The 144,179-nt window shown below is 41.5% G+C and overlaps 1 protein-coding gene across 1 annotated transcript; it reads right to left on the bottom strand.

Moving 5' to 3' along the window:
- Nucleotides 1–38,991: 38,991 nt before the first annotated feature.
- On the bottom strand, nt 38,992–132,363 carry SFMBT2 (Scm like with four mbt domains 2; the record flags this gene model as incomplete). The annotated part of the gene is made up of 20 exons (XM_079540163.1): nt 38,992–39,132; nt 41,124–41,252; nt 41,395–41,643; nt 43,911–44,083; nt 44,874–45,049; nt 53,104–53,213; nt 59,970–60,109; nt 60,793–60,863; nt 60,998–61,040; nt 62,300–62,413; nt 67,933–68,059; nt 70,406–70,488; nt 75,731–75,878; nt 76,478–76,579; nt 88,539–88,636; nt 94,275–94,521; nt 97,181–97,269; nt 122,982–123,222; nt 126,414–126,508; nt 132,258–132,363. The coding sequence occupies 20 exons, from the start codon at nt 132,361–132,363 to the stop codon at nt 38,992–38,994; spliced, it is 2,682 nt and encodes an 893-aa protein (XP_079396289.1).
- Between the last annotated feature and the right edge of the window lie 11,816 nt (nt 132,364–144,179).

Here is a 144,179-nt window from a genome sequence, read left to right as displayed (position 1 = left end):
TTCACTTTCTTGGAAGCAATGTAAAATAATCAGTACTTTGCTTATGGTTAGCTAAGGATCCTAGCCTCTTTTCTAAGCTTTAAAAAAACTCTGTTGGAAGATGTGTTTGGTGATGTTAGCAGCTGTGCAGCAGTATAAGCTTCAGTAGTTTGAAGATACAGAGCAACATGACACTTAAACCCCAACTGAGGGAGATTTAAAAGGAGTAATAGGATATGTTGAAGAAAGGCATTCAAGAAAGCCTGAGAGCTCTTGAAGGAGGAAGAACAGACAGCTGATATTTGATTACTCAATATTTATGCTGTTATCAAATATATAATTAATATGTATGTAAAATATAAATATATATTGTTAATATACTATATTATATATAGTATTATAGATTTGGTGGATGAACCATATTAGGTAGATCAGAAATCAGCTGGTTAGCCACATTCAAAGGGTTACAGTCAATTAATTGCTCAGTATCCGAATGGAAATCAATAACAAGAGGTGTCTTTCAAGGAGTCTGTACTGGAGCTAATACTATTTAATAACTGCATTAATGATATAGATAGTAGAATTGAGTGCACCCTCAGCATGTTTGCAGATGACACCAAGATGAGTGGTATAATTTTGGTTGCTGCGGAAGAGGTTGCACAGATATATCTAGTAGCCACTAATTCCTACATTCCAGTTTGTGGCCCTGTTAAAAGGAGACAGGATACGAACTTTGCTGTTCATCCTTCTCTCTCCCATGTTGAACCACTGGTGGGAGAATCAGATCAACGAATTACTTCTTGCTGAAATTTAAGTCCATCATTTCTTGACCGCAGTTCGTGAAGAAAAGCTTAGCCTCTCCTTTACATCAGCTTTGTTGAAGCATTCCCTTGTTCTCTCTTTTGGCTACGAAACTCCAGATCGTTTAATCTTTCTTCTAGACTGCACGTATCACACTGATGAGTGCTATCACTACATTCTTCTTGCTATCCTCCCATTGGCCCAACTATCTTCCTTGAAGGGTGATTTCAAAACCAGACACTGAATGCCAACTGGGACAAGCAGGAGAATTAATTTTATTGTCTTGCAGACCATTCTCTGGCTGACATGTCCATGCTGTTGGATACAGCACAACGTTTCTGATGTATGCTGAGCTTGTTCACTCTGTTACATAACAGTTTGCTTGTTCTGCTTTGGGAAGGAAGCTGAAATCAAACTGAACCATCAGAATTTCCTGGTTTCTCTCTTTCTCTCTCTCTCTTCTTCTTTTTTTTTTTTTTTAACAGCCAATGTTTGTCTTGACAACTAAAAACATTTTTACAGAGCTGTCATACACCACTATTAAGAGTGTTGGAACCATGAGAAGAATTAAAGCTTTGCAAAGCCAGTATGCTTCTACTGTATATTTTGCAGATGGGGTCTCTGTCCCCAGGACGAGAAGTGATTGCCAGCACTACATAGGTTCCATCTATACTGTGTTTGGGATTTGTCCAAGAAACAGACCACAGTCCCTGAGGATTATGTTAGAAGCTGTTTTATATCTATACTGTTGAAGCATCAGTATTCCTTGGAGCTCAAGGTGTGTCCATATTACCTACCAGCAGGAGACTTACAGAGATCTTCCTGCTGTTATTCATGCCTAGAGAATATGCAGCTGCTCTCAACCCACTGGGGAAAGCTTGAGGACTGCTGGAATAGCCTCAGAGGACAGCAATAGCCTGAGTAAGCAACATCATGTGCAACATGTGTACAGAGCTTCATGTAAAACATGGAATCCAACATCAAGAGTTTTTTAGGCTGTGCCATTTGTTTTCAACCAGGAAACAGTTTTACACTGAAGCTATCATTGAGGTGATCTAACATATATGCAGTTATAACTGTCATGATAAATAAGGTCTTATTCATGCTGGATTAAGTGTGATAATAAATTTAATTAGACTGGAGAAGGGAGAAGTAGTACGCTTTCCCCTTCTTGAACGTTTCCAGATCCTACAGGTATTTTGGAGGTCCCTGGAGGAATAGAACTTGTCACAGTGTAATAGTGGCCTGCTATTAGATAAATACCAAGACAGGCACTGCCAGGCTGTCAGGGAGTTATTAATGGAGGTTTACGAACGCTCTCTGAAGTCATTCTCAGTTAAGTACTAATGTGCATCTTGTCTTGACAGCTCTCATATACGTGAACACAACTGGAGAAAAATGAGCTCTGTTTTGTTTATCATTCATTTCAGCTTTGCTTAGCGTAGGCTTTCCAGGTATCATAACAGACTTCATGAGGGGTTGATATATATTGCTGGCTCAAAATTGGAGGCACCTGGCAGAGCTTTTTATCAAGCTGTATTACAGAGCAAGGTTTGCTGTGTTTTACTGTTATGGTGATTGTTCACAGAATGAAAAAGATACAGTCCTATTTGTGTACTTCCTAACCACAGTGCAGTATATTCTCCATGCAACATGTTATAAAACACATTAAGGATGACATGAGCTTGCACCTGATTTTCAGACCTTGTGCCTGAAATTATCTCTGAGGTGGCTTCTACCAGACTTAACCCTGGCAAGACTAGAAGCTTAAAAGTTTTTCAATTAGTTACTGAAAGGAAATCAAGGAGCTCACAAATTCTGATTTAAAAATAATGAAATACAAGGCTTTGTTCTTTCTAGCAAAATGCTGTGAGTTAAATTTTTCTTGTAAGAAGGAAGAAAAAGGAGAGAGAAACAAGGGGAGAAAGAGAAGGTAATTCTGATGATATCATATCAGCAATTGGAGGCTCACCAAGTAGTATGATATGGCAATATATTCCTCAGAGTTGAAAACATTTTGCCAGACGTGCAGAAAGGAGCACTTTTGTTTTCATCTCCGGTAATTAGTGATTTAAAAAGAAAGTTGAATCTTTGTAATAGCCTCGATACATAAAAGTTGGATCATTTGGACAGATAGCAAAGGCTTTAAATTAAAAACACAGTCACAGCCTGCTCCCCTGGGGTCACTGGAGAAGTAAGGAACCTCTAAGGAGCCTACTATAATCCCTTGGAATCCAAATCAAACCCAGGGACTATGCTTCTTGCCAGCCATTTCAGAGTAGGGGTTTCAAATCCTTTTTCAGTTTTCAGGCACTTTAAATCCTTTATACTGGATATGAAGACCCTGAGAAGCACATTTCCATCTATTAACTCTAGGCTAACTTTCATTAGTTATGTTCTGGGGACACCGAAGAATCTTAGAGGTGGCAAGCTTATGCTAGGTAGGAAGACTATGATAATTATCTTTCTCTGTTAAATGCTGCAGGGTTATCTGGGATAAATGCTGAGCTGATTATTCTCAAAAGGAAGCTCACCCAAAATATTAGGTTAGTTTGAACCCTGGCTTTAGAGCATTAGTGTTATCTCTTTTTTTTTTTTTTTTTTTAATTTATAGTTATGAGATTGGACTGAGTTCAGCTGAATCAGCATTAAAATTTTACTTTCTCCAGATTCATCTCTGACCAGTCACATTCATACTACAATTAACATTTTTCACTATTAAAATCAAGGACATGTTTTTACAAAGCTAAATGTGAGTAGCAGATTGTCATTCATCAACACACCTGAGGGACAGGATGCCTTCCAGAGGTGCCCAGACAGAATTGAGCAGTGGGGCCAGGAGAACCTCATGAGGTTCAATAAATCCAAATGCAAGGTGTTGCACATGGGTCAAGTCAATATCTACTACCAATAATAGCTGGGGGATGAGTGTACCCCTGCTGAAAAAGACCTAGGGGTAATGGTGGATGGGAAGCTGGACGTGAGCCAGCAGTGTCCCCTCACAACCCAAAAAGCCAACTGTATCCTGGTCTGCATCAAAAGAATCGTGGCCAGCAGGTTGAGGCAGGTGATTCTGCCCCTCTGCTCTGTGCTGGTGAGGTCTCACCTGGAGTACTGCATCCAAATGTGCAATCTTTAGCAGAGGAGAGACATGGACCTGCTGGGACATGTCCACAGAAGGGCCACAGAAATGATTCATGGATTGGAACACCCCTCCTATGAGGACAGGCTGAGAGAGCTGGGGCCGTGCAGCCTGGAGAAGAGAAGGCTGCAAGATGACCTGATAGTGGCCTGTCAGTACCTAAAGCGGCATTACAGGAAAGAGGGGGACAGACTCTTTAGCAGCATCTGTGGTGACAGAACAAGGCGAAATGGCTTCAAGTTCAAAGAAGGTAAATTTAGGTTAGATATAAAAATAAGTCTTTCACAGTGAGGGTGGTGAGGCACTGGAACAGGTTGCCCTGAGACATGGTTGATGCTCCATCCCTGAAGACTTTCAAGGCAAGGGTGGATCAGGCTCTGGGCAACCTGATCTAGCTGTGCATGTACCTATTCACTGCAGGGGACTTGGACTGGATAGCTTTTAAGGGTCCCTTCTAATTCTGAGGATTCTATGATTCTATGATTCGTAAGTGTGTCACAGCATCTCTCTTCTGCCAGATCAGGATGTCATTGAGATCTCACATTTTGGGTAATTTTTTAGATTGATATCTTAAAGACAACAGCTAAGATACGCCCAGTGCATCCTGCCCTAAAAATGTCTCTTCCTCTCCAGTAGACACACAGAGTTTGTAGAATCTCACCCTGTGTATATGGAATCATAGAATCATTAAGGTTGGAAAAGACCTCTAAGATCATGTATTCTAACTATCGATCTACCACCAATATTACTCACTAAGTTATGTCCCTAAGTACTACATATACCCTTTCCTTAAACACCTCCAGGGACAGTGACTCAACCACCTTCTTTGGCAGCCTGTTCCAATGCCTCACTGTTCTTTCTGGGAAGAAGTTTTTCCTGATATCCAACCTGAACCTCCCCTGACAGAACTTTAGGCCATTCCCTCTCATTCTATCACTGTTACTTGACGGAAGAGGCCGACTTCAACCTTGCCACAAACTCTTTTCAGGTAGTTGTAAAGAGTAATAAGGTCTCTCCTGAGCCTCCTCCAGATTGAACAATCCCAGTTCCTTCAGCTGCTCGCCATAAGACTTGTGTACCAGACCCTACACAGCTTCACTGTACTTTTCTGGACATGCTCCAGGGCCTTAATGCCTTTCTCGTAGTGAGGGGTCCAAAACTAAACACCGAACTTTAAGTGTGATGTCATCAGGGCTGAGTAATGGGGGATGATCACATGCTCCTGCTGCCTACACTATTTCTGATACAAACCTGGATGCCATTGGCTTTCTTGACCACCAGGACACACACTGCTGGCTCATACTGTAACTGAGAATTTGATTTCCTAAATAGTGTTATTGTGCTCTTTGTATCTGTTGAGATTCCAGGGAAATCATAGGAAGCATTACTTTCAGAGCAACCTACATTGACACATATGCAGATACTCAGGGCACACATGCCTTTAGCTGGAGCTACTGCAGCACCCTGTTTGGATTGCACCATTTTCCAGTCTTAAGGATAATTATTTACCTGTTAAAAAGAATTATGGAAAGGTGTCTTTGACAAGCAGAGATATGGTAACCAGCTGCATTCCTCTTGCTCTTGGGCAGGCTGGAGTTAGAGAAGGCAGAAAAAAGCCAGATGATTCTGTAGTGCTGGCAGTGGGGGAATAAAACTGTTTGACTTCTAGCCAGATAAAGTATTATATTTTTAATCTGTTTCCAAGAAGAATGAAGATTTCCTTAGTAAAAGAGAGAAAAGTAGTGACTACTTTAATTCAAACATGACCCCTGGAAACTTCTCCAAACAGCCACTGCTACACCACGATTTCTAAGGGCTGGTACTAAAAATCTTCACTTTCCATTTTTGCATCCAACTTGTGACAGAACAATATGCTTTTGTGACAGCTCTGAGGCTCTGTAGTCTAAATGAACATTTAGCTTTGATATCAGCACAGTCCAGCAGGATTTTGAAGTCTCTACAATCTCTTTTGCAATTACCTTCCTTGGAAAGTACAAATGAATCGTTTTGGTTTTACAGGACAATTCCAATGCATGTGTTGTATGTACTGTAACAATGAGCAGAAATCCTGCACTGATGTCCAGTTATGTTCTTTATCACTTTCCAAAATATTCACTCCCTTTTCTTGTATGTATTTCCTGAGTGGGTTTATGGCTGTGAAGGGAAGGATCCCAGTTAACAGTTGCTGATTTTCCTCCAACAATGTCTGTAGCCTTCACAGCCCAGAGTTTGAAGAGAGACAGGAGGAGGTTGTGTTTTGATTAACAAATCTCTTGAATGCAGCTTTTGAAATAATAGTTTATTAGACTGTTAGGGAAGAAGAAAGGCATTTATGAAGAGCTGATAGGAAATCGATAGTAGAGAGAAATGAAGTTTGCATTAGATTGGGCCAACTGAAAAAAAAAATCTTGTGGATATTTAGACAGGACAAAAGTATTCGGTCTCACTGAGAAAAAGGCTTAACAATGTGCTCTGGCTTCTCCTTCACCCAGAGTGCTTATCTGATTCATCTCAACATCTTCAGCTCTCTCTTGGGCTGAAAAACAACTGAACTTGACTGCCTGTATAATTTTATGCATTTATTTTGCAAATTAACAGCAGCCAATGAATAGAATGAGCTCCTAGACTTCATTCGCATTTGAATAAGACATTCAGAAATTTATAGATTAAAAAAAAAAAAAAAAAAAAAAAAAAAAAAAAGCACCAAATGTTAATTGATTTTTAAAGGAGAAATATGATGCTTTTAACAAGTCACTTATCTTGCTAAGCATTGTTAGGGTGGTATTGTTCATTCCACTGAAATGACTGTTCCACAGTGTGAGTCCCTAATTGCTTATAAAGCACACTGTTTATTGAGTATTAGCTCTGGCATAGTTGTTTATTACAGGAGTGCATTGCTTAATGCTTGTAAAAAGCCATCTAACTTAAATATGATCTGCCTCCTCTCTTATCCTCCGACACTCTCTGGAACACATGCTTGCCATCGCTAAGTTTGCAGTGGGAAGAGAGAAGTATTAGCAGAGCTGGAGGAGGTTGCCTGGTAACTGCAAAGAATGGAGTCTGACTCAAAGTCTATTAGCTATATATTATCCCCTGCACTCTACCTACAATTAATAGGTCAGTGACCCAAGAAAACATTTCAGATGAAGTCAAACTATTAGCTGGACAAATATGTCTCTAGCACCGCTGTATGCTGGTCCCATATGATTATGATACATTTTGTGTTGGTAAAGCATGAATCATTAATACAAGCAGCTGAGCCCACTGCATCGTGCAGCAGAATGGTCTCTGTTGTGAGTAGTGCCTGGTGTTACGTTCATAAGACATGAAGGCTTCAGTTAGTGTGATCTACAGGATTGCTAGTTAGCAGCAGGGATGCAGTCTCTTTTCTCTTTTGTGAGCATTTGTCATTACTCTTGTCAAGATGGATAATACTTCGGGGGGAGAGAGGGAAATGCTAGGAGAGGAAGATAAGGGGAGATACACAGGGGACAGATATATTGATAACTCTTTCCTTTTTTAAGACTAGGAATTATTTCTCTAATTTGCTGCTCATATAAGTAAGTTGATTTACTTATCCTGTAGCTTCCATCATACAAGTGAACACTAGCAGGAGGTTGTCCAGTAGGAGGATGATCAAGAGTGACATTCAGCTGCTGATTTCTTCTCTGTGAAGTCAGAAAAACTCTTTCCTTGCCAAAAGGCACTGTGTGAACTGTAGGAATAGCTGAAGTGTTTTCTGGGTTTGTCTGAGATTGGTGAGCAGGCATGTGTAATTTGTGGAGTGAACAACTCTTGCAGTCATATCTTGCTGCACTGCTTGGTTGTTCTTGAGCTTCAGCATCAGCTTGCATTTCATTTTGCATGTCCCACAACTCTTCACTAATGGATGTGATCAATCCCTAATATTATAATAATAATGTTCAGGAACACCTGAAAAGTGACAAAATAAAGTTTGCTGTGGTGGTCTTGGTGTAACAAAAGTCCTCTCTACAGTTAAATAGATGGATTTGCCAGTGAGCAATCATGGTGAGTCACTTTCCAACAGAACATAAAAGCAGTACAGAAGGAATGTTCTCATTTTAAAAGTTGACTTCCCTAAAATCAAACAAACACTTCTAAGCTACCTGAGAATTGAACTCAGAACTTTGGCTTATGACTTTTGCATCTTAGTATCTAACTTCAAGCTTCTAGGAAATACAGTTTCTCAATTCTACTGTCCAGTGAAGCAATCCTAATACTTTGTTGGGGAAAAAAAAAAAAAAAAAAAAAAAAAGTGAATTTCCTATATCAGATTCAGGTTTAGAGGCATCAGAAGTGCGGTCTGCAACAGTGATTTCCACTGTTACATATCTTTCATCTCTTTGTTGATAAGCTGGATGAATTCTTAATGTATCATCTATCTTGTTGGCCTATTCTAATGTAAGATTTCCCTTTATGTTTAAGTTCTCAGGCATTTCAGTTAACAGCAGAAAAATATATTGAATTCCTTCCTCAAGGGCTTTGTGTATCTTCCAAAAGACTTTTAGAATTAGAACTACCAGCGAACTTTGTACACCAAAGATATGAAACAGTCAATTTCTTAACATCCTGAAATTAAATATCATTACCCTACTTAATGCCATGGTTTGGTAAGTTGGCTTCTAAGGAAGCTCGGGAAGATGCAGCAACTTACTTCTAAGTGAAGGTCCCTTTGATGGAGGCCACTTGGGATTTCACATGGTGCTAAATGGAAAAATCCAAATCCACACTAAAACTAAACAGAAAAGTCTCAGAGGACAACATGTTTCAATGAGCCTTATTCATAAGCTTATTAATTAAAATGTTAGCAAATAGACACTGAAGAATCAGGAGTTTATTTCTGCTAGTATCAAAAATTCTACAGTCCAAGACTACACTGTTCTATATTTATATCTACTGGTTAATTAAATTACACAGTATTAGTTTAACTCAGCAGGAAGAGGTTTTCCTTTGGTACCAATGTTTGAATTAAATGCTGTAGCTGCACCATAAAAGAGGCAAGATTGCATCATTTATAAGTACATACATGAATATACCTTTAGGCAGATACGATTTTTATGCTGCTATCACAGTGCAAGCTCAATAAGCTGTGCTAAACTGCATCTCGTCTTGCAGATAGATACCAATTCAATTCTTGGTGCTAAAATACTGGCTGCTGCAGTTCAAGCATATATATAGACTAAAAAAATCCCACGAGTATATGATCAGTGTGTGCTCTCAAAACACTGTATTTGAAAATCTTATAATATTTATTTATATATTTGTAACATTTCTTGAATTATTGTGTTGACCTGAAAAAAATTGTTCAGGTTAGTACATTGAATATGCAGTCAGCCTGGACTGTGCACACAGTTCACATAAAGATTTTGCTGCTATCTACATCCAAACTAGTTGTCTAGGCTAGTTTTGTAATTAGTGGAGGAAAAAAAAACAGACTTGTAGAGTATGATTCATCTCTTTGTAAAACAATTGTCTGAAGTCAGTCATATGAGTTGTGATCTAAAAACATCTGTTTGTCTTCAGTGGTCTTAATGGGAGCTAAGGGTGAACAGCTCAAATGCTACAAGATACCCTGTGTAAGTGGAATTCATCTAAGATGATCATATTTGATCATATAAATTGATCCATGCTATCCATAACTGTAGAAAACAGTTTATTATTATTATTATTTTATTATTATTTCATTATTATTATTTTATTATTATTATTACTTTTACAGACAAGCAAGTCACCATCTTCTGATGCAACTGCATGTTGCAGCCTTGGAGGCTTGGGTCTGGAAGAGAAAAAGTAATACAAGAAAGCCATGAGTTATCTTACTGTCAGCCTCATTGGCATAGTTTGGTCCCTTATGCAACTACTGTTAGCATCCATACTGACAGAACCACCAAAGGCTTTTCAGACATGATGCAGATAAACTTGCTTAAGTAACTGGATGGTTGAAAGCAGGTAACCAAAAGCCTATTTGTTTATCATTATTTAAGATTTTCTGTGATTAGATCAATTCCTTAGCTATGGATATAAATAGTTAATGAAACACAGCTCTACAGGTTATTAGCTATATTAGCTATTAGCTATTCCAGTTTTCTGGAATTGTCACAGATTTACAAGTGCAGCCAGTAGAGTGGCCCTTAATGTGAAGACTTTTTCTGTTTGCTTTGAGTTTAATGCCTAGTTTCCAGATTGATATCTTGATAAATAATCCATTTTCTTACCTCTAAGACCTTTCATTAAAGAAGGGAGGCATGAGCCTGAATCTTGGCAGTGGCTGGCAAGATATAAGGATCTGAGGCAATTAAGTGCGTTGCATGAAAACTGACAGAATTGTGTACATCCCTCAAAGTGTTGATATCTCAGGTGAAATGTTTTTGATACAGCACTGGATTGAATCCAGCCATATATTATATCTGTCAAGAAGGTCATCAGCTGTGCAGTATCTGCAGACAATGACATTAGATTTTCCAGACACAAAAGGTCTGATTCAGTTACCTAAATGTAATTACCCAAGTCTTCTTTATCACAAACTCCTAAACTTGGCTGCCAGTGCTATATCTATCCTTCTGTAACAGATGCTGGAGCACTGGGCAAGGTATTCCTGGCATCTCAGCGGCACAACATGCCTACATGTAGGCAGCTGATTTGAGACCTTTGAGGAAAACATGCTGGTCTTTTCAGAAATACATGTATAACTCCCCAGTGTCATGTATGTCTAGAATAATGTAGCCTCTGTTTCTGCCTTCCTATCTCTTGTTTCCAGCTCCTCTTTCTGTGTAAAGAGTTGCTTGGGTCCTCTACTCATTTTTCTCTCTAAAAACATATAAATTCTCCCAGACTAAAATGGGAGTTAGGAAGGAAAAGCCATCTTTTATGTCAGTTTGTTTGCCTCCAGCCTAGTAGAGTTGACCCATCATCTCTGTTTTCTGTAAGAGTGGACTGAGTAAAAGAGATCAAGATCTTTTGTACATTATCTCAGATAGAGAGACACTCTGATTAGGCTTGTGTAACTTTGACGCCATTAATGCTATTACCCTGATACACACTGTCAGAATTAAATTAGCAGACAAGTACTGGCAGTAAATTGAATTACATTACAGCTGTGGTCACAATGATCTTAAGTGTGTGATATGAGTCAAAATAGCATAACCTGGACAAGATGAACTGAGATGGACTGCACAGTGTCTGCAGACAACATTGGTTGGAATGAAATTTTGGTTGGAATGAGCTTTTGCCCAGGTCTTGCACTTCAGATAATCTGTGTCTTCTTTGTGGAGCCTTCAGAGTCATTATGAGACCATGAAGTTTCTCATTTCAATGCCTGGGCAGAAACAAAAGTACACCTTTAAGTGAAATAAAAATACATATTGGGTTAGTCTGTATTTATCTAAATCTAACTCGGATCCCACCATTCTGTCTCTCCAAGCAGTTAATACCACACAAGTTGCAGAGTAGTGACCACATTTGTCTTGTGAGTTAAAGGGGCAGGATGGTGTTGATGAAATCAAACTTCACGTGTAGGAATCCAGAGCCAAGTCCACCCCATTTCTTTCAAGGTATGCAAATTCTACAACAGGCTGCTGAAGTAACAGAGCCGCACTGACCATTTCTCTGTTTCTACCAGAAGAGCATGTCAGTTAAACTGCAAGTTTAGTTTTTCTGTCTCTTCTTATCCTTGTACATCTTATCCTCTCTCCTTGAAATGTCACCCATTCTTGAAATCTGAACTTGAATCATTTCCACTATCTGGATGAACAGTGATGGAGATATCTGCATCTGGAGCAATCACTTACCTTTTTTTCTGAATAAGTGGAGGCACAGATGTTATGCACACCTCATTTCATTCTAACTGACCATTCAAAAAAGGTTGCACCTGGGAAGTATTTGTTTTCTTCCATTGACATTAATTGAAATCTCTGAGGTAGGTGCCATTTCATCTCCATGCTCATTTTATATTTTAGTGCATGACAGTATTAGAATATAATCCATTTTCCAGCATGATCAGGTAATAAAAGCAGGGTTATCATATTCAACCAATCTCCTCCATAACCAATTCCTCTTCAGCTATGAAGTTATTTCTCCAGTCTTCTTCATGCACCGGGGTCTCCATACAGGCCTTTCTACCTTTTCTCTCATAACAAGTCTCTAAAGTAGCTTGTTTAGCAAGACTGTTTCTTAAACTATTTTGATTTGCCCCCATTTTCCTGTGTATTGTTTATATAGAAGTAATCAGAGGTAAGAAATGTGCAAGTAGATAAATCATATTGCTTTCATTATTTTCCTAAGTCTACAGTCGATAAATATATTAATGTTTTGTGACTGTAATTGTATAACACGTTCTAATCCACTATTTCTTCTTCCATTGGCCACTTAGCAGCATTACTCAGTAATCACAACTTACAAATTAATGTTGCTTTCAGAATGGGTTGCTTAAATCTGGATGAGTACATCACTGAATGAAAAGAAACAGTGGGATGAGCATATTGAAAGATGTTGCACTACCATCTCAAAAAGAATCAAACAAAAAAAAAACAACAAAACTCACCACAACCAACCAACACCCTGTAGATACATATTGTTATGTGCTGCCAGAACAAGTGGTAGGAAGGAAGAGTTCTCCTGACCAGACCTTCAGCTCACAAAAACTGCTGGAGCCATTCGGATGTCAGATTACACCATGTGAAAAAAATGGCACTACGCACTCTTTTGGATGTAAAACCAAAATAATACATTCTATTTACAAATATCTTTTTTAAACACAATTTTCTAGAGATGGCTATTTTATTGTCTGACTGAAGGGAACATAATTCAAGACTTTTCTGTAGGCTACATTTTTGTTTATTAGCCAGATATCACAATAAAATCATGTAAGTAGAAATGATGCAAGTAAGACACCAAAGTGAGAAAAAATAATCAGCCCACGGAGGAGGAAAATACATTTCAGATTCCAAAACATCAGCAGAAACTCTTGTATTTCCATTACAAAAATAGATTACATTCTTAATGTAAAGGCCTCTCTGATATGCTCTGTAATATTATATTGGCCTGCATCCAGTCATTTTGTGAGATAACTCCATTATAAATATTTCCTTGCTAAATCTTTCCTATAACCCTATAAATGTCTGAAATCTATTTGCAACCCAGTATATCTTAGGTTAGCACTGATGCATTTTGAGGGAAAGTGCCATTAGAGTTGTTCAGTCTCCACCATATTCAATGTAGTGAATGCCTAAAGGTCACCTCTATTTGGAAAAAAAATAAAAAAAGTAAGGTGGGACAAGGTAGGTCAGTTACTGAAATTCATAAGAATAGATTAGATATTTAGATTTTCAAGTGTTCTATGGCTATATTAATGTTATGACTATTGGAAAGTGAGAAAAGTGAGTTAAGTGAGAAATAATTTGCCCCAAACTGGACAGTAGTGAAAGTAAACAGCAGATCAGCTAAAGTCCAGCATTCAGTTCATCAGGAAAGATGAACTACCTGCAAGAGCCGAAGAAGAAGCAAAACGAGATATGAGCTGCAAACTGAAAACTGCTTCTGATGATGGAATTTGCTGAACCATTTTAGCTGGAAGGTGGTTTCACTCTTGAATCCTTTGCAAAGCAAACACGATAGAATCAATATTCTTGTAATCCAGCAGTGATGTGGTAGACCTGGACTCAGTTACCTTGATCTGAAGGGATTTGAAACGACATTCATCCTCTCCTAAAGGAAAAGGCTGACAAATAAAACAGGGAAAGGGTGCTGCTCTCTCCTCTTGGTTCCATACCATGCATGTAAACTTTCAGTTTGTTCAAGAGTAGAAAATGTAAAAATGACACAGGTTTGCCCAGAGAGGTGGTGGATGTCTGGTCTCTGGAGACATTCAAGGACAGGCTGGACAAGGTTCTAAGCAACCTGATTGAGCTGCAGCTGTCCCCATTCATTGCAAGGGAGAAGGACTCGATGGCATTTAAGATTCCCTTCCAACTCAAATGATTCTATTATATCATTCTATTATGTGATTCTACTAAACCATTACCCTGAGTTACAAGTCACCATGGAAAGAAATCCTGATACTTCAGCAATATTGGATGTCCATGCTAAGCAAAGGTAGGTGGTAGAAAAGTCTGTGTATGGGAGTTCCTGGAGAGCATGCCATCCCTTGGGACTCAGGAGTCACTGTTCTCAAGGCAATGTATCCACCCCTTCTCTGAGTAATGTCTTAATATTTCATACAAAACAGAAATGCAAGGATAGGAAATTGAAGAAACAGATGAAGAACACTACTGAGCATTTAGATCTCACATGTCTAACTTGCTAGTTTTATATTTTTTGTTGCCCTCTTTTTTTTATGTTTTAATGAGATATATTAAAAATATAGAAGTTTTGTTACTTATACTTATTAAATATGTTACATATTTTATAGGCAGCCCAAGATGATTCCTCTTCACTCTATAAAGCCCAGACAAGCCCAAAGGCTTGACATCCATGATCCAGGTTCTCTCAGGCAGAGAGAAGCAGTGAGCTACATCTCTAACACCTGAGTGTACTCACACTGAGCTGTTCTCTTCCCCACATGATAATGGATGCCCCAGTCAAGCTTTATTCAGTTTTAAATGAACAAATCATGAACAAAACACTTTGAATTAAGCATTTTTGGGAATTCATAGCAGTGTTGGTTTGGGTTTCCACACAGCCCCCTCCCTCTCTTTTTTTTTTTCTATGAAAGAAATAGCAAATTGTTTCCAAGTTGCATTCAGCTGAACTGGATATTTACATTTTATTTATTTTTAAGGGTAGACAGGTGGTCAGTCACCAAAAAGTTCCTCATCCATTCTGTGCAGACAATTCTAACAGGCATCTCTCATGAGTACATAAACCAAAACAGTGCAAGTGGGTTATAGCAAGCTCTGCATAAAAACCTACTTTAAAAGAAAAGGCTCACATTCCACTCAATAAAAGAATAATAAAGTGTCAGGTAGAAAATAAATATTGAAACTAATTTTCCACTAGGGAAATCTCTTTGCAGTAACTAATTTAGATGGAGAATAAAACAAAAAGGCTCTATATCTCAACCTGGGCAATAACCTGTCACTCAGAACCATGCACCTCTTCTCTGTGCTCAGAGATGATGTCTGCATGGAAGAAGAGGTGACAATTACCTTGTAGTTTCCTCTTCTAAATCAATTCAAATAAAACATGCACAAAAAGAGCTTCTTGCAAAATAATAGCAGTGCATTATGGTCCCTTGGAGTTCTCTTGAGAAACGGGGAAAAGCAGTCAACACAAGTTTTTACTCTCTACACCATCAGCAATTACAAGAGATATTAAAGAAGGGACTGCTTTGGTCCTCAGACAAGAAATTTAAATGCTGTCATGGTGAAGGCAGAACCTTTCAGTTGCTGGTGGTGGTTTTCTTGTTTAAATTTTGTAGGATGATAGAATTGTTTGAGTTGGAAGGGGCATCTAAAGGCCATCTAGTCCAACTCCCATGCAGTGAACAGGGACATCTACAACTAAATCAAGGTGTTCAGAGCCTGATCCAGCTTCTTGACATTAAAATGGGGGGTGGATGAAAAATGTAGGAGGGACAGCAAAATGTTACCATGCTGAGTGCCTGTGATAGCATGGGCTAGAGATCATGGGATAAGCAAGGTCTGGCCCTAGAGCATGGATGTCCAACCTTTTGGCTTGCCTGGGCCACCCTGAATGAAGAAAAATTGTTTTGGGGCACATATATGTCTCTTTAAAAGTAATATCTCCTATTTATTTCCATGGAAACAACAACAGATAAAATGAGCACAGTACACTGTTTGATGGAGCAAATTCACAGTTAGAAAACACTATTTTTCAACATAGTTACCAGCATTAGCTATGTATTTTCATCAGCAAAGGATAGGAGCCTGCATACTGCACTCATAAAAGCCTGCACCAGCAGAGATGACCCGGTGTTGCTGTCACCGCTATTGAAATGCCACCTATGCTCACACACCACCACTGTGCTCACATCCGCTGTTTAGTCCCTATAAATATTCAGAAAGCATTGATGAATGTCAATAGGTACAATTTTTTCCACATGAAGGAATTCAGTGACACACCTTTCCTTCATACACACTTCTGTGTCAGACACCATTCTGTCAGACTGCCCTTCTGCTGCCATCAGTCACAGGGCAACAAAATGTAATGAGATATTGGTGAAAAGGTTCAACCTCTACTGCCATACTACCTATATCCACCATCTTATGATGTTGTGGGCCAACACCATAAAATAGGAAACGTAACTTTGAGAGCAACCCTCATAAAATATATAGTATAGTTAATGTATATGGGTAATAAAATATTTTAATATTTTAATATTTTTATTAAAACATAAAAAAGAAAGCAAAAACATAAAAACAGAGAGATAAGTGACCTTGTTTTTGTGATACTAATGATCTATCCCTGGTTTGAAGGCAGTGTTTGCAGTTCTTAGTGAATTCTCAGGGTATTTGTCAGGGATTTTTGATGAAATTTCACTCTTCCTGTACTTCACCTTTGAAAACAGTTGTTCATAAATATACATACAACCAGAAAGCGATGACACGAATAAGATGTAAAAGTGAAGCAAGGGATATTTCTCTTCACTAAGATGGGGCTTATAAAAGTCTGGTAAAGAGACATGATCAGATTTTTGAACTGAATGGCTGGAAGATCAACAGTATCCTGGGCCCACACAGGCTGTCCCTACTGTGTGTGACACCTGTCCATCCTGGTTTCACCTCATGCCCCATCAGAGTGTGAAATTCACAACGTGTCCCTTTAAAAAGGTTGATCCTCCACTGTAGGTTAGTACTGGAGTCTTTTCCTGGAAAAGCAGTCATCGCCCTTATATGATCTGGGTCATGTCTCCATTTCTGGATAGGATGAGAAGGAATAGCCTCAAGTTGTGCCAGGGGAGGTTCAGGTTGGATATTTAAAAATCTTCTCAGAAAGAGTGGTTGGGCTCTGGAACAGGCTGCCCAGGGAGGTGAAGGAGTCACCTTCTCTGGAGATGTTCAAAAAAGGGCAGATGTTGCACTGAGGAACATGGCTTTGTGGGCAGTATTGGTCGTGGAATGATGGTTGGACTAGATGATCTCTCTTAGAGGTCTTCTCCAACCTTAATGATTCTGTGTTCCTTTTGGTCTCCATCCTCATGGATTCAAAAATGGGTATATTGTCACTGTACCTTTACAGGAAATAACAAGAAAGGGATACAGGAAAAAAAAAGTCACTTAGGATCACTGTCCCTGCCTACAGAAAGGCTGTCTCTGAGTTGCTCCCACTATGGAACCCATTTGTCTTTGTCTTCATCCCTGACTACATGAAAATCAAGACCATGTTGCAGGCCTTCTGAGGCACATGTTAGTGTACAGTATCCAGAAGACCACAGCAACTAATCTGAAGTAGGGAAGGACAAATCACTCAATTGAAAAGACTTCACCTCTGCAGTGTTGTTAAAGGAGTTCACATACCCCTCTTGAGAAATAAATACCCTTCCACCCACATCTTCTTGAAGTCTAAAAGGGCATGTGACAAAAGGAGCTGTCACCATCCTGCCCATTTCAGTCTCATGTTTGTCTTGCTCCAGCATCTTATCAGCATCTCATCTTACCGTTCCCCAGGATAAGGAAACTTGTCTTCCTCCTGTACCTGTAAAGCATCGTGTAATTTTATGTGAATGATGCATTCAAATAAATAACTGTATGTTACTGTGTCTAAGGGCCTCAAGCCCAGAAAATAAATTGCCCGTCTTTCTTTACAGCTTTACACTGGCACCATGAAAAAGTAGCTCATTAACGAGTGAAGGAGGATGCAGGAGGGGGGGAAATCCAATTTCTAGCTTGCAGTATTTTGCCAAATACACTGATAACAATTTCTGCTATTAGTCACTGTCTGGAATGCCAAGTGATTACTGAAATGGTGTGGCCAGAGGGCACCCTGCATCACAGCCCGCTGCAGAGTCTGAAACACTTAAATAAACATTATAAGGTACAGCAAAACTGTTTGCATTTGAATGCTAGAGTAATTAAGGTAGTACTTGTCTCTGTTGGCAACAGACAGTGAAGCTGAAAGGAAAAGCTCACCTTTTCCTTACCAGCTCTCAGCTAAATCAATGTGCTGTGGTTTTGTCCAGGCTTCATCTACATAGACTTTGATAGGATGGCTCTGCAGGCACCCGAGTGCCCTTCCTTATGCCATCTGCACATCTTTACGAAAGCTGGGCTCAGCTGCACACCACCCTGCCCATGGTCAGGAGGTCAGGACTCGGATGTGAAGACTAAAGGGTGTTTGGATGATGAGAAGGAGGCATACACAGAGCTGTCAGCCAAGATAAAAAATCGTGCTGCCCCAAAACACAAGAGCTGTATGTAAGTGACTGCCTGTGCTCTTACCTCCATAGAATCAGAGTCCTTAGAGTTGGAAGGAACCTTTAAAGATCATCCAGTCCAATTCCCCTGCAGTGAATGGATACATCCAGAGCTAAATCAGGTTGCCCAGGGCCTGATCCAGCCTTGCCTTGAAAGTCTCCAGGATCCTCAAAAAATAACGCTCATCATGTCTTTGAATGTTTTTCTATTATTTACCACCTAATGGGTATTTCTGATACTTTTTTTTTTTTTTTTTTTTTCTAATATTCACTGGCCTTGAGTTCACATTCCCCAGGGATTTCCTTAGGAGCTGAGTATTGCAGGGCCATTTTGAACCTGGCTTTTCCATTGGTCTTCCTGTGCATAAAGGTATGTATCACCTACAAGACCCAGGGAACATGGGACCTGTTGTATGCATTGCTAACTCTCATCAGTATAACGGAAATAACAATTCACCTTTCTGGCACACTGCAAAAATTAGTTAATGCTTGAGGAGTGTTTTAATGATGTAAAATATGGCAAAAATGCCAAGTATTATTATTGTTCTACTTTGTCTTCCACTCAAGTATAAAGGGGGAGTATGCAGCTACTTCCCAAGTGTCTCCCAGGGGTGTTTCTAAAGCAATTATGTTGGCTGACACTGTCAAGCTTCAGAAAATAGAAGCGATTCAGAGGCTGACCAATCAGCCCCTTTACCAGCAGACAAATCTAACGACTTCAAAGCTATTCATTAAGCAGCACTATGAATTGATTACATAAATTAGCATGCAGTTGACAAGGCAGAGAAGGGAGGAGAAAAAGGGAGAGGAGGCCAAGGTAACACATCCCTCATTTGGCAAAGAGGATGGTTATTAAGAGCCCAGAGCTAACGAAAGAGACATATCCATTAGGCACGTGCCACCATAAAGGATTGATCACTCTGAAAGGACTGCTCTCTCATCACTGGGGGTTGTATTTGTTCTAGCCTGTTGATCTGGTGGTAACTGTGTCACATTTAACAAGGAAGTATAGCTTGTAAAGAAGAGAAAGAAAGGTGATAAACTAGTTTCAGAGCCAGTATTGAAAGCTTCTAAGCCCAAGCAATGCAAGAGCTCACTGTTAGAAAGGAGCACATGCGAAGGGGATTTTCCATCTGAAACATCCGTATTTGAGAGAGCTGTAGGCAGAGCTACTGAGGAAAAAATAAATTTTTCAATGAAACTTTGAAGGACAAAATCTAACAGGTATTTTTGAACCCCTTACTTGTTGAAAACGTCTTGAGAATACCTAAGTCTCCTTAAAAGTTCCCTTGAGACTAGCAAGCCTGTATTAGAACTGAACGTATCAGATTCTCTTGCTGAAAACCTCACTGGAGCTCAGCTACTCTCCATTGCTGCAGAGCCCATCTGCCTATGGTGCTGTCTGGAGCTTGCCTTCCCTCTGCAATATGTGGAGCACAGCCCAACCGCTGGTCTCAGCTCACTGTAAAACCCCTACCCACATTTAATTTTCAGGTGGGTCACTCCTGAGCTGCCAACATCATCTCCTTCTGCAACAACAAGTGTTATTTCACAGTGCAACTTCATTCCGTGCTACCATTTTATTCAATTCCTCTTCCAGGTGTGATTTCAACTTTTTCTTCATGCAGTATTACTTCCCCATTCAGTCCTGCCAATGCCCTCTGTCTAATTTAGCCCAGAATATAGAGCTTATTAGCTCTAAGCATAGACAAACCCCTGAGTTATGTCTCTGAGTTATGGGTAGTTTTTCGTAGAATCATAGAATCATTTCAGTAGGAAGAGACCTCTAGTCCAACTCCTCTACACTGAGCTGGGGCAACTACAGAACTACAGCTCTTCAGGTTGCTCAGAGCCTTGTCCAGCCTGACCTTGAATGTCTCTGAGGCTGGGGCATCCACCACATCTCTGGTCAACCTGTTCTAGTGCCCCCAGCACCCCTACTGTAAAAAGCTTCTTCCTTACATCTAATCTAAATCTCCCCTCTTTCAGGTTTAAACCATTTCCTGTTCTCTTGTCACAACAAATCTTCCTGAAGATGCTGTCCCCTTCTTTCATTTGTTTCCCCCTTTGGATATTGAAAGGCCACTCTCAGGTCTCCTCCGAGCCTTCTTTTCTTCACCCATAGGAGCCTGCCTTTGGCACTGAATTAAGGGAGGATCAGCTGGGTCAGTGCCAGGATGTTTTGAAGCACGGTTTGAATAATCTCTAATTAGAGGAACAGAAGTGTGTTGTTCAGTCCTTTAGACCCTTAAATTAAGTAAATGCTGAAGTGCTCTTCTCAATCAGAAGCCCCAACAAATTCAGGGTGTTTTCTGCTGTATTTGGAAACTGCCACAATCCATTATTCTGAGTGCAGCTTGGGCACTGAAACCAAACACAACCTCTTGGAAAAAGCAGCTGTTAAACAAAAGGCACACTTCATTCGGTCACGTTTTAGAGACAGCTGCCTGCTCGGCAAGTTTGCTGTTGCTGTTTGTCTAGCAAATCTTGCTCACTGCACAGAGATGACACCATTGTCATTTTACGACAGACATCAATTAACAAAATATTTTGTGCTCTTTAAGAAGGGAATTATATTTTATTCCCATTACCAAAGGGGTAAGAACACTGGATTTGATATCCATTCAGATTTCTTCCACATTTGCAAGAGAATGTGTTTTGATTTAAAAAGGAGACAAGTCACAAGCTGGTGAACATGGCTCTGGGAGCAGATTTCCTCTGCTTCAGATGGCTTGCTAGCTTCTGTTGGGGAAAAGACTGGGTTTGATGGATCACCAAGAAAATCCATTATGGCAAACGAATGCTGATGGCAGCTGTACAAATTCAGGGCAACTGACTTTTTGTGTTTCAATAAGGATTCAGCTTGATCAGAAACTACAAGTGCATCATTCAATTTTGGGCATTTGATAGAGCAGCTTTGTGTAACAATTGAACTTCAGAGAGGGTTTTTTCATCCTTCACCATTAAAGTAATTTGGTGGATCTTTTATTAACCAAGCAATAAACAACAGGGATGGAGTCTCTTACTAACCCAAGCTTCCTGGGGATTACACAAAGCCGACAGTATTGCACTGTTGTTCCTTTGCATATTTCATTGACTCAGTGGGAAATACTACTTCTGTGATTTCCACAGTGCCAGATTATTGTACAGTTTTCAGTGACTGTTCAGTCTATTATTTATGATCTGTCAATTTTCACACTATTTAAAAGACAATTTGACTCAATCAATGCCAGAAAAATTTCAGAGGGTATCTTCTTTTTTTTTTTTTAGCTCAACATAGGAAAGGCTATTTTTATGACCACAACCTATCATTGCCATTCATTGAGCACCGTTCCTTTTTATTGCAGATAAACACTGAGCTTAATGGATTTCAGCCTTGGAAAAATAAATACAATTTCACGTCTGATCCCTGGAAGTTTTTGGTAAATATCATGTCACCATGAAGGGCCACATTAATACAGCATGTGAAATACAAATGTGAAGTCTATGGTAAATCCATATCCTGTGTTTTCATATGTCAGAATATTTAGTTATCTGCTACTGTGTAACTCATGGGATTTTTGGAGTGCAGTAAGCAGTACTTTGTACGTTTCACAGACAGGGAGATGGAAAATGTCTGAAAAACACACAGTGGCAGCTCCTGAAGTACAGCTCAGGCCTACTGTCCTCCCATCCTGTATGCAGTTCAGTGCCTCCAGATTTGATTAGCAGGGGAATGAACTAACAAGGCCTGGATGAGGTAAAAAGCTGAGCAATTCTATGATTCTATAACCTGACAAATATACTTTTCTCATAGCCTGGAAGCAGGGTTCTTGAGCCACGCTTCTTGTGTGCTTCCTAGTGCTGGCAGCAAAAGACTCTTCTTTGAAGAAAACCATGAATTATGCTCTTCTGGAGGACAGCTGTCTATCTCACAAGTGAAACAGTACAAATAAGAGACAAAACAATAGCAAAACACTCACTCTGATTTGAAAACCATTAAAATGATCACAACAATTCCTCTGGCTAGAGAATCCAAGCATTTTTTTGAACAAAAATCAATGGAGAACTTCCTCCTTTTCTGATACAGAGAAAGAGAAGAAGAGAATTTACAGAGCCAGACAGCAATACACCCATTCAAGTTCTCCTAAGTTTCCATTAGGCTCCTAATGAAAGCAGTGCAGAGAGCGTAGCCAGCAATTAACAATTAGCAACAATTAACAATTATTCCTTCTGCTTGCTTCCTGCTGGAAAAGGGAGACAATTAAAATCTCTTACCCTGTCCCTGCCCTTCCCTTTCTGTCTTGGGAATTACATTTTCGGGGTTTTATTTCATTTAGCTAAGTACCTGCCTTTACTTGCTGTAAATTCTTACTGCCTTAGGGACAGGTATTTGGAGATGCCTGAAGACACAGCTGGGCACTTCCCTCTGAAAACTCACAAGGTATTTTTCCGCATAATATAAATATGCATATAATTGGTCTTGATGCACGAGATAGGGAAGAACAAGGAAATTGGGACACAGTAATCTATTAAGTCATGCCACAGGGAAAGCAGATAACGAGAGTAGACAAAGGAGTAAGGGAAAGAGATACATTTAGTGAGCAACATGGAGCTAGGGTTGCTTGTCAAGCTTAAATCTGTCCAGTCTCTTACAGGTGGAGCTCACGGTTAATGTGCCTGGGATGTGACTCTGTTCTTTGTGTTGTTTATGAAGTAATGCAGTGCTCTATGGGATGAACCCAACTTTGCAGGAGTGCTTCTGTGCTTGGCTGAGCACTTCCCTCAAACAGCATTTATCTGAGCAGTTCCTGCAGTAGATCTGGGATACGTGAATCTTGATCATATAGACATAAGCTAAGAAAACAAATTACAGAGCTTAGCACAAAGAGACTGAGGAACTGAGTGGGTAAAAAAGGGCAGCAGAATCCTAATGGGAGAACAAAGGAAACCTTTAACTGAAGTCCTTCAGGACTGGGTAGTGGGACTCCGGAGGAAAAAAGTACTCCTAACAGTGGCATGAACCTAAACATCCTACTTGCAGTCTGGGAGGCAAACTGCTGCTTTTCAGAGTTGTTCCAGGAATCTTTGATGCGATGGTCACCTGGACTGAAGGCAGTGCGGCTGTCTATGAATGATGAGCAAATTTTAGAAGAGCCTGAGGTAAAAACAAGTGTGAATTAAGCAGAAGGGTACATCAAAACTCGTCTGCCATGGTGATGCTTGATTTCGAAGGGCCTGAGGTTTGATAGTTATGTGAGAAGTACTTGGAATGGGAATGCAGTGGAAATAAATAAATAACTCAGGCAACTAAATCAATTTTTATCCCCAGAGCACCCTTGTGGTGAGACTTCTGACTTCAGCTTTCTGAAATTTAGATACATTGATTATGTTAGTTGTCCTCTGGAGACATCTGTCTCTCCCTGTTAAAGAACACAACTGATCCTGTCCTGTGTAAATGTCTTAAATAGGTGGGATAAACTGCTCTCTGGAGGTGCTTGCCTTCTTAATAGGGAAAGAATTTCCCTAAGTAAGTACTCCTGAAAAGCTGAAATTAGGAAATGCTGATGAACCCTTTTGGGAGGAAATTGGCACCCTGAAAAGGTAGGTGGAAGTGAGGAATTAAAGTATTAATTACCAAAGAAAACAACATCTCAAGGTCACAAGTGTAACAGGGTAAGAATGGTTGTATCTCAGGTGGCAATTTCCGAAACATCTGTAATGTACGTACACACATCAGAATATGCATAGATATCATCAGAAGCAGAGGTCACTAATAAAGCAGCTTCTTGACATAATTGGTAGTGTCAGAGTCACCTAAAGACTCTTTCTACTGCCTTGCAGAAAACCCCCTCCAAAATATCAGTGTTCTGATTTTTTTGGCTGCTCAGATATAACTACATGCTTATTTTGTGATTAGTTGGTTGCAGGGCTGAGCCAAGGAACTTCCTATGATTTTTGGAAAGAATGAGGCAAAGGTCACTTCACTGATGTTCATGCATCCAGGCAGATAGTTAGCCTGGAAAGTGAGCCAGCTGAGAGATAAGGTGGATTTTTAATGTGGGGTGGTCTCCAGCCAGATGACTTCTCCAACTGCCAAAATATGACGGCAGCACAGGTGAGAAAGCAGACATGACACAGATTGAATATTAGGAAAAATTTCTTCTCTGAAAGTGTGGTGAGGCATTGGCACAGGCTGCCCAGGGAGGTGGTGGAGTCACCATCCCTGAGACTGTTCAACAACTATGCAGATGTGGCACTAAGGGGCGTGGGTTAGTGGGCATGATAGGGACGGGTTGATGGTTGGACTGCATGTGCTTTGTGGTCTTTCCCAACCTTAAAGATTCTATGATTCTATGACACAGGGGAGGATGGGACCACTTGTTTGAGTAGAGTGTGCTAACACTGAGGTAACAACGTGGACTTTATTTGTTGGTCAAGTAAACTTAATTACCCCATGTTTACTATGGATCATGAACCTATATGCAGGAAGCTATGAGAAGTGAGCAATGGACCAAAGTTCATGCTAACTCTGATCTAGTTGAACTTCTTTGCATTTCTGTGCTCAGAAACTACCAGCTGTCTATATCCAGCACAGACTGAGTGACTCAGGAAGAGGTACTGTTGAATAATATTATGTCTTGCTAATACTGATCTATGAGTGCAAGAGGTATTCTCTAATTAATCTTCTAGAAACAGGCAATTAATACTCTGAAGACTGTATTTTATACAGCTTACGTCAATTTTCTCATCCAGATCAGAGGATGAAAGATAGGAATTACAAAGATCTAAGAAGGAAACAGCCCACAGCTATTCACTGAAAGCTCAGCAGTGAGAAAACTAACATTAAACTGCTCGTCAATCTTAGGGGAGCTGTTTGGAGCTGTGTGATAATCACCCCATGCATTCTTACAGAGACACAACAAAAGGGATGTGGAACTTGGATGTCCCATTAAGGTTAATGGAAGCCACCATCTGTTTACAAGCATGTCTATGTCTATGATTGCATCTAGGACAGTTAGTGGAATTGTCTAAACAGATATCCATATGGACTTGAGTCTCTTGCCTCAACATAGGTGTCTACTGCTCTATGAGAGATGCTAAAATGACACCTCTAGCTCCAAGAGAACATGGTTTTCCACTGGATCAGTCATCCTATTCATGTTCTGGACACCTGGGGTGATTATCTCCATCCTTGTCTAGAGCTGGGTGAGATACTCTTTGCCCAATCACCTTAAAATTAAATACCATTAGCCAGGCTTATGTTTGACTGCTCTTTTCTGATCCTAATCACATCTTAAATCCAGGGTGGTCATCACTGTGAGATTACTATAAAGCTGCAGGCTGAGGTGACCTATTCACAACCCAAGATTTTCATTAGTTTTGGGTTTGCAGTGTAAAATAGCGTCTAGGAAGTGGTTTATAACCTTTTCTTTCCAGCTCTGTATCTTCTGAAATGCCATTAAATTTCATGATTATCACAAACTTTAAGCTCCCTCTCTCTCAGCTTCTAAAAATTCAGCAAGTGTCTGTTGGATTATCTGACCCAAAGTAGCCTTTGCATGCCTGTCAATAATGCTAACATATTAAAAAAAAAAAAAAAAAAAAAAAAAAAAAAGCAGAAGAAGCTTCTTTGTCTTCGCATCTATAATGCTTTATCAGTAAAAATTAAAGATACGTTTGTCTGAAATAAGTTACAATTTAGAATGTCTTTTCCTATTGTATGTTAAGGGACTCATCTTCTAAGCAATCTGCACAAATCCCATTAACACCAATGACAGAACTTGTGTGAGTAACTCCCCAAACACCGCTTTGAACATTAAGCCCTTTACTTAATTCAATATCAGATAAAAACGATCTAAGAAAATGCAAAGACTTGATATTCTGCTTTGTGTTTCACAATGGGCTGGAGAATCTCACACAGAGACATGCACACACACATAGACACAGAAGCTTAACAATTGTAAATTGAAACAGAAAGCTGTTTCTTATTAAAGGACTTGAAGAAAAGAAGAAGAAAAAAGGAAAAAAAAAAGTTCCCTCAGAACAATTCTGAGATGCCTGTGCAATAGCAGCTCCATTCCCAGAAGAGACATAAAGCTTTGAAACATGCTGTATTGGGTTTCAGAGGAATCACAACAGAAAATTGTATCCCCTAACATTGGATGCAGCATTCAGCAGATTGTGGTTAAATTTCCAGATTCTTCTCCACTTTCCATGCCTCTTCTTCCCCTCCAATTGCTTATCCCAGGGGACACCAGACAGCTTGGCTGGCTCCAAGCTCCTCAATTCATAGAATCATGGAACAGCTTAGGTCCTTAAAGGTCATAGAGCTCCAACTTCTGCTCATGGGCAGGTTTGCCACCCACCAGCTCAGGCTGCTCAGGGCCCCCATCCAACCTGGCCTTGAGAACCTTACAGATTAACACAGAATCACAGAATCGTTAAGATTGGAAAAGATCTCCAAGATCATCTAGTCTGGCCATCAACCCATCACCACTGTGCCCACTAACCACATCCCTCAGTGCCACAGTTCAGATATTCGATGGTCATTCCAACTATTAACTGAAACATAACTTTTGCATGCAACCTGAGATGAGCATTGCATTTTGAGGTGATCTCATCCAACACACTCTTCCCCAGCAATATGTGTGATTTCACCCTGCAGCAGTGGAAACACAGCTTCTGACTTCTGCAGGCTCTCAGCATCTCAATGATGAGTCTGCAAGGGTGGTAGTAACACTTTCACCTCCTGAAAAAGTACTCATCTGTTGGTGGAGATAATGCAAATTGCCTTGGAGAGAATATCTCCCTAGCGCACTCTCTGTGTGCACACTTGCCTGAGAAAGGTTGTACGTTCTATTGAACCTGCTGATACACATGAAAAGATCCTATGGACTCTCTGATGTGTTCTCAGTAGAAGGACCAGAATGAGGTCCTTCACCCTTGTGTGTGGGGAAGTACAGTTGTATAAGAGAGCAATCTGCACCTAAACCAGCAGGACCTCAACAATACCCCAGTAAAATAAAGCTGTCAGGTATATTGCTTTGGAGTGTGAGAGCAAGAGCCACTTGTACATTTATGGAGCGAAAAAAATGGCATTTGGGAAAATTAATTTAAATAATGCCTACACATTCATACACAGTGAGAAAGCTTCACTACCTCATAGGAATAAAATTAGAAGAAATATATGTATTATGTTTTGTGGTGAGTGGAATCAAGGTTCCTGCTGTTGAATTCGGACCTGAGTGCTTTCTTCTTCTCCTCTACTTCTCTTTCTCCTCAGAATAAATGTCCATTACTTTGGCATTTCCATCCAGAGAAGGCTTACAAAGTGCTAGCAGCTCTTGCAGGAGCTAAGGTTCCGTCCCAGCTCTCTCTTTAGCCCACAGAATGAATTATCATTTCTGGAACAAATACGTGCTCAAGGATTGCCAATCCCACATCCATCACAGATATTGCCCTGAATTGGCATGGCAGAGTGTCCAGTTGATTCAGAAACATTTGAGATGAACAGCTGATCAAGACCCTTCATGGTTTTTTGTTGCTAGAAGCTCTTGCTTGAACTACCTTCAGGCATGGCTGGACAAACCCTACTGTTTGCAGCTGCCCTTGCAACTTCAGATCTGCCCTTCTGCTTCATGCAGCACGGCTGAGAAGAGAGCCATTGAGAGCCATTGCCTAGGTGCAAACTGGGAGTTTTGCATTACGAAGCTTTATTCCGAAAGATACTTATCCAGAGACGAGCACAATGATGCTATCACTAGATGCCATAGGGAAGCTGCCTATGATGCAGTAACATCATCTGTTGTAACCGCCAGATCATATGCTCTATGTCCCCAACTAAGGACTCGTGAAGAAAATTATTATCATAGCTGTTTGCTTGAAATTTAATCACTCTTCACTGTGAATCTTCCACTGTTACATTTATTAATTGCTACATTAATCTCCAGTCTTATTAAGCTTTTCAAAACGAGATGGCCGTTCAGCGCCAACGTCAACGTGGTAGCTGTGCCTGCGAATATTACACTTCATCATCCAAATGCCATCACTTCTTTTTTATGCTGTAGAAGTGCTGGGGATTCGCTTGTTGCTGGAGGTCTTATTTTGACACCCATCCAGAGGTCAAGTTAAACAAATGCCAGATACAAGTAAGATTTCTCTAATTGCTCCTGCCTTGTGAAGGGGAAACAGTCAAGCTGACACCTCAAGGTGTCTTGCAGCACTATTTTCTCTAAGATTTTATGACTTATTAGAGAAGACAGTGTAATTACATCTTCAGCTGAGATGCAGTTATAAAATCAACTTATGATAATTGAGTACAGACTGTAGCAAGAGGTGTATCGTGCTTAGGTAAATATTGTAGCTGCAGAGGGAGGGAGAATCGTCATTAAATTTCACAGAAAGGTGTGAATCTTGAAATTAAAAAAGCAATAACAATACTAACAACATTAGCAGTAGCAGCAACAATATGGATATTATTAATTATTATTATTAGTCTTGAAAACCTGTCTAAAAATTCTGGGAATTAAGCAGAATTACCTACATTTTTGTATTAATTCTGTATTCTGTATATATGAAAAGAAATACGGTATGTCCTCAGAGACCTGGAAATCCAACTTAACTAATATTCTGTGTGTTTTTCATGGGGTAGGTAACTATGCATTGGTGTTCACACTGCTGCTTACTTGAATGCTTGATCTTGTCCACAAATCAGGGGAAGTATCTTTCCCGAATTAATTGTGCATGAAAAATTGCAACACTAAAAATGGAGGCCAGCCTTGAACATCTTGGCCTATGAGGTCAGACGCAAGGCTGGTAGATATTTTTCCTGAGGGAACCACATATGACAACTGTGTTTCATGTGTTGGAAATTAATTTCAGGAACTCAGTTGGAATATATTGCCAGTGTTTTACTAAAATCACTTTGCCTTCTATTTTTCAAAACTTAGCTCTTTGCAGAGCTCTGAGCATGTCTTCCCTAAGATGGGGCAGAAATGTAAAAACTGAGGTCTGACCTTTGCATTACTTTTAAATGACTGTATAATAAGCTGCAGGAAGATATATGGATTTATTTTCACCCCTGGATTCTGAAGAATATTATAAAAAATCCAACCTTCTGCTCTTTTAGTTTTATGTCACTGTCTGATTTGGCTCAGAATTATTTCCTTGTATAAATCCTTCTCATTCTTTACATCACCTTTCAGTGAGGACATCTGTGATCTAGCAGGTCGTGAGTCAAAACACGTCACTATTCACTGCCCAGTACTTCATTTTCAAGACTCTTTGGACAGGTCACTTCTCTGATTATCTGTGGTGGTGTACTTCTCTAAGAACTGACTGTGACTGCTGCATCATCATGAGTTGCACAGGAGGATTTTCATTTCAAGATTTGGTGACATCGTAAAGGAATTTCTTGTGGTTTCACTGCTTTCTAAATCACCCCAAACCTTGTACATGGTTGTTATTTTTGCCTGAAAAAGAATGGTCAGTTCTGCTGAGCTAAGAGAAATAGTGGCCCATGCACAGAGACGTTTTGTTTCTTTCCTCTTGCTGCATCCATGAGAGACAACTGAATGGGATTGACTGAGCAACATCAAAATGAGGGCCATCTAAATCCTCGTTAGCTAATTTTGTAGGCCCTGTGCTTACTTCCTCCCAGGCATACAACAGTGTAAGATGTAGACATGTAAGAAATACAATGTTTTATATTGCAAAGCATGCCCACTTCAAGTTGGATATTAGGAAAGACTTCTTCTCAGAAAGAGTGGTCAGGCATTGGAACAGGCATGGAGGTGGTGGAGTCACCGTCCCTGGAAGTGTTCAAGAACTGTGCAGGTGTGGCACTGAGAGACATGATTCATGAGCATGGTAGGGATGGGTTGACAGTTGGACTAGATGACATCAGTAGTATCCTGCAACCCTAATGATTTTGTGATGCTATGGTTCTTTTTGACCATCAAATAGCTTTCTTCCAGCACTACAGGATGGCTGCTTCCATGTTCAAGAACTGCTGTGCAGCTTAAGAAGTTGTGATTACTGCATTTCTGCATTGTGGGCTGTGACCTGGCTGTAAGTTTTGTCCTGCCACCATCAGCACCTCTCTTACTCCATACTCCCTTGACTGTTGCTCATAGTATTACCTTTACTCCCTTCTTCCACCCTTCCCCGTTGCTCTCCCAAAGCATCTTTAAAAGCTGCCCTAGTTTTACCTTACCAACCCACCATTTTTCTTGTTTCATGTTCTTCTGCTACAGGGGAGAATTAGTAGGTACGTAAACCCAGCCTCTACAAACAAATGCTACAGTGTGAAAAGATGAACCAGCAAAGCTGCACTGGGCCTTCCTGGAGGCCGATGGGTTTATCAAGGGCAGGAATTAAGTCAAGGTACATTGGACATCGTGTCATTAGTGTCATTAGTGATAGGACCAGAGGGAATGGTTTCAAGCTACGGCAGGGAAGATTCAGGCTGGACATGAGGAAGTATTACTTTTCAGAAAGGGTGGTCAGGCATTGGAATGGACTGCCCAGGGAGGTGGTGGAGTCACCGAGCCTGGGGGTGTTCAAGGAAAGGCTGGATGTTGTGTTGAGGGACATGGTTTAGTGGGAGCTATTGGGAATAGGTGAACGGTTGGACCGGATGATCTTTTAGGTCTTTTCCAACCTTGGTGATTCTATGATTCTATGACACACTTGTCAAGGCTGGGGAGTGAAGAGCTCATGTATGTTGAGGCACACCTCTGCTTGGATGGGAAGTGTGCTGCCTGGATGCCATATTGTTTCAAGAGCATTCTGAGGGACCACAGCCAACACCTGGTTATGACCATCTGCAGAAACTGGCTCATGGCTTACGTTCATCCTCTTTGGTGTTCACCTAAATGAAGAGCCCATCCAAAGGCAGTGACAAAAGGCATCTCCTTCGGGCAACTCAATTTGGCCGGCAGAAGTCGTGCCGCTGTGCTTCTCTCTAGAGACTGCAAAGGGAACCCCCAGACGTGCCTTTAAGTGTCCAACTCTGCAAAGGACAAGTCCTGACTGTCCCTTCCCGGAAAGTGCATGGGGTCATTCAAAACAAAGCCACTGAGAGCAAAGCCAAGAGACTGTTTTCTCACCTTAACTCCTCATGTAGAACAAATACATCAAATACACCAAGACACAACCCTTACTGTCCAATGAAATAAAATACCAACCTTGAGAGAAATGTGATTTATTGTTACTTTATTAACAACGTAGCTTACAATTGCTCAAGTAAAAAGGGGATTTATTTCATTTCGAATAAAAATTAAAATATAACTCTGAATATAGATTTTCACTTATTTACATGAAAACATATATACAGAATAGAATCTTACAGCAAACTAACAACATGCCCTTTGCCCCATGAACTTTAAAAAGTAAAAACACCAGCATTGATTGGTTTATATGTATATATATATATACACATACATATATACACACACACACACATATATACATATATATACACACACACATATATATTTGTAACACACCAAAGGGGTTATATATACACTGTTTGAATCAAATCTTCCATACAAACTGGAATGCAAAACAATTCAAAGATTTCCAACGTGCATCACCACGAATGGACTGTGTCTGCTGGTTGTTGAGCTCATTTCTGCTGTTCCCTAAGTGTCAGATGGGTCTGAGTGTTTGCCTTGCCTCACCCTGGCACAAGAGAAGACTCAACTCAACCTTCCAAAGCCTGCATTTGAGATCTTTCACCACTTTTGGACCACATCACAGTGAATGCCTGCCTGTACATTATATCCCTGTATGCACTTATAAGCAGATATAATGGTCATAAACTTCAGTGAGGCTGGAGCAGCAACAAGCAGATTGGTGACTTGGGAATGCTGATTTTTGTCTTCTCACATCATAACACGCAACAGCATTTTGTAGATCCACCACCTGAGCTTAAGGCAGTATCACCTATTTCTATGGGAGAGAGCTCAAGTTTCAGTCCCTGACATTTCCCTTGGAAGTCTGAAAGTTGCCTCCAGAAACCAGGAGATGTACAGGAGCTGAGTACAAGGAAGAAAGACAGAACTTCCCTACTGCCCTCCAATTCACCCTTCAGAGCCAAATGTCTACATCTCCATGAGCAAAACAAGAAAGAAAACTTCCAGCTTTCTAGCTGTGGATATACTGCCTGCTTTTTTCCTCCCTCACACCTGGCCCCTGCAAGGGCTCAGAGCATCTTTATTTACTATGAGAAAGACAGAGATGTCTTGAGGAATTTATGCTGATAGACCACAGCTGCCCTTTCCTCACATGAGAAGACCCTCAAACCCAGAACTCCAACCCTCTCTTCTTCCCTGAAAACCCTCCCTGCCTACTCCTACATCTACCTTAGGTAGATATCAAGGTCAGGAATATCTGTTGGTAGGCTGCAATTATCTTGCTGCATTAGGCTACTTGGGCAACATGGCCATGCAACAACAGCATTGCTGGAAACATTTCCCTCCATGATGTGTTCTGGGGAGCACGTGCCCTCCATGTTCCACAGAGGACACTATTAAAACAAGGTACAAGGAAGGGAGATCTCCTTGTCCTATCTGAAGTATCTGCTTGTCCACAAACACCTCCACACTCACACATAACGTGACAACAGACGCAAATGCATTCTGCTAGTATGCTGTGCCATGAGCCGTTACAAAAGTGGGAGTTTTAAACCAGCAACATGAAAACCTTTTTCCCATGAAAGACTAAAGCAATTAAAAGGGCATACTTAAAATGATGACCCAATATGTTTTTGTGCAGTTCATCTGTCTTCTGCAAGAGAATTCCACTGCATGGCACCAAATCATTGTAAAATTATTCTTCTCCTCCAGGACAGATGACATTTAAAGGACTACTGGGCTGTAAAACTCTCATTCTTTGATGACTGACTCATATTCTAAATGCAGACATCAGATCATTTGCACTTGTTGCTGGAGTATCGTACCAAATAATAAATGAGAACATTAAATGTTTCTGCTCCTTTCATTTGGAGTTCATGAGTACCTAAAGACATGAGCCCTCTTCTCATTAAGTCTGGCAGATTTCAGCAGGATATCTGCCTGCTGGAGGAGGGTGGATTTTAAATTTTGTATTAATTAACTGCACACTTTTTGACTTCTAAGTGAAAGAATTTGATGGAGACCCTGTCCCAAAGCCCACACGTGTGAGGACACTTCTAACCTCGGTCACTTCTGGATTAAATCCTGAGTAACAAATTCCCTTAATCATAGGCCAGCTGGTATGAGAAAATATTTTCAAGGGAAAAAATAGGCATGCACTGCAATTTGTGAAGAGTTTTTAAATATACATATACATATATACCTTACAAAATTTCTCAAAAACTCACATGACTGCAGGGAGGGGAATTCATTTGTTGAGTGTATCTGAATTAAAGAACAAGAAACAAACACAATCATACAATCCTAATATTTAAGATGTTTTTGATTACAGAAAATATTTCCTGAAGAAAGGAATCAACTTTGTAATTCCAAGCAATGGAAAATACAGCATGGCATATTCTAGCACCAAAATGGAGCCCTTGAGACTATAATTATCCACACGTAATAAAGCTGGTTTTAATGGTGTTCAGTTGCAGCACGTTCTTCCCTTTTGGCACTTGAATTTTGAAATAGGAGGAACAGTATGAGCTGCATTATTGTTCCAGACACTGTGCAGCAGAAAACCAAAAATCATTTGAAATACCTTGACGGTACTGAGCTTCTAAAAAGCACTGCAGTTACACTGCAGCTCCATCAAAATCAATTTTGTGCCCCAACATGATCAGGGCACAGGCAATCAGCAATTGATTATGGCAGCTCGATGTCTGGCTGGCCTTTGGAGAGCTGAGATGGTGTTTGCTTCAGTCCACGTCTATGGGCTGCAAAAGCTTGTAAGTTAAAGCCAAGGAGTGGCAACATCCAGTTTAAGGCAGATCAGATGTTTAGCCAAGGTGAAAAATCTTACTGGGCATTATGAATCTTTTACTGAGAAACTTTGTACATCCTATCAGACATATGAATACCTCTGTAAATGTGGATCAGGCTATTTCTTCTAGAACACAAATCTGCTAGATGCTTCATCAAGGACAGGGTGTGTAAGCACTTGTCCTGATTTTGTAAGTCAACACTGCATTTCTGCGTTTTCTGCATTCTGCAAAACCAAACTCTTGAGATCTATTGCATATGGCTAACATGGTAGAGCTGGAGACCTTGAAACCCTTCTCAGAGCTGCAGTCATTCTAGCACTGAGGAAAGAACAGGGGGTGTGGATGGAGCTGTGTTTTCAATCTGGAAAGGGAAGAAGAGCTCTGAAATCAAAGAGATCATCTTCCTTTGAGGTGGGAGAGGAGCATCCATGACAGCAGGAAGAAAGCAGGTCTACTAGCTGGGAGTCATAAGACATTCCTGTAAGTTACTGCTTTAATCCACCCTCAGAAACCAGCGTAGGACTACAGACTGGTTGGATTCTGTAGAAGCTGATGGAAAGGAAGCAGGTACCCTTCTAAACTTGATCTAGCTCAAAAGAAGCCAAATGGAGATGGGCAGGTACTACACCCTCCTACTCATTGCGTTCCAGAGCACAAAGCTTCGGAAATGTCCAACTTTAGTCCTATGCCTGAATAGAGATCAACAACAGCTGCCTGATCACCCTTTTTGTAGAAGAAAGGTGGTCAGTGTGAGTGTGCTGAAATTCAGTATCCAAAAGCCCCAACCGTGGGGCTGCTCCTCAGCCCTCGGTAATGGCCTTGGTTAACCATGAATTCATCACTTTAACTGATAATGTGATATACTTCAGCCCTGTGTATCGAATTCAGAATGAGAAGATGTGCCTTCATCAGTGTCACCAGTATATCTATTAAGTTGCACCAACTCTGAACTAGGCCCAGAATCTATGAAGGACCAAAAACACCTCCAGTGTTCAAAAAAAAAAAAAAAAAAAAAATCTAAGTCACCATATTACAAGACAATTTAGTTAAAAATGTCAGGTGGAAATCGGTCTGAACAAAATGAAATAAAAGAGGGAAGAGACATAAATACAGCAATCTCTATTTCACAGGTCTTCTGTGATCTACTACCTTCATATAAATGCTAACATTGCGATGCTTAGTAACAGATGGTTTAATTGAATGCTGAAGAGCATCTAGAATTAGCTATGGGAGATTTAAAATCACCTGACTGAATACAGAAAGGCTTGATCCAGAGATAGTTAGTCAGTCAAAGAGTGTGGATTCCCCAGGTCTTCCTGGTGACTATCTTGCAAAAGTGCTTCTACTTAGCAAAGGTGTCATTTTACCCTAGGAAGATTGCTCTTTTGAAATAAATTACTGCAAACCCTGGCTAATTTTCAGGAATTGAAATGAAGTGCAGGAAAGACTATGCAGTTCTCTCTGATCGCTGCCCAAGCTTCGAGTGACAATCTGAATATAATGTTCAATTAAAGCGTGAGGAGCCCACTTCCTACTTGTTTAAGAAACTTAAGAGGGCTCCAGCTTCTCTGAGGGGCAATCAATTCAACAGACAACAGAAGCCCAATTCTCTTTTCCTTTCCATTCTGCATACTTAAAAAAAAAAAAACAAAAAAAACAACACAATAAAGCATCTACCACCCATTCAATGCAAGGTAATTTTAGGCTCGAGATTTCAAGCTATCATCTTCTCCAAAAGGATAGACAGAGATAACTGAGAGGACAGTGAAGAATATTAGACTGAAAGACAAATGGTGAGAAGCAAAAATCCTGAGGAAATAAAAGTGCTGGTGTGAGCCAAAATTAAACTTTTTTTGTTGTCTTTGCTTATCAGGTGAGTTTAAAATACAATTTAACTTCCCTGAAAAATCAGTGAAGACTCCCACGTGCTGGGCTCAATGCTCTACCCATCCCCAGACTGGCCAACACTAGAACAGGCTGCTTCCTGGCCCAGCCTCCATAATAATTAGCTGCCATTGGAAAATGTATAGTTACTAAATTGATGGAAAAAGCCTGATTTTTTTTTCAATATATCCCCACAAGAATTAAATGTCTTCAACAAGTCCCTGCAACCACAAAGTCCAAGGAATGTTACAGCAACAAAGGATGCTCAGAAGGTGGACACAGTAAGTAAAGGACTGGTGCTAGGATGCTGTTTTGTGAACAGTCACTCTCTTTCTTTGAAACATCCTTACATGCTGGTTGTTGTGACACTGAACTTTTGGGGGCTATCCTCTGCTGGCAGATATGTGACTGGGCTGAAGCAGTGTGGAGCTGGGAGAAGCATTCAGGTTGGATATTAGGAAGAATTTCTTCTTCAAATGACTGGTTGGGCTCTGGAACAGGTTGCCCAGGCAGGTCAGGCAGTCACCCAGCATGGAGGTGTTCAAGAAATGTATAGATGTGGTACTTAGGGACATGGTTTAGTGGGGAATATTGGGGTAGCTGAATGGTTGGACTAGATGACCTTGGAGGTCTTTTCCAACCTTAACGATGCTATGATTCTACTCTCTTCTTGCTGGGTAGAATCCTTTTGTCTTCAGAGACGAAAAGCGGTATGATGTTTTTAGGGCATATTTAGAGGAATCCAAAGAATTCATCAAACTAATTGCGTGGGCAGAGTTCAGTGCTACTCTCAGAAGGAAATCCAGTCTGAAGCCAAGTTTTTGAATGTCTGCAATACTGTGGAACCCTATTCCTAGATTTCTTAGAAACAAAAGGAAGCATTTTGGCACAGCAATGACTATGTGCTCCTTCATTTGATTAAAACTTGAACAAGATCTTCAGTAGAAGAAAATTTTCTTTAAAGTCTCATGAGCTGGCAGGAATTGGCCCAGCTTGCACACATCACACTCCCAATGGCAAATCAGGAATCCCCCTTAAAGATGGACTAGAATGTCTTCACAATGCATGGCCATACTTCTTACCTAATCCATGCCCCAGACCAAATCTGGACATAATTCAGAATCTCTATTTCTGAGGCTTTCCACCTCTAAGCCAAAGATTTTAAGGAGGAAACTGATGAAGGAGAAAGCACCAGCTATAGCCTGATGTTGGTCAGCAGGTTCTCCTGAGCACACTGAGGCCTGCAGGACCATGTGATCCAAGTCTGTTGTCACCATATGTTAACTGTTTGAGATGGGGTTATTGGCCCTAAGAAATCTCTTCAGATTCAGAGTTAGAAATGACATTTATTTCTGAAGAGGTCTTAGTTGAGTAGGCTTTGGCATCACAACACTGTGATGTGATTGTACTATATTTCTAGGCTGGGTTCCCTGAGAACAGGGAACTGGGGTCTGTTTCCAGTTTGTAGAAAAAAAGTCTACTGAAGTCAGTGGTTTCTGATGAAATCAGCCCAAACTACCCCATTCACTTTTTGAGGGAAGAATTCACCTGCACCTAAAGTCAGAGCAAAATTCAGACTTGGTCTGAAGAACCAGTTTGGTTCTTGCTTTCAAGAGAATTTTACACCAATGTGATGCCACCAACCACTGCTGAGGTCAACATGTGGCACTCACAGGGCCATATATCCCTGTAAAGTAAGCAGAAAATACTGATCTTGTATGCACAATTGAGGCAAGCCCAAGATGTCTGTCCCGCTTCTTCACTCCCTGTGGTGCTCACCCTACTTGGCACGAAGCAAGCCCCCAGTTTCACTGGCCAGTCTGCCACTGGGACACAGTTGGGGCTTTATATAGATTACTGACAGAAGATGCACTGGGTTGGATGTGTCAGCTGGACTAAAGCACCATGGTGTACACAGCCTGAAAATACTGATGGTTTTTATTCCCACCTAGTAACCAGACTGACAAAGGTGCAAGTTAAATCAGCATGTGCTGAACAGTCTTGCCATTAAATCTGGACTCCCCTCCCCCTATTTTTTTCACCCCTTGAGTTGCAAAGTCTGGCCTATGTTTAGTGACCCAAATATAACTGGATAGGCTTGACTTTGGAGGTTTTCATGTATGGTCCTTCACATGAATGCAGTACTGCACAGATCCCATCAGTGAGACATTCAGCTCACTGTGGCCACCATTGCTCAGTAAACATTATTATGCCTAAGGTCTGTCAATTGGCTGCAGCTCTGTGTGATACCATTCAAAGACAGTGCGTTGAGTCCTGCTTTATAACTCACTCAATAGCAAACAGCATATGACTGGTATAACACTTCTTCCTTTTGTATGACTGGGGAGGAGGTGAAAGAAAGCCTAATGATCACTAAGATCAAATTTGCAGTAAAGCCCAGGTAACGTTACAAATTCTCACTTCCATTTCAATATGAAAGAAGTGTGTCAGAGTTGACTAAAAGGATTGTTCATGTCCAGAAATTGATGAAGACAAACCATCATTACTGAGAATGTCCAACTATTCACCGTGGAAACGTATCTGCCATAGGTAGCTTTGCTTTAAAGGACGACAATCCATCTGATCCATGCTGGCCTTGCACTGCAGCAAAACATGCTGGCAAAGCTCACGAGGAGAGATACCAGCGCTGTGCTTTACAACAGTTAGTTCAATTTGTTGCTGGATTTTTTGTTGTGTTATTTTTTCCCCCTACAGATTAATTCCCAGCACTTCCAATTCCATGATTTTTGTTTTTTGTTTTTTGTTTTTTTTTTTTAAGAAAAGAGGAAGAGGAAAAAAAACGTGAACAAGTTGTGATGTTAAAAAATAGAGGGAATGAGAAGGTGAACAGAAAGAAAGAGAGAAGTGCAGTCAGTTGGCATATTGTGCATAGAACGCGACTTTTACTCGCTCGATCTGGTGGCACAGTTTGATGGCTGGACCAAGCTTCAGCTCCATGCATTCTTGCACCGTGGGCAGCGTCAGCAACAGAAGGGCTTGGCCATCAATGTCCTGAGGAAGAAAAACAGTGATAATGGTTTTGCTTGTGGACTCTTGAAGGCAGAGATGTTTTGAGAAACAAGAAAGGAAATCTGCCCTCAAAACTGAAGACAACTTTGTTCTCTGCCCTATTCTCACACTTCAATGCAGCTCATCTCCTTTTTCTGGAATACATGATGCTTCTTTAGAAGTTATCTATTGTGACCTCACAGGCTCTCATCAATCATATAAGGAAAGTCTAGCAGATCACCTTTTAAAGAAACTCTGCAGAGGACTACAGAGATCAGACAAACTCCATTCTGTGGCTGAGGAAATGAAGCAAGAACAAGGCTGCAGTGCTGAACAGAAAAACTTAAATCAGCTTCACAGCACCAACCAAGACCTTTTCTTCCTCTCTTTTGTTCAGCACAGGTTTATGTCTGCCTTATCCCATGCCAAGTCCCCCAAGCCATGTAGGATCTGCCCTGTTCAACATAATCTGCTGAATAATCAAGAAGAATGGACCTGGATTTCCAACTCTAACGTCACAGAATCTCACAGTGAAGGGTCCTCTGGAGGTCATGTCCTTCCTTCAGGTGCACTCATGCACCAAACTCTAAACTAGCACCCCAGACTGAAGACATTTTATTAGGGATTTCTGTTAGCTTTCTGATCCTTCTTTAATTAAGTGCTCAAGTTCTGTTTATTTAATAGACTAAGAAGCAGATGACTTGACTACAAAACTGCTTTTTAACTCTTAGGGAAGATCAGATTGGAAATGCACAAAAAGTATAGTAACTCACAGGCAACATGAACTCCCCAGGAAAGCCCTGATTAGGTAGTGCTAAACAGAGGGAGGATTTGGACCCCTTAAACACTGCTTTGATCAGGACTGACCATTGCTCAGGTCCTCCCTACACCAAAGCTTGATGGTATAATTGAATGGTACAGCAAATAGCAAGGAAAATCTGCAGTCATCTGTGTTTGATTACGGTTACCATAAAACTCTATGGCCCAGGAGGGACAGGGTTGGCTTTCAAACCTTGGAGTTACTCCAGGCTGATTAACAAATGGTTGTAGCATGCTGCAGTGCAGCAACTACAGGATCTTCTTATGAGAGCGTTTCAGCCTTGCTCTACACACACTTCAATTTCTTCCTATCAAACCTACTGTAATCTGGAACAGAGCTATTCACAGTGAAGAATCAGAAATAATAAAATACGCAGTTAGCCATACAACCAAGGGCTATGGACTAATGAACCACACTTGCTTCTTTCTAACCATGATTTCCTAGAGCTGCCCTTCACTTTTAGCAGAGGCTGTTACTTATTAGCCAAGGAATGTCTGTTCTATATAAATTTTACATGTTCACTAACTTCAGATGCAGAACATTGGCTTCTACTCCTCCAAACTTATCTATTTAATCAGAGATGTCCAGCACCTGCTAAAATTAGGTCACCAAACGGCCTGCCTGTCAGATCTTTCAAGGGATGTAGATGGGAAGTGTCTACACACTTGGAGCATCCAGGTATTGGCATCAAAATTCATGCAGCCAATCTGGGGTTCAGTTGGGAAATTTCTACTCTGCAGGCCAATATTTTAAAACAAAGTGAAACTCAAGGGGGCTAGGGAGAGATGGCTAGCTGTGTAACAAGTAACCACTATCTGCTGGTACACCAGAGTGCCTTTGCAACACTGGAATTGTGCTGTGGGTCTTGCCACAGAACCACTGGTATGAAAGATGTAAATGTTGTGCTTTTGACAAGGACACTGACTAGGGGGTGAAGAGCGGGTTTCTGCTCTCTGAGTATCTGACAAGGCTTTGACTTGAATTTCTGAGGGTACTCATGCCTTGTCCAGCTGTTTGCCATAGCTTGGCCTCAAAGGATTTGAAATTTGCTTACAAGCTCTTTGTGGAAGCCCTGGGTCCAAGGCTAGCAACATGCATTGCTTTATTTATTATTTATTTTTACTGTGAATAAGCACCACAAACATAAAAAGAAGAGTTACATAAAGATCTCTACCTGCTCCTGAAATATTTTGGCAAGGGGTGCACAGTCAGTCAGTTTAATAAACCTCACAACATCAGTCACAGTCCACTCCAAGGGATTACTGTCCAGGATGAGCTTCTCTTCTTCTTCGTGCTTAATTTCCTACAAAAAAGTAGTTACCTTAAAGAAAGCCACATGGTGTGGGAAGCCATGCAGCTGCACTGTAGGGCCCTCCTCAGAGGAGAAAGGTTAGGCACTGAAGGACGGTGCAGGGAAAATATCGGTAGCCTGGGGTCATACTCACTTCCTTGAGCTGTGGTGACTTCTCCACCTCACTGCAAGACACGGCTTGTGGCCGGCGGCTCCGCCGGGCCCTCTCCATAGGAGGAGGTCTGTCCGACTCAGTGCTGCTGCGCAAGGTAACTGCTCTGCGGGGCCTTGCAGAAGGGACTTCAGCAGAGGAGGTATCTGTCTGATCATCACGGAGCTCTGAGCTCGTCTCCTCGCTTCCCGTCTCATCCTCAACTGCATCCGGCTCGTCTTCTTCACTCTCCTGCACAAAGACCAGCAGGAAAAGGGCACCTGGGCTCAGAGATTGATACAGCAGCAGATCAAGAGACACGAGGCTAAACTGCAGGGCCCATGTCATAGAACCACAGAACCACTAAGGCTGGAAAGAACTCTAAGGTTGTCTCGTCCAGCCACCAATCCATCCTGATCACGACACTAAACCACGTCCCTCAGTGCCGCATCTCCACATTTCTTGAACACCTCCAAGGATGGTGACTCAACCACCTCATTGGGCAGCCTGTTCCAATACCTCATCACTTTTTCTGAGAAGAAATTTTTCCTAATATCCAACCGAACCTCCCCTGTTGCAATTTAAGGCCATTCCTTCTTATCCTATCAGTTCCTGTGAGAAGAAGCCAACCTCCTCCTTACTACAACCTCGTTTCAGGCAGCTGTAGAAAGCAACATGGTCTCCCCTGAGCCTCCTCCAGACTGAACAAAACCAGTTCCCTCCGTTGCTTCTCTCAGTTGCACCCATGTGTTCCATGGTGGCCTAGAGTAACATTTATTTTAACCAAATATTTCATTTTCATTATAGTGCCAAGTCGATTAACCTTCAATTTAGATTCATAACAAAATACAGAATTGAAAAATAGCTAGTGAACAAGTTCTTTTTTTGTTTCTAACAAAAGGTCAATGGTAATAACTCATTTGGCACGAAACATTCCTCTGCTGTGTTGGCATCTCAAACCTTACGGCACTGCAGATGTGCATGAGAAGGGGAAATGGAAAATACTTAAAGCATAGAGTGAAACACAGGTTGCTTGAAACGAAGCAAAATCTTAAATAGGCTTTCAAAGAATCATGGAATCATAGAATTATTTGAGTTGGAACAGAGCCTTGAAGTACATTTATTCCCACTTCCCTGCAATAAGCAGGGGAGTTGAAAATTTTGCCTTACTTCAACATTTCACCTTACTTCAAATGGCCATGGGTGTCACTGGTGCTAAGCAGAAAGAAATGCTGGTGTCTTTTTAAAATATCTAGATGTATCAATGCGTAGGTCATATTGCTCAGCTGGCATTTCTGTAAAATTCAGTACAAAGGACTTCTCTTAGATTGCCTGCTTTCAGCCCAACATTTAAGTACTGACAGAGCAGCATAAATTTTCAGGTAAAGGAAACCACACTAAATTCTTGGGATTTCTGTAACACAGAGTTTGCAAATATAAATCAACTGATGGAAACTGTGTATCTTGAACTTTATACATAAGTAGCCAAAATGGCTTTGATATCTTAGTTTTGAATGAAGTGTGAGCATGCATCCAATGCATATGCATAGGTTTTAGCTGAATTCTAGCCCAAACCAGTTATATTGGTTGAAAGGCTGAAAAACTTGGTTAATGGTTGATTTCAGCTCAAAATGTGTTTATTTCAGTTTAAATTCCTTTCAGGCAGTATAATTTAAGGAAATAAGCCTGAACCCCATCTAAAGGAGGACTGAGCCATGAAGATATAAGCGACAGTGGCTTAAGCTGCTCCCCTCCGTATGAATTAGAGGGAATTTAACCAAATCAGTTTGCTTTCTCACTGCATGAAGCAACAATAAATGGTGCTCAGCTGAGGAAAGGAAACAGAACAAAAACATGTTTTGTCATTACTATCACAAGAAAATCACCTGGAAAAGGGTTGACACAGAAAGTATTTAACCACAATGGCTACAGGTTTCAGATGGACACAAATCACTGAAAAATTCAGGATCCTGTATCACACCGCATCCTGAAAAGACTGAGGCCTCAGATACCACATATTTGGGACACAAACTATTTACTTGATTTCTAAGGCCTCTCACACTTCCACTGTTAGCAGTGGTGAACCAAAAATACTACAAAGGGTTAATGAAAAATTAAAAGCCCTTGAAACCATAATGCCCAAGAGTTATTATTATTTACTAGAATATTTTGAGATCTTAGATGCTGAACCAAACACCAAACAGGCCCATCTGTCTGCCCACAGGGCTATAAGGAAGCAAAAGAAAACAGATACAGTATTTGACAGTGCAATAGCTACCAAACCTTATGAAGAAAAGAAAAGAAAAACAGTATCTTCTAATTCTGGAATGGTCAAGGGTGAAAGTCCATAAAGTGTCCCAGTATAATCAATTTAATGTTAGAAGATGAAGGTGGTAAGGAGGGTTTCAAAATGAGGGATAGAAGTGATGGGGTTTGCTGAGAAGTCCCTTGAAAAGGAGATGAGGACAGAGGGGAAAGCACCGGGGGCACCTGCTGATTTTTCCCAGTGTTATGCATACCTCTGCAGAGCCTGCAGCATTCAGATCAACAGCTGATGACCTTCTTTTCTTCTGCACAAAGATGGATTTCCGCCTTTTTCTGCGTCTGGTGGGCTTGACATGCCCACTTTTCATGTTATTATTTTCCCCAATTGGTGGCTTAATGATTTTTTTCCTCTTTCCATAATAATAAGCTGGAGGAAGGAAATCAAAATGCTTGTTAAAACCTTTAACCACCAGAAGAAAAGAGTTTCAGCTTGCTTTTTGCTACTGATTCAGTGTTACACTCTAGGTGCACTTTTACAAGGAACTCTAAAATACCCTGATTTGGAAAAAAAATGTCCAGTATAAATAAAAGATACTATTGTGGACTAGCACAAAGTGATACAACTCTTATGTTTACATTTTTATTGGTGATGAGTGATGAGTTCAGAATTTAACCCCACACTCTGCACTTAGACCAACTTGAAATGAGAGGACAGCATGCTTCAGATTTGATCCAATGCCCTTCTGCATGAGTTAACACACACTTTCAATTGCTAATGGTTTCAGTGGATGGTGGAAAGGGCCAGGTAACCTGAATTATGTATGTTTCTTTGACACACAAAGGAATATGTTTTGCTTTTGTTTTCTAACTTTCAGTATTTTGGACTTCTTTTTATGTTCCTTATATTAACTTTACATGCAAAGAAAAGTCAAAGCTTCCAAAGAGCAGTGAGTTTCAAAGAGATGTATTTGGATGGAGTGAAATGGACTGTTTTCTGGAAATGCCCATTTATTTGTAGAGAATAACAAGGAAGCTTGCAGTGATTTGGTCAGAACCAAGTAACTACAAGTACTGTACCTACTCTACTCTAACTACAAGGGGTGAGTCCCACTCAATACTAATGCATTACACAACTCTTTTTCTTCGTAACTAGCTCACACATAGCATCCCACTGCCCTGAATCCTGGCTAGCAACAAGCCTTCCGGTCAATACTCACTGTACTTGGTTTTAGTATGAATGGAGCAGTTCTCTGGGCAGACTTCAGCCACCAGCACAGGACTGAACAAATTGGGACAGCACTCCAACTTTGCACAGACTCTTCTGCAGAAATCTGCTACCTGATCCGACGTTCGCACAATCTTAACAGTCGCCCTGTATGTCTTCCCTCTGTATCTAGAAATGAGTACAAGGAGATCCAGTGTTACCAATCAAGTGTTGTCTTTTGATGCTACACAGCAGACTCTGCAGACTTTTAGGGAGATACATTCCCTAACACCTTTTGGGAGAGTCTGGTGGGCAGGCAGGCAGAATAGTTCTGTTTGCCTACATGACTCTCTTTCAGATTGACTTGAAAAATAAGTAGGGTAGACTGATTGTGGAATACTTGAAAATAGAAAAGAAGGGTAGAATGATCCTACAAGCTGAGGCAAGGACATGGTTTAGAAAGGAATGCATGTGCAAACTGGAGATATGGCAAGACAGAAAAAATTCATATTGAGTTGGTGTGGATATTATACAGGATATCATCCTTTGAGCTGATACAAAGTACTGAAGAGACAGGTGACCTTTCTCACATATGGACCTGAGAGAAGCTTATAAGCTTATATGCCTTGCAGAACTTCCTGGTTACCACTTTGTCTTTAGGATGTAGTGAAGGTTGTAGTCTCCACTCTACGTTTTGTCTTCTCTATTGCTGCCTTTCTCAAAGCAGTTCTAGCCTCATGTTCCATACCACAACACATTCACACTGTTGTTGTGCCAACTTCAGTCACTGAACACATACACAATGCAGAAGTATCAAGGTGAAATGCGATTGCCTGCCATATGGAGACCAGATGACTTCACTGCTATGAGATCTGGGTAGCACACAACCTGAGGAACTAATAAGGAGTCTACTGAGTGGTTTAATAGGGCTACGAGAACAGGCCCTAAAACCAGTGATTCCTACAGGGAATGCTTAGAGCAGAAATCTGCAATGAAACATTTGCCTGAAATTTGTTATCCATGTGGTACTAAACCATTTATTCCACTGTTTTACACAAAGTGTTTCTGAGCGATAAATGGCTAAGAAAGATACAGTTACATCCCTGCTGTAAAACACTGTAGATGTGAACTCTGAAAAACTAATTATCCCCATAATTTATTGAACAGCAGCACTGAGCTATTGTAAACTGTGAGATAAGGTTTTTAAAACATCTCTTACACATCCTAAGGAGCAACACAAGAGACAATCATGCAAACGTCTGGTGCTTAGGCATTACTAATGTGTTTAGAAGAGAAAAAAGTAGCACACACAAAACTGAAAGAGGGAGAGAGTGAAAGACACAGATTACTGGTTTGGAAGTCATCAGGAAAAACAAGACAAAGGATTTGTGAAAGTACTAAGACCTACAGTTCACTAGTAAGGGAGCAGCTCCTGACAGTCAAATATGAAAGGCGAACAGAAGGAGAAGCAAAGAAGATGTGGCTGGAGAATCAAAATACACAGCATATACCCAGACCCAATTCCCTCTCTCTGAAGTTTCTACTGAGATGTGCAAAGCGAGTGAGAAACCAACTCTTCCAGCTCTACCTCCCAGCAACCCTTTCTGGAAGCATGGGGATATGGGAAGAATGTTCAACCCCATGGTATACAAAGTTATACAGGGTACTCAATCACAGAATCATAAAGGTGGGAAAAGACCACTGAAATCATCTAGTCCAACCATCAACCCACCACCACCATGCTAATTAAACTATGTCAAATAAAACTTGGGTCTGAAAATAGCTCAACTCAGCCATCTTCATGTTGCAGAAGACTTGATCCAAACTATCACCTCAATACAACTCTCTCTTCCAGAATCTAAAATAGCATCTCTGCAAGGCAGCAGGCTCTGACAGCCTATTTGGTGTTCAAACAAGAACCCCTAGCTATAGAGACAATGCTGGAATGAATGCATCAATAAATTATTTTATTAGCCAACCCTTCGTGCACCCTGACAGACCTTGGCAGATAGATGATATAAAATGGAAAAAAGTTCTTCCTCCTGATAGAGAGCACTGTTATTCCAGCTTCCCTATAAAGCACTGGTTAGCTAAAGGAGGTTTGGCAATACATAATATAAAAAGAACAAAGTCCTTCTTTGGACTTTGTTATCTACTTGTAGGTAGATATATTTAAATGCCATTAAATTTATTTAATTATTTAAAGAATGTCTTTAGGATGTAGTGAAGGTTGTAGTCTCCACTCTACCTTTTGGCATTTAATTATATCTACATATATTTAAATATATCTACCTACAAATGTTTTCTATTTATTTTCAACATGATTGAAAAGACTCCTGCCCTTATTACTTCTCCAGGAGACATTAAGTTTAAGGCCAGCTTAGATTGTTAGGTCACTGAATCTGAATCCAGTGACAGGCTTAGGAATTTCAGTTACATTCACCTGAACCCTCAACACATTTGGTTGAACTAGAGCATCACTTCCAGCAAAGCACCAGCTTCCTCTTCATGCTGGGAGAATCCTGGCAGCAGGAGCATCTGTACCCATAAGCCTGTGTTTCATTTTGTGTATGGAAGCATGTGGATTTAACTTACTTTTAATTTGTCCTTGTTCTGACTTTCACCACTAGGATGAGAAGACTGCATCTGGCTTTGTTTCCCTGCAAAAGCACTGTAATCAAATTGCTTCTTGATCTTCTTTCTTGCAAGCTAAGAGAGCTGCCTGATGGGCATTATTCAAGGATGGCTGACTTCTTCTAACCATGTACTTCCTATTGTGTTTGGCTATCCAGAAAAGACTCATTGTACTACAGAGCCTGGTGAAAGAAAAAGATGAAACTAGGCAAATGAACAGCTGTCTGATTTCACAGTCTGGTCTGAATGCAATGCACACAGCAATTAACAGAACGGGCGGCAAAATGCAGCTTAACGTAAGTGCACCCATCAGCCTCAATAATCCAACATGTTAATGCTGGCAATAGTAAAATTTTTTTACAAGATTTTGGCCTTGGCAGCACCTCTTTCAATCATAAACCAGGTTCTACTAGTATTTTCCATTTTCCTCATACTAAAGATTTGTAACACAAACACCACCAAAGGTGGTTTAGGACAGCTATGTGGAAAGAGTGCCTCTGGGTATCAGAAAACTCTTTTCCATTAGTATCATTCAAAAAATCACCTACTGCTGATATTCCTATGGATGCTCTCATCCAAGGACTCCCATTTTCATTAAGACTTTTAAGCACTAAGTGAACTGCATGCACAGCATGGCAGCACTGCAGACATGGAAAACAACTGTGTCAAGAATAATATTTTTAGGTTTTTTGGAAGTCACTGGTCTTTATAAAAGATTTTCAGCTATAGGTAAATGAATCTCCCTTTCCTGTCCCACTGCCCCACCTTCAGATCCCAAAACTTGGAGAAAGTATTTTGGCTGAAGTTATTTTCAGGAAATAATGTTCTCAGGATCTTTGTTGATCCATGAGCAACAATACTGAGCTAATAGCAATTTGCTAGCTGTGTCATACTTATTCTTCTTTTGGAATTTGAGATTCATGAGAATAAACTATCTTCTAAGAGCTCCAGCTGGGGTCCATTGTGTGATATTGTGAAAAGCCTCATGCTGAAGACACATCAAACAGCAAGAGCGTTGAGACTACCCTCATTTTCAAAGGTTTCATCACAAGGATAACAGCCCACAGTTCTGACAATTTTTGAGACTATTTTGAACAACCCAATGGCTAAAAGCTTCCATTTCTTTCAGGGATCAAAAACTTCTATCTCTTCTTTTGCAAGAATTTGCTTTAAAAAGCCGAAGTCCACCAAAAATGAGAAATCCCCTAGGAACACTGGCTACCCACAGAAGACAACCAAAGTCTCTCTCCATCTCATCTACTTGAAGCAATTTACCGTGATAGCAGCAGAAACTGTCTAACATCCATTTCTCGATGTTGGAATGAGACCCTGCCTTCAGGCAGCACTGCAACTGCCACAGAGAAAAAAACACCGAAGTTTTCATCAAAACTGGCACCCCAAAGCTAATATTGAAAATGTGATTTGAAGAGGGTACTGAAATTATTCTTATTGAAAATACATGTCTTGGTAAGTTTCCTCATTATGACAAGGTTTAAGTCACTCCACTGCTGGTAGTGTATTCCATCTCCAGTAATTGGCACAAAAGGCCAAATGATTACACTAATTCACCCTTGCAACGCCTCAAGAAGTATGTGGCAGAGCTGACGCAGAAGACAAATCACATCATATGAGTTGTAGCTTTGTACTAACATTTGAGGACAACCATTAATAACTGGCTGCCACTTGGACTTCATATCACTGATCACAACCCTTTGGGATCAGCTGTCCAGCCAGTTTTCCACCCACCAGGCACACATCCAATTCACATCTCCATAGTTTGGCTATAAGGACATTATGGGAGACTGTCAAATCCTTGCTAAATTAAACACAAATAAGTTCCATTGCTTTTCCCACAACCACCAAAGCAGTCATCTCATCACATGAGGTGCAACTTGTCCTTTTTAAGTCCACACTGGCTCTTCCCAGTCACTTTCTTGTCCTGCATATTCCTGAAAATGGCTTCCAGGAGGACGTTGCTTAATAATCTTTCCAAACACTGAGGTTATGCTGACCAGCCTGTAGTTACTTGGATTCTCCTTCTTGCCCATCTTGAGGAAGGATCTGACTTTTACCTTTTTTCCAAAAATGAGGGAACTTTCCTTATCATATGAAATTTCAAACGTGACAGAGTGGCCTTGCAATGACATCAAGCAAGTTCCCTCAAGCAGAACTGGATGCATCCCATCTGGCTACATGCAGTTCACTACATTCAGTTTGCTTATGTCATCCCAAGGTTATTTCTGTCTTCCATGGTTAATAAATGCTTCACTCCTTCACTCCTTCAAAGAGTGATAGGGACCTGAGAGGCTGAAGCACAACCCCTAACAGCTGTTAAGGCAAAAGCAAGGCAAAGAAAACATCAAATACCTCAACACAAGTGAAAGGCAGTTTTGTAAAGCGTTCATGTTGTAAAGACTTCATTGGAAATACAGCTTCATAAATAAGTCACCGTGTCTGCGATTTGGGGTCAATATTTCTAGACTACAGCTAGTGGATTTGAGCAGGTCTCAGAATTTCATTTAATAAGTAGTCCAGGAATACCCATCTTTCTTAGTTTGATCAACAGGACTTCAAATTAGACCCCAGATAATTCACATGCACTGGTATTTTTTGTGTACTAAGTCCTAAAAGAATGGGTAAGTCCATTCAACTCCACTTACAGCTCTTATAAGTAAAGGCTCTTACAAAGCATAAAGGCCCTCATGTCTTTTTAAAATTGGGAAGCCAAATCTAGATGAGGGCACTGAAATTAAAGCATCAAAACCACAAGGGCTGAATGTCCATAGCTTTGTCTGTCTGTCCTCATGGGAATTCAGTGGATTAGGCTTGACATTTCTAACTCATCATCACCAATAAATCAAGTTCGACTATTTTCACAGAAAGCCAGTAGTGCTGATGGGAAGTGAATGCCATCACGCATTGCAGACCCATCTCTTCGGACAATCTAAATTGTTTATCTTCTTTGCAAAGCTAGCATAATTGATTCTGTACTGGTCACTTGTGACAGCAGAGTAAACTAAATGCACCTTGCACTAGGACGGAGATAATGCCTTCCCAGCACTGAATAATTTAGCATTTGGGTCAGTTGGCAGCATTGGGAAAAAATGCTGCCTTCTCACCATCCTCCTCCCTCACCATCTCTCTTCTTTACTGCAGCCATCGCTGCAAACAAACAACATTATCAAGATCTAAGGAGTTGTCAGTTTATATCAGAAGGAAGGAGGTGACATGACATGTCACATTACAGCACAGATGCTGCAGCTGGCTGTAGAGCTGTCATCATTAGCAGCAAGACACCATTGGGAGCCAGCATAGCTGGAAGTCTGTGTAGACAGGCGTTTGCTCGTTATAGGGCTCTGTTTAAGATTCTGGAGCACAACCGACTGTCATACCTGATGTAGCATGTCATGTGCAGTTTGCACATCCCAGGGTATCTGATTTCATCAGCATGTTTTCTTTCCCACTTCTGCACAAGATGCAATTAAAGCCCCAGCAGGCTTCTTGATGAAGCAGCTCAAGTAAACTCCGGAAGGAAAAGAGAAGTCCAAGGGTATTCAGGTAGGGTAAGTCTATCCTCTGACAACCAATAAAAAGTATCCCAGCTACTTGCAGGCAAGTTGGTTTCATCAGCCAGCACCACTCCAGAAAACAGATAGATGCACCCATACAGTTTTCTCCAGTTCCATTAGAGAGGCAGAGAACAAGGCAATACTGGATATCTTTCAGTGCTTAGAAGTGACACCAAAACTTGATGTCCTAGCTCTGAGTCTGTGAAGACCCATTCTGTGGCTTGATAAAGTCGAAAAATGCTATTTGACTTGTTGAGAGCTGAAACTGCTACCTGAAAAGATGAGCGGAAATACCACGGGGGAAAGGCAGAAGAGATGGAGATGCTCACTACAGTATTGTTAGCACATCAGGTAACATGAGGGAGGATAAGTGGCTGATATGGAACAGATAGGTGATGAGCTCTGGCAGACCACATATTCCTGATTAGGTTGGTCTTCCTGGTATAAGCATGCCCAGAGCCCACAGACTGCCTGGGATCTCAGTGGATTGGCAGTAGCTGACTACTATAGCTATACTATACTATAGCTGACTACTATAGCTATACTATACTATAGCTGACTACTAAGGACAAAACACCTCTGTGCTTGTTGGAAAATTAAACGTTTGTCAGGCTGTCTCCTGATAGAAACAAAGGTTGCAAAAGTTACAAACTACGTAACATTGCTTTTGCACAAGGCAGATACTCACACTCAAATAAGAAACCCCAACAATTATATTATTGTTATATTCTGAACACTGCTTCTAGAAAAGCTACCCATAAGCAGGACAGAACGTAAAGTTGGGGCACTAAGACTTGACTTCACAGCTGCTTAGAACCTGCTGCAGTGCATTATCTGTCGTTTGACAGGATCCTGCATTCAGTGAAATCATTGTCCACTGTTTTTTAATGGAAATCTGCAGGCACAAATACGACTTTTGGATTCCAATCCACAAAGCTTTGTTCGATGAACACAAAAGCATGACCTTCCACATGAGTGAGAGAAGCAAATGAAAACAGTAGCTTTTCATTTCTAATTGCAATTCTCCTTTAGAAAAAGTTTCTGACTAGGAAGGATAAAAGGTTCTCAGTTCTCTCCCTCAGTAAGAGCAGATATGAGATTTCTCCAGTGTCTGCATGGCCAAAGAACAAATACAATAGCAATCAATAATTCCATATTTGATGCCAATCATTGTAAATACACAAAATAAAATTGCTTTTATTCAAAAAGGAGTAAAAGTTCAGTACAGAGTGTGAAATTCACTCCATTTAGCATCAGTACTCAAAAAGTCAAAGTGATGAAGCTTGGTTAGAAACAGATTGCTACCTAGAAGGAACTATTTGCTGAGTTTGCCTTAAAATGAGATGAACTGCTTTTTGGAAGTATCTGAAGAGAGCTAATGTGCTTTTCCTGCTGTTGAACAGTTAATTATTGAGATGCATACTAAATACAGTGCCCACTACATAAAGAATACATAACTGGTTACATTTTTAAGTAGGAAGGGAAAACAGAGTATTTTCTAGATACAAAATTTTCTTAAATATTATTTAGACAAGAATTGAAGCACATATTCAAAAAAGACATTAAACCATAATGTGAAACTCAGATCTGCTGATATTTTGTCCCAGACACTCACCAGCTTAAAAATAAGTCCCTGCTATTTTGTTTGCACGTTTTGGTGCCATCAATTCTTGCCAGGTTTTTCTGCATTTGAGTGACAGGCTCTGTATTAAAAGTAGTAATGCCACTATATTTAAAAAGCTGGGGATTGAGTGAAATTAGTAATAGCTGAGTTTATAGGAGCCCCTTATCGTATAAGTCAAGATTTTGCAGAATAAATATGTCCTATTTCTGCAAGATTTGATGGCTGCTTGGAGAAAGACAATAGAACTGAACCATTCAGGTGAAAATTTCACTTGTTAAGTTGCTATGGAACAAGTCAAGCAACTCAGTGAAGCAAAATGATAATTTAAAAAACTCTTACAATACAGTTATTTCTTTTCCCAGCCAGCCCCATTTCTGAAGCCTCCCATAACAAAAGGGCACACACTGAAGACTTACTTTGCTTTGAGCGTTTCTTCTTGGAAATTCCACTGAGGATCTTCCACCAGCTGCAGTTCTCGTAAAACGCTCCCTGGCTTGTAAGCTGCATTGATCACCATGCTCAGAACCTAGTGAGATAAAATCAACAACACGGATGGATTTAAAAACAGTCCTCAACAACAACAAACATGATCTCTGGTGCTGTATAAGGAGGAGAAGCTTACAGATGCCTAGTAGGCTCAAGGATGCACAAGGCAAGAGCTAGACGCAACAAGAAGAGGTCCCAGATTCAATCAACATGAGAAGTATATTGTTGACAATGCCTCAGTACTGTGCCACAACTGCTTTAAATGCTGCTGGCTAACCCCAGAGATGTCCCATTAAATGAACCTAGGTGCTGTGCCTTGAGACAGACCTCACCCAAAAAAAGATTCCATTCCCTGCACCCACAGGGCTCAACGTAATAAAAAAATGAAAATACCTCTGATGGCTCAGCCAAGGACAGTGTCACATGTGTTGTTATATAATGAACACTAAAGGGGAAATTCATGCATTTAAGGTTGGCAATATACTTAAGAATCTGAGTGCTGCATGCCCTGACAGTACTAACAGAATATTAATAAAGTATACATAAAAAGAGTTGGCAGGAGGTGAGCCTAAAAACCAGTGTGTGTCCACTCTGTACAATAAAACACATGTGCTAATCCATTTAATCCAAAGTTTTTGAGAATAAAAATAGTTCCTACAGAGAATCTAAGCTTTAATGGCCTACACTTGGCCTAAGGAGATAAGTACAAGAAAAACAAATCTCTTAATAGCACCAGACCATGTGTTTGAACACTCTGCACTGTATGTCAATGAATGATCCCACAGTGAGTCTGGATTGGTTTTGGTATAATTTAGCTCTTTACCTAATGTCTGCTCTTAATTCCTTGAGGGGCTGCAGGCATCTTCAAATGATTTCAGTATGATGAGCATTAAGTTTCCCCAACATACTGAAGAACACGCTGCATCAGAAATGACAATTTAACTACATTATATTGCAAGGAGCAACTAGTTTATTTTTATTTTTTACTAAACAATGCAGCAACCATGATGATTTGATGGCTTTTGAAAATCTTGTTGGGTGGAACATTTTCTGATGAGGGTTTCACTTGATGTTGTTGATACAGTACCAGATAAAATGGAAGTGGTTTGAGTGGCCTGGCTAGATTATTTACTAGCAGCAAAATTTGATTTATCATTGAGAGATATGGGAGAGATAGTTGGAAATCTGCTGGAAAAAAAGTGCAATTGGAGATATTAAAAACAATGCCTGTAATGACAGCATCCAATGGCTTATGCAGTTCTGATCACCTGTATATCTCAAAGCATTCTATGAAGAAGGGCAAAAGCACATCCTTACCTTACACATACACATACAGATTTACACACAGCTTTTGAGCTGGTTTTTATCTTGTCACGACCCAAAATTCCCAAGAGAACAAATGAAAGCTTCCGAGTGGCTCCATCCAGCTGCTCATCTACATCTTTTCTTGTCTGCTACTCACCATACAGATACAGCACTGACATCCAACACATATATCCAATGCACACAAGCCAAAGGTAGGTTTTCAAAAGCCACAAAGTCCTTGGTTGGCTCCCATGTTCATATATAACTCAACAGATGTCTTCCTGTCCTGATCTGCAAATCAGGAAGACCCAACCTTCCAAACAACTGTTTGGCACTGCTTGAGCATCATTGACTGCAGCCACACAATGCCAGTACTTCTCCTGGAATTGGCTTGTCATCGACAGAACCCTCAGTAAACTTCAAAAGAAGTTTTTAAAAGAGTGTTTATAAGAGCAGCCATTTCCCTTTAAGACAAGAAAAAAGGTTTTTTTTTTTTTAATTAAAAAAAAAGCTTTAGCTTTTACTCTCAAATAAGTCACTGAGTCTGGCACTTCACAGTGTGACAGGAGTCCACTACCATGTTGAATATGTTACTTTCTAATAATATTATTTCTTAATATTACACACTATTAAACACTAGGAAGAAAAAACACACAGACAAAGCCAGAAAAAAAATAATCCAAGAACACTTTATTTATTGCAGAGAAATGAATTAGGATTAAAGCAAAAACAGCAACGAAACCTAGACCAATTTCCAGTTCTCTCTGGAGATGGAAAGTCCCTCCACATAGGTCAGAAGGGTCAAATTTGAATCTGATTCACCAAATTCCCTTTGGCTGGAGTGTGAAGAGTCTGAGATTTTTCCATTTATTTTCAGCCCTCTCCATCAGGAATGGTTTGGATAGAGCCAGCAGTGCCTTGGAGCAGAAGGGTGGATGAGACAACACCAGCTTTGCTGCTGTATACCTAACAAGTTTTATTTTGTTACTGCTGAATTTTCTTTGGATTTTCAGTCAGACTGAAGCCACACTGGTGAGCACAATCACACAGCAACATCTCAAGTCTCTGCCAAACCTTGTAAGTACCTGAATCTTAGTTCTCAGCTTTCCCACACCAAGAGCACAAGTGCCTTTACTAAGGATATCTAGAAGTGCCTGCTGCTACTGGGTACTCAGCACCTTTCTTTGCATCATGGATTGGTTGTGATTTTCACATTACCCATCACTCAACCCCTCTTCATTAATGATCCCAATCCTGGATGAAGCTTTTCAGGACACAGCACCAAGAGGTGATATCACAAAACAGCACTAAGCCTCTCCTCCTGTTCAAGAGCCCATTGGCCATCATCCTTATGAGGAGAAAGTCAGTTTCCTTCCTCTGTCTGAGATGTGATCCCACTTCTCCTAACTAACAGGAGAGACACTAACTCCCAGACTAACCTCAGACAAAATAGCTAAAGTTGTTTTATTCTACTCGAAATAAAGACATAGCTGTGTGGCAAAGAAGGAAAGAAGAACTATTTGGGATTTTTAAGTTAAATGATCAAGCATCTAGAACTGCACTTTTGCCACACACGAGGAGTAGCAAGTGAGTGCTGATGTGCTTATGACAGCCTACGAAATTTCAAAAATACAGCCAGATCCAAGTTGGAAGATCCATTATCAGTGAGTTGTGCCCATGAAGCACTCTTGAGGACAACGCTAATGAACCCAATGCTTGCAGAAATGCAGCTTATATCTTCCCGAACTATGAAAGATTTCTGCCATCCTAGCACAAGATCTGATCGCTAATGATAACACCACCAACATGGATCAATTATACAGCTAAGGCTCAGTACAAGCTACATGGTTTTCTGAGCATTTTGATTTAATTATGCAAATTTCTCCTAAGAAGTCATGCTGTGCTGCTAAAAAAAAAAAAAAATCAAGTTGCAGAATGCAATAGCTTTCCTTCACAAACAGTGGCTCATTTTTCCTGCCTGCATCAGTTGAAAACAGTAACAGTCATGATATCTGCAAGTCTATTTTCATCTAGATAGAAAAACAGCAAAGTGTCTTAAAATAGCAACAGCAGTAAACAAAGAATCTAATTAATCTTTACAGCATATTTCCTTAAGATTCGGTGGGTTATAGATCATCTTAAATCTTAAAAAGGCATCTCATTTTATAATGTTTTAGTGGTTAAATTGCTGACATAGATGAAAGAACCGCTAAGTCTTTCTGATATTCTGACCCAAGAATGAAACTTTTAGCTGACAATGTGTTTCTTTTAATCTAACTTAAAGCTAGTATTTCTTAGATATCTTAGCTACTATACAGCCACTAATTTCCAGCCCAGCTGTTGATAGCTGGTATCTCCATTGTCTCTTGGCTCCAAATCTCAACTTCTTTTCCAAACAAGCATCTCAGGAATGAGATAAACTCTGAAGCTGATGTTATACAACAGTTGTTATCATCTTCACTTGCCCCTTGAGGTGAAAGAAGCCACAGTAAACCAGAGACTTGTGCTGGCACCAGGAATAATGAACCTCCTGGCTTTAAGAATAAGTTTGGCACCAGGTATGAGAATAGTTCTTTGTTTCTCACCTAAGGCTCTACATGGATGGAAGGATGCATACACACAAGCAAACACAGAACTGCAGCCAGTATTTTTGATCACACCACCAAATAAACTGTAATTGCTCTCACAATTTTACACAGACATCTTGCTCGAGGGGGATAATTCTGGGAGGTACCTCAGTTTCCTCACTGCAGAGCTCACAACCTCTTCACCCAACACACTGGAGCAAAGCAATTGGACAGAAATTGGGGGATGCTTTTTTTGCAGCACCTCTTCTGCAGTCCCAAAATCCCTTTTTTTGCAGAAGAGGTGCTGCAAAAAAAACAAGCGTATTCATGCTACTGCAGTCCCAAAATCCCTTTGAGAATGGCCCAGACTACTCATCTGGAAGGGGATGCACTACTCCACACTACAAAATTACCTCCCAGCTTTCTTTAGTCCAGGGCCAAGTGGTACTGACCATCAGATATCTCACTGCAGTATGCAGGCTGGTACCACCAGTTTGTTTGGAGCTGGATGCAGAATGATGTGTCACTGCATCGGAGACAGACACAGGGAAGGGACAAGACTTTGGGGTAAAAGATGGCCGAGGAGCAGCATGAACCCATCACTGCCAAACACAGTAACATCTCCATCATAGAGACAGCTGCCCACTGGAGTTGCTCACAACTGGCACAGGTTTAAATTTTAACTAGAACAACTCTAAAGGCAGAGAGCTACAGCTAGAGACCAGGGTGATCAGACAACTGCTGAATCTGTTCTTCCTTCGTAACTGTTGTTTCAGGTTGTCTTTCCCCTGTGTGTTGCCAAAGTAAAGCCCATGTATAATTTATTTATTCCAGACAAGTTATGCTCATGCATAATTTACAACAGCTTGCAATTTGCATTCTCTGGGCTACATCATCAGTGGGTATAATGTGAGACAGAGCCACCAAACTTGGTACTGAATATGGGCCAGAGGAATGGGGACCCATCCTTACCACTGCCCGTGGTTCTTTGAACTGCATAAAGTCTTTCATCTTAGCAGCAGCTGATAGGAAACGTGTTTCCTCCACAGCTAAACCCTGAATTGTATTCTCTTCAGCCCTTCCAGAATTTGGGAATGGTCCCCATGCATCTACGAGCCTGGGTTTATCTTCAAAATACTGCTACAAAACACTGGGCCATTGCCATGGCTCTGCTCCTTTGGAAGTCACTCATGGCTCCAAAAACAAGATGTCTGTGTCTTTCTGACACTGCTCTTTGCTCTTTCAGCATAGAATCCTGCAAGGAGTCGGAACAAGGGAAAATTGGATTCCTGTTGGAAACTTCAGCTGGTTTGCATGGTGAATAACAGGGTCCATTCTTGAGGAATCTGGAGAAGCTGGTGGCAGCCAATGCAACAATACATAGGCAAACAAAGCACGAGACATGAGGGAAGGACCTCACAGAGGCTTTGCACTATGTATGTTTTAAAAACCCAAATTCCAGGAAGGAGAAAAGTAGTTAGCTTAACTACTGACTGTGCATGCCTCATGTTTCCCCCATGTTGCTTTTTCACTGCCTGTTTTTCAAGCAGCAGCAGATTGCTAATGCTCCCCATCAGCAAGCCACTGCAGACTGACTTTCCAATTTGGCAGCTGCCAACTTTTGCACCGCAACCACTTTATCCTGCTTTCTGCTGATGGCTGTTTTTGATTTGCTTCTTTCAAATCCAAGTATCCACCTGCACAGGCAGCTGAATCATGGCCCAGCTTTTAAACATGTGAAACAACTGGCAGTGTCACTGTATGTAAAGCAGTATGTACAGGTTATTAAAGAACACAGGAGTCACTCTACATTCCAAAAGAAGCACATTTAGGAAGCATGGGTGATTTGAGAGGAATCTCACATTTCGAACTTAATCCATCTCACTTTAGGCAACTTCAAACAACCTCACTGAGCTGAGCTCTGAGGGGCTTGCAAATGCGTCAGACAAATGGAGCCCTAAAAGTTCCCCTGCTGTTTCACCCTGTGCAGAGGGAGCTCAGATATGGCCCTGCATCAGCAATTGGTAGGGTTCATAAAGGTACAGACCAGCAAGCTGGAAAAGCTGGATTTCTAGAAGACCCAACTCAAGTTGAAATTGTTGTAGTCCTGTGTGGAGCCAGGAGTTGGACTCAAAAATCGTTGTGAGTCTCTTCCAACTTGGGCCATTCCACTGACCACGGCATCAATGGCACCCTACTTATCCAACAAAACCACCTTGTCCTCTCCCACCTGAAGTCACCTTGCCTCTCAGCTGTACATGGACTGTATACAGAACTGTGCAAAAAATCTTTATGTATTTTTTTTTCAAACAAGATAGTTTTTGTCTGAGGTCAACAGCAAGCACTCAACTCTCTAGATTTGGCTCTGCAATTGCAAGCACTGATTTGTTTGGGATGAAGTACATAGATGCTGGTGCTCTGCCACACCTGGTGTGCGGGATTAACTCCACGGCATTCAGCTTCTGCTTAGCAAACACACCTGTGCTTGGCTTTCTGTCCTGGTCACTTTGGAACCCAATAGTTTGGGCCCCATTGGCCCACGGTCACTCAAATAATGCTTTCACCTATTACAAATCTACTGGCTTGTGCCAGGAGAAACAGTCTGATGGGTGCAATCACAGAGATCCTCTTGTGGCATAGCTTTGGCCGGAATACTCTCGTGCATAGCAGACACAGATAGATGAAACTTGCACCAGCAATCAACAAAACTCTCCATTTTTCAAAAATAACTCTTCTCCCCCTACAAATCCCAATGCATATACATATCTTCCCTTCCACGCTTGCTGTCTTGGAAGCTATTCCACCTATGGTAGCTGCCACAGAGCTCTAAGACAATTCTAGGTATCTCTTATCAAATTCTAGGCCCAGCAACCCATGATTCGTGTTTCCCCCTCAAAATTCCCCCCAAAATAGCTGGCTCATACCTCTTTAAGGACCAGCACGCACTTGCCAGGCCCGACAGACTGAGGTAGCTCTGCTATTCTGCCTTTGTTTAAATATGGACCTGAGAAGCAGCGGTGGTTGATGTAGAGCTGGGGGCAGCAGTATCTCCCATTGATGGTGCCTGCAAGAAGAAAGTAGCAATGATGTGTGTGTTGCACCACTTTTGTGCAATGAATCAAGTGCCTTTCTTTCTCCTAGAAGGGGAAGAATGGGAAAAGAGTGAAGGATGATCTTTGAGCTCCCCTCCAACCCAGGCCATTCTACAAAATGTCTTCCCTAAGATAGAAGACAGAGAAGCCTTTGTTGCTCAAATTTGTCCAACATGGGAAAAACTACATTTTTAATAGCACCCAATATGGTTGCATGCTCGACTGAATGGAGAACTGAGGAAGGACTTCATGGACTTCATTCATGACATGACCTGAAGCTATTTCATAACTCATGTCACAGATGGACATGAGCAACGCCATTATGGCTTGCCAGAAAGTGAACATGTTAGCTGCTTCTCACTTGGTATGGCATCAGCTCAGAGACAAAATTCAGGAGAAGGACTGTTCAGCTACCCTTCAACACTATGGGGACTGGGGTATTTTTTCCTTCAGGGGAAGCCCAGCTAAATACTGCATTTCCATGCAGAGGAGAAACCCTTACATCAGAGCCCCTACTCTGTGAGTCATACGTCCCCTGAGGATGAGTCTGTATCTCCCCATACATATGACATGCTTTCTCCCTTTGTAGGGCTGTCTCCCTCCAACAGACAATTTATCCTTAACATCAGGACGTGCTGGTGCCAAGCAGTCTTACCTGTTGTGTCTGGCTGAGGAACTGGGCAGAGGTCATGAGGTATTTTCTCAACAGGCACTGAGGATGGTAACCTGTTACAGAGAAATCTGGAGTATTTAACAGTGTCAAATGGGGCTGACAAAGTCCCTAAGTTGCTGTGTATTACTTCCCCTGGAAGACCTGATATATCACTATAAAAATATCTCCTTAAATAATAGCAACTTACTTCTTTTCTGGTTGCACAACAGCAATTCTTCTCTTCCTTCGCACTGCAAAAACGAAGGAACAGTTTTGTACTCTTTTGTCCTATAAAATACATCCATAATGCATAAAAAGCTATAAAAATGCACTGACTATAAAATGACTCCTAACACAATGAAATGGTACTTAATTACCATTGCCATCTTTTCTTGGTATTTTTAAGTAAGTCACTACATCATTAAAACCTGCTTTAAAGATGTAATAATACATTTAATCTTTCCTCTGGAATGCTAATATTGTGTTTTATGGGATCAACATAAAAAAAAATTAATAAAAACACAAATATTTTTCCATACAGAAACACATATGGATAAGATTACATTTTACAAGCATGATTACCTCCAGCATAATTTATCCTTAGCCATAAATTGCGACAAGGCTGCATAATGTTGCCATAGCAGTGTTCTCCCAAATTAGGCCCTGGCTGCTTGATTTTTAACTTAAGCATATTTAACTCTTCGAAAGAATGACACATTTTAGAATTTGCCTTTCAGATGTTAATTAATACGAACAGTGAGGCTAATTCTTCATCTGGTGGCTTGAGATCAGGGTTGAACAGTCACTACAAGGAACAGAACAACACCAAGCCACTGAGTGCTCATGAACTACCCTCAGATGGGGGGAATGAAAAAGAAAGCAAGCTTAGTATGCTCTGGATGTAGGGCAAGACTTAATTGTGCCAAGAGGGATTTAAGCTAGATGCTAGGAAAAGCCCTGTACTGATAACGGAAGGGAAACAACAGAACTGATATCCTAGGAAGGTGCAGAAACTCAGCTGTAAGAGGCCAGCAAACATTCCTCACATTAGGTAAAGTAAATCCTGTCTAGGGGAGACATGACCTCTTTATGTCCCTTCAGGTTCTGTATTTTACGGGTGTTGTTCTCAGTTTTTTCCTGATCCAAGGTCCTGTGTCCCTGATTCATTCCACTGCCTCACTGAACTCAGCTGTTTCACTCTGACAACCCCACTGCAAACCCACAAGCCACCCTGTGCAATCCCAAACCACTAATGGCCTTTCCCAGTGCAAGCAATCCCATTTTTAGAGAGATTGATCACACAGGCAAGTACAAACCCTCTAACAGCAGTGCTGTGGCATCTGGTCACTAATTAGATTTATTACTGTTTTTTGCAGTATGCTCACAGCCTGGTTACTGGTCTGCTAGTAGTTTTAAGAACTGGATTACAGACATCAGAAAAACTCCCTGATAAATCTGTTGATATAATAGGATATAGTATATGTTCTGCTTGAGGATTCCATGCACTTACAAACAGCTTTGTGTGGTGGAGTAAGGTTATAAGCATTCGCTTCACACCAACCAACTGGGAAAATGTCCATAGACTCCACATCAACTATGTACTCTGGAGAGGGCATCTGTAAACCTATAAACACAAATTTATAACACCATTTAGACACGCGCTCAGAGCCATTCGAGCATTCATCACGAACTGAGGGAAGCGAATGATGGAACATGTGAAAATAAATCTGCTTACTTGCATCAAAATCAGGAATCATTTCATCTTCAATTTTGCAAAGACAGGAATGATACGGCTGCTGCATTTACAGTGCAACGTGATTCCAGCAAAAACCAAAAATAAGAACACACTAAGCGTGTGCAGTGAAGCAGGCAAAAGCTTCAAATGTGATGTTAAGCATGCATGACTTTCCCCAACAAGACTGCTTGATTGACCCACAGGTTCTCACGTAGAGTTGCACATGCAAAGCAGCAACAGGACAGTTTGATATTTGTTCTTGTTAAAAGCATGCACAGTGGCTATAATATAACTGTTAGGTAAAGTGATCAGCCTTTACTTCCTAATGATCCCCTGAAGCGTTTCTGTGTAGTTCTGCCCATGAGCCACCATTTTTAAAGGTCTAAGACACCATGAATTCTCCCAATGTTCCCCACAGCACATGAAACTTGAGCTGATCACCCAATAGGGGACAGGCAATATGAAAGTCCTGAGCGGTATAGATGCACTACGATCTTTGTCATAACACTGACTCCAAGTTCCCAAAGAAAATTTCTACCTAAAACCAATTTCATCCACTTCGGTTATGATGTCTCCTTCAGGAGACACTAGCCTGTCTTGGTTTGTATGTATCTCACTCAAAGCCAACTGGAAATATTCTCAATGATTCTGAGGTGTTCTGGAAACAACTTTGGGTCCTGAGTCAAGATCCTATTTAATAATTCCATTTCAAGTCCATCTGCACTAGCACAGCCTCATCAGTAAATGCCTCCTGCTCTCCCACATCCACACTAGGATCTACAGCTCCAGTGCCAGCATGAGGCAATCCCTTAATAAAAGAGGCCACAGGATCAGAAGCTTCTCCTGCAAGCATCCTCATCTTTGCATCTGTTAAAGCATGTCTGCCTTCTGCTTGAAACAGCAGTGTTTGACTGAGCTCAGCTAGATGACTACAGAGACCATCCCACTTATGAAAGTTCATCAACGGCCTGTAGTGTAATTGAAACAGTAAATGAACTTTGTGGTGGGAATGGCATCGAGACTGAGCTGCAGCACTTGAGTGCGTGAGGTTGTGTGAAAGCCCAAAGGAAGAAGGAAAACAGTGCTTATAGTGACCGAGAAGAAATTAAAAAAAAAAGAAAAAAGAAAAAAAAAAAAACAACAGAACAGCATTTAAAAAAATAAATAAGAAATAAATAAATAAAAACCCTTGCTGTCTGCACAGATGCTTCTAGGGAGAAGTTCAGGTGGGGATGAGTTGATGGTTGGACTTGATGGCCTTAGGTGTCTCATCCAACTGTGATAGTTCTATGACTTTCATGGTATTCCTCTGAGCATTTATACTTAGTTGCTTCCATGAGTAACTAAGCTGCAGTGTGAGGTCTCAGCAGTTGGCACTCCCTGGACAACCACTTACCTCCATCAGGAAATAACAAATGGTCACTGCGCAGTTTGAATCCAACAAAATGAGTAAGCAACAGATTGAGCCCTAAACACAACAAGAGATCAATGGTCCCCACTAAAATTTCACAAAATCTGGGAAAATTCAATATTTTCATCACTGCAACTGTTCTATCACGTTATTCTGACCGAATAAACAGATGAAATGTACCTTCTTGCTCACAAACAACAACGGATGTGACATGAACTTTTTGTTTTTAACAGCTGCAGTGCCTCGAAGAGCAAGAAAAAAGCATAACATCAGTTCTCCTGCAGCACCACTATTCTTGTAAGACATGATCACAGCTATTCTGGCCTCATTCACACTGCATTTTCCCTTTGGCAACCAGCAATCCTGTCTTTCACTTCCAACATCTTATTGCTTCATTTGGACTCATTCATGTAAATAGAAACCAGCTTGTTTGAAACTCATTAGTTTCATTTGCTGTGTTTTATGCTGCCATCTTCCCACACCAAGAGATGTCCACAAGACTGGAGAGGTTCATTGGAAAAGCAGAGAACAGAAAGACGGGAAATAGAGTGAGAATTTCCATCTTCTACTACAGATCTTATTGTATGGAGCAGCAACTCTGGAAAATTCAAAGGGAAAGTTACGGAAAACCTCTCTGGAGAAGTGGTTAACAAAAGAATTTTCCTTAAATTCCTGCTCTGTGCAGAGAATGTACATTATCACTTGTAAAAATTCACACCAGCAAGTTTCAGCTTTAAAATCTAAAATGAACCCGTAAAAATTAACAATGCAGATGATGAGTAATAAAGTAGCAGAAAGTGATGGGATGTGCATAGCCTCAAATCAGCCCTGCACTTCTTCTTGTCTGCAGGGGAACTATACTGCTGCTCATTAAATGATTGCCCTGAAGTTTACAGTTTTGCTACTGTACAAAGCATGATTTATTAAGCAATGTTCCCTCACGTCTAACTCGACACTGCTTAAATACTACGTCCTGTTTTATGGCTGCAGTTTGGACTGTCAAATGGTGAAACTCTGAGGGCAACAATGAAAGCTTCAGATGTGCCCGTGATAAACGGTGGGACCCGAGGTCTCCAGTGATGGGCTCCTATGGCAGCTGGGAGTCTTGCTGCTACCAGAATATAAATAACCAGTTAGAAACAATAGTGTATTAACGGAGCTGAAAAAAGAATGCCATCGTCCAAGCCACATTTACTTTACAACTCTGCAAGCAGCGTTTTGTGGGGTTTTTAATGCCTGGTTTTAGGCTAACGGTGTGTATACTGTAGACAGGAATTTCAACAGCAGCAAAGCCTTTTTATTTTTGCAGCCCTCTGCATCTTTTTCTTTTACTACAGATCATTCTACTCCTGGCATTGAGACATAAAAGAAGTGTAAAACATCTATCTGTAAGAATATCCGTAAGGCAAGGAGATGCACACAGGTTTTTTATTACAAGCTCTCAAAGAAACATCCTTTAAGAAATTAAAGGAGTAAAAGACAGAGAGAAAGAGAGAAGGGAAGGGAGCAGTGTGAAACATGTGGCTTTCTCTTTGGTCTTGGGGGACATCTTGATTTGAAGACCCAAGAAACAGCGCTCCTTGTTTACTATGCTGGGCAAGTTTAGTGAATGCTGAGTCCATCATTAGAGCTTGAAAAAAAAATACAATGGATTCCCAAACCCAAAAAATGAAGGCACCTCCTTGGAGACATTCAAGGCCAAGCTGGACGGGGCTCTGGGTAGTACGAACTGGTGGGTGGCAGCTATGGGGTGGGAAGTGGATGATCTTTAAGGTCCTTTTCAGTCTGAGGCATTCTATGATTCTATGATTTAAGAACGGGTGTTGTGAAATGGGGCCAGGTTCCTGGACTGCATAGGTGTAAATTCCACATCAGTATTAGTGACACATGAATTGCAAACATCCATTAATTCCAGCTCTTTAACTAAAATATTTCTTAAGTGTCCAGACCAGGCTACAGATAAGCTTCAGCCACCTTGTGTCTGAAGGCAATCAGTTATCACAGAAACACAGAATCATAGAATGGCTTGGGTCAGAAGGGACCTTAAAGATCATCCAGTTCCCTTCCACACACTGGGCTGAGGGCTGACACTCAGATCAGGCTGCTCAGGGCCCCATTCAATCCAAGGGATGGGTGATCCACAACTGCTTTGGGCAACTGGTTCCAGTTAGTACAGATTAAAAACAAACAAACAAACAAAAAAACCCCACAACTGCGACTGCACAAAGCTCTATCAAAAGCAAAGATGTGAAGTTATACCTGCGCTCTTCACTAGAGACAAATGCAGAGGAGACAAAGCTACATGCTGGAAATACAAAAGGAAGATCTCCCCAGATTTTAGACAGCCCAAACTATGGGGCTTAGGAAAGACATGAAAAGTACAAGCGATTTTGCCTGCCAAGCTTTAGATCAGGAGGAATCTCTCTTCGGGTAGTAATTGAGGTATAAATCTCTGAGAAAGGGATTTATCGCAGAGGTGCTGGGAGAGCCTTGTCTACCATATAATGCTACTTCTGCAGAGCTAAAGGCCACAGCACATCTGCCTTTGTTATATTTTAGAGCAAGCTCCAAGCATAGATGAGGCACTTTGAGTTACATGTCAATGTTATTACCAACTTTACAGGCTTTGATCACAGACCTTTCCTCTCATACAAACTGCACTGCACATTGTCAGACACTAAAATACTTCTGGGTAATTACAATGAACATACTGAAGGAATAAGTAATTCTGTATCTGGCAAAGATTAAGCTGTTCTGGTCAGTCTGGCTTCCTATATCTTCCCATATCCAAAACACTGAGAGTTCAGCATCTTGCATAGGAAAGGAGGTGAACAGGCAGAACAGGCACAAGACTTCATCTCCAGTGGGATCTCTGCAAGAACCCCTTGTCCCAGCCCCTGTAGTACTCTCCTCTCTTACTATCATGTGCTTGACTAGGATTTGTAACTCCATTAACATCTTCCTGGCTGTTTTGCCCTGGAAAAGCCAAAATAAACTTGCATTAAGGGTTACAGCAAGATTTTCCCTTTTGGCTGGCACCATAAGGAACGGCACATCTTCCTTAGGCATTCATTCAGAAGCACAGATCTTAGAGCCTGGTGATGAGCTATAGGCCACGTGAATTGCCTTTGGTATTTTCATGGTTCTCCAAAAGAAATAAAAGAAACATATGGCATTTGTAGCCGATGGTGACCCAATAACCATTGATTTCATACGAAAAATGAAGTTCTTATATTGACTGCAGATGAAGCCAGCAGGTTCTAACAACACTGTGTTAGCTTGATGAGTAAAAATTAAAATATGTTGTGACAAGGATACGGCAGCTTTATGGCTTATCACAGCACTCATCTGAACACTTAAATTACTATGGCTTTCTACTCTTTAGAAATAACACTGTTCTTAAAACAATACTAAGAAAGATCCCTGCGTGCTTTCTAAACTCTATAATACAGAATTACTCTCTGCAGACTCAGAAGAGAGAGAGTAGAAGGCTGTGAGCAGGAAATGGCTGCAGTAAGGAGCAGCACATGTTGCTGAGGTTTTAGGAATCCAGGTGACAAAAATGAGTGAAAGGAGCAGGAAGGAAGGAGGCTGCAAGAGAACTGACAATCTCTTTACGGTCAGATATTTTGTTGATCCTGCGTGAAGCAGAGAGTTGGACTCAATGAATCTTACGGGTCAATTCCAACTTACGATATTCTGTGATTCTATGATCCCACAAGAGTGTATTGGAAATGTGAGTGGAAGTCTCAGTCACATAAACAAAGCAGGACAGAGATCCATCATTACAGAAATCCCTGATAACATCCATATGGGTTGGGAGGGTGGAAGCTCTCTCCTGGAGGGATCAGGGGATGTCAATTCTCAAAAACAATTACTAGTCGATATGTGTAAACAGGTAAAGCCAGAGTAAGCAACACTGGACAGAGTATGAAGGACAGAGTTGAGAGGGTTTGAGTGAACTACACAAAATACAAGAAGCATTTGTAGCACATACCTTCGAGGTGAAGCCACATTAACCGTCCTTTAACTGAAGTGATAGAAGCAACACATATCTCTGCAGGGTTCCTAGGGTTCACTGCCTCCAGCTTCATGTTCTTCGTAAAACCACGACTGAAGGATGTCTGAAAGAGCCAAGGACCAACAACGAAACATGGCTTTAAATAGACTGTCTGCTGGGAAGAACAACTTCAGCATGCTTTTTTCACTCTAAATGAAGAACCCAAAAGCATCCAGGTTCAAAATGGAGATGCCCTGATCACACACATGGAAAGTCAGGGATAATGACAAATCAGGAAGCAATGCAGGAGGTTGGTGGATACAGATGGTGCCAGACATACTTACTGCCACTGCAGTAATCTGTATGCTTAAATATACAGCACCAAAGAAAGTCTTCCATGGGTTATCTGAGGTCCCCACTGCCCTCCCCCTCTTCCTCAACAAAGGCAAAATCAGGTTAGATGTTGCTGCAATGGTTCCCAAATGAGTAGTCATCTCTCCAAATATGAAAAAAATGATAAAAAGGTGAAGTAATGAGCTTGCAAGAATGCAACAGCCCCCACTGAATGAAGACTTCAGCAGCCAGAGAATCTGCAGTTCCAACCATTTAGGTACCACTGCTGTAAGAAAAAATGCCCTGGAAACCTGTTTTGGACTGAGGTTCCCCAAGCTACTCTTCATTAATTTCCATCCTTGCCCTCCATCCCTTCCAGTGCCCTTTCATTTCTCTCTTAAGCTCCAGCATTGCTTGGACTGTCCCAGTCCTCATTCTGCAGTAAAAACTGCAACTGGCCAGCACTAAAGAAAAGCAGGGTGAGTTTGTTTAAATGCCTGCTACACTGCCTAACAAAGAAACATCATTTATCATCGCACAGGCTCCTTTCAGTGCAGTTCATTGCTGGAGGCTAATTTATACAGAATCAATGACAAAACAGTTAGCTGGGAGTTTATTTTACTAAGCATTTGTTCGTGTCAATCCATTTCATAACTGACTCTCCTTGTTAAACATCCCCCCTAGGGAAACAGCTACAGCATATCCACTTCCAGCACCACGTCTGGCTGCAGTAGGTGGAAAATGTGCCTGCAAAGAGGTTTCTGTTGAAGAGCTGTTCACAGGCATGAAACAAATGGACCAACCTGCACTTACTGGACAACAGTAAGATTACAGCTCTCTGCAGAGAACTTTGTTATCAACACTGAAAGAACAACAGACACATGTTCATCTGATTAACGTTTCCTTAAAATAAACAGCACTTAGACCTGATTTAATCTTTGGAGAATATTACACAGAGTCTGCTTTCAAGGCTGCCAGCGCTGAGATCCATTACTTGACAGAGAGAAGGAAATAAAGAGTGCTTGCACAAGGGAAGAAACGCAGCAGTTGTTCCACTGCATAGGTACGATGCAGCACTTTTCAATTTCCTTCTGCACTTTCAGCAATCTCAGCTTGAACTCCACAGGGTTTTGCACAATAAATGGGGTAAAGAAATCTGAACTGTGATTTGGGCAAAACTCTGTTGATGGTACCACTCTTCTGAATTCTGCTAAGAGTGTTCAAATCCACCAATACAGAATCAATGGTTTATTCCAGACCAGGCTGCCCTTGGGCTGCCACGGATGAGGAAATCCACTTGACACCTCCAAGAAACCATGCAATAACACAGCTGGAGTCTTGCTGGACTGTCTTCATTCTGCTTTTTCTAAATACACTGTCATTCAGTCTCATGACTGCTGAGTAGTAATGAAGGAGTATGCAGCTCCCCAAAGAACCTGCTTCCACAATTCACAACACTGCTTTCTTCTGCAAATCCTCCTGTGTTCACTTCAGATGCCACTGAATTTTCAATATTTTAGTTGTTGATAAGACCTCAATTTGGATATTAGGAATAACTTCTCTGAAACAGTGGTTGGGCAATGGAATGAGCTGGCAGGGAGGTGGGGGAATCACTGTCTCTGGAGGTGTTCAAGAAATGTGGTGATGTGGTACTTAGGGACGTGGTTTAGTGGGCAGTATTGGTGGTAGATATGCAGTTGGACTGATCTTAGAGGTCTTTTCCAACCTTCATGGTTGAAATTGATGATTCCATCTCAATTTGCCTCAGCTGATATAAGCATGAAAACGAGGCTATTGGCAAGGTAGAACATCAAGAGACTGTTTTTTTTAACCCAGCTTATGGGATTTTTTTAATAGCATTACAATTATTTTTAATGGTCAGTGCAGATCCCTCCTGGACTAAGCGCTGTACAAAACCAGAGAGAGATGGAGAGCAAGAAATCCAACTGATTTCAATGAGGAAAAGAGTAAGATAATATTTTTTCTATTTCAGAAACAGAAATCTGTAACATCTTTCTGGCTTCCTTCCTAAAACAAACTCTTGCTGGTCTGGGGAAAGCTCCCAAAGGCTTGCAGCTTTTCTGTGCAAGCAATCAGGTCTTGACAGGAGCAATGCAAAGGCAAAAAGAGAGCTTACGTTTCTAAAGCACAGGTGAGGTGCTGCCTCCGCTCCACATTGCTTCTGGTAATCTGCCCAGTCAAAGTCCTGGCCAGAGTAACCTGCAGGACAACAAAACAAAGTGTCATCAGCCACTGTCACAGAGAGAGTGCAAACGGGCCCCAAGCAGACAACCAATGGTGTCTCAGCATCCCATCCCATATGAGTGCTATGTGCAGTGCCAGCATGCAAGGTCACCACTGCTGGCATTTCTCCAGCACTCACTCACACAACTTCTGCATTTCCCTTTGAAATCTCCGGATCTTCACCATGAAGTAATAAAACACAGATGTTTTCCTCATTTTCCCTTTCCAGTGAGCATCTCTCAGGCTTTAATAAACCTTTAATTACCTAGAAGCACTACTGTCCCCATTTTCTGGGTGGATTCATGGACCTCTTTCTCCATTCTTTAAGTACCTAAAAACTGGGACTTCAGGTCAACAGGAAGAGAATCAGCACAACCAGAAGCTGATCCATCCCTTCCCTTGTACCATGAGATAAATTCATCTCTCTTTTCACTGCAACAGCTGTACTCTGCATGAATGACTTTCCAATGGCTCAGAGAACATAAGCTGAATCCCACTCTAAGCATGTCACACGAGGTCATATAGAGACCTGGAGCAGAACAGGAAAATGAACACAGAATTCCCAGTTCCTAAAGGCTTCAGAATAATGTGGTACTTAGGAATGCGGTTTAGTGGGCCATATTGGTGGTAGCTGGACAGTTGGACAAGATGACCTTAGAGGCCTTTTTTCAACCTTAATGACTCTATGATTCAATCAGATAATCCTTTCAGCCTCTTGTTCTAAGGAAAAATGGAAGAGGCAGCAATTGATAGGGCGGTCACTCAAACAGTCCTATCACAGAGATCCAAATCCCTACTCCTCTATATTTCTTACCTAGCAATAAACTCTTGGGGCAAAGGGTTTTATTTGGCTGTTTGGTTTCACTGCTTGACTGATTTTAATCTGGTTTTTAGGATTTCCCAGTGCTTCATACCAATGAGTGCTATTCCAGAGCCCTGGGATGATGCTGTAATAACATTATTGTAGAACTACTCTCACTGGAAAGTTTCAGGAGTCATCTAAAGGACAAATTCTCCCCTTAATCTCCCTGCCTGATATCTCAGACTGGACTCAATCTTACAGAACATCCCTTAATGTCTTTTTCATTGGCAGTCAAAAAGGGACAGTCAAGATCAGATGGGAATTAGTCATTTGTGACAGTGGAAACTGTGAATTTTTTTGTAGGCAAGAAAGGACGGCGCACTGAGTGGAATCACTTATCCATCATGCAGATCCAAAAAAGAGCAAACATTTTGAACATGAAGTCTTGAGCATCCTGCTAAGATGCAAGTATCCAGGATAAAACGAGCTCTACTCTTAACAGCTGCACTCACAAATGAGCAAGATAGAGAGGGTCCTAAAATGTCTCTGCAGGGCATTTACGCAGTAACAAAACATAATACTGTTTGCAAAGCTAGAAATAAACATGCACAGAGAAGTGACAAAGGGCCATAACTGAGAGAATCTTCATTTTTCACATGAAAAATACCTAGCATCTTTTTACATAAATTAACAACTGATTTTTTCAACAGTACTGTCTTGTTTCTTCTCTGTCTACTTTTTTTTCTCTCTTGTTATTTCCTTGCCAGATACTTTCAGGCTTCAGAAAATGAAATGGAAAACAGGAGGTGAAGTGCACACTGCATCAGAAGGGAATCCATCTGATCGCACACAGGTGTTGGCAGTGTAGACGCCTTGAGCTGGCTTCCCTGAAGCATCAATGGAGAAAGATCTACAGGTGATTTGCACGCCCTCCTTCAGAAGGAGCAGAATCCCTCTACAAGTCTCACTTGCTCTCCGTTGACTCTGGAAGCAGCTTTGGTAATGAACTCACATGGAGGCAGCCACAATGCAGATGTCTGCATTAAACAAACCTGGGCACATCTCAGCTGCCAGAGTACACTGCTCACAGGGACCCTAAACCCTGCCCACACTTTGCATGTTCTCAGGCCTCTGATGTAAACCCCTCGTGGACAGCTCCTCAATCTTGATTGAGAGCTATGCAAAATCTTGGCAGAGTGGATGGAAAAGGCACGTTTCAATGAGGTATAAAAATCTGACTCACGTGTCACCATAAAACCAGCTGCTGGCTTGGCCCTGTACTATTCAAGGTGTGAGGTTCTTTGTAGACTTCTGTGGGAACAAAGCCTGGAAAGGCAGCAGTGCAGTTTACCAGAACTTCAGCAGCGCAACAAGGATTGCTCAAAGAAGGCCATACTCAAGAACTGCCACCAAACAAGCCTGGCCCTGTGTGTACCTCATCATGGAGCCTCATGATGAGAAGTAAATAGATGCTCTCATTAGCACATGATATTCACACATTGTTATCCTCTAAAGCTCAACCCTAGTAATAATGGTCAAAGCCTGCACAAATCTGCACAATCGTTTAAATGGGTTGATAGTGATAGACAAGGGGGAATGGTTTTAAACTAAGACAGAGGAGGTTTAGATTAGATTATTAGGAGGAAGTTTTTCACACAGAGGGTGGTGACACATTGGAACAGGTTGTCCAAGGAGGTTGTGGATGCCTCATCCCTGCAGGCATTCAAGGCCAGGCTGGATGTGGCTTTGGGCAGCCTGATCTGGTGGTTGGTGACCCTGCAAAAAGCAGGGGGTTGAAAGTCGATGCTCATTGTGGTCCTTTTCAACCCATGCCACTCTATGATAGCTCTACGAATTACCTACTGTTCCCCAAATACACAGAGCTTCACTGTGTCTGCTGTCTTGACTCTCAGCATTGAAGAGCTGTTAAAACCAGCAGTGTAATCAGAGTCAAATATAACAATACAAATGCATTGGAGGTTTAGAAATGGCATTTCTTTAGTAAGCCTTGTATTTAAGAGTGCTACTGTGGTATTTTTCCCCCTCTTAACGGTTCATGAAAAGGAACAACTATTACTCTAAAGGGAAGTGGTCAATAAACCCAAAACCAATAAATATAAACAGTGCTTGTTCAATGTTTATACAGCAGCAGTAAATGGGTATTCATTTTTGGCACCACGCAGGAAAAATTGCTCTCTGTTTCTAGCAGCAAATGTTTGCACCTCCTGTTCATGACTCATCTACTGCATGTTTGGTTTCAACAAAGGCTTGACAGGCAAAAAGGCAAAAGAAGAGATATTAAAGAAATAAAGGACTTTGAACCCAAATATCCCAATTTTCAATACTATTCTGATGAAATAAAATCAATTAATTGTAAAATCAGACAACTCCCTGCCAACCATTATTTAATCCCTCCCCCCCAAAAAATACTAGAATACAGCAAAAACTCTATCCACGAAGACAAAAAGGACTTATGTATTTTTCCCCACGTCATCTGATTCTCCATGGGAATTTCTCGCCTTTCAAAAGGGAAAGCTATGTTTGCAGCACTAAATATTGTCAATATAGTCATGGAGGAGAATGGCCAAATCTGCACATTAAAAAAAAAGGAGCAAATCTGGACACCTCAGAGCAGTTATGATTGGAAATGGGGGAATGCCCTCCTTCTTTCTGGTCCCACTTGTAGGCATGTTGCAGCCCTCTCCTGTCAGTCCTGACTGCTTCTTTATTGCAAGCTGATGTTACTCTTGTCAGAGAAGACCTCAGTGTGGTTCTGGATGCATTTCTTTTTCTATCTGCATTTTTTGGTGTGCTTTTTTGCTTGCTGGTTGTTTTTTCAGACATCATTCCAATGTTTAACCACTTTCATGACTCAAAGTGCATGTTTGCTGCTGGAGGAGTTTTTTGACCCAAAAGATCCTAAGATGCAGTTTAGGCATGCAGCCCTCATATACTCTGGAAGAAGCACAATATATTTTATGCCTCTATCTGCTACTTGATTTAAACCTCTTTTAATAGCTTATCTCCATGATTTCTGATCTGACAGCAGAAAGCAAAGGCTTCCTGCCCCTTTTGAGGAGCCAAGGTGGAACCCAGGCACTGAATATCACACCAGATACCTGCTAGCTGCTTAGCCTTTCCAGGACAAGTTGAAAATATCTGTAATGACAGGTGGAAGGATGCTACAGATACTTCTAATTATGCAGGCATTTAAACAGAGCTTGCATGTGCTTGCCCCATAAAACAGGTTTTGTACCAGCATGGAGTGGAAACTATTAAGCCACGGCCCTTTATATAGAAACGCCTGGTCTATGGTCTATTTGAGTTAATAAGGTGGCCCGGGGGAAGATGCATGGGAACTCATGGTGGAAAAAACAAAATGCTGACCACTGAGCACTTACATAGTCACAATCTTTACACTTGGATTTAAGCAAGAGGAAGATAAACATCCACAGAGTAAATTTCTTTCAGTAAAAGCAACACATTAATCACAGAAGCACTATATGCAGCTGCACACAGAGGGCTCCCAGACTTTGGTGGGAATTTCAAACTGCACATGCTAGATATATACATATATGTACATATCTTATATAAATATAAGAGGCCTTTAAATCTGGCAGGGAATAGCCCTTCACTTCCTTGGGACCAGCAGCAGCATATTTCCTTCCAAAATGAAGACAAATATGCATGTACACGACTTCGCAGGATATTTTTGCGAAGCATTTCTTCTCTCAAGCAATGTCATTTTTTGGCAGAAGTTTGACACCCTGACCAGAATAAAAAAAATTAACATTCCAGAAAGCCAACACATTTTGCAAGTGAAGAAATATTGCTAACACACTGCAGGTGGTTGCCTGAAATTGCAGTTAATTAACTGCACTGCTACAGAGATGGGAAATAGCACGGTCGGACGCTGTTCCTCCTGGCTCTGACCTGAGCACTGCTCTCAATTTGCCCTCGTCTGGGATTTTTTCGAGACAGGTAAGTAAAAATGCCTATGTGCTTCTGGGCAGGCAGCTGAGAGCTAACTGGTGAGATACAATCTGAATCCAGGAGACGTTGAGATTTCTGTGTTCTCTGCAGCTCAGGGCTGTACCAATGGGGATGCTATAAGCAAAGCTGCCTGGTTTGTCTCAAACATAATATGGCTCTTAATGCTCCTTCAGCAATCTGCACACACAAAACATCACCGAGATGTGTTTTACAGGAATTTCCTATGCCTCAGTGCAGTTTGCTTCAGACAGACATTAATCCATCAACAACACATTTGCAGAGATGTTCACAGGCTGTTATGAGCCTCAGTGGCTCAACAAAGATGCTGTGGCTGGAGATGCTTAGTGTGATGCTCTGCAGCAAAGAGCAGAATGGTTTTAAAGGCAGTAAAAAAGCTGCAAGCCATTGAGAAGTAATACAAACCCTTGGGCGGTGTGAGATTGACTCCATTTTTAAGGCACCACTGTATTGGCAAGATCCCTAAGGAATCCGCATGGCAAAGCATTGAGATTTTGCTGGGTTCAGATCTCAAGTCATCAATGGTCACTTGCAAATAATGATTGTTAAAAACCTAAGAGATGAAAAAGAAGAAAAAAATCTGATGTTAAATTTGCTGTAACACCTGCAAACATATAAAGCTGAAACAAATTGGAATCAAAGTGCATCTGAAACAACCCACTCTCACCTAACGCTTTACATCTGTGTTTCCACCAAAGATATCAAGGCATAGGTGGGTAAACTGAGGCAAGAGAAAGCACCACAGTTCAGAGTCATTCAGTGTGCTTACAGCTGGGCAAGGACTGTAGACAGTACTGGAGACCCTACAGCCTTCCCTTCTCTTGCTTTTGAGGGTGTGGATAAGACACACAAGTATGCCCTCAAACCAGTTGTTTCATTTCAGATAGAATCACAGATGTGCAGGAAAAATATGTAGGCATGGAAAGAAGACTGGGATAAAAGGGATTTCCTTTATCTGCATGAAACTGGCTCATAGGATGAGTGCATGCGTTACCCAGTGATAAGTGCACATAGAGTCAACTAGTGATGCTCGTACAACAGAAACAACTGATGAAGAAGGGAACATTCATGGATATTTTCCTAAACATGGTGGAAATCAGTCAAGAGGTTCTAAAACATCTTTTCAGCCCTCATTCATTTTTGGGACCCTACCTTAGTCACTGATGCAGGACAGATATGAAACGGTTCCCTCATATTCACCGCCTCCAGCTTCATCCCCACAGTGAAAAAGTGGTTTCTCAAATCAGCATGGTCCTGGGGGAAAGAATAGGGAAAGAGGGATAGGTGGTGTGTCAGCACCAGCCACGAAGGAAGGCTCAACACATTGGAGAATCTATTTGAAAGGTGTTCAGGTGGATCTGTTACCCAGGTGATCCACTGTCTCTGACTACATGCTCCTGTGCCTGCAGTGGGTGGAAGCAGACCTAATTGCCCCTGATTTGTCCTAATGAATGTTGGGTTCTTCTACGGCATCAAATAAAAACCTGGGCTGGTTTTCATGTACCATAAGATGGAAAGGTCTTCTGTCTAACTGGGAGAATAAAGGTGGAATAAGGCCCAGGAAAATGAACTTGAACCCAAAAGGTGAGCAATGAGAGAACCCGTCAGTGGAAAAATACACAGCTGTGTTCAGGTACATGCCTGTCACAATACCTTCATCCAGGATCAAACATGTCTACATGCAATAACCTTGGGTGATCAGGAGGATGCAGCACCTAACCTCAGAAACAACACAGGTTCAACTCCCTCACTTGCCACAAATGTGTTACATCTATCAAATGACCCCATCCTCATGTCCTTGTCTAACTAGCACACAGGCTAGCAACCTGATTCCAAAGTAACAATTTTATTTCACGCTGAACCAATGTAAAACAACATTTACATCATTTAGACCAATGTTGTCTAAATGACCCATGCGTTAGCCAACACAACCAAAAAAGAAGAGCTGTTATATTTAAAGCACACACACACTGAACTCCAAAATATATGCAGAAAGCTTAGTATCTAATAAGAGGCTAGCAATGTCACTCCCATCTACATTCATTGCTACATGTTGTATTCTTGTTCTAAAATGATTTTCTATTGATCTGAAGTTGTATGTCATTACACTTTCTTTCCTAAGAACTGTTCTCACTTGTAGACTTAATGACTTCTATTTTGGGATCTTACGTTCCTGGTGCCATCAGATTTTTACTAGCTCCAATCAAAGCAAAAGGAATAGTTGTCTTCACCTTACCTTATCTTCGCGACATTACTGTGTCTTTTATGTGAGAACCAAAAAGCAGTCAAAAAAGCTTTCATAATGTCTTCAGTTTCACAGCAAGGGAAGTATATTCCAATGGGAAACTGAGGAAGACTTAGCAATAATGGGCCAAAACACCACGATGAACTAATGGCTGAGGAAGGAGCAGACATTCAGGAGTTTGGGTGTCCTGCAGTGCAGCATCAGCTGTACTTCCAGTTGCTGGCAATTATTTCCACATTACCAAAGTCCCAGCAAACCAGGAGACTGATTTCTGGCAGTTTCACAATGTTTTGCTGAATAAGAGCTTGATTCAAGGAATTGAATTTGGCTCCTTGTACAGTGAAGCTGCTCAGTGTAAGCACTGCATTAAGGAAAGGTTATCAAAATTGCCATTGTTACCACTAGGAAAAGATAATGGCTGCAAAAATCAGACCTCACCAACTGAACTTCCAACCTTCAAAGGCAGACAGCATCTAGACTGTAGGGTATTTCTTCCCTACACAAGGATCCACACCCAGCATCTCTCAATCCTTGGGGTGAGGTTGTAAAGAAAAGGCAACTTTGCAAATCGTACATCTGGAAGCAAGCTTACACTGCAGCATCTTCCCATCAAAAGATCCAGGATTCAATTCACGCTCGCATCCGGCTTCAATACATAATAAGCCCAGATCTACCAAAGTACTTAATCATGTTTATCCTTAAACACGCGAGTAGTTTCATCAACTTCATATGTGATTTGTTGATTGAGATCAAAATACTTAAAACAGTATTACTTCTTATTTTCATTTGAGACGGTTTCTTTGGCTGGGCTCCTTTTTACTATGGCTTTTTTCAAAGGGAAAAAATAATCAAGTGGGAAAAATCATAAAACTAACAACATTTAACATTGTTTATTTTACTTGAAAAGCCTATCACCTTTTGTCCATGTGCTGTGTATCTCAGGATCAAATCTCCCTTCCCATTCAGCATACCATGTAAACATCTTTCTCATTAAATTAATAGCAAGAGTAAACTCCTGCCAAGAACCCATGGGATCTTCGGTATGTCTCCCTTTTGAGGGAGAAAATTCTCTTTGACTCAGGAACATACTTTTGTTTGGAGAAGGGCTGTGGAAGTAAAAAGCTTGTCTGTGTTAAATGTCATTTTTGAGACGGAAAAGCTTTCATGGAGAAAAAGCCTTGATATTGTACCGCCATGGCAAATGGTCAGGATCTGGATATTTGATCTCTTTCACATATTTGTAAAAGTGAAGCATTAAAATTGACTTTAAGAGCCTCAGATTTTTGCAGCTGCAAAAAGAAAAAAAAACTGATCCCAATGCCATTCCCCTCAGCCAGCAGGGAATTGCTGAGGATTTGGCATACGCTCCTCTTCAAAATTCTAATTAATTTACATAATTCCTAAGAATAGGTTCTACAGAAGCGAAGGCAAAGCTTTTAATTAGTATTAGACTCAAAGTGATACACTGGATAATGAACTGCACTTGGCTCCTGTTATTCACATTGACAGGAAAGATGCCTGTTAAATAAAAGCAGCTGCAAGATGAGGACTGAAGGGCTGAAGCTTTCCCTTCGCTCCCTCCAGAATCTGCAGCACAGCAAAAGCAACACCTGAAATGTTGTTGGGTGGCAGAAACCAACCTTTCCACACTGCACTCAGCGTTCAAAGCCACCTATCAGGATGTCACCAGACATTTATTTCCAGCCACTATTCCAAGCGAGTTTGAATTTGCTTTCAAATGGAGTTGTACAGTCATTTGGAGCATTTTATAGCTTTGTGTGTGGTGGATCTCTGCTCCTGCTGGCTGGCTCCTGGTGAGGCTGCACCTCGAGCACTGCGTTCAGTTTTGGGCCCCTCTCTACAACAGAGACTTTGAAGCCCTTGGATGTGTACAGAAAAGGGCAACAAAGCTGTGAAGAGTCTGGAGCACAAATCTTATGGGGAGTAACTGAGGAAACTGGGATTGTCTGGTCTGGAGAAGAGGAGGCTCAGGGAAGCCTTACTGCTCTCCATAAAAAAATGAAAGGAGGTTGTGGAGAGGTGCTCCGAGGTAACTGTGACAAAACAAGAGGGAATGGCTTCAAGTTGCACCAGGAGAGGTTCAGGTTGGATATTAGGAAGAACTTATTCTCAGGAAGAGTTGCGAGGCACTGGAACACGTGCCTGGGGAGGGCATGGAGTCACCATCCCTGGAAATGTTAAAGAAAAGGGTAGATGTGGCACTGAGAGACATAGTTAGCTGGCATGTGGGGATGGGCTGACAGTTTGACTAGATGATCTTAGTGGTCTTTCCCAACCTGAATGGTTCTACAACTTAGTGCTTCACAGGAGCAGCTCCACTGCCACACACATTTACACCATCAACGAGCCTGCCTCACAAGGCTCACAAGCTCTGTGTGGGCAACGGAAACAACCTTCCAGTCCTCCCTGCTGGAGAGCAGCCAAGAAAACCAGTCTGATGCTGCGAAAACCCTTACAGCAAAGTGAAAATCATACTGAGGAACGTACAATGAATTAATGTGGTACAAGAACCACGCTCACTCATTCAAAGGGTCAAAATCTCTAACATGATGGATTACAGCCCACAAGGGTGCTTACAAGTAATGAATGGAAAATTGCAGAACCCTCCACTGAATGAACGTCTGCCACTTGCAGCCCAAACCCACAGGCAAAGCCAAGGCTGTCACAACTGACTACAAATCCCAAGAAGCAATTAAAGTCAGCCTCACTCTTGCTATCTTAGAAGCTTTTAGACTTAAGGATGTAGTCAGTCTTTAAGAATGCACAGGTGTGGGTGACACAGTTAAATCTTAAAGAAGTCACCAACTTCCTCTAAGCACTGGTCTTGAACTCAGAAAGATACACTGCAAAATCATCATAGTCATCTGCCCTTTTGCTCAAGCCTTTCTACACTCCATTGGGCAGAGCAGATAGTACTCAGACCTAACTAAGTTAACCTAAATGGCTTTTGCACATGGCATTTAGGGCAGCCATGCAATGGACTGGTTGCTCTAGCTGTGTCTACAAATCCAAACAAGGGCATCTCCTCCAGGTTCTGAAATGCTCACTCTTAGCCCACTCTCCTCAACATACAAAACGAATCATCTCATTTCGAACCCAAAAGCATGCATAGTGTATAGATAAGCAGAAAAGGCTCTAATTTGAACCCTGATTTTCAAATACCCCCAAACACAGAGTTCTTTAGGTCCAGGATAGTTCATGCACACCACTTACATGATTATGGCTTTGTACGAAACTCAGAACTAAGTCTGAGAAGTTGCAAAGTTGAGAGGCTGATCATTAACAGCGATTAATAAATGTTTGACCTGAGCTTCCTTTAATCCTCACCAGCTGCAACTGTGTGAAATGATATTGCCTTCAATCATATCTCTCCTGGTTTACCCTACTAGTGACAGAGGAGAAGTAGGTTCCATCAGGTATGACTGGAAACAAATTATTTAACTCAGTTTTGTTTTGAAAGAAATTGTTTCCGCCAGTGTTTTCCCTAATTCTCCAAGACACTGGCTGCTTCTGATAGCCTAATTTTAATCACAAAGCTCTTAGGTGGTAACCAGTCACAAGCACAGCAATAGCGGTTAAATTGCCTCTACAGGAATCTGGCATTTGGTTTTCAATTGAGCAAAAAGAAAAAAAAATAAAGAAAGAAACCCTCCCAACTGCAATCGTCTGCATTATTTGCAGAGGAATCGGTCTTGTCATGATTCATCAGCTCTTCTTGCTAAACGCTGTGCAATTTTCCCTGAAGACACACTCTGCAGGGACACAGAAATTCTCCTGCAAGACATAACATAAGCAAATCTGCAAGCAAAATGTGAGTGCAGAAACACAGGGAGACCAAAATGTAGAGATGTGAGGTGGGATGAAGAGGAAAAGGCGATGGAAAGGAGGCTTTGAAAGTCCTGAGACCCTGAAGCAAGGAGCATGGCAGCCAGCTATCACAGCTGCACCTACCGAAGAGCCCCTTAAACACTGCAGATGCTTCTGCCTAGGATCAAATTTAGCCCAACAGATTTTAAGCTTCTCTTGTTGAATAAAAACAGTTACCATAGAAACAGCAACATTGCAGAGTAGCCGGTCTAAATCTGAACACACCTTCTTCGTATGGTTCGGCCTGCTGCAGATGGCACCGGGGCAAAGATCCCCTCCTACACACTGCAGGCTTTGATTTGCCAGGCTGGTGGAAGCACGGATTGCAGAAGCAAAACGCATCTTTTTTTTTTTTATTATCTCACAACAGAATTACAGTATCTAGGATTGCACCTCATTTCACAAGTGTTTGCTAGTGTTTGCTAGTGAATCCTTGCTGTGTCATACATTGCTCTTATTTCACAAGTGGGAACACTAATCCAAGTGCTCAAAATGAAGCCATCGGTGCCTCTTCTCACATTTCTAAATAACTACCTTGGTTGTGATGAGGGACTGAGTTTCACAGAGACGTGCCTGGACAGATTCTGCCCTCAGTAACATCTCACTACTGAAAAATCCATGGAAATTGGATAAAAGAGAGAAGATCTGAACAAATTCTATGCAGTGAAAACAGATCACAGCTGACTACTGTTTTCTCTCTCAAAAAAACCAAAAAGCATTATTGGACAGATGGCTTTTGGGTATCACCCATCCCCTAACTAGGAGTACCTGTTGTCCAACAATCACAGAATTGTGTGAGTTGGAATGGATGCTGAAAAGTCACCTGGTCCGACTCCCCTGCAATGAACAGGGACACCTATAGCTAGAACAGGGTGCAGGGAGCCCAGGCCAGCACACTGACTCATTTCAGTAAAGGAGAAAACGCTGCCATGGAAAAGCTGTGGCATCCAAGTCCAGCCTGGACGGAGCCTTGGGCAACTTGTCTGTTGGGTGGCGACCCTGACTACTGCATAGGGGGCAGGAGTAAATAAGGTCCCCTCTACGATTCTGTGATACTTCAGGTACAAGCTATCTCATACAGAGCTTGAATGCCATATATGAATTGGATTGGGCCCTTTTCCTAACCTTTCACCATTCTGAGAGACCTCTAGTCATACTAATGGAGAAAGAAAACCACACATGCTAATCGTGCAGCCAGAGGAATATGGAATAGAGCAGAGTGAAGGAGCTGGTTCCTACTCAGCCCATCTGCTTTGCTTGAACTCTCTCTAGCATTTCTCTTCCCATCCTAACATTCACGCAGTGAGACCAAACAGTCTTCTGTGATGTCTCACAGAAGACTGGGTCTCTGGATTAACTTCATATACCCTCATGGATCGCTTTGCCCCACCCACCCCTTTGCAATACCCAAAATTAGGAGGGAGCTGTAGAGAAGTGAAAACTTTTCTCATATGGTCTTTCCACCAGATTCCATCTTTAGTATTGGAAACATCCCTGCTTTCAAGAGCTGTAAAGGCAGTTATGTAAGTAAAGACGTTTTCAGGATACTCTTAACGATGGTTATTAAGTTTTACAAAGATAAATGGCTTTAATGAGCTGAGACTGGAGTGGGTCAAAAGGCAGATGAAGAGTGGAGGGGACAGGAGGCCATGCATGTAGTCCAGCCAGGTAAAAAGCAGCCAAGGAGAAGGGATGGCGAGTGCTACGGATGGGAAAGAACAGATGGAGTATAAATAATCTGGCAGACAGCAAATTGCATGGCGACTCACGGGTTATTAAAGCACAGCATGCACAACAAGGGCCAGCCAAGCCATCAGTGCATGAAGAGGCCTGGGATTGCTAACATTCGAGTTTGGCAAAATTAAAAGCACGGATGCTTTAACCTGCTGTATCAGCATGTCCTTATCCACTATAGGGGTTGAAAACAGAAAAACCCTGTTAGATTTCAAGGCTGTGCATCTATTCAGATCAGAATTGTCTGGGTAGAGGCTTAAGGGCAGAAAAGTAGCCCTTGAGATTCTCTTCCTTACACTGAAACTCCTCCAGATGACCAAATAATGGAAGAAAACACACTAAAACACCTACAGAATGCATTAACTTCTGAGAGATGTTATCTTTTTCTTCAAAAAATAAGTTACAATCATAAATAAATACTTCAATTTAATCTCATCTTTTAAAAGCGCATTTCAGCTGATGGGAAAAAAAACATCTGGGAGAGAAAGAAGTTCTTTTTAATATTTACTGTAATATTTGTTTATTGCATTTTTGACTGTGGAACAAAAAAGCACCCAGTACTGAATTTTAGGAGGCAGCTCTGAACTCACTGATGGATGGTCCCTTCATCATTCTCCACAGGAGATTCCTTCCATCCCTTTTATCTTAGCATCAATTAATGGTATTATTACAAATCACAGGAAACACCCAAATACTCCAAATTAGTAGAGTCACAAGTTGTATCAGGGGAGATTTAGTTCAGATATCAGTTAAGAATCTCATTACAGAGAGGATTGTTAGGCACTGTCTGCCAGGGGAGGTGATGGTAACCCATCTCTAGAGGTATTTAAGGGATGTGTGATACATCACTAATGGCCATGGTCTAGTGATGAGACTTGGTCAGGTTAATGGTTGGATCTGATGATCTTGAAGGTATTTTCTAACCTGAATGATTCTATGATCTATGATCTAGAAATAGGATCTCACTGGGCTGGTTCCAGAGAAGAGAAACAGTTGTTCCTCAGCTAGAGAGAATAATTACAAATGTGTGTTCAGGGGGAAATAAATATTTGGGCTAAAAGGTTCTGTGTCTTAAGTTTGGTTTCCCGATGCCAGGCTGCCTCTCAGAAAGCATCAGCATGGCACTGCTGAACCACTGATGTTACACAGCTTTAAAGCTGGCCTTAGTAACAATCCAGCCACCTTTATTTATACCCAAAGATTTGGTCACTTTTCTTAGGTGTGCTCTGAGCCATCGCTTATTGCAGGCATTCAGCCAAATGTTGCATCTCAAAATCAGAGCAGAAACTGTAAAGGACAGGTTTCCTTGGGTTTCCTTGTGGCTTTCTGGAAGGACTTAAGCTCCCAAACTATTTAAACACACTTGAAAAAACAGTTTGCATTTATTTTTATTTTTTTTTGAGAATCAATTTGTTTTCTAAGAAGAACAGAATGACAATATAGTGGATGTGTTGCAAAAAGCTTTTTAAAGAAAAACTTTCTCCAGGAGGTGTAGTTTGCAAAACACTATGTTTAGTAGCTATATAACAGTGACATTTTCTAGCAGTTGAATATCACGTTCCTTCTCAAAGGATCCTAAAGTGTTTTACAAATGCTTTCAACATATGGCCAAGTGTAAAACAGCACCAGAAAAACAAAAAAAAAAGGAAGATCTTCCTCTCATCCTTCCCTCTGATTTTTGTAACCAGCTCATAAGGCCTCATTAATGGTGCCATGATCTAGTGGGCATGGTGGTGATGGGCTGACAGTTGGACGAGATGATCTTAGTCGTATTTAACCAACCGTATTTAACCAATTGTTAAGCAATTCTGATTCCTTGGATGCAAAAGGGGAATAATTCGGCCAGGCTGGATGGGGTGCTGGACAATCTGATATAGTGCCTGATTCAGTGGTCAGCAATCCTGCCTGCATCAACAGGGGGTTGGAACTAGATGATCTCTGAAGTCCCTTCCAACCCAATCCATTCTACCATCAGGGTTGTGTTTTTGCAAGACATTTTAGTGTTTTCCCGCTGAAGACCACTACACAAAAGTTCTGTTCTGCTATGCTGCTGAGCAGTGATAATACAGGCTCAAATTCATGGCGTATGAGTTACCAGGCAGAACCCAAAACCCTTTGTCACCAAAACCAAATTGCTCCACCACCAACAGTAATGTTGGGCTCATAAATTCATAACAGAAGCCACTTTTCCCACTACAGATGGTTATGGTTGGACTACAGAACCCTGGTGGTCTTTTCCAACCTTACCAATTCTATGATTCTACAAATGCAGACCTGACTTTCCAGCACTACCACCTGGGACCAGTTTGACACTGCATTCCTGACACTGCCCACCACCATGCACATCTCAAACAACAGCAATTTAATCTGCAATCAAGCCAAAAGAACGTGTGTGTGTTCACTCTAGGGAGTGTTCAGACCTGTATGGATTTCTATAGGGAAATGTAGAAATTAATTGCTCAGTTTATCAACTGGGCAGTTTATCATGTTTGCCAAAGTAAACATTTCCAGCTTTCCAGAAGACCAAGATCTTAACAGTTGCAAGCTGCCAAACTCTGTGTTTTATACCTCATCTAAGACATAACAATTATAGCAGCACCAAGTCCCCTGGCACCCTGTAGAGACATTATTTCTGTGCTGGTACTAGGAAGAAAAAAAAAGGCCTTTGGATTCAACATTTTTTGCTGGGCTCTTCTGGGATTCTTACTGAAGTTCCCAAGAGTGAATTTTGGCTTGCCTTGAAAGATCAGACAACTATATTCTCATACAGAAAGCCTTTACTTAACTTACATTTAAATCACTATTAGAGGAAGGCATGCTCACAAGCACAGACAATCTCTTGTATTTTACCCCTCGATCAAATGGTAGAAGATGGGTTTGAGTCCTTCTAAAGGCAGAGAGAAAAAGGACATCCGTTCATTTAGCCTCCAGCCTCCTCAACACCAGTCAGGGACCCAAACACCACCAGACACTGAATCCTTGTGCTTGGCTTCCACAGTTCAAATGAAGAAGCTGTATTGCCCTAATCCTGCCTTTTTGTCATGTATGGCCCCCAAAATTTCTCCTTTTGGGCCATTCAAGCATTCCAAGGCATTGCATTGTCTAAGAGGAACACCCTTGCAAGCTCTAACCACACAGTGTGGCCACTGGGACTTGCTCAGTTTAAATTTATGACCGTCATGCAATAATTAAAATAAGTGGGTATAAGTCTAGCATGCTGAGAAAAGGCTGCAAAACAGCTGTTACTTATAAACTAAAGGAAAAAAAAGGATGCTTTATGAGCCTCATCAGAAAGATTCTTTGCTCTTTCATATAGGCAGGAATAAAATTTACACATTAGGCTTTCCCAGTTTAATCCCTGCCCCATACAATATGCTCTTCATCTTGAAACTGCAAAGTTTAATAGCTTCTGGACTGAAGCACTGTACAAAAAAAGGCGGCAGAGAATCAAAACCACTCCTGCAACAACACGAGATTTTATTTTTTAAGGTGACAGGACGAGGGGAAATGAACTCAAGTTGTGCCAGGGTAAGTTTAGGTTGGATATCAGGAAACACTTCTTACAGAAAGGGTTGTTAAGCACTGGAATAGGCTCCCCAGGGAGGTGGTTGAGTCACCATCCCTGGATGTGTTAAAAACTGTTTGGATGCGATGCTCAGGGACATGATTTAGTGGAGGGTTGTTAGAGTTAGGGCAGTATGGTTAGGTTGTGGTTGGACTCAATGATCTTTAAGGTCTTTTCCAACCCGGGCAATTCTATGATTTTATGGGACATCTCAAACCCTTGTCTGTGAAAAAAGCCAATGCATACATTTTCTACATTTCTCTCAGCCTAGCAGGGCTTTCACTAGGTGGCACCAGGTCCCTGTGATGAGCCAGAATGGGGCATGCTGAGTGCCTTCTCCCAATCACATGGGTGTTTTGGGGTGCCCCAATATCATGCTGCTAATGGGAAGGAACCTAGGTGTCCACACTGGATGAGCCAGGAGCAGTGGTAACCACTGTGGTTGACTAGGAGGATCTGGTGGTTATCAGATGGATTTCAGGTTGGATATTAGCAAAAATTTCTTCTCATTAGGAATGGTGAAGCACGGGCACAGGCCGCCCAGGGAGGTGGTGGAGTCACCAGCCCTGGAGATGTTCAAGAAAAGAGCAGATGTGGCACTGAGGGACACGGTTAGTGGGCATGATGAAAATGGTTTGATGGTTGGACTTGATGATGTTAGTGGTCTTTTCCAACCTTAATGATTCCATTATTCTATGACCTGGTCCACTCCACTGTAGACAGTGGTGCAGCACTATGCTACAACTCATCCCCCCACACTGCTACAGCACACCACTGCAAGGCTGCAACATTAAAAAGGCTGGCACAGCTAGAAATCTGGATTATGATCTGGAGCAGCCACGATGAACAGCAGTGTGGATTTGGATGGGATATTAAAGCTGGTGCCTCAGGGCTGAAGCACATCTCTAACTATTAAAAATCAGATTGAGTGAAGAAAAAATGACACAGGAGAAAATTATCTCCTACTTCCACTACAGGTCCCTGGAGGAGAACCAGCTCAGAATGAGATGAAAATTTGAGCACAGGGCTCACAGAAAGCTGAGTTTACAAGTACTCTCATAATCATAGCACTGTGCTGTCACAGGCTGTGGGAACTCAGGTCTGCATAATTAAAGATGTTAGAAATGGTGTTGGAGAAATGCTGATGTTGGAGAAATCAGTGTTGGTCATACCCCTACATCATCTATAAAACAGTAACAGCAAGAAATCAGGTCTGAGAGCAGAGTTCACACAAAACTGCATTTTATACAAACATCCCACTTATGACCTTTGATAGCGATGTACAAGGGCTGCTATGAAAGTAATGCCTCCTATTTTATTAAGTTGGCCTATTACAACAGAAGTGGGTGTTGGCAGTATGGCAGCAGAGGTTCAACTTTCCAACCAGAACTCCATTACAGCTTGTTTTCATGTGACAGATGGCAGCAGAGGGGCAGTCTGACAAAATGGCATCTGACATGGAACTGCACATGAAGCAAAGGGGTAGAACCGAACTCCTCTACGCACAAAAAACTGCACCCAGTGACATTCATCAACCCTTGCTGAATATCTATGGACACAAAACAGTGGATGTGTGCACAGTGAGGTGGTGGGTGATGAAACACTGTGAAACAGTGGGTTATCTCCATTGGTGCAAGTTTTTCTGAATGTGGCATGCAGGCTGCTGTTCATTATTGGCAAAAATGCATAGCTAATGCTGGTGGTGATTATGATGAAAAATAGTGTTTTGTAGCTGAGAATTTACTCTATCGAATAACTGAAGGAAAATGTACACTTTTTACCTTGAATACTTCCATTGGAAGAGGAAAATTTGCTGCATCATTTAGGGATTTTTCCAGGGCGCATTTCCACTCAGATATCGTCTTCAGAGAATAGATATCTAAAGCAATCATAACAACAACAACAACAACAACAAAACACAAAAATCAATTTAAAAAAAAAATACAAGCCCAAGAAGTAAATGTTTGGGAATTGAAGATTTCTGAAAGTCTTAAGTTACTGTGTCATAAAAATGGAAGGTTCAATTGTAATCAGCAGCATGTATATCCCAAGCTGTACAGTGTGGATAAATTCAACAAAAGCAAGGAGCAAAGGCACATTTAGGGAAGAAATGTGTTCTATATCCTAGAGTAAAACCCAAGAAAATACACATATTCCATTTTCTGTTGAAGAAAAAAGAACTATATTATCTCATTATTTGAAAATAACAAAAGTACCAAATATTTTCCAGTTTGAGAAGCCTTGGGTTAACATTATTTATATTTGAACAAAAACAGAAATACCCTTAACAATTCTTCTTTTCATTGAAAATTCACTACTGCAGAAGTTTTTTGCAGGAGGGAAGGTGTGGGAAAGAACATTTCAGCTGGTATCTACACAAACCTATCTTTGGTACATGACTGAGCATCACATCAATTCACACTTACACTAAAGAATTGCAATCATTACACTTCTAAGCAATGGGTTTCTTTAAATTGGTTTAATATTATTAAATCATTATATTAGCAAGTCCTTTACAGTTCAGAGCAGTAAAATGCCTATGAATCACCAAAGGGGAAAAAATAACAAAAAAACATAGGAAACAATGCTATGACAAAGAACATTATATTGGATTTACTTCTGTCCTGGAAAACATATTGCTATCCCATACATAACAAGTTACTGCAGAGCATTCATATCAAGGTCTCCAAGAGACAAGATAAGTAGAGAGACTAGTAACAATTACTGAAATGGAAATGAACATTTACTTAACAATAAACTCGAACTTTGATAAAGACTGAGCAGTGCAAAGATTTGCTTTTGTCAGCGGGGCTTCACTCACTTCCACCACAGTTCAAGTTGGTCTAATTTGCATTTAAATTTTGTACATCTAGGAACCATATATATTTGCAAGCTACCAAAGATTTACTGTGGTATCTTACAATTCTGAAGGAGGAAATAAAAGAAACATATATAAAAAAAGGAATTGGCAGGCACTGTCACCTAGCACTGACAGTACAAGAGAATTTTATGCTCTCATTTCAATAGATTTAAGACCTTATCAAAACAGGATTTGCAGAATCACTCACTGGAAGAGGATGTATTTATACTTCCACTATATCAAGCTTTGCTACTTCAGACAGACATCACAGGTATGCACGTGAATTTAAACACACTTAAAGGGAAAGGTTAACCTTTCAGGGCTGCAGTGTGAATTCCTCAACTGTCTGATTATTAATAGGAACATACATTTCAAGTCTTTGTTTACAGCATGCGTGGTGGTCACAAGAGTTAAGAAAGGAGTTCTTCGTCAAACTGTTCACTATTCCATAGTGCCTATTGCACCAGTTTTCCCCTTACTTAGAATCACAGAATTGCTGAAGTTGAAAAGACCACTAAGATCATCTAGTCCAACCATTAACCCATGTCCATGACCACTCTAGACCATGCCACACAGTGCCACGTCTGCTCTTTTCTCGAAAACCTCCAGGGATGGTGACTCTACCACCTCACTGGGCAGCCTGCTCCAATACCTCACCCACTTGCAGGAGTCTTGAATGGCTGAAATATAGGAAGGGAAATGATTCACTTTGTTTCTCCCTTTTCGGCTGAAATGATGCAAAAAAGAAAAAAAAAGTCAGAAATAGTCAATAAGTCATGATTTCACCCCAACCTGCTGCTTCTACCTATATAAATTCTGAGTTTCAGAAAACCCACACAGACGCTTGCCAAACAGAGCAGGATGAAAACAGAACTTCATTTGCCATCATAATGGCAGTGTAACATGGGAGAGAAAGAAAGGCAACAATGCTGTGAAAGGTCTGGAGCATAAATCTTACAGTGAGCAGCTGAGGGAACTGGGGTTGTTCAGTCTGGAGAAGAGGAGGCTCAGGGGAGACCTTATCACCCTCTACAACTGTCTGAAAGGAGGCTGCGGTGAAGTGGGGGTTGGCCTTGGCTCCCAGATAACCAGTTGTAGGATGAGAAGGAACGGCCTCAAGTTGTGTCAGGGGAAGTTTAGGTTGGATATTTGGAAAAATTTCTGCTCAGAAAAAGTGGTGAGGCACTGGAACAGGCTGCCTGGGGAGTTACCATCCCTGGATGTGTTCAAGAAAAGGGCAGATGTAGCACTGAGAGACTGAGGTCCCTCCACTGAGGGAGGGATGGTTGGACTAGATGATCTTAGTGGTCTTTTCCAACCTCAATGATTTTGTGACTCCGCAATTCTAATGTGGCTTTTGGGAGTAACTGCGCAACAGCAGTGAAAACAAGCAGCAACTTCTTTGGTGCCAACAAGCCTTGAAAGATTAATACAACCTCAATTGTTTCAATAACCAGCAAGCAGTATTACATGGACATTTCATCAGGCAGTGGCAGTTAGCTTATGCTGGCAAGTTTATGGACACTAAATCGCATGGTTAAAAGAGCATAAAGTATTTTGTTTAAGTGATAGTGTTGCAGGTAATTGAACAAAGTGTACTGTGTCAATCTGTATTTAGGTTAACAAGGAGTGAGGAATTAAAATCATTGCCAATTTGTCTTTTAATAGAAAGTAACATAAAATGAGACTACCTCTTCCTGCATAAACAGTTGAGGCAAAGACTACCCGTGGCTCTGTGTCAAGCTGCCTCTGCCAATTCGAGGTAGCAAGGAGGCTTATCTTGGATTCAGATCCAAGTGAAAAAGCAAGAAGTGCTATACTCTCTTTACCACAGAGGACATATAAAGCTGTTGAAAAGTTCCCAGTTGTGAACACAGCAGGGATGCCATTTCCTAAGAACTTTGTCTGCACATTCTTATACCTTACGTTGGTGCAAGGTTGCAGTTGGCTTCAAGAAAGAGACCTCTCCACCCAAGACGCTGTAGACATTCAGAACAATGGGATCTCCTTTAGAGGAGAATGTCCTGCATCTTGAAAGACTAACCTCAGACTGCTGTGCAGTGTGACAGTCAACTTGCCAGGTGCCAGAGGCAGATCAGCATAGCAAAACCACAACCCAGACACATTGGGAAATAAAGCTAATGGTGCATAAACAGCTTCCAAGTCAGGGGTTGGTAAAACACTGTAATAACCTGCAGAGAAGATGTGCAACTGAACATCCTCTTTTGATACCAATTAGGCACACAGCCTGGTTTGGAAGTTCTCAGCATCTCTTCAGAGGATATTCACAGTAGCTTTTATAAAGAATCTAAGGTTGCTCCTTTTATCAGTCAAGCAGTCCTCTCAACAGGCTTCAAAAGTTAGAAACCAGCTCTGTGTTCATTCCTCTCAACCCTCTGAGTGGAAGAAAACAGGCTTATGAAGATGGCACTTCATCTGGTCTATGACAGAATGATTTAGACATTCTCTTCTCTCCACCGATCATAAAGAAAAAGCAACAGATGATGCTGAAGCATCATTTCAATGCCCATACAATGCCAAATGAATCTAAACTAACATGTAAAAAACCCAACATATTACCCACAAATCTTCTCTTTCCTAAGACAGTATATACCAGTGACCCCAAAGATCTTTCCCCAACTAAATCTCATTTACAACAGAAGTCAGCAGAAAGGAGGGAAGCAGGTAGGGACAAATCCCTGGCACAATCTCCTGGTCTGGCATCCGCAGGAAATCACATCCTGTGACAGACTATCATTTAGTATCTTCACCCTTAAGTTTCTTCAGAGCTCTCCGCTGCCCAGCACTTCATTCTGACAACTCAGTACTGCTTCCTGTCTGCCTGCTATACCACAAGTCTCATAACAAGCATTATTCATCCACCGTAGTTTATGAATATGCTGATGTTAGGTGGGCATCAAATGGCCAATTTTATTCGTGATGTCAGAAGTTGAACAACCAGCATTCCTGCCTCTCAAGATGTATCAGATTCCCATATATCCCATGGACATAACCATGACTGGTTACTCCCTGGAATGCAGAACTCAGAAGGGCAAGGATGGGTCAAAGAAAGATCCCTGGGGTAAGACTTCAGGAGGTCAGGACTCAAAAAGAAAATGGAAAGACTTGCATCCAAAGGGTCTTTTCTCAACAAACTCCAGCAAGACAACATCTTAGGATGTGTAATTTTTTTTTAAATCAATGTCAGCAAGAAGATATATATCACCAAACTCAATAACAATGCTCACTAAAAGGGGAACGGCCAGAGAAATGCCAAGGAGGGGAAAGAGATTCTAAACGAAGACATGAAAGAAATCTGAAAAGCAGTTAAGTCTAGGAGAGGGGAGGAGAAAAATACATAATTTCATCAAATCGAGTTTAATAACAGTTTTAAAGATAAGACAATTGGAAGAAAAAAATTGAAGAGAGTATAGAAGGAAACACAAACAGATAAAAGGAAAAGGAAGATGGAATGGACAAAGAAGTACAAATGCAGTTTAGGCCACTTCTGTATTGATTAACCAAATCTATACAGGCCAAGAGGTTTCAGAGATGGTCAATGAAAAGGTGTTTCTGTGTAACACAGATGCTCTGGGAAATAACTGAGTGAGTGATATTCATGCCCTCCAGCGTTCACATCTAATTTAGAAGTGATGGAGAATATCGATTCCCACCTCTCTGAGAAGGAAAACACACTCTTCCAAAAAGCATTCAAGACCCCAAGTTAGACCCAAGACCCATGCAGATTTGTAAAACAGCACATATCATAGTAACTTCTCTAAATAAAGTTCAAGGGATAAAAGTCACCTCAGGAACATTCATCCAAAGGAGAGCCATCTTTCTTCCATCGTTAATTCCCATGGAAAAACTTCATCTATTGCACAAGAAGAATGAAGCACAGACCTGGACAATCTGCCCATCTACACAGGAAAATGTGGTGTAGGCCTGCTGTGCCATCTTCTGAGTTGGTTACACACAAGGCAGGTCTTACTTAGATCCTGAACAGCCAAGTTACATCTGGACGAGAAAGACCTACAATGAAGGGACCATAAATATCCCAGAACACTTTCTCCAGCCCAAAGAAATTCCACGGAAGTACACTGCTATCCAAGAGCATGGCCATAGAAAACAGATTGGCAAGAGGTTCTTGGGTGAAGGGAGAGCAAACGGAGCATAAAATATGCTGAGAGATGTCACCTAAATTTTGATTTGGAGAACAGTAAATAGAATTCTAGTGAGTCCTACACTAGGATGCCTAGAGAAAGACCAAGAAGACCTGGACACCAAAACACTACTGCAAGGGGACGGGCAAGTAGGCACATCCTTGGACCACTTCTATCAGCTCTGCTTCTTGATACACAAAGCTGCTCTTACTGCACACAATTTCCTTGCAGGAGAGAGCAACACCAAGCTCATTTTATTAAATACATTTAATACAGTTTACCTGACCCACTACTTTGAGCCCAAATCAGACGGCTCTTGCTCACAATTTGTGTTCCAGTTAAAACCTGCTGACCAAGCAATGTGAATGCTGGAAAAGAAATGGGTTGCACAAGAATCTTAAAACATATCAAGATCATAAAAAATATCACAAAAGGGAACAGCATTTTTACAAGGTTGTTTGGTTTTTTGTTTTGTTTTGTTTTGTTTTTTTTACCTGCAGGTGGGTCCATTCTGTATTTATTCTCTTGACACCAACCGACTGGTCGAAGTCTGCAATCCAAGTAAAACAACCACTGGTCATAGGATTCAGTCTCCTCCAATCCCACATAGCGAAGGCGTAATCTTCCTCCAACATTTTCAACCACACTAACTATCCAGTACTGAAAGGGATTCTGGGAATCCTGCAGCTCTATTAAGGAATCAACTGTAATGAGGTCTACAGGGTTTTTTCCTCGCAGAGGCTGTTTGAATAGAAGCAAAACTCCTTATTTTAAACTTTATTTGAAGACTTCTCAAGGAAACAGATGACAGCAGAAGATTATTTTTGTTTTTCACACCATCATCCAAGCGATCAGCAAACAGTCTGTTCTTCTTCTATTTTACCCAATGTCTTCCAAGTGCAAATTCAGAAGTAAAACAGAAAACAACAGTTGTGCTAATTTCTAAACCGACATCATCAACAACAACAACAACAAAAGAATAGTCAGAGGTGAAACAGCCCTTAAGGCATATCCACTTGGGAAGCTCCTGAACAATGCAGAGCTCAGTTATACTGAAAGATTTCAAACCAAATTCTCATTGATAGCAGCTGATAGGAACCGACCACAGGATCAGACCCTGCTGTTTATCTAAAAACTAACTACTTTGGGCATGACACTGAAATTGCCTTCTGGGCACTGATCTTTCCCATCAAAACAATTTGCCTTGCTCCTACCAGAATGTAGAGCAAATTATTCCCACTGTCATGGATGGAAATGTCTATGGTGGTTTTGCAACCGTTCGTATGTGTTTAACTTTACACCTTCGAAGTTGCCAACCGCAGGCATTAAAACAAATGTGTGGTATTTTTCAGAACAATACCTCTGGGGCTCAGTGATTTTCTTTTGTGATTGTGAGCAACTCTGAGTTGTCAGGCTTTTTCTTGCAAATGTGAGGGTTAGAGCTTTTTATTTTTCTTTCCATTTTTTTTAAAGCAAGTTCCAATTCTTACTCAATTTCTCACTTCTAGAATTTTAAGAACAGCACTAACAATCACTCCACAAGTTGCAAGCATTGCTCCTCAAAGGAAATGTTAAGCACAGGCAAAATATATGGAAAAAAAAAAAAAAAAAAAAGCACAATCTTTCTTCTCATGTGATTGTTCCACTTCTTTGTAATTCAACAATATGTGCCTTTCACATTTTTCTTTATTTTTTTAATATTAATTCTGCAAATCAGTGTCAGCCCAGGTCAGTTCCTTCTATGGGTGGCTAGAAAAAAAATAAAAGGAGGAATAAGCCTTATTTTCCTTTATAAAAAAGCTCTCTCGTATTGACTTATGAAAATATTCAAATTTTGAAGCATACCCAAATTTGACTACACCTCCTTTAAGCCAAAAATACAGGCATCAAAATGAGAATTTGGTAAGAAAAAAAAATATTTAAATTGACTAAAACCTTATCACATGTTTAACCAGACCTATGATTATCAGATATTTCTCAAAATAATGTATCCACCATTATAAGCAACTCCCCTACTCCTGCACAACTTCTTCAAATATTATTTCATGGAAAAATGCACTCTTAAAATGTAATAACATAATAGAAATCTACTTAAATTCTTTTTTCTTTTTTTTTTTCTCTCGCACACTGCTTCATTCCAACAAGACATTCTTTAACATCGAACGGTGGTGTAATGATTTACCTTTTCACTACAAAACCCTGGCCACAAAAATGCGAATATCGCTTCCCAGGTTTGTGTGCTAAATTCTAAGCCAAAGGGCTGTCGCTTACTCCTGACAACTCAATGGCTATGATTAATTATTGGCTTGCTTGAAATATTAACATTTACCATAATTCAAGAGCTCTTTATATGCATAGCTAGCATGTTAAAAAAAAATTTATCACTGCATATTGATTTAACAGTATAAGAACAATCTGCAGCACTCACAAACAGCAAATCTGTCGACAGGGGGGTAACATACATTGCATGACACAGACAGCACTAAGCACATATATCACATACAACACCAGAAGAGGGTGAGAAACTGTTTCAAGCCAAGGCAGTGACTTCTCTCTGCATTTCTGCCTGGGACCTCCTATTTTTGCTGCCTCTAGAATCACAGAATTGAGTTGGAAGGGACTCTTAAGGGCCATCTAGTCCAACTCTCTGCAGGGAGGTCCAACTGCAGGAGCACCTACAGCTCAATCAGGTTATAAAAAGCCCCCTCCAACCTGACTTTGAATGGGAACAGAGAAGTTCCTAATAGCACTGGCATGCACCAGAGATGGATGCCTTCCCAAGAGAAAGTAGGATGAGCTGTGCTCCCCCCATCTGAAGCTGAAGCTGTGAAATACTAAGATCTCAAGCATGTCCCAGGAGCAAGTCTCCTTGCAAACGTGCTACACAAACCAGCTTCTTTGCTATATGGATGTATCTGACACAACAGCTCCTTCTTCTTATCCAGTCATCAATGAGCAAGCCCACCACACTCAACTTCCATGCTAAACCTGACTGCTGTCCTTCAGGGAGCTATCCCTACACGGACGGTTGGACTGGGTGATCCTGGAACTCTGTTCCAGCCTTGGAATATAAATATAATTCTATATACACATAAATCTGACAATGCTCTCCATCAACCTGCCAACGCCCATCTCCAATCTGTGGGCATTCTCCTTCACCTCTTGGTATATGAATATCCAAATTTCTAAGCACCTTTCAACCTGAAGGCAAATAAAATACCCCACGACTCAGTCAGAAGCAGAGCCAGCAGAATCAAGGCAACATCGCTCCTAACTTTTGCACAGCTGTTGGACACACAGATATTGCAAGTGCACAGCCCTACACACGGGGAGCACAAGCACTGGTGCAGCATGCACACCACAAGACAGTATCAGAGAGAAACTGCAATCTAATACATACGCCTTCCAGTAAATTTGCAGGTGCGGTCCGGGCGCCAGTCAGATCGTGGATAAGAAACTCTGTCCAGTCCACATATTTCTCTTTGATTGCTGCAAAGGATGAGGGAAGAAAAGAAACGCTCAGAGAAGCAGATTGCAATGAACTTTTTGTATACATTTGAGAGAGACTTATCATCTAGAGAGACTTATCAGCTGTGAAGTTTCAGGTACAGTTGCAATCCTGATCAGGTAAAAAGATGGTTCATTGTCCAAGTTGCTGGAGCAATCCAGACACAGCCATGTGGTTGTACCTCTAAAATGTGGGAAGGTCGTGCTCTGCTGCAGCGACAGGGATTTACTACAGCGTGTCTTAGCATCTCCAAGTCTCCCAATCCAAAATGGCCACAGCTTGTATAACTACTATGGCTATATACTAGTTTCCTGCTTCCCATGTAGGCTTAGAAATGCTTTATAATGTCTCTTTGTTTTTTTCAATGGTGATCTGAGAGAAAAAAAACTGCTCAAACTTTTCAGTTCCTTGACAGGCCTTGATAGGCTCTTTCCCCCTGAAAGCAGAAAACTCAAGCCTGAGATTACTGTACATCAGTCATCGAGTCCACACACTTGTAAGAAGCGTTAAATTATTGACCACAAACTTGTATTTCATTTTAAAAATATTTTCAGTCATTTTTGAGCTAAATGCTGTAAGTGTGCTACTTCAGGATCTGTGCTAACAGAGTTACATAAGATTTAATTAAAAACATATAAATGCTGCCTCTGGTTTAGATCTGGATTCAGATTTTGGGTCAATTATTGTTGAAGTTAGTGGAAGATTGAACACTCAAAAGCAATTCAGCAAATCTCAGCTTCAGAGATTCAGACATCTCTTTGAATACATTGTACATTTGCAAACCCAGAGATCAGATTTTAATTCCACCTGTCTATAAATGGGAATTAAATTACATCAAAAACATTTTGATTTCCCCCCTAAAAACTTATTTACATGTTTATACAACTAACAGTGATATAGATATGTTAATCATACCTACACCAACAGAAGGGAAAAATCACAACCATTTGAAAATTATGACATTAGTTCTGAACAAACAACTGGTTTAAAGACTGCTACTCCATAGGGGAGACCAGGAAGGGCTGTATATCAACCTGCACAGCTCCAAAATAATTACATTACAGCAGCCCTTGCATTTTGCTCAGAAAAAACTTGAGTCCTTGCTTAACACTTTAGAGAAATGCTGTGTTAGTCAAGCAAGAGCAACCCAATTAAAGCACCCTGCACACAAATCAGGACAAGATTCCTGAACAGTTAAGAAATGCAGTGACTTCTCAGCTCTTCCCAAAGATGTCAATGCTCCAGCAACACACAGTCTGAGGTTAGGGACTCCACGTGAAGTATGAGCAGGTACAGGAGTGTTTCAAGTAACTCAACTCCTCAGGAAGCCCCAACACTCCCACAAAAATTGTTCCTTTAAATCACATGGATCACAGCCCGGGCATGAACCTGAGCTGAGATCTGATACCGAGCTGATGAAGCTCGGTACCATTCTGCAGATGTGCACCCAGCACACAGGTGTTCATCGGTGGTATTCAACCCGTGAGCACCTACACTGCCTTTGGGAGAGAAGTAAAACACAACCCCAAGCTGTCTAGCAGCAAATATCCCCCAAAAAGTAGCTATTCCCTTCCACAAACACATTCCAGAGACCTTGAAATGAGAATGAGTTTCAATTAAAAAAATCATAATCCAGCACATGCCAAGGCTGGCAATACTCACACTGATCCTTGCAAGGCTCCTACAGACATCACCTTCATTTATATGATGTTGCCACAAAAGGAGAAAAAACGCTTCATGCTTGAGCATGTTTCTTGTTTGGGTACTTGGCACACCTGAATTTAGTCTAAGATTCAAATCATAGCCTAAATACCTTATGCAATCCACACAGCTGGCTATGGCAAATGGTAGAATCCATGCCCAGTAAATCTTACTTCCTGAACTGTGCTCCTTCCCCAAAAGCCAGTTCTCCTAATGTAATTCAAAGCACATATTTATATGTGCATTTAGATATATTTAAAGTCAGCAAACTTTAACGTGCTGGTCACAAGCATCTACAAAATAACAATTAAGCCAGTCTGGAACTGCTCTAAATCTTTTGCAGCACCAATTTTGTACGATATCCAGGAGATTTTTTTACCTTTATATTATCTAAGATGAAGGAATAGCCTGAGAACAAATGGTTTTTACATGGTGCTTTCACTCTCAACACTCACACTGCACACACCTCATCAGTTCCTGTTCACCTAAATTACAACAATAAACAAGCTTAATGTTGGCATCAGTGAGAAAACAGTAATTGCCATAATGAATGGGACTGGAGTTCTTCATTCAGACTTATGCAAAATGCACTGGGTGCATCAGAGAAGTGTGCAAAACTGAACTTCATTTTGGCTCCTGCCCACAAAGTTGTCAGCCGAATTTTTAATGCCAGAGCATCATTACTAAGGAATGACAAACGTGATAAAAAAAAGTAAAAAAAAAATTTAAAAAAAAAACCCTGCAACTTCGGTTCAAAGTTTCAAAGCTGGCAGAAGGGAAGAAAAATAGTCAGCATTTTAAAAGTTGACAGCAGATTTCAGAAGCCTCCATTTTCCAGATGCCCAATTCGAGATGTCTCAGCAATGCCGGATTCACAGATCTTGCTGCCTGCCAACACCTCTGAGAGAAATACTTTGTCCTCTCCAAGACTTGAACCTCACAGCTTTTGGAGGCCTAAATAAAATGGGGACCTTGTCAACCTTTGAATCTCGATTACAGGTTTCTGAAGTCCAAAAGCAACAAGATGATCTGTGTATTCAGACAAAGCAGACTCAGCTGAAAAACATGCTACCCCCAGTTTCTAAGTGGTTACAGAACCAGTGTGCAGTGCTTTGCTTCATTTTAATCTTCTTTTGCATTGCAAATAAATGTAAAAAGAACAGACTAACAGACTGCACTGGAAGTTTCAGAAAGAGGGCTCTGCACATATTTTCTGTGCCTGTAGAGCATGATCAGGATTCTCAGTTCTGCAGAGAAGATCACTACAATGCAAATACTAATATCTAGTAGTAATGAAGTGAATCTGAATCATCATGAGATCTGCAAAAGCCTTTGAGGAGCAAGCAAAATGTTAAACAAGAATATTCAAACAAACAAAATCTACAGGGTAAATGAGAATAGCTGGCAGTATAATGCATGGGTGCCCACCCTGAGCATCCATCTCAGGAAACAATGGTGCTTCTCTGGTGCATCTATCCCAGCACCTGTCAACTGAAGCACTGATTTTAAATTGCTAATTCACACTTCAGCTTATTAGCTATAGGAAAAATACCCAACAAAATCTCTCCTACTGCAGATGTACTGGAAGAACTCTGCTTTTAGAGCCTATCTTCAGCTAGCTGGCCAGTTGGTGGGACAGGATGGTGGATGGGACAAAGGATCATAGAATGATTTAGGTTGGAAGGGATCTTAAAGATCATTGAGCTCCAGCCCCCTGCCATGGACAGCGTTACCCAATCTCCAGATCAGGCTGCCCGAGGCAAAAATATTTTTTTTCTTTTTTATAAAAATAGTCAGAAGTGGTCCACTGGGCTCAGACATCTATATTTTCTCTTCCTTTCAATGGATCCATCTTCCAAGAAGACCTCTTTGGAGGACCTTCTGAGGAGAGGGAAAAACAAATTAAATAAAGCAAAAGAAACCTCATCATTAAATACCTTCAAATGGATTCATTTCATGCAGAGAGGCAAGCTGTTGTACCAACACCGAAAGCCACAAAGAACAACACGGTTGCTGAAATTGCAGCAATTTATAACTGCGCAGTTGTCCTCATGCTAATTCATTCCACTCTGGTTCTTACAGAGCTGCGCAGACTCGAAAGTTGACCAGAAATCCTCATAGTTGTTATAAAGTCTCTGGTACTTCTATGCGGATGATATGGGTTTAAACATTTTTGCAATCAGAGGAGCCCATGAATCTGGAAGGATTTTATCAGTGAATTAAATTCCTTCCAAGCAGAGATGAGCACTCTTTGCACATCCATCCCTCTCCCTCACAAGGCACAGCTCGTTTGTCATGATGGCACCTTGGAAAGTGACTGCTGTCCACATCACAGCAGGAGACCCAATAGGCCCAATGACAAGAAAGCATTTGAGATATCTTAATTGTATTGGGGTAACTTTGGAAGTGATAGTCTAAGCAGTAATAGCTTCCTTGATCAAGGCACACGTAATAGTCACAACCGGCTAGTCCACAGAGCTTAAGGCTTTGGTGCTCTATGAGGACAGAGATTGACCAAGAGTTCCAATAATACTACAAGAAACAGACCCATCTTAGTGCCAGTCCCATGGTCCTGTGTGGGGTTGTTTGAGAAGAGAAACAAGGAAGATGAAGCTGTGCAATGGTCTGAGGCCCCAGGGGCCAAGTGCCATCAAATGTATCACTAGGGAAATGATTCAATAGAAGCAGAGAGAGGATAGCGCAAAAAAGACTTGACTTAGTGTTCCCACTGATGCAAAGGCTTCAGCATGGGCTAAACTGAAAGATTAAACAATATACATCAGAGAGGAGCCGGGCAATGCTCTTGTCATGGGAAAAGCTCGAGAGTTTGCATGATGTCAGACACAGTACAGCCCAAATGCCAGGCAAGCATGATACCAAGTGACATTCCAAAAATGACAGTGCTCTCCTAACTGCTGTTCTTTCCAGGTTTAGGAGGTGACATCACAACCCTTTTCGGAACAGCATCTTGTGCACGCAGATGTGCCTGCTCCCTTTGGGTTGGGCCCAGTTCATCTTGGAGCCAGCATGGGTGTGCGGGTGGATGCTTTCACATCTCTGTGGTTCCAAAGCCAAAGGCTTTAAAAAACATCTTCCTGCAATCAAAAAGATACAGAACCACATGCCTTAAAGCAATGCAGCCCCAAAATCAAGGCCAGACCTGCACACTGCTTGGCTGAGGCATATTCCTGCTCTGCTTCAGTCTCTGTAGCACGCTGGAGACAAATACAAAACCATCCTGCCTCCCTCAATGAAAAATACTCATTTAAGAGAACAGCTTCTAGTTTGGTCGGTATTACAGAAGATTCTTAAATTAGAAAGAAGAAGGACCCTTCCACATTAAGATTCTATTTATTTGTGATGAAGCGACGGTACAGGTTATAAAACCAAGCTCCCTTCCTCGGGACTGAACTCCAGAAAAAAAGGACCACACCCAATATCCAACAAATATTCTTCCCATCAATCATTCTTCCCATTGCTTTCCCTACTTGATTCATCTTGTCCCCAACCTCATTTCTTATGTCCATTCCTCTCCTCACCTTTCAGCTCCCTGCCATTTTCTCACTTTTACTCATTCATCTCATTTTCCTGACCAAATGACTGTAGGTCGCCAACCCAAAAGCCAACCTCAACACTGCTGCAACACGCTCATTACTTAATGTGCAAAGGACATTCAGAACCACATGCCAAGCACTAGGTTCTCCCCGTTTTTCACTATTAGCAGCTCAAAAATGGCCCCTTCCCTTTATATTGTGCATGTTGACCTCAAAAGCCACGCAAACAGAGGGCAAAAAGTGCACAGCACTGCAAACCCTGCATCACCACCTTCCCCATAATTGTGCTAACCATGCACCCGAGAACCAAGACGGCTGCTTCCATCCTCTGCTCATTCAAGCACGTAATGTCTGTGCCCTGCTATAGCCACAGTGTATAATGGGTTCAGATTTATCTGTCTCTCTAGAGAAATAAGAGATTAAAAGAACATTTACAGTCCCATGAAAGCACTGAGCCATAGGCACTCCATACAATGTGTATGAGATACTGTTATCGCATTACCAACTCTAGGGATTTTGTCTAGTCTGTAATAGTTGCTCTTTTTCATAAAGCCACTTCTCCTATAGTCACGGGATCATACAAATCTTCATTTTCTACTTTCCTTTTTTTTTTCTTTTTTTTTCTTTTCCTCTAAGAACAAAGCACTGCAGAACATGGGGGGAAAAAAAAAAACAAAACTGAAATCAGATAGACTGGCAGGTGCAAGAATTTGAGTTGACACATTGTTGAACAAATACCTCACTGGATTACACCACCAATATAAGCTAGCTCTCCAACAACCTTTACACATCCCATGGACATTTTTACTCTTCTCAGCTCCAAGGGAAGACGTAAGAAGCAGAAGCAGCGTGGGCCAAGACTGTGCTTCCACTAACCAGGGATCACTGAGAATACAGAATGTCATTACTTCAAAATAATTTTTGCATTCAGTACACCTGCACCTTGACCATTCCTACAAACATGGTAGCCAGTAAATGGCAGAGGACCCACAGCACTGGGTAAGATGCTGCAATAATGGGCCAAAGACATGTTCAAATCTGAATCAGCAATTCTATATGTTAAGGAACAAGGTAAATACTTATGCCAAACCTACACGCTGAGTAGGTACATGGAGGTAAAGAGAAAACCTACCAACCTACCTGAGAGGACCTGGGCTTCTGCCACCAGTAACATGGTACAAGACAAGTAGTAGCATCAAATTATGCTTGTGTTTTGTTCTAACTAAGAAAAAAATCTTTATACAACAACAATTAAGTAAATAAATAAATAAAATTTGTGCATTATTTTTATTTTCCTTACCCAGAATCACAAGCAGCGTGTCAATATCTCCCCTAGAGAATCCCCACTGGTCCCCATTAACATCTAAACATCTGAGTTTCAGTTTTCTGAAGAAGGAACAGAGTCTTAAACAGCTTTATAGAATGGTTTTAAATCTTCAGGATAAATCTGCTAAGTGACACCACTGTCATTGTGGTAACTATCATTATTAAAAATTTACATCCTTCTGAGGAACTGAATGAAAAAAACTGGTTAACAAGAGGAACTATAATCAGACAAGAACCAGGCAATTCTTATCACCCCAGTACAAAGCCAGCTAAAACATCAGCATTTCATGAACAGTAAATTTCTCAAACAAGTATTTCAAGACATTCAAAAGTTTACACGTAGATAATACAGAACTGCAGTTTTCAAAAAAGAGCACGCTGCAAAAAAGAAAGAAAAAAGAAACTTGTCATCTTGATATTTTAAAAATTACTGTAATATATTTGATGAAATATTTATTTTTTTATAAAGGTCTGAACACAGAAGTTGTAAGCACGTTACAAAGGTCTAAATGATAAGAGTCAAAATGAGATGTCATTATATCAAAACAACATAGAACACTCAAACAATTTGTTTAGACTTCACCCATCAAAACAATTTGTCAAAACTGACACGTTCCTACAAAATATTATCATTTTGATAAAACAGTATTTTGACAGAAAACAGCTGAATCCTAACATTTTCAGTCAGCTTGCTGAACTACACATCCCTGAGAACCAAACTGGAGGTGGAAATGGGTGGGGATGGTTGCCCTGCCCAAGCATCTTCCTGTGCCTCCAAGCAAAAGGCTCAGGTTGTGTCTACTCTTCCTGACCCATCTCCAAGTCCTTCATGGTAAGCAACATCCTCGGCTGTATCCTACAAAGCCCAGCACAAGGCTCCCTCTGAAATTAAGTAAAATTTAAAAAGCTAGTAGTGGTTTTGTGACATTTTCCATTTTTTGTTCCTTCGTGGGCTCCCTGGAAAAAATCAAACGTGGCTGGAGATGCCTTCAAAAAGCTTTCTCATATAAAGCTTTAAACAATCTACTGTTCTCCCAATGGCGGAGTTCTGTGGTTTGAATCAAATCACAAAATGATGAAACTGCAGGGCCCGAAAAGAAAAAAGAAACCATACATGAAAAGCTGTTGATCTCATTTCTTAATGATGCAGCCTTACATTTCAAGGGATATAAACTTCAGAGCTCAGACACCTCCTTCTAGACACCTGTCTCAAAAAACGAAAGCCTTCAAAGAAAATATTACATAGGGGATTTTCATGGAAAAAAGGAAGCTACAAACAACTGTGTATCAAACAACACACGTGTTCAAAACACATTCCTGGAATCAGCAGTACATCATGGTCCCATTCATAGGCATTCATAGCAGGCCCATGGATGAAAGGGTGATAACTACAATGGAATGAGTCACTCCTGCGCATTGCTGAAGGATGACGGTTTAAGCTACCGATTGATCTCCTAGCTCTTACAGCTCTCAGTTATCTAATCACCCTTTAAAAATAAAACTTTGAAAAGGTATACATTTCAAATTAATCTTCCTTGTTTAGACTGCGTGAGCTACTTCATGTGGTGAAAATATTTCGTATTCGCTTCCTAATTCTCTTCCAAACCTCTGGCAAGCTCCATTTTTCACGCTACTGAAAACTACACAATTCCCATTTCTAATATCCACGCTGCACTTTGTATGATTTTGACCCAAGAAGAGGTCAGCGTGCAGACTTTAACCTTTGTTTACACAATTCTGCATGCAAGAGCATTCTTCAATTAGAAAAAGAAGTAAAAATGAAGAAAGGCATGAACATTTCATGTGCTTTACACTCTCACCCTTACCACGCAGTTATACTGAATTTCAGTACACTGCAATGGCTGTCTTTCTTCCTACCATTCAAGGCATCCAGAAATGATCCACTTGCACTCTGTTAGTCAAAGCAAGAAAAATCTTACGGAAAAAAACCATCTCATTCTTCACAGAAGACTTTAATTCCTAACATCATATTTCAGTCCTTCACAGACACAGCATTCCCGTTGGGTTTCTCTAATCCTTAATTAACTATTCTCTTTATAACAATAAAAAAAAGCAACGGGTGGCTTGGGAGTTGCTGCTCATTTTTGTAGCTCACTCTGGTCTGTGCTATGTGCCCAATTCAGCTGTGGGAACTATCAGAGGGAGAAGAAGTGGGTGTGGGATGCTACAGGAGAAAAGTGTGCATGTGCAGATGGGGCAAGTGGATGCTATCACTCTGAAGTTATTTTTCTGAATGACACCAAGATCTTACAGAAATCATTCCATTTACTCACTGCAGCCTCAGAAATGTGCTGTTCAGCACACTGTGGTTTTGCCATGCAGGAGATGGTGGAGTCACCATTTCTGGAGGCATTCAAGAAAAAGGTAGACATTGCACTGAGGGACGTGGGTTAGTGGACATGGTGGGGATGGGTTGATGGTAGACTAGATGGTCTTAGTGGTCTTTTCCAACCTTAATTCTAAGAAAAATCTGGCAGAAGGGTTGCTGCCAGCCACTGCTGAGACATTTCCATGCAGTAAGCTCAGTTGCCTCAACTTCAAATACAACACTACAAACATTCTTCTTCAGAGCCAACAGTGATGGTTTTCTGCTTACAGTGTCCAAGATCAGAAGACTTGCCTAATAAATCCCAACAACAACATGGTCACCCTTGTGTCATTAACCTGTACAGCTTGCCTTGATTGACTGAATGGTCTCAGCTACCCATCCTGCATGCAAGCAAGTAAATGATCTACTCTAAGTACTGTGATTAATTACTCTCCCTTACTTAAAAAGTCAATATCCCCCTTGCTCTGGATTGCTTAAAATAAAATTAAAAAAAAAAAAAAAGGAATAAAAAGGAGGAGCATGTTGATAATGAGAAGTGGCTCTGCTCTCTGAAGGTGGCATTATCTATCAATTCCAGTGAGATTAAGTACCTTAAGGACAGAAATAAATTTCTGTCAATTCATCAATTCTGTTTGTACTAAAATCATAGGACCGTTTGATTTGGAAGGGATCCCTAAAGGTCATCTAGTCCAGCTCCCCTGCAATGAACAGCAACAGCCCTTCTCTGTAACATGACTTCACATGAATAGCAATGCACTACCAAAGACCACTGGGATGCAGCATGGCTCTCCCTTGGGAAAATGGGAACTACTGCCATCCAGCCTCAATAGGTTGGTATTCAATGATTCAGCTTTTTCACTCATTTGCAGTGAGTAAACTTATTTTTGTAGTATTTTTACATTAACTTCATCTGGAATGCTGTTCGGAAACCTTGTCATCTAGGTTAGGCACCAAACAAGAGAGCTCCATTACACTGCCACAAATCAGGAAAGGCAGCTGCCTGGCAACTTCCTTGGGAACACCGAAGTTCCTTCAGAGGAACATTTTAATTTGGGTCACTTACCTGTTCTCTTGTATCTGCAGGTACAAAGGCTGATTATTCTGATTTTGCCATAGGACCCAACAGATTAGAAGAAGAATGTTTTACCTTTTGAATACCTATGTAATAATTAGGAGGAAACCTGCTTTATGACCACAAAAGTTACACAGGCTTCTGCAAAACTTCTTGCCTTTGCTCTTATCTAAACAGAGATTGTGCCCTTTTTATGCATAGTAATAACACTGCTCTCTGCTCAATTCAATTCCGGGTAGAAGGTAACTAAATCTCATTTAGAAATTAACCAGGAATGGCTCACTTAAATGGTCTCATACGTGTACATACACAGATAGAGCTGCTGGGAAGCATTTTTGAAAGCCAGGCAAAGCCCAGAATTTGAAAGCTCTGAACAAACCATATAACCATGGGGGTTCCTCATCATTAGTATCAATGTCCATTAGGGTGACAGCTCACTGTGAAAATAAGCATCCAAACTCCATGATTCTTGCCACTTAACCCCAAGCCTCCACGTGCGTTCCTTGATTACTTTTTCCTCTGCTTGCATTAAGTGCTGTGCTCAATGCACAGAAGAGATGTTTCATGCAAGATGAGAGCTCCAACTCCCAATCTTCAGACGTAGGAGTCTTAATGAGTGCTTTGTCAAATCAGGAGTTTGGGAGCATTCAGGGTCATGGGGAACCTGGTATGTTGATTATAATTTTGAAATCCATTTTTATCCCACAGAGATTAAAAAAAAAAAAAAAAAAAAAAAAGATAAGAACTCTGTTTTCCAGGCAAAATCAGCACCTTAACAAAGGTGCACAGAAGTGGCTCAAGCAGATGCTCAGCTGTTCGTTTCTTCTAAGCTTTATCTGAATGAGAACTAGGACGTGAAGTCATCTTTGCACGGATAATTTCTAAAGTCCGGATTTCTAAGTTCCAGCAGTCACTGGGGAGAACAACATGCCTGTTGCTTGCCCATCAACACTGATTAAGCATGCATACGGAACTTTGTATTCTTTCTGTGCATTCATTCCAGAAGAACAAGGAAAGAGAAGAAACATTCATTCACAAAGCTAACTGTTGTAGTTTTTGGATTCATCCCCAACCAAGTTAGATCCGGAATCAACAGCCATGAAGTCATCAGCTTGCTTCACACCCAGTTAGCATCTCTGTCCACCATGAGGCATACAGTGGACCATGTCATTAGTACTACAAGTTATAATGGGACTCTCACATAATTACACAAGTTTACTCTGATGTTAGAAAGTGAAGCTTGTGGAGGAAGGGAGATTTGGGGGCCACCTGTTCTAGATGGTAAATACTACCTCCTTGACTTGTCTTTGCAAGTGAACACAAGAGGCATTTTTACATCCTGTCCTGCCCCTTCAGGATCTTATACTCCAGTCTCAAATGGGTAACCTGAAAGTTATGGGTCGTTCTGTAAGTGGATGACATTGCAATGTAAATATTGCACCCAAGGCTCTGACCTTACGCCTTCAAACTCTGTCCAATTATCTCATGTACTAAGTGCCTTTTCTCACTCCCTAGTCCTGCAGCTGTGTTCTGAAGGCTATTCTTTGGAGACAGCTCTGTAAAATGAAACAAATTTACAGCAGTACAATGTTCTTAAATAAAAAACAAATCAGTGTGGTGCATGATCACCTCTTCTTCTCCAGCAACACCAACAGCCTACAGCAAATATCCACTATGAAGAAGGCATCAAAACACAGAAGCACATATATACAGAGACCCCCATGTTCAAAAAATCTATTCTACATTTATTTTTTTTTCTCATTTCCAATTTGCTACAGAAAGATGGGAATTAACAGAGATAACATTTGCAGTTCACTATATGCATTATTGCCCAGAGAGACTGTGAAGTCTCCTTCTATGAGGACATTCAAGACCCATCAGGACACCTACCTGTGTGACCTACTGCAGGGAACCCGCTTTAGCAGAGGGGTTGGACTCGATGATCTCTTGAGGTCCCTTCCAACCCCCGTGATTCAGTGATTGTATTGTTTAAAACAAAAACAGAAACAAACAAAAAAGAGAGATGCCTTGATTATCTTAAGTGAGAAACGTCCCTTAAAAAAAAAAAAAAGCTTTGTTTACTGGTTACAGCAATAGACTATGAGGAGACTGCTGAATTTACTTCTCTCTTACCAAATTCACAAGAAATGCATGAAAGCAGGAAAATAGCCAAAAAACTATTTCTTACTTAGCCCTTCTGCCTTCAGATGTTACAAAACTCAATTTGTCTCACCCTACGCCTATCTTTATATACAAAAAAAAAAATCTAGACTCATGCTGTCTGAGATTACCAGGTGCTGAGGCTACAGACAGGTGACACATATCCCTGACTGGATGGCCACAGACTAGCAGTCTTCAAATTGTACCTTCCCTTAAAGACTGTTTGCAGCCTGGACCGCAACCCAGCAAACACATCAGAGACAAGAAGCAGAGCAAAACCTTGAATAAAAATTTTCTGGACTCATGCAGGAGGCTGGTGATGCTGTGTTTAAGTCAGGAAGGAACAGTGCTACAAGGTATGAACAGAAAACAAGGAGGCACTAGAATGAATTTAAGGACTTGCTTGCAGTTCTCTGCAAATCACAGAATCATTAAGGTTGGAAAAACCACTAAGATCACCTCAGCCACCTGTCAACCCATCCCCACCATGCCCTCTAACCATGTCCCTCAATGCCACATCTCCACATTTCTCAAACTCCTCCGGAACGGTGACTCCACCACCTCCCTGTGCAGCTTGTGTGAATACCTCACCGCTCTTCTGGAGAACAAATTTTTCTTAATATCTGATTATATATTAATAACCTGAACCTCTCCTGGCACAATACACAGTGCACAGTAGAACAGCTTCCTGAGTTCAGCAAAGCTTTCTCTGGATCCATTTTCTCTATCAACTCCAGCATGCTGGGAAGTACCAGCATTTTTATGCCATAACCCTAAAACACTGTATTTCCCACATTTCTTCAAACATTCCCAAAAGTGACAGTGCAGAGAAAAAACGTGTGGGTTTGGTTTTTTTTCTTCAATACAAACACAGGAGGCAGATTCTCTGCTTCACATCACAAAATAAACCATCAATCAGAAAGTGTGTTAGCACATCCTGAGGCCAATTTACTTGTTTCATTTTGGGCTTTTTTTTTAAATTATTATTATTATTATTATTATTCTTTTGTGATCAAAATGAAACAGGAAGGAGAACACAGACAGAAAAAAAGATGGGAATTCTGAAAAAGAGCTTTCCAATATCATGTAATAGCAACAGAATTGACCCAGAAACTGGATTCTGGGTTTGATGAAATGCTCTTAAATTCCCCATCAGAAAAATATTTTATAGGACCATCACTTAAATCTCTGCAGCACTTAACAGCTACCTGCACAGGATGCAGGAGCATATGGTCTGCTTCAAAAAGAAAGCCCCTTCCGCGTTGACTGGGAGCCCACATTATCATGTGCAATGAGAGAAAAATTACATGCAAGTCACAGCTGGTTTGGGATCATGCTGGTGCTCACATCTGCTCCTAGCAGCTTCCTAAGCTTGCTATATGCATGTTCCTTATAAGCAAACTCAATGACAGCATTAGCGGAGCATATGAAGGGATGCTCTGCTGAAGATGTGACACTGGACACGTTGGTTTGTCCTTGCCCTAAATGATCATACAGAAAACCCCTGAAGTCTTCTCAGCTCTAGTAGACATAAATTAACCTTCAACCTGATCAAAAAGATCCATCGAAGGAAATGTGCTCGCTCACTTAAGTGTGCTACGGCTCAAATCCCTTGCCCTATTTACCCTTCCCTGCTCCTACAGCAGCGTGCAGAAAGTCACCACCTTCTCTGGTACAAAGGACAAAAGGCTGTGCCATGCTTGGACTATAAATTATAGTTTTTAATTTGCTTGTTTTGGTTTGTTTGCTTGCTTTTAAGTCTTCACAGACATCTCCAAGGGTAGCTATTTAAGCCTGTTGATGTTTTACACATTACATCACCACGTTAACTATCTACGCTTAGTCCTGCTTAGTCTGAGATGATGTTTCCACCCCATAATTCCTCTGGGGGAAATTGCAGGAGACTGGGGAAGGGAAATTAGGCACAATTACCCAGAGTAGCCACTTAAAGTCTTTCAATTGCCATTTTTAAAGACGACTCTATAAAAATGCTTTCAGCTGGACATTCAGTTGACTGTGTCATGTGCTTTGCATCCTGTGTTATTTTTTCTGGGTCAATCTCTTGATTTTTTTAATGGTTTTGGGGCTTTCTAGCTCCACAGTCTGATAGCCCATGCAGAAAGATGTGTGACAGTAGAAGATAACCCAAAATAGACACTGATGGATAGATATTCAAGGCGTGCAGAGCTGCACATCAGAGCCTATGAGTGAGGCACACATCTCAGAGGTACACACTTCATTTCTTCAATACAGACATTTCAGTTCCTTCAGTGACAACTCATCACATCTATAAGCAGGGATGTTCGGCAGCAGATTCCCAGCCATTCAACGTTTTCTTCTGTAGTTGTACAGTTTGAAACAAACAGTTGGATGTCAACATAAAGGCCCAGCGCTCCTAAAAGAGTCTCCTCAACCAAATTTTTATTTAGGAGCCTCATCAGGACCTTAGTTATAAAACAATTTACATCCTTCAATCCTTTGGCATATAAATGTCACGAGAGGAGGATTTTACTGTTCTATGCAATGGATGGAAGTTTTTTTGGTTTGTTTTACTGTTGTTTGGTTGGGTTTTTTGGACCAATCAATGGGAGATCTTCCCTGAAATGTCTCAAAAGTACCTTCCAAACATTCAGCTTGTTTTACCCACTGTTAAAAAGCAAGGTCACTCAGGAAATCTGTATTCACACAGAAGCCTGATGTCAGCTTTCCCTTCAATAAACTTCCTTGGAAATACAACTTCTCATTCACAGTCCCTGATTCATTCTGCAATTACTCTCTTCCTCCCCTATCTTTGTTCCTCCAGCACTACCTGCATTAAATACCAGGTCCAGAACCAATGGTTTTGTCACAGCACTGGCTGCAGCTTTATCTCATAGACTGTGATCAGAATTGTGAGCAGCGGAGGAAAAGCCACAGGATCTCAGCTACTCATCTTGATCTCTCTCTCTGAGCATCCTGAATGGAGTTTGAGTCCCACAGAAATCTGTTTTCCTTGCAAGAAGTCAGGAGGCACAACAGAATTTGTTTCTGCCAACACTTTCAGATAAATCAGTCTATTATCACAGCACTACTGTAGGAAGTCACCAATCTTAGCAAAAGTTGAAGCTTTGTGCTGTGCAAAGGGCTTGGATTTTGAAATAGATAAATGTAACCAAACACGTTCCCTAGACAATATTGGAAAAAAAAAATACAAGTCTATGTGGGTTTGGACAATCAAAGCCTCTTTTTTTCTTTTTTTTTTTTTTTTTCTTTTTTTTTTGTTACTACCACTGTTCACTGGAACAGGTTGCCCAGAGCACTTGCGGATGTCCCACCCCTAGAGGCATTCAAGGCCAGATGGAATGGGGCCCTGAGCAACCTGGTCTAGCATACAGAAACCAAAGCAAGGGGTTTGAAATTGGTGATCTTTAAGGTCCCTTCCAACTCAAACCACCCTATGATTCTATATCACTCACAGTGTGGCACAAACTTCATGGGAATCTACTCCATCTAGCTCCAAGGAGATACCCACTAAAAATAAATGTGGTCCAAGATTAGTAGGAATAGACAACATAATGCATTTGTATTCTTTTTCTATGGGAAAAAAAGCTGAGAAGTACCTCACTCCATGCACCTGTACCTAATAAAATCTAAAAAAATCCACCACCCCACATGAAGGTGTATGAGGTCCAAGTTTGAGCACATCCTCAGCTCACTGAGCAGCACTGTCCATGGATGCTTTTACGAAGTGAGCTCCACTCTTCCAAGCACACTTGCTTTTACCTCCCTACTGTGTCTTACTTGCATGATCCCCTCAGCTACAGCCCTGCACTTCTCAACCAAAAAAAACCAGTCTCCATGATTTTTTCCTAAAAAGCATTGCAAAGACATGGAACGCAGTGCTAACACATGTAACCTGCTCTCCTTGTCATGACAGTTAACCATTAAGCAATGGCTCCAGCATGCCCATGTCCCAGTTCTGCCAACAGCTAGAGCTAGAGATGGACTTCAACCTCCCTGCATAAATCTGTACAGCAACAAATCCAGTGCAGATGCATGCAAGCCTTGCTGCCCACATGGGGCCAGGCTCCAGAGCATTTTTGTATAGCACAAGTAATAAACTGGATGTTAATGGCTTCCAAAACCCAAATGACATCCACTCACATTCAGAACTGACCACCAAGTGCAGGTGATTTCCCTGCTGGATAACAAAAACTTCACAAGGGTACCTAAGGCTGGACCAGGCTCTGAGCAACTTGATATAGCTGTCGATGCCCTGTTCATTGAAGGGGAGTTGGAGGAGGCATTTAAGGGTCCCTTCCAACTCAAACAATTCTGATTCTACAACCTGTGGTTGTATGGCCATAGTTGTGGAGGATGGCTGATTCCTCAACCTGGAGGACAGGGAGAAAAATCAGGCTGTGCTGTTGCCTTGAAAACCCAAACACTCACCAGAGTGGCAGGATGAAAGGAGACATTCTTTGATATTCAAACACCTTCCAAATAGGAAAACAGGTATCAGGAGAAAACAAGCAGATCCATGTACAGAAATGAACTAATATCAAGCTTGACTGAAAAAGTTGATTAAATTAGTTTAATTTGAAAGCCCAAACAACCCCTGAAGGTGGTTCTTTCTTTATTGCTTTTCACCAGCAGCATGAGTTACTGAAGAAGTACCATGCGGGTATGAAATATTTATTCATTAAATCTTTCATAAAGCTCCACACTATCAGTTTCACTCAGAATACATTTAAAACTTGTCAAAGTCCACAAAAATCACTGCTTTTCTTTCCCCTCCATCTCCATCCCCCTCCAGACTGTTTATAAAGAGATTCGGCTTTCCGTCTGCAGTAAGCGTGATCCACAGCTCTGCTGCTGCTTGTACACAAGGTACTGATTCTTTAATTGTAACTGGACAGTTGCAGTTAAAATAATTCAGCCTCTCCCAAGCCACCCAAAAGGGATCATCACTGCATACATGCTGCAAATCACACTGCTGCTTTACCATGTTCCTGCTGTGAAAATAGCAATGGCATTCATTTATGAATGCAGGCACTATGAATGAAGCATCTAAAGGGGGCTTATGAGAAAGATGGGGTCAGACTCTTTAGCAGGGTCTGCTGTGATAGGACAGGGGGGAAATTGTTTCAAACTAAAAGAGAGGAGATTTAGATTGAATGTAAGGAAGAAGATTTTATTTATTTATTACCATAAAAGCAGTGAGGCACTGGAACAGGTTGCCCAGAGATATGGTGCATGCCCCGTTCCTGGAGATATTTAAGACCAGGCTGGACAGCACTCTGAGCACCTGATCAAGCTGTAGATGTTCTTGTTTGGTGCAGGGGAGTTGGGTCAGATGACCTTTCAAGGGTCCCTTCCAACTCAAACAATGCTACAATTCTAACTCAGTAGTAAGCGAAAACAAAAGCCAGGACAGCTAGGAGAGATGTGCATGCAGACTCCCCTCCAATGGGAGGCATGCACAGTTTGCGATGCAAGGAGGGGTGAAGCCTGCACAGCTCAGCATCATACAGGTAATAGGTTGAGTAGGAAATTACCAAAGAAACAAACAAATCTGTGCAGGAATTGCCTGACAAACCCACTAGTGTCAGGCAGAAAGTACTGACAAAAAACACCATTTGTTTTCCATCAACCATAAGGACACTGAAAAAGGTATTTCTTTTTTTTTCTCCCAGACCCTGACAGTCCCAGGACAGATGGTCCACCCAAGCAAGGAACAGACATCAGAAAGTACATTCATTTTTCATCGTGTCTAAGTCACTGTTAGAAAGCCTCACTTCATTAGCAGAACCCCTTCTTGAACCCTTCCTTGGATGCCAGCCAACCTGCAGATTAAATCCATGCTCCAAGTTGGGAGTAACACAGTAAAATAAACAGTGCTATAGTATCCTCATCACACAGTTCCACAGCTAAAGATATCATCTTACTATAGTTCCACCAGTCATACAGTTCAGTCCAGTCAAAGAATAATGATAGGATAAATTTAGAAGTACAAATGAAAGTACTTTACAGAATATGCACTAGGACAGCGCAATGATACTTTGCATCAATCAATCTATCACTTAAGAAATTGCACTGATACTTAGTGCAGGTGTGGACCAAGCTTATTTTCCTCATATTTGGAAAAAAAAAAACAACAATTGGAGAAAAAAAAAAAAAAAAAAAAAAGGCACCTCAAAATGTGGAACAGGTACTGTGTGCACTGCGCACTTCTAGCAGCCATATGTGCAACTTTTCCCCATCGGTCCATAGGCTGCCCAGTCAGGGCTGCTCCCATTTTGTTTAATGTATTTATAATTTGTGAGAATAAATAAATATAGATACAACATAAGATGATGTTGTCCCTAGAAGCCACGCCAGCTAGAAATATTTCTGCTGAAGAAGCTTCTTGCTGAAAAATTACGTTTTGACTGTAGTTTGCTCTTTTCTTGCCTTTAGCAAAACAGAGCCTCCTTAATGTACCAACTTCAGCTTTTTGGCTGGAAACCTAAACCATCCCCTACGGCTTGAGTTTTTCAAACACCTGATCAACAGCAGGGCTAGAGTTCCTACCTACACATACCTAAACCACAGGGTCACTGCAGAGCCAGGGTGAAGGCTGGACGCCTCATGATGGGTACCTTCCTTAAGGACCTCTACTACTGCATTCCCAAAGCACCTGACTTATGGACACAACCCAAAACTAAGGCCAGAGCAGTACACACCTCAATTCCCTTCAGTGTTTCTTTGTCAGAGTCTCATGACAGTAATACCAGGATAAGGCAGTTACTCGCAAGACCACCTTACAAGCCAACTAGCACCCTGTCTGTACAAGGCTCTCCACGCAAGGTTCTCTTCAACTATACCTCCTGACCCAAAAAGACATACTAAAAAGAAAATCAGATTACACGGGGAAAAAAATAGGATGTCTGAGCCCAGAGGAGCAGGAGATCAGAAGCTCAGAAGCAATGCATCTGATGAAATGTATAACTCAAACAATTTGCAAGGCCTTTCCCACTGGCCACGCTACACCATATTTGCACAGTAACTCAATGTTTGCTTGTGTTCCCAAAAGACAGATGGGGGAATATTATTCTCAGTTTACCCCCAGAAAGGCCTCATTTGGCAACATGAAGTCTTCTGAAAGTAACTAAAGCCAATTCTATTTTACAAAAGACCTGCATTTCCACACAAAAAGCAAAAGTAGCAAAAAGGCCACTTCCACGATCATGAAAGCACCATCCTGACATTGTGCAGGAAATGGGCTAACTTCTGAATTTTCAAACCTCGGACTGAGCCATCTGAGTCACATCAATGGAAGGAAGGAAAATCTCCCATGGGCACTGCAATGTAATCTTTTCTTCTCAGGAAAGAGAATGAAGGGACCCCACAGGGCGAGGGGGAGATGCTGAACCCAGGATGTGCTCCAGTGATCTCCAGCTGCTTGAAGACTCAAAAGGCAATGGTGTCAACTGATGCACTTCCACCAGGGCAAAGTTCAACCCAAATCTTCAGCCAGAGACAGCATTACATTTGCCTTTCATCCTCTCTTCCCTTCTGCCATCATTAGGAGAGCAAAGAAAAAAAAACCAATGCTATTTTTCATATGCTCGTTAAGCATAATCTGCTAAATGTTCTATGGCAGTGCATAAAACTGCCTACTATGCTAATAGAATATTTAATTGTCATTTATTTGCTGACTAGTTATTTATGCTAACGTCACTCCTGCATAATTAATACTCTGTGAAGTTGACTTGAAAAACATACATAAAACACTGCACTAAGAGTCATCTGCAGTGTTTAAAATAAAGAAATCCTGCAATTTATTTACACTAGGTTAGTCTAAATTTGGCTTTAATGGAATAATAGGATAAGGATTAAGCAAAAAAAGATTTAAAAAAAAATATCTATATACTACTTTAGAAACATCCACGGTCCTTCACAGAACAACCTGCCAAAGAAGATTTCTGAGTTTCATTTTACTTGGCTCAAGGGCCCAGTTCTTAGCTGATGCAAAATAGCATAAGCTCAGTGAATGCCTACTGATCTTCCCCAGCCTCGAGCTCTTAGGAAATAATATTTCAGGTGAGCCTTCAGTAAAAGAGCTAAAGCAGGGCCAGATCTACTCTCAATTATACCAGTTGAAAAGCAAATTTATCTCAGATCATTCAGAGAAGGTAAGCCAACTCCTCATAAAGATAAAAGAAGTTCATCTTGCCCATCTGATCCTTCTACCTGCATTATAATCGCTGAGCTGCAGGCATAGTTTAAGTTCTCTTTCCTCTGAGACTATCAGGGGAAACTTGGCTTCTGTTAAAAAAAAAAAGAAACAAAACAAAACAAAAAAAAAAAAAAAACAACCAAAAAAACCACTCATGATCACCCTTTCTCTCTGGAGCTCTGGAGGCCCTCACCTATTTTCAGGAATGTCATCTCAGTGGCATCTGAAGAACGCCATGGTCAAGCTTTCCACATATACGTGATGTCTGAGAATGGAGTTAAAAGGCAAAGGACTGGGATTCATCATCACCATCCGCAGCACTGCTCCAAGAAAAGCCTTCTGCACTCCCAGGGCTTCTTGAATGACATTCATCCCAAATCCCAAACCCAAATGACTGCTCAAAGCTTGCTCTTCTTTTCTTTCCTCATCATTCCCCCTTGCTGTTCTTATCCCCACACCCTGCACCATATATTGCTTCAATTCCATTCTTTTCCACTATAGCGCAGACCTCGCCTCTGTTCTAACATTTATATCCACCACCTGAACTCTAACAAAAATCACAGACTACATGTCAGAGAAATGCCAATCTAGATGGGAATACAACTGTCATTAACCCTGCCAGCAGTGGGGGAGTCAGAACAGGATGATCTTTAAGGTCCCTTCCAACCCAAGGCATTCTATGATTTGAATGGCAGCCTAGTTTACCGTGGCACAAGTTTTTATCTTTTTTTTTCACCCACACTCTACCCACTACTTCAGAATATGAGTGAACCATTTGGTGATGGTTGCTTTCACAGAAAGCCTGGATGGGCAAAATGCTTTATACTCAACAGTCTTAGTGGCATATTTTACCTGCCAAGCTCAGCACCTTGCAAGAGGGATTCATTACATCCTAGGATCAGGCTTCAGAGCTTTAATTCTGGTTACACTACCTGAAAGGAAGTTGTGATGAGGTGGGGGCCAGCCTCTTCTCCCAGATTAACAGTGATAGGACGAAAGGAAAGGCCTTTTCACATCGGACATTAGGAAAAATTTATTGTCAGGAGGAGTGGTGAGGCATTGGCACAGGCTGCGCAGGGAGGTGGTGGAGTCACCAGCCATGAAGGTGTTTAAGAAATGTGGAGATGTGGCAGTGAGGGACATGGTTAGTGGGCATGGTGGGGGTGGGTTGATGGTTGAACTGGATGATCTTAGCGGTCTTTTCCAACCTTAATGATTCTAAAAAGGCTGCTTTCCTACACATACTCACAGTATAACGATCACTGTGATCACCAAATCCATGGCTGGACAGTGTTTTGAGGTTTCCCATCTGTAGTGGCTCATGGTAAAACCAGAGCACAGACCTGGTTCTCTCCCCACTGCGTTCCTCTATTCCTTTAGATCTCCAGCCTCTTCCTCCTCCTGGTTTACACTGTGAGCAGACTCAAGATCACCACACAAATCCACGCTCAGAAATGTTTTATTTGAATTTCCATCTGTCAATAACACTGAAGCAAAAGCACTGCCACAATCACAGGTGACACAATCATCTTGTTGTCCAGCATCTCTAGTGCATCACAGAATGCCTTAAGATAGTGCCAGGAGAGATTCAGCTCTGTTGGCTCAGCTGTAAACCTGCAATCTGTACAAAACCACCCAAGTGTCAATCAAAAGACGTGCCTGCTCTGTGCGTGTTTCACAATGCATAATTTAGCTACTATCTTTGTCAGGTTCTCCACGCTGCTCCTCTACATGATGGTAAGTGTGCTCATGAACCCAACTGTCATCAACAAAGGAAAACAGCACATGGAAAAAACAAGCTAAAGGAGGCGAGAAACCTATTTTCCTTTCACCGTTAAGGGAAACACAACTATGGCAAAGTTAAGTTAGACTTAAATTTTTAATGCTTTATGAGTAAGAGATCTTACAGGATGAAAGACGCTGAAGAACAACCACCACAGCTTTGTGCTGAGGAGGATAGCATTTGCTGAGGTATATGAGGTGATGAAGGCTGTCCCTTCCTTCATGCAGGGCAATATAATAGGGCAGATTTAACCAAAGAATGGAAGGCCTATGTTACATCCCACAACTACAGCACAAAAGCCAAATGCCATTCTGTTGCTCCATCCCAGCCACTGTCGATGAACTCTGAAGCACCTCCCCTTACGAACTACTTCCCCATATGAATTTTACAGTTGCTGGGGGGCCCTGGCAGAAAGGATGTAAATTCCATACTCAGCTCAATCAGGCAGAAGCTATCCATTGGTCTACACCACAGTTAATATGCAATAAAGAAGAAATCTCTGTCCCAGGACGTGACTTCAGAGCTGATCAGTGCCAAAGCTAGAGACCATACGGACAGCTTCACACTTGCCTCAGCTAGTTCATGAATAAACATTCAATTCATTCAAATGAGTTCTATATTAACTAATTTAAATAATTTTCATTTTGCTTTGAATGGTAAACAGATCTATTCTGCCAGGATATTTGAGTTTGCAATTCAAATTACACACCGATTTGTAATGAGGAAAATATAATTAATGGCAAAGCTTGAAGTAACTACAATTTTACTCCTCTGATTTCCTGAAGGGAAGAGGGTGGCAGAGGGTAAAGCTTATGGGCAGACATACACTCACACCATCCTTTCATATGTCAATACAACTTACTGCAAACTGGAGCATTTGGCCCTCAGTCCAGTGCACCACAACGTCAGGAGAAAACATGACATGACTTGACATTATACTTGCAGGCACCACGATGCAAAACTAACCCAGTAAATAATAATGCAACAGTCTGTAAACTAAATGACTTCCTTCTATTGGGATCATAAGCAATAACTATTTGGCAGCTGCCCCTTAAAATCTCTGTATGTGCTGAACATTAAATCAAGCTCTATTGATTCGGTAAACAGAACCAGCCCCGTTTTTCATCTCTCTTTCATTTAATGATATTCTTCATCCTATCACTCTGTACAGTATTGCCTGGGATCACATTTGCAAGAGTAGAGCCAATCAGTCCTATCTGATTACTAAGCAGAAACAAAGCATTGTCCCAGTGCTGGTATTCTGCCCACTAAGCCAGTCCTTAGCAGATCTGCTTTTTAAACAGAGCCCTCAGTTCCTGACAGGGAACGAATCTTAATGACAGATAACTGGCCATGCTGTTTGCCAGCAGATCTTGCCAGCAGATATCCTCACTGTGATCCATACGTGCAGAATCGGGCCCTTAGAAAATGAATCCATGCAACTTGGAGCGGGCTTTCCTTTCCACAAAGCACTTGACAACAAAATAGTGCGCAAAGCTAAAATGGCAAAAAATCTCCTTGGAGTTCACAGAGAACAGTTTACTATGTACCAATACAAGGTTTGATCCTGCAGGTTTCACCAGATGAAACTCTTAGGACCGCTGTGAAGTTCAGCTCATCAAGACTGAGAAAACACAGGATGAACTTCAGATATTTGCATACAATGAGGGCACTACTCACTGCTTTCAAAAGCTCATCAGAGCCAAGTTCTTCCTACAGCACTCCTGAAAACCCAACCTCTTCCTTGTAGTGCCCTCATGGAAGCAACCATCTCTTAAAATCCCACCCTGATCGTGGGCTGAACACCTCAGATCAACCCCCAGAATAGCTCTGTGGTTTATAATTGCATTTAGGACCTCTCTCTTCTCAACGAAGAGAAGTTCCGAAGGCTCAAATGCTCCTGGGCATTTTAGATGTCTCATTCCAAAATACAACTCAACCTTTTAAATGCTTAAATCTTACAACAGAGAAAGGAAATAAAAAACCAACCAAACAAAAAACAACCACATGTCCAATAAAACAGTACCCACAGTTGCCCAGACATAAGAGTTTGGCATACAACCATATCACCTGGACAGAGAAGAAAAAATGCATTGCACATTTGCATTCACTCAAGCAAGACAGCTTATGTGAAGTAACCACAAACCAAAGAGCAGATTCCAGCAACATTTTCATGAAAAGCAGTTGCCTCCAGCTATAAAACAATCATTATTTTCTATTACACCAGTCGACGAAATCTTTCACCCATTGAACCTGGCATTTTGAGATTTAGTTTATGGCACTGTACACCTTTTCCAGTAACATTGATTATAATCCACATAATAAAAGATAGTTTAAGAGACAAATAAAATAAGAAAAAAAAAAATAACCCTTCTCACATCAGCTTGATGTATTATTCCTAAGCCAACAGATTTCTCAGCCATATTTGTCTTTAAGACTTTTTTAAGCAATCAATCCTCCGTTGTTCTAAAGACAGTCAGACCAGAACAAAAACATCACTGTTTAACTCTAGTGTTCAGCATAGACAAGGCAAGAATGGTCTCATGAGACCATTTCTGCTGTTTCAAAGACTGTATCTACGATCCAGTTTAGTGGGAAGCAAGGCAACATCTACACCAGAAGTCATGCATGGCACACAAAAAGCACATCCGCTTCTTCAGCAGCCACGGGAACAAAAGAATGAGTTCTTAAATGAGACTTTTCTCAAACACATCCATGTGCTGGAGGCCAAGCATTCATCTCTTCTTCCCACGACCCAAAAGAAACTGAATATATAGAGGGAATACACATGTGACAAGTGCCTCTGCCTGGAGCTACGCAGAGGTAAGGATGCACAGCTGTTCTGTTCCTGTATAATGACAGAAAAAAAAGAACACCAACAAAAAAAAAAAAAAAAAAAAAAACCAAAAATCAAGCATTTTCCTTACACACTCAGAATCAATTGAGGAACAAACATGTTATTAAAAAGCTATTCCAAGTGCCATAAATCTACAGTTCTCAAATTCCGCTTTGGCACACCCAAGAGCTGAGGACTGGGACATACCCTAACCTATAATGATCAGATCTTCCCATCTTTATTCATGTGGGTCTACTTTTGGAATTAAAAGCTGCAGAAGTCTGACAATGGAGAGCAAAGCATCTGAATACACAGCCAAGTTAAATTTGAGTGTAATCAAGATCAGATTTTGTTTACTCTTTTCTCACTCTAAATTTGGTCCTTTCTTTCGAAAAGTGTGAAACAACTTGCTTCCCCTCACTGGAACTCACGGGCTGGCAATTCAGCATTTCCTTAAGACAGCCTCATCCATAAGCTTTTATTCTTAAGACCTAGGTCAAAATGCCTTTCCTGGAGAATGACTGGCAAACTGAATAACCCACAGATCTACAGAAACCTGACTCTAAGCTGTTATACAACAACTTCAGTGAAACTGCACCACTCGACATCAGCTGAGCATCTGGAGTATTCATTCCATACCAACTGAAAGCCTAGAGATTAACAGTCAGACCAAGACTAGGGCATGACTCCAGCAAAACACATGCAACTTACCATCTGGAGGCATCAGGACCTTGTTGTTCTGCGTACACCAGCCAACAGGGTGAAGGTCTGCTGTCATTACATCACACCAAAAATCTGCCCTCCGGTCATCCCCATAGCCACAGTAACGAAGCAGTAAGAGTTGTCCGCAGGTTGTGATGATTGTAGCCACCCAGTATGTGTCTGGATTACTCTTGTTGGCCACTTCCAATTTCATCCCTGGCTGAAAACTGCTTTGGAGGCTGATTTCAACCTTACAAAAGAGAAAGGCATAGTGTTACTTTTCCTTCTTTACAGGGAGGCTCCCCATTTAACTAAGCAAGCCATTAAAGAGATGATCAGGAATAAGACATTAGCTGATCATGCTCCTTAATAGCAATAATACAAGGAGGTACAGTCTTAAGCTAAAAGAAGGGAGATTTACTTCAGATGTTAGGAAGAAATTCTTTACTTAGAGTGTGATAAGGCACTGGAACAGGATCCTCACAGAAGCTATAGATGCCCCATCCCTGGAGGCATTCAAGACCAGATTGGATGGGGCACTGTGGATAGCAACCAACCCATGGCAGGGGTTGGAACTGGATGACACTTAACATCCCTTCTAACCCAAAATATTCTGCTATTAATACCAACCACCTTCTTCACAACCTGCCTGTGCAGGACCATTCCTACTTCACTAGTACATCCCCATCATACAAGGTCCCATGTACTCCAAAGGGATCCATCAGCTGTGATAAACTCAGGTGAACTAAATCTGAGAGGGACTGTAGCCATCTGAACTTCACAAATCTCAACAATGCCCAAGAGAAAGGTGGTGTAACTGCCCTTCACACAGCTCCATCAGGCAAATCCCAGGACACATGCAAGGTAGAACAGGAAGGCACTCTGGGAGTTAGGCCCAGCTATTACAATTGGTCATACAACAATACTTGTACACCTCTTGAGGCTTGTAAAGCACCAAAGGCTGAATATTGTACCAAGCAGACCAAGGAGAGTATTTCCACCATATCCACAAGCAGAATTTTAAGGCATACCCAATTTGCTCTCCTGGTATTCTCATAAAGACGGTGTAGGATACATGGCAGAGAGAAATAAAGGCCTTGGGTCACTGTTCTGCAATCTGATGGAGGAGTCACTTGTTTTTATCTCAGAAAGTCACAAGTAACTTGCTCAAGGACACTGGAGATGCCATGCTCTTCTAGGACACTGCAGGGACTGTTGCAGGCACATCATAACACATCTCCCAAGGGCCAGCGGGATGTGTCTAGGTACTGTTCATACACAAGAGGTGAATGCCAGCCCATTCAGAGTACAGCTTTGTCTTCAGAAGACCATCCAAAATGCAGCCATGACTCCCCATGTAATTTTAAGGAGAGATGCTTAAAGGTTTCCATGTACTTCGTGTCCTACTTAAGCCAGAGAGATTTTGAAATCTGGTTTAAGGTTGTCTCTGATTTAGTTCTCGCTTACAGAGAAGCAATAAAACGCCTCCTCTGCTCGCTGTGATATATCACGGTCTATGTGGCCAACTTCACAATGCCAAGTTGCTGGGAAAAAACAGAGCTCCTTGGGTATGCCCAGTTCCCCTTACCCCACTCTGGCTTACAACGTGAGCAGTGTCCAGCCAAAGCCATATGTTATTTGCAGATTACAACACTCCACATACTTTCACATATGCAGGCACTTCCATCAGCATCAATGCTGGGACTGTGACTAACAGAGATTGGAAGAGACCTCTGGAGATCATTTAAGATGGAGGAAAAACCACAACGTTTACTAGTTTAGTCCTAAAATAGGATCTTGGCTTTTGTGATGCTAAGGGTCCTAATGAATAATCCAGGATACATGATCATTTGTAGCTTCTGTTCTTGCTCTCACCATGAATAAAGACCAAAGTGGAACACTTGAGGCAAGATACTTTAAATGAAAATCATGAAGAGGGGGAATAGAAGGACTTTGTGAAGCACACAGCTCCCAGCAGGATCCTCTATTTGAGACAAGAACCAGAGTTAACACCCTGGGACAAGATGTTCTTTCCAGACAGCTACTGGGCCAAGGATAAACTACAACAAAATTTTACCACTGTACTGTAGTTCTCCAGTACAGAAAATTAGGATCCTTCATCTTGCAATACTCTATCTATGTGCATAGAATAGGTAACGGAGGCTGGTATTATTTATTTTATCCAGTTGTAGAGACAGGTTTTTCATCACTACTGCTCTTTATCTCCTCAAAACAAATCAAGAAACCATCTGGAGGCAAAGGTGGTTTAATGGCATGAAGGCAGCTATCCAAATGGAGACTTATCTCAAAGCAGCAACAAATTCTTCAGGAAACTTTCCCTTCACTGCGGTACAACTATATGTTCCCAAGGATTTCTGCCAGCAACCAGACCCAATGGAAGGCAAATGAGAGCATCACATGTGAAACACTTCTCTTCCTGATTGAGATATCCACATCATCCAGAGCATTCAGGTCAGGTGAATGAAGATGAGAGAAAAGGGGCTGGTGAGTCCTATTACCAGATGTAGCTGCTACCTGCAGCTGATGGGCCAGATCAGGGGATGAACAGAATCATCTGCACATGACTCACAGTTGAGGACAGAGAACCACCATGACTGTGCATATCTTGATACAGGTAAATGCATCATAGCATCTGAAAGAACAATTCTTCAGCTGACTGAAAACAAGGACCTGGAAAAATATATCGATTACACCATATGTGTACGTCTTTGATGATGATGAAGAATCTGTGCACTAGTTTAAGCTCCATCTCAAGTCCTCGTGTAAAGGCAGACTATGGACAGCACACACGTGGGCCAAATAAAAGACATTAAACAACTGTTTGCAGATGGAAAAATGGGTCCACACAATATCCTTGACAGGCTCTGCTCCTTGACAGGATCCCTCCTCAAAGCATACTCCGATCTTCTCCATCATTCAGAATTTCAGAGGCTCTGTATACTACTGCTAACGTGGGCTGGAGCCACCACGTCCTAACTACCGTGACACATATAGGACTCTTTAACATCTGCATATAACATAGCACCCAGGAAAGTTATCACCAACCCCACTGTTTGGTTCCCACATTCCTGAGGCAGGATGTTTAGGAAGGGGGTTGATGGATTCCTAGGGACCATACTGGGCTCTGGTGGCGAGCAACCCTGCTAGTCAGCAAATCATGCACTGAGAGAGCACCTTCAGAGAAATAAGATGCTCTGGTGAGATGAATCTCTACAAGCTGGAAAGGATATCAACAAATTAAGAAGGAAAAAAAAAAAGAAAAAAAAAAGATGAGTATGTGAGGAGAGCAGAATGAAACCTCATAAATGATATTTGAACCCATTTGAACTCCCCACAGAATGGACAGATTCCATTTCAGTTGGTCAGGAACACAGTAAGAGGGAACACATTCAATACTAGCAAGGCAGACAATGCACATACATGTTTGAAGGAGGTGTGGGGAGCAGCACTGGCTCCTGTTTCCTCCAGGAACTCATCCCAGTTGAAGTCTGCATCCTCAATGCTGGAGCCCTCATCTGTTCAAAAGGAAAACAAGAAAAAAAAAAGTAGTAGAAAGAAAGGAAAACAGCCCAAAATGCAGCCAAAGAAGGCAAAAGCTGTATCAAACAGTTCAGGGGAAAAATAGCAACTGATACAAACATCAATGTGAGAGAAAAAGCCTCCATGAAGATCTGTTCTTAGCCAGCTTGACTGGCTCTTAAAACACTTTCAGCAGATTTTGGGACTTTATCAGCCAACACTGTGAGACCAAAATTGACCCTGCGATCATCACAGGGGAACAAACTCATTATACTGCAACAGGGACTGTGCTACAAGAGCTGGTTATCAGCCCGCTATCACAGGGATACAGTGGCCATGCCCATGTCCCAGCCTTGGGTTCCCCCAGACTGCTAATTGCAACAGTGTACTGGTGATAACAATGGATGTTGTTCTTGTTGGCTGAGCAGCATGAAAAACAAGCAACCCAGCCCTTGGGGCTGAGGAGACACAGTTTCAGCTCTGCTATTCTATTTCTCCCTGTTCAGCCTTCCTCTGACCTCCAACACCCAAGAACCCCAATGGAATCCTTCCACCAGCACCAAAGTTGCTTTTCCAAATCCCCCCAAATCCTCAGGCCACTGCTGCATTCTTGTTGCCTGCATTTATCCTTGCCCCATTTCAGATTTGAGGCTCCGCATCATGTCTTCCCCACTCACACCAATGCCCCCTCACAATCCTTCTTTCCCCATAGGGAAGGAGTTGACATTACTCTTTTTTTTTTTTTTTTTTTTTTAAATATATCCCCACTGAGCAGAGCAGAGTTGAGGCCTGAAACCATCGCTGAAACACCCACAGCAATAATTAAGAACAAACTGTCTTTCACTTACAGAAAATCAGCCACATCTGATTGTTTTCATTTTGTTCCCAGGCAATCTCACAAACTCAGTTACATCCCCAGAGCAAAAATATTTACAGTCTAGCAATGAGCTGTTTGCAATAAGCATTTATCAAGGAAAACTACAAGAGACCCTTACCTGCACACACATTTATCAGCGTGGTCATGATGTAATTAAAGTGACTCATGACAAACTGAATTAAGGAGCCTCCCCAGATAGTTTTATGAAGAAAATGGCAGGGTTAATTTATTGAAATTGTTGCTACAGGTCTCCAGTTTTCAAGACTAGAAAATTATACTGTGTAATGGGAATTTCTCATCATTAAAAAGAGAAGAAATAGGCTTTATTTGCAGACATATGTATGCGAAGGGGAAAAAAAAAAAAATGTCTCAGAGGAGGGTTTTTGAGACAGAGTTGGAAGAGGGTAAAGATTTGTCTGGGAGTTCAAAGAGCAGCACTGAGCTGTCATCACCATTAAACACTGCAAACCGCTGCATCAAGCCTAACGTCTGGCTCCATACCACCAACTCAATTAAATATGGAGATGTAAATCAACTCTTACTCCCATGTAAAGTGGCAATGTGGCTTGAAGACGGCTGCCTCCTGGCTACCAAAAAGAACTCCAGGCACAAAATGAGGACTTTGCTCATTCTTGGCTGAAAGACAAGGACAGCTTAGCCAAAGGTAAGAACTTTGTGCACAAATTGCTAAGACTTAGCTATACCATGCAAGCAGGCAACTTTGATGATCAGGGAAAACTTCAATCTCAAAATCAGCAATCCCCTGGAGTTAATTTTTAGAGGAGTCAGGTTCAGAGATTTCAAGGGTTAATAATTTTTTTAAAATGTATGCAAGTTCATGAGTATATGAGCAGATATGGCTATCCATCAGACTTACAATTACTCCTATGTTTAAGCAACTTTCTATCCCAGGCACCATCAATCACAGTTCTACTATAAGCCAGTAACTTCTGATGTGAAAAGCAAGAGGCAAAAAGCTAAAGGCACACCCCTCTGCCTGGTTGTTTCCCGTTCTATCACCTGTTTGTGCTTCTGGTGCTGGGATGGGCTACTCAACAACCCCAAGGTCATCTCCACCCGAACATACCCCCACGTCTTTCCCCTCTGCTCAGCTATTTCTGTTTCAAAGCATGAGACACTTCTCTCAGCCCACAGTGCTCTCTGTATCTTCTCAGCTGTCATTCCTTTTTCTTGCTCCAGCTTTCATGGTTAGTCCATGCACGTTTCTCCTTCTCTTCATCCTTCCTCAGCATTCTTATGGGAAGGAGTAATATCACAGAATCATTTGAGTTGGAAGGGACATTAAAGGCCATCTGTCCAACTTCCCTGCAATGAACAGGGACATCCACAGCTAGATCTGGGTGCTCAGAGCCCCATCCAGCCTGACCGTGAATGTGTCCAAGGACGGGGAATCCACCATCTCTGCAGGCAACCTAATTTCCACGGAGTGGTAGAAGGGCTTTTAAGCAGTTCAGTACATACCATCCATGCAAGGAGCAGTATCTCCAGAGAGACGGGATTTGGCAACACTAAGTTAATTACGTTAGCATTAAAGATGCTAGTTACAGATGCAGCAAGCCCTCCCCTCCTTCCTAATGTATTATTGCTCACGACCTACTCTGCTATGTGCCAACCCACAGCCACCAGTCACACTGTTCCCACAGCCTTGCCAACAGATTCATTCACATGCAGTCCAACAGAACTCCCAAAAGCGCTTGTTTTAATAACGACCCTGATCTCTCCTTTCTAAAGCCAAATAGGGAGGTCCAAGAGGCCAGGGGAAAGCGTTACGAGTATTCTTTCCACAGCAGCGTGAGCTACAGCTTTCCTTCCCAGTCAATTCATTTCTCTCTGACACACCAATAGTCTGACTCCTCTACGGTGTTTTATCTGCAGACTTTATCAGGAAATTACTTTTACAAGGTCTGTAAAAATAATGTTGGAGTACTCATTTATCATGGCATCAGTGTTTTATTTTGCTTCATTTTATCACCACAGATTGTGAAGCGAATGTAAGCTTCCAAATCTGTTTTTAAATGGATTCTGTTCCCTTCTAGAAAACCTGGCAAGGAGACATCGTGGGCAGACTCAGGGCGACCCAGAGTCAGGGGGTACACTCCTACTTATATCCACAAGTACAGCAGTTGGACTGCACTGTACAAATCTTCTTGCCCACTGCAAAACCCCTATTGATGAGGAACACAGGATACTCTTTGCCAGCCTTCCTTGAGTATCTGCTGGTCCCCAATCAAAAGGCAAAGTCTCTCTGAACATACAAAGACAACTGTGCCCACTCAGGAAGCGATGATCCCAAAGGCGATCTGTCAGTCCTCAAGCCACACACTCCTACAACAAAGTCCTGGCTCTGCTGGAGAGACACAGAGCCCCAGGTGCCAGCGTTTTGCAGAGCTCCCTGTGAGATGACAAATTTGGCATTAGGCTTACTTTACATATCAGCTCCCTTTCCAATTATTGGTGCTTAGGCTCAGTGCTCTTTTTTAATGAAAGAGTCAAGGCTGGCTAGCCTACAATACGGTGATGTAAAAACAAGTCTAGGATGGCAAATAAAATCAACAAGTCATTATCTCTGAGCCTCTGAATGGCTTTAAAGTGCTCTGCAGTCCTTCATGCATTGACACTATAAAAATGCAACTATTCCAGATGTTATCAGCCTCGCAGGATGAGATAAAAGACCCAAAACCTGTGGCTACATAAGCTTAGATTTTTCCCAGGCTTACCTGAAGGAGAACATCTTTGGAAATTACAGTATTTGTGGAAATTGCTAAGCTATCTTATTTACAGGCATATAAATATATTCATGACTTTGTTCACTCACAAAGAACTGAAAGGCAAAATGATTTAGGATTAACACACAGGTGAGGGCTTGGGGTAAAGGGGAAATCAACAACAAGCATCCTGCACAGCCTTGGGAGAGTCACCAAGTCACATATTCTCAAAGACATTTAGGGTCCACAGGCCGGTTTCTGTTGTTTCAAACCCAATGCCTACAACTGATCACCTGCACCTCATCCCAGAGGCTCCTACAGCTCTCTCATAGATATAAATGGATCCAGCAGTGTCTAGATAAGGCTGCCCACTCTGGAAACGCCATCTCAAGATAAGGATCCACCTAACACAGTCAATCAGGATCCTGATGTCCCTTTCTATTCCAGCCAGGTGATTTTTCAACTCAAAGACAACCCAGTGATGATGTTAAAATGGGATGACTTGTTTTATAGAACTACAAGTCTCTTTAATGGTGACAGCAGCATGGAACTGTGTGATGGGAGGGTCAGGTTGAGTGTCTGGGAAAGGTTCTTCATTGACAGGGTGATTTGAGGCCTGGAACAAGCTCCCCAGGGCAGTGGGCACGGCCACAAGCTGACAGAGTTCTAGAAGCATTTGGACAACATTTTCAGATACAGAACTTGAGCTGAAGCCAGGAGTTGGACTGTATGATCCTTATGAGTCTCTTCCAACTCGGGATATTCTATGATGACTTTTTTTTCCAAATGTCTTAAGGCATTACAGTTCCATATTCAGCTGGTTAACTCTAGATGATCCTTAGCTCTCTATGCGAAACCCTATGAAAGAGAAGCTTTTTCACATCTACAGCAGAGCCCAGGATAACTATTATGTTTTTAACTAAGGGAACATAAAAGTTTCCCACTTCCTTTAGGTGGGATGAATTGAAGTTTCTTAACACACACAATTTCTGGGGTGCTCAGTGGGAAACAATGAGAAGTGGACCAATGATAAAGCTTTGCAAATGACTTGAACACAACGTGGAATCATAGAATTGTTTGGGTTGAAAGGCACCTTAAAGATCTAGTTCAGTCACTTGACACAGGCAGGAACACGTTCCAGCACAATACAGCACCATCTGAGAGAACAGATGCAAAGAACATAGAAGTAAAGCAAAGGACGCTGAAGCCAAAGCAAGCTGTTTTCAAGCATTCACCCCAACACTGTTACCACTGCATTTTTGAAGTTGGATCAGTGATTCACCCGTGGTGAGACGGCCTACTTCTATGGAAGCAGACTTCAGGCAGCCCTTTAGAATGCTTGCATGCAAGAGTAGACTTTCATTTGCCATTACACCTCAGGATCCTTTGATGAAGAACTGCTGTTATAGAAATGCACAAGATTTCTGGAAAAGCATTAAAGCACATTAGCAACAACATCATTACCACAAGGCAAAAATGAAACATTTTGTACAGAGTAACTGACAGGTGGCTCAGCTTTGTGCTTCACAAGTTCCTCAGCTGAGCTTTCCTAAACACGGAATAAGGGTGAAGTTACTGAGCCAATTTTACCCAGCAAATCCTTATCATTCAGTGCCCATCTCAGAGCAGTCATAATCATGTGCACAAGGACAACATGCAGCCAGCTCTCTGCTGGCTGGGATAACATTTGTGATGCCCTCTCATCTGAAGTAATACAAAAAATAATAATCTGAAGGAACAAAGATAAAGGTCAAAACAAAGGAGAAATACCGTAACTTCTGAACATTCATTTCCTTTCTTTAATCAAAAGAGAGTAAAATAAAATACAGAGTGTGTGGGTGGACAGGAAGAACACAATATGATGCCCTGGGAAAGGTTTTCCACTGCTTTTCATTTAAAGTAGTTAGAACATACCTTAGAAAAGCTCCAAAAGTCAAAATTTCCCCAACTTATCAATCACGGATCCACCTGGGTGCTCCACAATATGGGACACACACCCTTCGCCAATCCACAAGACTCAAAAAATGGCCATCAAGGCATCCAACCCTAATGCCACCCAGTAAACAGCTGCCACCTTCCCTAAAGCAGTCATCTGGAAGGCTGTGACATGTAGGAAACCTACAAGAGAAAAGGAGAGCTCACCTGAATCAAATTGCTCCCCATCACCATTGGCCAGTCCCTGCCCCTTCTCTGGGGATAGATGCTGGCTCTCTTGCATGGTAGTGATGAAAGATGCTCTTGCGTCCATGGTTCAGAGAAAGAGTCCTTCCTTTCCTAATTCATCCTGCAGCAGAGAGTTCCTAGGGCACAAACTAAATGAAAAAGAAAAAATGAGTGATTTGTTGTACTTACGCCAACACTCAGCCACTTCTCGTAGGTTTCACGTTATAGTATTTGATCACAGCTCTTTAATCTTGCTCTCTCTTCCAAAGTGAAGCCACTTTTGGAAGAAAGACCACAACAAAGGATATCACCTCTAAGTGGCAACGCTATCATAAGATATTACACTTTATGTCAATATTATTTCATACTACATTAGATCACAATAATAACAACTGAGAGATGACAATGTGGTAATAACATCCACAATATTCAACACAAAGAATCCACATCCCAAAGTTCAGACCAGAGCCCTGTGTTACCAGCTGAGAAATGAGAACAACTGATAGAGATGCACAATCCTTGACAAAAAAAGGCATCCAAGAAAGGCCAACTCAATCACCTTCCAAGTCCAGTCTTTGACTTCCGACATAACTCACACAGTGTTAGCAATCGAAATACCTCATTTCAGAAATATTTTCCAGGTTTCTAAAGGAGAATACTTAGGAGAGACTGGAAGAACCTCTAGAAAATGAAGTTAAGCATTTATAACGTAGATAGTGAAATACAGTAGTGCTGCAACTGCTTTCTGAAGGCAAATTTAAGGTAACTGTGCCATTTAGTGCCACCTAGAGCAGAAAACATTAAGTCAGGTATAGATCGGGTTGTGATGGCAAAGGAGATTCTTCTGCTTTAAAACTGTTTCAAAAGCAGCATAATAAAACCACAAAATGTGTGAGAAAGAGAACACAAGACTGACTAGATCTTGAATCAGACATGAGATTGAGAACTGTATCTCTAGCCAGAGTAAGCCATCGGACAAGCAATACCCAGAGATACACATTTAAAAGTAGATTTTAAAAAAAGTCAACTTTTCAGTAAAACTCACGGTGATGATGAATTACAGGGTGTCAAGGGAGGACTGGAAAAGAGAAACTAAGAGCTCGGCTTACAGGCGCAGAGGGAACCAGCTAGTCATACTAGAGATGCTGCAGTGAAGACAGATGGTGAGGAAGGCGTGTGTCCAGAACATAGGATACAGAGGACTGGTCCTGCTTATCAGTGGATGCCTCCAAGACTCAGATGTCAGAGGACTCTGCTGGCAGCACCAACACCAAATGCTCTGCAAGAAGCATGACTAAAAGTAGGAAATAATAATACTCTTACTGCCAGAGTCCATGCAAAGCAGGAGGTAATAAGAGTGTAAAAATATTATGGGATTTTTTTTGACTTTTACTACTCAGGAAGATATTCAGGAAGACCAAATACGGTGGTCATAAAATAGAAAGAGGGAGAGTGCTTTGTCATAGATTTTTCATTCTCAGTTTTTAAGGTTGTTCCAACGAAACTTGAGGGAAAAACAGACACATGAGAAGGTACAGAAGGAACCGAAAAAGATAAAGAACACATAAAGCATAAGGGTGATTTCCATTCACTGAGTCATGATAGGACTGTATGCTGGAGCAATCACAACAGCACTGTTGTGGTGGCAATTAAGCTATGCTAAAACCATGCACGCTTCACAAAGCATCGCTGGTAGAAGCACATGACCCTGAAAAGTGGTACAGCACTCAGCAGAAGATGGTCTGAGCAAAGTTAGACCTCCATCAGTGGTTTGTGTTCCTCACTCCCAAAGAACCTTCTAACAAAGTAAATATATACCTACTTTTTTTTTTTTTTTTTCCCAAAGAGAAGATTGTAAATTGATTCAGTGCAGTATATTTGCAAAGTGCTCGGTATTCTTGGAACACACAATAAATAATAGTGATCACTTCCTCACTGCAATGGACACTAACCACTTCATCTTTATTCTTCGTTGATGCGAGACTTGCTAACGAATTAAGTATATTATATACTATGAGTACTTAAAGTGTAGATAACCTAATAACATATGTATCACTCATCCTCAGTGTATATTAACTTTCAATTAACTATGAAACTAGAAGCAATCAGTCTATTGTAAGTCAAAAACACACTTATCTTTCAGTAGAGAATACTTCAATAAACACCATTAAAAATTAATTGGCTAAGCATCAGGATTTTACGTCAAGCTTCTTCAATGTGAGAGAAGTGGAAGTGCCAGCTGAAGCTAAGTTGTGGGTAGATTTAGCTGTTTTCATTTCTGTCTAAGATCAAACAGCAATGAATGGTAATCTGGATCTACTGAAAAAGAATTTTAAAGAACAGAGAGAAATCAATTTAAGCACAACAATTTATCATTTTAAACAAAACTCAGGGGCAACAATACAAACACTGAGAGGAAAGATAAGCTACTTGGTATCTTAGTTAAACTTTGTAATGTTCCCACGATGCTGACTGGGTAAAGTCACAAACTGATAGGAAGCTGAAGATGTCCATTCAAACAATGCCATTTCTTACGCAGCTAAACTCCAGATCTGCCACCAGATCCACAAGAAGGGCCCATTCCCCTGAGACTGGGAATTGCCTGTCAGAAATGGGAAATAGATGAGAAAATCAGCATGAACCTGCCAACAGCCACATCTGGGACTGAGCTCAAGTCCACCTAGATTGAAAGGGAGAAACGCACCACCTGCAGGTTGCAGTGAGCTGGGGGTCAGCCTCTGCTCTCGTGTAACTAGCGACTGGACAAGAGGGAACGGCCTCAGGTTGTCCCTGGGGAGACTGAGGCTGCATGTTAGGAAATACTACTTTTCCAAAAGAGTGATCAGGAGCTGGAATGGGCTGCCCAGGGAGGTGGTGGAGTCACCGACCCTGGAGGTGTTCAGGGAACGTCTAGATGCTGTGCTGGGATATGATTTAGTGAGAGCTACTGGCGATAGGTGAATGGTTGGACTGGATGATCTTGTAGACCTTTTACAACTTTGGTGATTCTATGATCTCAGGTTTGCTGTTTCAGCTATGGACAACTCTGTTTTGAGCTACATGTCTTCTTATATTCGGAATATCTACTTCACAGTTTATGGTAGGAAAGCATTTATGTATCTTCCCAACACAATGCAACAAGTTGACAAAACTCCTATGCAAACATAAGCTTCCAGATAACTGAGCCTCCTGTTGATACAACTAACTAGCAAAGAAAGCTGACATAAGAAGGGAGAAACTAATACCCTACTAATTGCTGCTAATTAACACTTCAAACAAAGTCTCCAGCCATATTGTTAACAGCAGCATGCTGACTGGCCTGCATCAACAACACTAAACAAGCAACATACAGTGCAATTCCCTCATTTCTGTATGTCTGTGCATCTCAAATTAAGGACCACGAGCCACGTGGCCAGCCTGTCAACTAGGGAATGGGAAAAAGCAGCAAAAACCACTGAAGGTGACACTACAATGGAGCAGCAGCAAAAAGAAATTGATTATGAAATGCAATTGAAAGAAGGAAGAAAAAATCCCCTGCTTTCAGATCCCTTGTTCATTTGGTGGTTCAAACCGGTCTGATGCTTTCCCCACGCAGCTCCCATTCCCCTGGTACTTAATTCACATCCAGACTTCTAATTCACAGGCGGAAAAAGGCAGCCAATATAAAAAAAGGAATCTCTTTTATTTGCTTCTTCCCACAGCTGTCAGTCTTAGCTGCATCATTATCTCAAACATGCTGCCTTGTCATCTCTATCAATATTGGCTCTTTGAGTAACTGCCTGCGTTGGCTTTGTCACATCATTCTACAGTTCTCATCTCCTGTACACTCCTCCTCCTTTTTCTTTCCTTTGGAATAAGCTCCTGCAGGGAGAGAGACCCCATGCACACACAAATCCAGCACCCCAGGATCATCCCTTGGAGTGTCTCCTTAAAAACTGAACTTCCTCCAAAACAAGGTTAATTAATAGGGACTGACATACTAAAAAGGCAAGCTATCAGAACAGAGGATGCAAAAAAACAAAAAACAAAAACAAAAAAAAACAACCCTATATCCTTGAAATTCCCTATCTGGATAATTTATGTGCATCAATTATGTCAGCGTACTGTGGAGGCCTGAAAGGTAGAAAAGTAAAAATACCACTGTTTTCCCATGGATCTGGCTCTTGCCTCCTCCAATGTTCAGTAACACTGGCTTCACCCCTAGGTACATCACGATGTAAGGAATCTACATCTCTTTTCCCATTTGAGTTGACTGAAGTGGAATATAGGGGAGATCCAAAATAACTGCTAGTGAATGACCTCTCAAAGCTAACCACCATCATGTGTCATTTTAGACTCTTCAGCAGAGTGTATTGTGATAGGACAAGAAGAAATGGTTTCAAACTAACACAGGAGATTTAGATTGGATATAAGGAAGATGTTTTTCCTACAACAGGGCGACGAAAGGAACAGGTTGCCCAAAGAGATGGTAGATGTCCAATTCCTGGGGACATTCAAGATCAAGCTGGATGGAGCTCTGAGTAAACTGACTGAGCTGTAGGTGTTCCTGTTCATTGCAGAGGAGTTGGACTAGATGACCTTTAAGAGTCTCTTTCAACTCAAATGATCCTATGACTTCATGCAGCCTTTGCAGCCTTCAAGCTTTTTGCACGCTACGAGTGGAAAAACCCACTGCAAAGCAATCAAGAAAACTAGTTTGAACAAGAACTGAGACCAGACCAGCCATCAGGAAACTGCAGCATTTGGTGCTGAGCCTCTCAGTCCAGACACTTCAAAACTCATCTTGAATTAGGCTCTCCCCACTCAGGTGATTCATCGAGGCATCTTCTCACCCACGGGTCACAATACACAATCAGGCATCACTGAACAGTCAAAGCATACAGGAATCAACTCCCGCCCTAAAAGATTCTTCTCCAAAGCATCACTTCCCTCTTTGGGATTCACTCCTCATTGGGTGTCTGTTTGAACACTCCTGTGGCTCTTCTGGTTGCCATCATTGCCTTTAGTGTGGAGATATGTACATCTCAGAGCATCCCACCCTCAGCAAATGTTAGACTCCCAGTAACCCCACTGCAAATCACAACACACAACCTCCAATTTTTACAACTCAGGTCAAGTCAACAGCATTTTCTCTCAAGTCTAAAAGTCCCAATCTCCAGTCTTTGCTTTAAACAATGCAGGTGACCTTTTTCAATGCTCAGAGACCATCCCCCAAAAGCACGTAGGCAACACAAGACAGTACATTCAGTCTTCAGCTTCCCCAAAAAGCTAGCTGACAGGCAATGCTGCCCATCACCCAACTCCTTTAACATGAGGATGCTCAGGACTAAACCAGAGAAAAAAGGCTGCTCCTTCAGGCAGAGGTTCCTAAATAAAACCACACTTCATGAAGGATGGATAGTGGCAGCCTGCCACAATATTTACACCCCCTGAGCATCTGCACAATGCAAACGGAGGCTCGTTCAGAAAGGCTATTGAACACATCAAGGAACAGCTTTCACCTCCTAGAGAAAGAGCCTGTCTCCCTTCTCAGACAAAGTACCAGTTGGAATCCTTTTAAGGATCACTTCTTCCCAATTCCTGTCCCTTTACTTACTTGAGGGGTTCCCTCACCAAATGTTTTCATTTATATGAAGTGACAATTTCTCCTTCATACCAAATACCCCACAGGACTTTATTAGGGGCAACTCACTGTTTTGAACAGTGCTGTATCAGTGCGGATGTATTCTGGAGTGGAAGAAACAAACTCTAACCCAGAGAAGCAAAAAGCGTTCACAATATTCAAATATATTAAAAAAAAAAAAAAAAAAGTTGAAAATGAGAATGAAAATAATCTGTTTTCCACATTTTTTGGCGGATAGAATGGGAAGATTTGGATTTAAACTGCAGGAGGGTACCAGGAAGAAAATCACTAATAATGAATCCAATGAATGCAGGAAGGGCACAAAACATCTCTGTCTGGAGGGGTCAGGATGATACCTGTCCAGAAGAACATCCCAGTACAGCTAACCCCTGTCCCTGGGTAAAAGATGGTTTGCACAAGCCCTGTAGGTCCCTTCCACTCCAACCACTCAATAGGGCCAATCCTTCTGCTCTTGAACTTGAGCATGTTTCTTTATAGATTTATCACCTGTCTAGCACCACAGAAAATAAACTTTTCCCTCTGGAGGGAAAACAAGCCAAAAAACAGAGAACGGAATCATCTGGTCTTGTCAACCATCCTGAAGGGGAAAAAGGGTGGAGGCTAAGCTCTGAAGATACCTGGTACAAAGCTACCACCCTTGGACATGCTCAAGAAAAGGGGAGATGTGGCAATGAGAGTTATGGTTTAGTGGGCACGGTGGAGGTGAATCGATGGTTGGACTAGGTGATCTTAAGTCATCTTTCCCAACCTTAATGATTCTATGACCGTGTGGAAAGGGATTACGTGAGGAGGTGACTTCCCTCTGTAACTCAGCAGGTCACTGCACTCCTTCCTACTTGCCCTGGTGCCAAATGCCTCATGCTTTCAAGGCAACGGACGAAGACCTGTTTCACAAAGCAATTTTCTCATCCCTCCACCCGGCACATAACAGAATCCAGGAGACACGCAAAGATAAATGGCAGTGAGATAAGGCAGCAGAAAGTAAAATAAACCTAATTAGAGCAAGTAAGTTGTTTACAGTGAAAAGCCCTGCAGCATTAGGCAAGAAAAAAAAAAAAGTGACAGGCAAGCACACCAATGTCTGGCTTAGGTACTCATCGCACTCTTAGCTACCCTACACTCAAGTGCAGCTAAAGATACAGAGAAGACTTAAAGCAAACCCCTGCCATGAACTTCCCCAAAGACTAGACCAAACTTGTAAAATTATCACAGAATCATTAGAGTTGGAAAAGACCACTTAGATCATCCAGTCTAACCATTAACCCATCCCCATTACACCCACTAAACCACATCCCTCAGCATCACAACTATCCTGTTCTCGAACACTTCCAGGGACACTGACTTCACCACCTCCCTGGGCACCCTGTGCCAATGTCTCACCAGTCTTTCTGAGATGGAATTATTCCGCATTAGACTCTGGTGGGGAGCACCCCAACTTCAGGTGTTGATGACAGGATCTGTCCTCAAACCATCCCACTGCACTGCTGCCAACAGCCAGAAAGTTGAGCATATGCCTTTCCCCTGCACTGGGCTTACATTATTTATGCTCATTCCAAGCAGCAGCAAAATTCCTTCCTGCCAGAGCACTGATATTTTATACTTTCTTCGCATGTATCATAATGTCAGCATAAGGTGCCAGGACAAGGAGAGAGAGGTCACCACGTACTCTCCTTTGTCACTCTGAGCTGCTCTGTCACCTGCTAGGGAGTTGTCATCATCTCCCTGACTCATTAATTTGGTCCTCCTATGGTGTGCATTTCCACACACGCTAAAGACCCACTGAACACTAGTGGCTTTGGGAGCATGGCCTGTTTTAAGATAAAGCTGAATAAGTGCCCTGAAGAAGACAGTTGATATCCCCAGCGTCCTTTCATAGAAGCATAAAATGTCCTAGGTTGAAAAGGACCTCAAAGATCATTTAGTTTCAACGCCCTGCTATGTGCAGGGTCACCAACCACCAGACCAGGCTGCACAGAGCCACATCAACCCGGCCTTGAATGCCTCCAAGGATGGGGCATCCACCACCTCCTTGAGCAACCCGTTCCAGTGTGTCACCACCCCGTGTGAAAAACTTCCTCCTAATATCTAACCTTTACAACAGGAAAAAAAAAAACAAAAACAATCTGTAAGGAAGAATACAGTCAGCTGTCTGCAATGCCCCTTCTACCTTCTTGCTTGAAACAAGGAAGCCTTTTAGATGGGCAACTTGAGTGCTTACAGCTGTTTATCATATCAGAATTTCTCATTTGGCACCACTCAGACCTTCACAAAGGATTTGTGGATCAGCCACGTCACCAGAGCCATATAACATGTTGATTTATGGACTTAATTTAGGGCCAAACTCAAATCTCCCACCAGCCCAAACTCCCATCACTGAGGGCAGTGAGTTCTGCCTTTATACTGCAGTGCCACACAGCAGTCATTTTCCAAAGAAAACTGCGACAAAAACTGGAATCCAAGAAACATCCACCATCTAACACCACATAGTAAAAATGACACTTTAGGTCAGATCCTGCTTTGTTCATTTACACTGCAGAGCTGACCAGTGCTTGGTTTTGGTCCTACAAGTGTTCACGCCCTTCTCAACATTCAACATCCAGAAAGAAGCTTCATCAGCTGGGAGGATCTGCCAAAAAATAAGCTGCATTCCTCACAGACATCTCTTGACACCCCCTTCCCTTCCCCCAGGGGACCGGAGGGCAGCCAGCAGCCCCTGCCAAAATCTATCCAGAACCAAATTCCACCACACATTATAACCTAGAGCCCTGCAAGTCACACTTACACTGGCTAACTGCAGCCCTCTTCTCCAAGAAAAGAGGAATAAACACAAACCTTTTCCTTAATTCTTATTCGAACTGGATCTCAGGACTTGGCCCAAGCAATTAGAAGTTCCTCATGGTAGCTGCCCAGTGATGTTAAGAGCATTAATCATGAAGGCAAGAATCATGAATGCAAGTAAAAATAGCACAGGTTCTGCACATAGCTTTTTTTTAAGCTTCACACCTACTCAGAACAATCTCTTGATCAGTTGTCAAGAACCGCTTCGTTTGGGGATTTTTGTGTGCCTTTTTATTGCTACTTAATTTTAGAACAAACGCTTCTGATTCATAAAAGCAGAGTAACTGTGAACACGCTCTCCAAACCTTCTCTAGAATGCTTTGTTTGCAAGAGGCCAATCTCAAAATAAACTTTTTTGTCAGTTTTTAAATGTCAGATAGTCTCCTGCTTGCATCACTTCAACCCTCTGCACCGCAACCCAAGCATTTTTAATCCTGGTAAGAGTGATACATAACATACAGAAAACAAATCTAATATAAATCTTCTGGCAGAAAACCTGTTGGATAGATTGAAGCAATTTCATCAGAGATGACTATCATGCAAAGATCAACAGAACATTTGAAACAATGAGATTCAAATACTGACAAGGTACCGTCAGCCACTCTAATCCCAAAATAACTGCTTCCAAGGACCAGTACGTTACAGCAATAAAACAAACTCAGTGTTTCATCAAATTGTAGCATCACCAAGATCATCCAGTCCAACCGTCCAGCTACCACCAGCATTCCCTCACAAAACCACGTCCCTTAATCCAAATGTTTCTTGAATGCTCAATGTTTCAGGGACAGTGACTCTACCACCTTCCTGGGCAGCCCATTCCAGCTTCTGACCACTCTTCCTCTGCTATATTGCAAATAGCGTAACTGTTAATAACAGCAGCAGTGCTCCGTTTTCAGCACTGAGTGATGACACCCTCTGCACTGTCCACACACACAGTAATAGAAGACTCCAACATCTCCATCGGCCTCAGGTGATCTGAAATGTGCCCCCCTGGTTCTCACATCATTTTCTCACGAAGAGGGCAGATGTGGCACTGAGGGACATGGTTCAGTGGGCACGGCGGTGATGGGTTGATGGTGGACTAAATGACCCTTGTGGTCTTTTCCAACCTTAATGGTTCTGTGATTCTCTGCGCAGCTTCAGAAATGCACTTCCAGCTCCTTCTCTACATTCTAGCTATGTGCCTCAATTCCTACTGCTTTCTCAAATGCTTTCCTTTGTCACTCAGACACAAGCAGGCACCAGGCAACTCCTTCAGCCACCAGCACCACCTGAGATCCCCTCTTCCCACATCAACATGAATTTAGCCAGCAAAAAGCCCCTGAATAAACAAGACAGCACCTTCTCTGCCATCAGGATACCACCACACACACCCCCCGCGGCACTCACCTATTATGCTATGGCTGCAGTGATCTGAAAAAGTGACTCAAAATACATATGTGTATTGAGTGGATCAGAAGCACACTCGGAATAGCACAAGCCCAGCAGGGAAAAGTATCCATAGACTGAATAGTTGACACTTGCAATATTTATTCTATTTCAAGTAATACCAGCATAAAGTTTTAATAAATGCTGGATTAAAACATCAGCTGTCTGTCCAGCCAATTATCACTTACAATCACAGCTACGTACTGCCTTCTACAGATGGTCTTACAGCTGTGTTACACTCCACCTCTGCAGAATCCTTTAGAACATCTGTTGAATATCTGTGTTTTCTCAGCTTGCTTATAATGCATCTACTATTCTGTTCCCTAAAATCAGCAAAGATGTATTTCCTCGTGACTTACAATCTACTAGTTGCCTGATGGCTTTTTGCTGTATCTATTTAAATAGCTTTTAGATTTTCTCTTAGTAACAGATTACACTGAGCCTCCATCTTATCAGAGGAGTTATCGGGATCTAATCCCTTATAAGCACTGAAGTTATTACAGTTGTGAGACTATTTTCCTTCCTTCCATAATCTGTTGTAGATGGGGAAAAAAAGGTGGGGGGGAAGCCACTTGCATCCTTGCTCCCCTGATCTACGGTCCTAAACCCAAGGAGCAAACCTCCCTTATCCACTGCCCTGGCAAGGAGCTGAGAGTGGAGGTTGTATACCAACACACATGGGGTGCAGGCTGCACCAGAGCAATGCTATGCAAAGCAAAGTGTTCCCCTCAGAAAGTGCAGTTTGCAAAGGGAAATGACATTTTAAGCTGTTTTTTCTTTAGTTTTGTTTCTTTTCCTTTTATAAGCAGAATCCTCCAATGCAAATACATTAAAAAAAAAGAAAAGGGGGACGGGAGGGGGGGGGAAGGGGGGGGAGGAGGGGATTGAATCCAGCAACACCCCAGGATAGAGCTGAGTCATCTCACCCAAAAAGCAGTGCCCATGGGGATGGGGAGAGCAGAGAAGGAAGATGAAGGAACTGCTTTCCATTTTGCAATGGCTCCATCCCTTCCCAACGCACAGAAAATCCCACTACTCCACCAGTGCTTCTGGATTTTGCAACCTCAGTCCCTCTGCCTATATGAAAGATATTTTCAGATAGTTTGATAACAGGTAACAATCTTTCTCCCTCCTCTTCCCCTTTGCCATCTCTGCCCTATGAGCTCAGTGCTTCCCTGAGCAGCGCAACCTGGTCCAGGCAGGGAATGGAGGCTGGAAAGGGGGGGAAAATGGGATGGGAGATGGAGCAGAGCCCTGTGGGAAGCCAAAAACTCAACCTGCACAATGAGGTGGGCAAACACCACCGTCACTCTCCAGCATGATGGGTTTCTGAAGAACATCCCCAAAAGGTGCAAGGGCATCTTCCTCCCTGGGTCTTCCCTGTTCCTCCACCCCTGCCTGGGCACTGAGATGCTGGAGCTTCCCATCACCTCCCACAGCTGCAAAACATCGATGTTCCAAAGTGAACATCTTGCAGCGACGAAACAGCAATCCCTGAGCAGCAGTAAAACACTCCCTGCACTGGAACAAGGAAGTTTCTCCCGAGTCAGCTTCACTCCTCCGCTCCCCTGAAAAATGCTTTTGCAAAAGGCAGAGGAAAGGGCACAAACAACTCCCTGCAAACTCCTCGCCAACTCTCATTTTGCTTTGCAAAAGCTGCGATTCGCCTCCCCTCCATCACTGCGGGCTTTTGAGGGTCTTTCTGTAGAAGAGATGCTCGCTGCAACACTTACTTGTCAGCCCAAATTTCAGTGCACAGCAATTTCTGAGCATTTTTGCACAATAGCAGAGGGGGAAAGAAGCACACCCCCGTTGATTGTCTAGGAAAGGTTTGACAGCTCCACCAGGACATCTCATCCCACGACATGTCTACTGCTAATGCAAAATAAATCATCGCTACATCTCTCGGCATTTTCTTTTTTCCCTCCCTCTTTCATGGCATCTCTGCAATTTTGGCATCCGAAAGCAAACCGGCCACGCTCCGAAGTCTG

The sequence above is a fragment of the Tetrao urogallus genome, assembly GCF_951394365.1.
Source record: "Tetrao urogallus genome assembly, chromosome: 1".
Classification (NCBI taxonomy): Eukaryota; Metazoa; Chordata; class Aves; order Galliformes; family Phasianidae; genus Tetrao; species Tetrao urogallus.
This window is presented reverse-complemented; position numbering and strand designations above follow the sequence as displayed.